This window comes from Pinus tabuliformis, chromosome 5_1 (assembly GCF_031772625.1).
Source record: "Pinus tabuliformis cultivar Carrire ecotype Pingquan chromosome 5_1, CPIR1, whole genome shotgun sequence".
NCBI classification, from domain to species: domain Eukaryota; kingdom Viridiplantae; phylum Streptophyta; class Pinopsida; order Pinales; family Pinaceae; genus Pinus; species Pinus tabuliformis.
The window spans coordinates 719,380,414-719,524,592 of NC_142305.1; the positions used below are offsets into that span (position 1 = coordinate 719,380,414).

A 144,179-nucleotide genomic window follows, 5' to 3' on the forward strand; every position below is an offset into this window, starting at 1 on the left:
GAATCTCCAGCTCAACTGGGTAACTCGAATTCTCTACACGAACTAGCTATTTTGGGTTTATTGATCAATTAACTGGATGATCATTGAGTTTGACTGAAGTCCCACTGTAAAACTGACATTCCATTAGTTTCTCCAATAGTTGGAACTAGTTTAATTGAAAACAACTTGAGATAATTGACTTTGATTGCCACAATTTATCAATCAAACATGCTTAACTAAACTCTAACTCCTCCAACTTGAATTTGTTGAGTAAACTAGGTGACACAAGCCATGTCACACAAGTTAATTGCATCCAAGTTCTCTGTTGATGTGGAAATTTGAATTTTCTCAATTTAATCAAGGCAAAATCAAATTGAGAATTTCTTGTTGCATTTTTCAACATAACCATCTTGGTTCTATCAATTGTTAGATCTGTATAGCTAATGCCATAGTATATTGTAGCAGAGTATGGATAGGATGAGAGTGGAAGTGGATTCAGGAGGATATGAGGCTATAGGTTAGCCAGAGACTCTAGATGGAAAGTGGTATCCTTGCTTTATTTACTTAATTTGACTACTATATCTCTCTCCCTTGTTTATTATGTCTTATTTTCATACTACTTTCCGACTGCTTGTATCCTTTTGACTCTAACTTTGGGATGAAGTTTTATGAAGGAGGGGTGTATTTAATTTCGGTGTATTTAATTCCTCACTGGATCTTATTATCTTACATTATTTTATTACCTGTTGAGTGATTGAGTTTTTGTGCTTGAGTATGAGCTATGTGTATGCTAGCTACATCCCCACACCTTGCACGCATATGCTAGTATTCTAAAGCTTAATATGTTAGATGATTAAATCAATAGTTAAGCTTGATTAATGGTCAAGCTTATAGTTAGCCTTAAGCTTAATTAATAGCTAATCTTGATTAGTGTCTAATTAACATTAAATCTTGAATTGTAATTATTAATTTATATTTAAACATGTTTATTAATATTAAATAGACTAGATTATTATGAATTTGTAAGATTTATATGACTTAACATTATTACTTTATTATTTATTACCCCTTAGCATGACAAGTTGTCTCAATTTTTTTCAGAGCTAAATATCGTTATTATATAATTATTTAATATTTTATTTATTATTTCGATTCCCTCAGTCTGATTAATTGAATGCCATTGAAATTATTTTTGAATAAGGCATTTGGGGGGGAGAAGTTATGAGATTGGTGAAAATCGGTGACAATTAAGGGTGGTGGTTGGAATTCAATTCGAGGGGGAAGCATAAGGCGAGAGGAGAAGATGGAGGAGGGGATTCTTCTTGGGTTTTTGATCTTTTGTTATTTTATGAGGGTTTTGGTATTTTATGATTGGAGGAGGAGGGAGAGCACAAACAAGAGAGAACCTAGAGATTAGTTTGTGGTTGGAGGGTGTTGGATCTAAAATGGACACACTATGACTCTTGTTGGACTTAGGCTTAGAGGGCTAGGGAATCTGTGGAGGTTCCCTTTGCTAGGAAGTTAGATAGACATTCCTAGTAGGCAGAGTGACATATTCAGTTGGGTGGTCCCAACAAGAGTGCCACAATCAAGCCACAATACTAGGCATTCCTACTTTTGTGATTTTATTTATATAAATTACTACTAATCAAATTCCTTACATGCTAAATATGTTGTAAATAAAATTTTGTTTTTATGCTATTATCAAATAATTGTTGTATTATAAACATGTTATTTTCCAAACTATGAAATTAGGTGATAAATTAGTTTTGGTTAAAAAGACTAGTTAAGATGAAGACACCCATGAAGTATAAAAACTCAAAGGTCATAAATATGTAATAATACGATAAAAATTATACCATATTAAAAGGGTAAGTAAAAATTGGTGGTTGTGAACTGGATTTTTTAAGTTATAATTTCATTTGAGATAAATGGTATGCAAAATATTTAAAAATTTAAAAATTAAAATATTAATATACAAAGGAGGTTGAAGAAAGATTGTGATGCATAGACAAGTACAAATTAAATTTTGATTAAATTTTGTTGTAATAGTCTTGCCTACTTTATAAATCTCAAAAAAATTAGATAAGAGAAACAAAACATCTTAAAAATTTAAAGATGAATATTCATACACTAAGGATAATAGGTTGAAGAAATATTGAAATAAATGATAAGCCTAAATTATATTTTATTGTAATGGTCGACCTTATTTCATACATCTAAAAAAATTACAAATTTTTTTTGACAATAGATAATTTTTATAAAATTAATTTTATTTCAAGTATTTTAATTTATTTTTTAATAAAATTTTAGATAATATATATTTTTAATAAGATTATATTAATGATTTAAAATATATAAATAATCTAAAAAACAGAAAAACCCATGTGATGTGCTTGGCTTTAGTTAATGCTTACTTGTGGTGTACACTTGCATTGTATCATAATCAGAGTGAGCGGAAACAATGGTATCAGATGTCCAAGTAGGTAACCTCAATAAATTGTTGCACTTGGGTGTTTATCTCGCGTGGTTGGGACGGCCGGCTTATAGCCTCCCCACCCAGGTTCGACCCTCGCTGCATGACGACACTGCTCCACAATGTATTGTAATCAATTTGGCTTCTGTATATATGTAAAAATTGTGATTTCAAGTTAATATAAAACTATATATAGCTTCTACAGAGAGACTCAGCCCCCATTTAGAAAAAAGGTAACCTCAATAAATTCATCAATGATATTGGGGTTTTGTTTGATTTTGGATCTCTGTGATATATAACTATGAGATTCGCCTAACTCAATGGAATATCCTCCTCGCATGGATTCTTCATTTTTTCTCGAACCACAGTTTTTAGGTTCCGAGAACCTGTGTATTTAACGTCAATTAAATACTGCAACTTGCCTTAGTGTTCGATAACGCGAATATAAAATATCATCGTTAATAAAGAAATTTTATGCTATTTTAAAACGAGTATTATATTTAAGGTAATTTTTATTAAATAAGTTTGATTGTAAAAATGTTTAAATAATGTAGGAAAGTATTGTTCTACGTTATTTTAAATAATGTAGGAAAGTATTGTTCTAATTTATTTAAGATTTAATTTAATAAAAAAAATTAAGCACATTTTTTTTTTATTTACCTTTTTAATGTATTTTAAAATCATGAAATTATATGCTGTAGTATAGTTTTTTTAATAACATTGAAAATACAAAATGTAACAAATTTAAATTAAACATTTAAAAATCATGAAATTATATGTTGTAGTATAGTTTTTTAATAGCATTGCAAAATACAAAATTAACAAATTTAACAAAATATAACAAATTTAAATTGAACATTTAAGTTTGAAAAATTTGTAGAAAAATATTTACATCATTAGTCTCATTTTTATTGAAAATTATATATAATAAATTAATTAAAATCACAATTATACTTATTATAAATTAAAATTACAATTATATTTGAAACCATATATTGTTAAAAGTATGAAAGATAAGAGGAAGTTTTTTAAAGAAACTTTATTTTATCAAAGAAAAACATTATTCTATTATAATGTTTTATAAAACATTTACTTTATTATAGCATATGAAGGTCAATAAATTTAGAACTTCAATTGTAATTGATTTCACTAGATCATTTGACCCTAATACGTCGCTTAACTAAAATTTTCCGCCATTTTGGTTTTATCAATGGTTAGATCGGTATAATTAATGCCATAGTAAATTGCAGTAGAGTATGGATAGGGTTGATTAGTTAGAGATTCTAAATGGGAAGTGGCCTCCTTGCTTGATTTACATAATTTGACTACCATATCTCTCTCCCTTTTTGCTACTTATTGTCATACTATATCCTAGCTACTTATATCCTTATGACTCTAACTTCGAGACAATATTTTTTGAAAGAGGGGTGTAAGTAATGCCCTACCTGATCCTATTATCTTACATTAATTTATTAGCTTACCTACTGAGTGATTGAATTTTTGTGCTTGAGTAGGAGTTATGTGTATGCTAGCTACATATCTACGCCTTGTACGAATACACTAGTATTCTGGAGTTCAATATGTTAGATGATTAAATAAATGGTTAAGCTTGATTAACGATTAAACTTATGGTTAGCCTTAAGCTTGATTAATACTTAAACTTGATAAGTCTCTAATTAACCTTAAAATCTTGGCTTATAATTATTAGTTATATTTAAACATGCTTATTAATATTAAATCGATTAGCTTCTTGTGAATCTATAAGATTTATATGACTCAACAATATTATTTTATTATTTATCACCCCTCAGCGTGATAAGTTGTCTCCTCAAATTTATTTCAGGGTTAAATATCATTATTTTATATTTTATCTATTATTTAATTTCCCTCAATCTAACTAATTGTCTCATTGAAATTATTTCTTGATAAGACATTGGGGGATAGGAGGAGGGGAGAGAAGTTATAAGGTTGGTTAAAGTGGGTGACAATGAAGGGTGGCGGTTGGAATTCAATTAGGGGGAGGCATGAGGCGAGAGGAGATGGAGAAGGGGATTATTCTTAGGCTTTTAGTCTTTTGTTATTTTATAAGGATGGTTTTGGTCTTTTATGATTGGAGGAGGAGGGAGAACGCAAACAAGAGAGAACCCAAAGATTAATTTGTGGTTGGAGGGCGTGGGATCTAAAATGGACACACTATGATTGCTATTGGACTTATGACCAACATGTTCTTTATGCATAATGTATGTTTTCTTTCATTTGTGCTAAAATAGTTAAACTATTTCAGTTATTTTGGTACTTATAATATTGATAATGTGTTATAATGGTAATTATCGTTGTCACATTCTCGTGGACTATTCCGCTGGATATTAGACATATCTTTCTTGTTGTAATGGTTGCAATGACCATCACATATTTGTGGGCTATTCCACTTGATGTTGAATGAATTCTTCTTGTTTATGTGTGTCTCTACTAGGGTGGTACTATTACCTCTATCTTAAAGTCTCACTCCTCTTCCCCCTCCATAGTAAAATAACTTTGACACGCATACGAACGAACAGTCACCAGACACACCTGCTGACAGTTAGAGCCAAGGAAAATTTGTAAGAATATATGGCAGTCGAGACGATACCTCGGATGGGGCTCCTATTCCAAATGGTGTGAGGTCTAATTGAGACTTCACATAGGGGAGACCCCCTTGGTTGATGGATTTCTAGCACCATCAACAGTTTGGTGTTGCTATTGAAGTAAGCAGCTTCCAACAAAATGTGTTTGGATAATATGATGATGATCTGAGTAGCATCAGAATGATTGAAGACTGAGAAGTTTTTTGCTAAACATATATGTATATATATATTGAAAGTCTATTATTGATCAGGGTTGTGATTGTGAAAGATCTCTCCATAAGAAGGTTGAACAATTTTTAAGCATGCCTAGATTGGTGCATATATCTGATTTAGTTTATAGGGAGAGATGAGGCTTTTTTGGGCGACAAGACGCTTGGGAGGACATCTAGTAGGGCTTATAATGATGCCTAGATCTTGAAGTAGGGAGGGTGGCATTGGTCTTGGAGCTCCAAACTTGGATACACACCTAGATCCCTGGGTTGATGTTAGAGCTAAACCCTGATGGTACCTAGAGTGGCTAAAGCTTGGATCACACTTTAGTCCCACCCAGTTAGATACCCTAGTGAAATATCTAATTTGTAGCATTGTGTGTGTTGTGACTCTTCATAGATCATATAATTCTGAGATCTTCCATGTACATATGTATATATGTAATTATGAACACCTCCCTAGTTAAGAGGGAGTGTTGAAGAATGAAACTAGTGTCGGTCTTCATAATTGTATTTGAGGTATGATGTAATATGTTTGTCAAAAGGAAGGAAAAATGAATTTTATTGACTTATTAAAGCACGGGTTTCATGCTTGGGTCAATGTTCAACAGGTCAAGACTCCACTGTAGGCTTCTAGGATTTTTGTTGAGTCAAAGTCAAATTATTTATGTAAGAGACCCTTCTTGGGCTACTTAAAGTCAAGAATTTTTTTTTTTTGTGTGTTCTATCTGTCCTCCACCAAGTCAACTTCCTCACTTAACAAGTCAGCGTCAAACACTCTGTCAAGTTGGCCTTATAATGTAGACACAACCATTATATATATAACCATGCTACTCAACCTATTTTGGAAGCATTTGAATTCATGAAGTCAATATGCAATAAAAAGTACGAAGGTGTCCAAGAAAGAAGTCATTTTTCATCACAAAGAAAGTATTATCATAAATAAGAAAGAGATCCTTGGGATACAATATTTTGTCACATGTGGGAATTTTTATAGGGTTGAAGGTACAGACCTTAGAAGTGCAGAACATACCGAAATTCCCAGAGGAACATACTTATGTTGACTTAAAGGAAGAAGCTTATTACATGGAAGTTTACTTGGTGGATGGATGGGATCTATGTTTTGGTCAATGGGGTATTGGTTGTCTCAATATGATTTGAATAGTGGAATAGTTTGACTGGGTTTTCCCCTTCATAGAATTTTCTCCCTGGCTGAGTGCCTACATCTAGTGTCCATTTGTCATTGATGATATTTTTTTTTGGTAGGTGTTTGATGATAAAATAACATACTAATAAACAAGGATAAAAATAAACTAAATTCATGTCACAATCAACTATAAAAGTTAAGAGAAATCAAATTTAATTTTCCCTAACTTAGTTTCCCTAGATTTCTCAACAAAAACATGACAATTACTAATGGGCAATCTTGAAAATATCTTGTACTATATCCCCCAACTCAACCTCTCGATGAAGTTGATTTTCCCACATGGGTAGAATAAGAAGAAGAGGATTCTAACCCTTCATCAACCTATCATGTGTGTACCATAGAAACAACCCCCAATAACAAGAAAGTTGAGGAAGATGACTTAATTGACCGTTTTATGCAAAATCAATATCATGCTACTATGAATATTGATGGACTAAAAGAGGAGTTATCTCTTGGACAATCTAATTGTTCCAAGAACAATCTATACGTAGAATTATTGGTTATTGATTCTAATTAGAATAACACAAAAATGGTGGAAATCAACCCCTCCAAAATGTTAAAAATTAGCTCCTCATTTTCAAGTGATCAAGAGCAATATTAGTTCCTCATTTTAAATTAATCAAGAGGAACAATTGATCATTATCTTCATGCAACACATTAGGGCATTTTCATGGGATTAAAAAGGTATGAAGGGTATAAATCCATTTGTACGCACCCATAACATATACATAAAAGATGATCACAAGCCCATTGGCCAACCTCAAAGGTGAATGAATCCTACTTTAAATGGCATTGTTAAATAAGAACTCATGATGCATGATTCATCTATCTAATTTCAGATAGTGAATAGATATCTCCTTTGGTTATTGTTTTGAAAAAGAATGGAAAATGAAGAATCTATGTCAATTACAGGGAAATTAATAAAGCCACAAGGAAATATCATTTTCCCTTGCCCTTCGTTAACCAAGTCCTTAATGTACTTGTTGGGAAAAGTTATTTTCCTCCTTGGATGGGTTTAGTGAATATAATCATATCCAAATTAGTCCTAAAGATTAAGATAATACGACATTCACTTGTCCATGGGGGACTTTTTCTTATAAGGTCCTCCCATTTGGCTTATGTAATGCCCCTGCCACTTTCCAAAGGGTTGTGCTTAGCATATTTTTTGATCTTGTACATGATTCAATAGAAATTTATATGGATGAATTCACACCCTATGGGAATGAATTTAAAGAAGCTTTCTCCAACCTTAGCAAGGTATTGCAAAGGTGTGGGGAGATGAACCTCTCCTTAAGCCATGAAAAATGTGTGTTCCTAATGAATGAGGGAGTTGTTCTAGGACATTTCCTCTAAATATGGCTCCACGTGGATAAATATGGCTCCACATGATGCAACAAAAGTTTGTTCAAGCATTGTGTGATCTTCCATCTTGTTCACTAGCCAAATATAAAAGGGCAAACATCTCCTTTACTCCAAAAACTATAAACTCAACTAGACCCGAGAAATGTGGAAGTCACTAGGGTCAATAGTGTTCACAATGGCATATTTGTACATATATGCCAATGGGCTCTTGCTAAAAATCTAAGTGTCAAATTGGTAAAATGGATAAAATCCTTCCCCTCTTATATATCCTATTATAAAATAAAAAACATCCATACCGACTTTGAATACCTACCTACCATAATTCTAACAACATACCAATTGTATCGATAAGTCCACGTTTCCCTTGAGGAAGCTAGCCTTATCATAAAACATGAGGTCAATAACCCTCAAAAGTATATGATTTTGAAATGTAATAGGATGAAGAAACATATCCCTTCTCCTTCTATAAGGCCTTCCATGGATGTATGAAGGTATATGGGATAACCTACTACTACTATTGTTATCCTTGATTCACATACAAATCACATTAAGGAAAATTGTTGAGGAGGTAAATCCCCTCTGCGGACAGAGGCGATCCCTACTAGCCCAGACCGGGTCTAGCAACAATCATACAACGCTACAACGCAAGTTCCTAATTGAAAATTAATAGACCAGTGATGAAGGCCTACCTGGATTCCAATGCTAGTGCTTGTAGAAGAGGTGGTGCTCTCGTTCCTTTGCTCCGGTAGATCACAATTCCCACGATCTCCACGAATGGACACCCGCACATACAAGAAACAACACAAACACAAACATAAAATCCAGCATATGCAACTATATATCAGTCAGAAAGGATATAACTCATCATCATCACAAATAACAATAAGAGTGGAACCATAACCAATAATCGTTAATTAAAAATTCATCAAAGAAGAATACAACCAAAGTTCTGACACTAGATTCTCCTTTGGCTGGGTAGTCAGCAGCACATGTCTTGCAAATCTTGTTGAGAATAGGGACAAGCCTCTCTCTGTTTGGTTATTGGACAAGAATCTCCTTGCTTGGATTTGGCCTTGTGGGAATTAAGAAGGCTCTTGCAGCATGAAGCTCTTGGAAACTTGACAATTCTCAATCTCTGGAACTATGGAACTAGCTTTGCCAAGGAAAATGGACAAGCTTTTATAGATGGAGGAAGGGGAGTTGGGATCATCCACAATAATCATGGGATTGGCCATATCATCAAGGAAGCTTCCATGAGAGGTGGAAAACCACTTCCTCTCTATGGAAGTCTGTAGCCAACCCAGCCAACTCAAGATAGATTCAGTCCAGGAATTTGTTAGGATGAAACTTCCGTCGTTTGTTTGTTAAAAAACACCACTGATTATGGTTGGCGCGGGTGCGACTTTGTGACAGAGTGCCAACTGGCGTGCCCTCTTTGGAGGATTTCCCCCATTGGCGCGAGGGCTGCACTATGGAACCGCGCCAATGGAAAAAGGGCTATTTTTAGGGTTTTTTAGCAGGAGATGTCTTCAAGGCAAACAAAGCTCATGTTCAGGGGAATGAAATGAAAGTGTTTGTAGGCCATGTCACTTCTCATAGGTCCCGGAATGAGTCCTCCAAGATGCGGGAGAGGGGTAACAGGGACGGTGACAAATTGTTGTGTAACAGATGCCCCCTAAAGCATGAGGCCCGAGAGAGAGAGAGGGGTGAAATGCTTTACGAGAACATGTCCAACCGAAAACACTGCTGCTGGGAAACCTGTGTGGACAAGTACAACTGATATCTCAAATACATGATATATGTGGTATGGGCGCAGCCATTGATAGTAGAGTACACAATAATCTAGATCCAAGGTATGGGCGCAGCCATCCAGTGAGGATCGATAAATAGACTCATGCATGGTCGCAGCCATCTAGTGAATGAGTCATGTAATATTTCACATTTAGAGAGTCAGAAAAGAGCTGAAATATGACTCCAGAATGACTTTTTTATGTATTTACCGAGTCCGAAAAAGTATAAAATACAACTCGTTTCACCGTCTAAGTCGCATAAAAACCTATCGCTGCACAAAAACAAGTGTAAATCCCATTTTTGTCAAAAATATATTAAAATATTCATAAAAAATGACTTTTAAAACCTATTTTGAGTTGAAAAAGCTATAAGTATGTCAAAATGGTAAAAACAAAATTACTTTTTACTTTTTACCTCATTGAAGAGCAGTAATGGTCCATTTAGTGGTGAACTTCGGGCGACGATTGTGACAGATCTGTGCGACCATTTAGAGCTCCATTAGTTCCAGGTAAGAGGCTCTTCCTCATACTCCATTTTAATCCATTTTTTAATGGTTTTCTTGTCCTCATTCGATCTCTGTGGGAGGACTTTGAAAAATTAGGGCTGCGCCCATTGGCGTGGGTATCGGGCACGGACCCGTGCCAATGGGCCTTTATACTCCAAAGGCCCGCACCAATGGGCGCGACTGTTTTAAAAACAGTCGCGCCAACGGCCGAAGCACATTTTTTCTTTTGAATTTCAAATTTGCAAGTGATTTAAATGCATTTTGAGCCTACCAGAGATCTAATCAAGGTTTGTTTGACCATGTGGATGCAGGCAACCGAACAAAATGGTGGTCCAATGGAAAGAAAGGGAGCATGACAGTGTGGACAAATTGGCCATGGAAGACAAAGCTTGCATGGATGCCCTCAGGAATTGCAAGCTGAAAAAACTCTTCCTAATGCCTTACTTACGAGCTCAACCTGAGCTCTTACAATACTTGATCAATCTTTGGGACGAAAACGAGCAAGTGTTCCGATTACAAGACCAAGTATTGGAATTGGATGTTTCTGACATCTATTTCATCACGGGATTGTCACGCAGAGGGTCAGTGCCCATATTGACAGGGAGCAGACCATCTGGTGAGAAGATGGGCGAGGTGATGCCCAGGGGCGCAATTCGGATCCGAGAGAGCAAAGGTGGATATTTCCACCATTCGGGATCTAACACTTAAGGCGGTGTTATTTACCATCACACGGGCTACGGGGGCACAGGCAGCCCACGAGGCAACAAAAAACCAACTCATATTGGCCACAGAGTGTCTGAATCCGACTATTTTTGATTGGGCCACAACAGTGAGTGCAAACATGAAGAGACAGCTTACAAAATGTAAGCGAGGCAAACTGAAGCAGTTTGGCTATGATTCAATTCTGGTAATGTTCATTCTGGAACGATTACCAATATTTCAGGGCCAGGGGGCCATCATAGCTGATCCGGTGCCACGAGAGCCGAGAATGGCTCATTGGGCAGCGTTGATGCCCAGAGGGGGAGGAGGCCAACAGATGTCTTAGAGGCCAGAGTTCTTCGAGTGGCTCCGTTGCCAGCTAATCATGGTCGAGGATTGGCCGTATGCAGGGACTGACTTCACAGGTGACCCAGATCTCCCACTGCCAGAGGGAGATGAGTGGGATGAGGAGCTGGGTATGATCTCTTTTTGATTTTATGTTTTATGATTTTTTTTGTTAATACATGCTCGTTCTAACAACAGTCATATGTGTATGCAGATGTTGGCCCAGAGAGACCAGCCGGTATTTCTTCCATTTCATGGAGAACTTAGCTTGCAACTGACCTTTAGGCAGAGGGTGCCAAGGGAGGAGAGCTGATCCAGAACCTCGAGGGGATCACCCGGGGGATTCCAGATTATGCCCGGCTGGGAGATGTCCCACTGGCATACCAGAGACATACAGTGGGAGTGCCTAGTCGCCTCCAACATCTTCTGAGACGCCTAGTGCGTGCGGTGACTTGTTATCATGAGCACCATGCAGATTAGACACCTAGGCTTTATTTTCATGCATATTTTTTGAGAGACATGTCGTCTCCAGATGTATTAAGACGAACATGCATTATTTTTTGATCTATGTGATGCACACTGTGCAAACATTTCGACATATATATATATATATATATATATATATATATATATATATATATACATATGCTTATGGTCTATTATTGTGCTTTATATGGTTTCTTGTATAATGTTTTGATTACATGTTACGCAAATTCCTGTCTCATACATGATTAGCCAATGCATCAGTTAACGTGTTCAATCGTCATGGAATATGTTGATATGTAATGAAATCAAAATTCCTCTCTAACAATTTAACACGTAAATACAACCTTAAAATACAATGGTCTCTGATGGAATATTGCCCATTGAGCTGGTGGATGACAAGTTGAGAGTTTAGGTTCACAATCAATGTACGAATACCGAGATTAATCGCCTCGGCGAGTAATTCAATCACAGCACTATATTTAGCAACATTGTTTGTGGTACAACCTAAACACACACCTTAAAGATCTATCAACTCACCGTGAGGAACGTAGATCACCCACGCCATAGAAGACAAGTTGCGGGTGCTGCGGTAGGCACCATCAACGAAACCAACGTAAGGTGCACCAGACATCTGCACAAGAAGTAAAAGACACAATAAGCGGCAATCATGCCTTCACACCAAGCCAAAAACATGAAAACACACACACAACACACCTTCTAAAACACATGTATGTACAAACCGAAGTGCATGGAATTTACGCATAGTACTTTTTCAAGTACAGCGCGTTTCGAGGCTTATCGAGAGGATTCCCTTCATAGTCAATTAGCTCGTAGGCCCCTTTCTGCAAAACTCTCTTTGCAATATAAGGCCCCAGCCACATGGGCTCGATTTTCCCTGCCCCCAGCTTATCATTCGCTTGGTCATATAGCAGGACTAAATCTCCCTCAAAAAAAGAACGAGGATGAACAGTATGATCGAAGTGAGTTTTCACTCTCTTCTTCTGTGCTTCGATAGCTAGAGAGGCTAACCGACGGGTCTCGTCCAACTGTTCTAGGTAAAGAAGGAGTTCTTCTACCGAAGTAGTGTTGGGAAGTAATTCGATGGCCAACTTCAACGAAGGGATCTCGCACTCGATTGGAAGGGTAGCCTCCAGTCTGTAAACTAATTGAAATGGAGTGAAACTGGTGGCATCCTTCACAGAGGTTCGGTAGGCCCACAAGGTGGGGAACAACATCAAGTGCCAGTTAGACTTATGCATGCCAACGGTATGTTGAAGCATCGTAACCAGAACCTTGTTGATGGCTTCAACTTGGCCATTGGCCTGAGGATAGTATGGAGTCGAACTATCATGCCGTAAGCCTAGCTGGGTTGTTAGCTCGGTCATCATGTGATTACGGAAATGCTTCCCGTGATCCGTGAGGATGGCCTGAGGGACATCGAACCATGAAATAACATGGTTGAACAAAAATTGCGCCGCTGTGTGACCGTCTTCAGTTAATGTGGGCATCGCCTCGGCCCATTTGGTGAAGTAAGCGACGACAACGATAATATACCCATGCCCCCCGGCCGAGCGAGGGTTACAGGTCGTATAATCAATGCCCCATTTTGCAAAAGGGCCGACGGTGACAACATGATGCAATGGAGTGGGAGGCGCATGCATCTTCCGCTAGTATATTTGGCACTCGTGACAAGAACGGATGGCAAGAATGCAATCCTTAAAGATGGAGGGCCAGCAATAACCAGCGCGGAGGATTTTTTGAGCAGTAGCATATCCGTACATGTGACCACCACAGGCGCCAGAATGGCAGTCATTCAAAACTCCCTCGGCTTCCTCGAAAGTTAGACATCGGCGGAGGACGGAGTTAGCGCCGAGACGGTACAGGGTGTCCCCAATGATACGATAGGGCTGAGACTGATGACGGATCCATCGCCGAGCATCCTTGGACACAGCAAGACGAAAGGAGGACGTTTGTAGATATATTATGATATCCCCGTACCAGGGATCGAGGGTGCTAATTAGGAACAGAGTTTCGTTCGGGATATGGTCCTCTAACCGAGAGGGCGCGGTAGGAGATGGCAAAGAGGAAAGTAACTCGCAAAGACAAGGGATTTATTAGACTTGGCAGTGGTGAATTCCAAGTCAAACTCTTGGAGGATGATGATCCACTTCGAGTACTTGCCCCCCAGCAACTGACGTGACAAAATGTACGTCATCGGGTTGCAATCAGAAACCACGGTAGTAGTATGCAACAAGATATAATGGCGGAAACGTTGGACGACACAAACGGCGGCCAATTCCAACTTCTCGATGTAAGCATATCGAGTTTCCGTATCTAAAAGATTTCGGCTAAGATAATATATGACATGCTCAGTGTCATCATCGTCTTCTTGAACGAGAACCATGCCGATAGTGGTATCGGCAGCAGCTAAATAAAGAGTATAGTCGCGATGATAATTTGAAGGACGCAACAATGGAGCAGAAACAAGGATACCCTTGAGACGCTCAAAGGACTCTTGAGCGACGACATCCCAATGAAAAGGGGTATCCACTTCAGTAGCCGCGTAAAACCTTTAGCCACTTCGGCATAATTTGGAATGAATCGTCTTAAAAAATTCGCTTTGCCCTGCAAACTCTGCAATTGTTGCAAAGAAGCAGGGGGAGGAAGATTCAGAATAGCCTAGACTTTAAGGGGATCCAAATGGTTGCCCTCTCGGGAGACGATAAACCCGAGCAGTCTGCCGGACTCAACGCAGAAGACACACTTATGAGGATTGAGCCTGATACGATAGTGTCGACAGCGGAGAAAGATTTCGCGAAGATGAGCGGGATGGTCCTGGCGTTTGGCTGAATGGGCTGGTAGATCATCCATGTATGGTTGTACAATGTGACGGATGTCATGGAAAGCATAGGACATTGCACGTTGGAAGGTAGCACCGACGTTCTTCAAACCGAAAGGGAGCCTTTTGTAGGTGAAAGTGCCCCATGGATAGATAAAGGTAGTCCTGTGCTGATCGGCGGGCGCAATATTGATCTGGTTATACCCAGAAAAACCGTCCATGAATGAATACATTTCGCTCCCAGCACACTCATCAATGAGTTGATCAATGAATGGTGTGGGGAAGTTATCTTTGGGACATGCCCGGTTAATGTCACGGTAATCAACACAGACTCGAATGGTACCCTGTTTTTTATTCACAAGGATGATATTGGAGACCCAATCTGTGAGTGGGATGGGGTAAATAAAACCATCCTTAAGAAGCTTTTCAACTTCTGCTTTAATGGTTGTAGCCTTTCGGGGGTGCATGGGGTGTAGACGTTGGCGAATAGGCTTAGCACCCGGATACGTAGGTATCTCATGCACCACTAAGCTAGGATCAATGCCGGGAATTTCTTTGTAGGACCAAGCAAAGACATCACGAAATTCGTGAAAAATATCAGTATAGAGCTAAATTTCCTTCTAAGTGCAAGTGACTCCAATATGAATATGCTCGACAATACCTGGTTTCACAGAGATGTCGATGGGCTGGGTCTGCATGATGTTTCCCATATTTCCTTCAGAGGACACTTGATAAACTTGAATGGGTGTTTGAAGGGGTTGAGATGGGAGACAAGGAGCAAACCGCTCAAGACAGGTAAGAATTTCCCGATGGGCAGGGAGAAACGAGGAACGATGGTGACGATCAGACCAAGGAGGTTCCTCGAGAGACATGGTCTCGATAATGGCTTCATCAGAAGGAAAAGTTTCCTTTAAAGGATCCGAAGAAGCGTCATCTCCAAGCCAAGGGGAATGAGCGTACGAGTCGGGAGCCCTGCTCGAAGGAGCAAGTTCAGAAGGGGGAGCCGATGCAACAACGATTTCGATGTAGTTGAGCTCGGCAGGACTCAACGGCATCTCATCGCCCCATGATTCTACCTGATCAGCGGGGGGAAGAACCCACGGATCAGAGCGAACGGAAATCATATTGATAGGAGCGACGTTAGGAGGTGGGAGTGAAAAAACACCCATCAGGGTAGGATCTTTAAAAAGTCCAGCTCCCACACTCTCATATGGTTTGGAGGTATGCTCCACAAAAGGAACGTTGCCTTCGGAAGAGGAGGCGAAGAAGGAGAGCTGGTCTACGGTGACAATCTTCCCCTGATGAGGGAAACGAATGACACGAAAGAGAGATGAAGCCACAACTTGCATGGCATATGTCTAGCTACGTCCGAGAAGGAGCTTGTAGGTAAGATTAGCATCAACAACTTCAACTTCCACTTCGACCGTCTTCCCTTCCAAAGAAATGGGCAAACATTGGAGTATGCCATAAGAGCGAGACTCTCTCCCATCAAAGGCTTCCAAGGTTGTAGGAGACTGGCTCAGCGTTGGAGAACCAATAGCCTTCCAATAGGAAACAGACATGATGCAAGTTGAAGAGCCTTCATCAATGACTGTACGATGAATTGTTTTAGAATTGATAATGACCTGTATGAGGAAGGCGATTTGGTGAGGCAGTCTCGGTGTATGGCTTTCCAGGTCAAAAGTAATAAAATCCGAGTCGACTGGGTCTATGCCACCGATAGCCGATAGCAAGGACTTCCTCTGAGAGGGGCAACTCTATAGTACTTCTAAGGCGGACATAGCAGACGAAGCCTGAGCTAAATCCTCAATGATGCTATAGTGCTGGGTAGCACGAGCATTAGGGTTGTAAGAAGATTTCCGGAGTACACCTTTCAGAGGGGGTCGGATGAGCGTCTCAGTGCTAGGTCTCTCGATATGGAGCGGACTAGAACTAGACGAAGGAGCGCTAGAGGGGACCTCAGGCTCTTTCCCGACAGGCGATAGATACTCTTTTTCCCGAGTACTGATGTGGACGGGATCGTCCTAGCCATAAATACTTGAGAACCAAAGGAAGAAGAGGGTTGAGATGGATTAGCCACCATTTGCGTTTGTTGTGAGGGAAAAGGCTCTTTGAAGACAGCAGGAGTCCCGGGAGCACCTTTCAACAAACGACTAACTTCAGACCACCTCGGGCAGTCTTTGGTATAGTGATCCTCATCATAGATAAGACAAGGGTACTTGGGCTTGCGTTTGGTGCCTTCCTTGGGTGGAGGTTTAGGGGAATCCTGCTTAGGTTGATCCGCTTTATTCTTTCCTTTTCCCTTCTTCTTTCCTTTCGAGGCTTTGTCCGTCGTGGTGGACTAGATGGCTTTGACCTCAGAAGTATTACCAGAATTAGATACAGCCTGAGAAGTATTTTCATTCGGAGCATTCGACTTTTGCTTCCTAGGGTTCGCGGAAGTTTTATTTGAGGGCGGATTAACGGAACCAATGATACCATCAACAGATGGTGTTGGTGGGGCTTTGGAAGTTCTTGGTCTCGGGGCATCAGGCAAATAATCATATAATGTACTAGACTGGGAGTAAACCAAGTCAAGGTACTGAGCGCGCGCAATAGCTTGCTCTTCAGTTACACATGCCCCCATCGCAATGTCCCATGGTATCGGACTGACAAACGAAGTCGTGAACCAGTCGGTGAGAAGCTGATCGGGAATCCAAAACTTAATCAAACGACGACGCCGTCTCCATTCATGGATATGATCAGAGATATGCGTAGCTGTTGTCTGTTTTAAGGATGTTAGGAGGTGTGTGCCCATTTCATATCGAATCGGAAACTAAAAATGAGTTAAAAATTCCATAGCCAACGAGTTAAAATCCTAAAAAGATCCGTGAGATAACTCAATATACCATTTAGCAGTAGACTGGTGAGAGTCCTTTGAAAAAGGCGAAGCCGAATTGAATCATTAAGCCACAAATTCGATGAACACCATAGATGATAAGTCATGACGTGAGCTTGAGGATCTTCTCCAACTTTACCATCAAATTTGGGACAATCACCGGGAATCTTAGTTGGAACCGGCGGCCAATACGGATTATGAAGAATAGGATCATTGGTCAGTTTGGACACATCCGGTAATTCCAACGTCGCTAAAAAGGGTAACTGAGGGTTAAAGGACATCTGGGGCTGCGGATAGGAAGGAGTACCAGAGTTCCAGCCAGTTGGTGGTTGCCCCCATTGATTTTTTCCAGACGGATTTGGCCCCGAAGGGTTTTGTCCGTAGGGATTTTTCCCATAGGGGTTATAGGATGGCTGACCTTGGATTTGCCCCCCAGAATTCCATTGATTACCAAATTGGCCTGCAGGAGAAATATAAGGTTGTTGGTAATTCTGATAAGGACTCACCTGCAGTTGTTGATAATTTTGATACGAGGCAAATTGAGTTTTCCCTTGGGATTGCTGGAAACCATAAGGCAGCTGGGTTCCAAACTGAGCCTGAGAGGCAAGTTGCGTTTGATAGGCTGGCTGGGATTGAAATCCAACCTGCATTTGAAGACCATATTGGGTCTGGGGCCCAACCTGGGACTGAAAACCGGGTTGAGCTTGAGATTGGCCCATCTGCCCAGAAGGATGAGCTTGCTGGGTGTTGGGTTGTCCTTGTACAACTGAGGGTTGTCCTGACAGACCAGATGGCTGAGTGGACTGGACAGTTGGTTGACCTGATTGGATTTGAGGTCGACCGACCTGCCCAGATGCTTGAACATACTAGACAGTGGGTTGGCCTTGCTGAACGTAAGGTTGACCAGCTTGCCTAGAAGGATAACCTTGCTGGACACCAGGTTGACCTTGTTGCATGTAAGGTTGTCTCGGATTACCAGAAGGTTGAGCAAAATAGGTAAAAGATGGACCACCAGAGGTTAAAGGTTGTCCCTGAAAGGGTTGTCCTTGAGGGCCCCCAGGTTGCCTTGGATAAGACTGCCCATAATACTGCTGCCCTTGAGAGGTTTGCACGTAAGACGGTTGGCCTTGATTAGGTGGTCCTTGAAGATTTGTAGGCGATACTTGGCCACCATGGTAAGTGGTGGTGCCCCAAGCAACTGATAATGGAACCGAGACCTCAATGGTAGGATGAGATGGCAAGGATCCGGTAAGATAAAGGTGATTTCCTATGGGATCGCAGTAATGGAACGAACCTTGTGAGCTCAGATGCTGAACAACTTGTAAATACTGATCGTATGCCCCCCTGCTGGAATGGAACCAAAAGAAGGTGAGGCATTTACCACAAGATTAACAACTCCGGGTACGGATGCTGATGGGCCACTGTAAGCTGACCTTGAGGAAGGCCCAGCAGCAGCGGTCACAACTGAGGATGCAGTAACGACACCGACAACGGGGGTTGAAGAAGCCACACAAACAGTTGGAATAGTCAGGACGGAAGTGACAGACACATTGTGAATTTGAGGAATAAAGGACTCCGAGGTCGGAGTGACGGTGTGTGACCATATAGAACTCGTAGAGGGAGTCCTAGAAGACATAACATCCCTTAACGCCTTATAGTGTAAAGGCAACATAACACCAAGAGGGGTGTTAGGAAAAGGTGTAATTTCCGTTGCGGTGGGAATTTCACCACTCGTCGCAACGGATTCTTCACTTGTGACAGGGGATATGTCCTCCATATCAGAAGAAGACATTGGAACCGAAACACCAGGAGGAGTAGGAGGGATATCTTCTTCAGAAGGCTCCCAAACGAGGTTCCAGTGAATTTCGTAAGCCTCGTCGTCTAGAGCACAAGAGTTAATCGGTTGTATACTCGAAATAACAGGGAGAGTATCACTCACAACCGGTACCTCAGGAGCAACAGAGGAAGGATACCCTTGGTCACTCAGAACGGGAGATAGGATCGGTGATTCCGCCAGGATGACAACTTCAAAAGATCCTAGGCAAACTAACGAGAAAGGACCTTACTCAAGCTAACACAAACAAGATCTAACCGGGTAAATGTGAATCATGGCCGAATAAATTTTAAGACATAGGAACAAAGCTTTACCTTTTCATTTTTAAAGAGTCGAGAAAAGGACAAAAGATGACTCTAGTGGCCTTTGAATATTTAATGAGTCTGAAGTGACAAGTGCTCAGATGGACCTTTTCTTTTAGGGAGTCCGAAAAGGAATGAAAGTGACTACTTTGGAGGACTAGGCAAAAAGGTTTACCAAACAAATCTGTAAAACTGCATATACACCTTGGCAGTCATATGAAAACCAAGGACTTTCCGTATGGTAGTCAATCTTCCCGAATGCTGTGTTCGGTGCGTTACAGCTTGTAAGGCGGCAGACACGGTTTCCTATGGATAAAGGATGATAACCTAGTGGGGTCTCCCCATATACTCGATGGTACGTGGGAGCTAAAATCCGTACTAGACCACTATTGAGTCACAGAAGGAAGAATCACCCAACCTTGAGTGGAAACAAAAGTGACTAGGTTTAACGACGCTGGAGCACGTCTGTAGCCTAGACCTCTAAATGTGTGCGTTATGTTCCAATGCATTGTTAGATTCATTCAGTTCATTTTAAAGTTGATCTTGGATTATGTTTCAGTTTTCAGGCCTTACCGTATGTAATGTCTCAAAATTTCCTAAATGCAAACTATATGCCACAATATATCATTTCATTCGATGAATGCTAACTATGAGAGAGTTGAGAGCTTTCACACAAACAAAATGATCATAGAACAATCAACAATATCTCTAATGCAGCTAATGGAAATTAACAAACTTTTCTTCAAAGTCACTAATCACTAATAACAACGAAAAGCTCTAATTCACATTAACTAATGAAAAGCAAAAGAGATTGTTTTTTTTTTTAAATTGATGGCAAGATGCACTAAACAAACTTTGAGAAACGATAATAAAAGAGTAAAAACACAAATTTCACTCAATGCAAACACAATCAGATCCCTAAATGCCAAAGCAGTCCTTCAAAACCAAGAAAAGTCCCAAAGACACCAATGAGCCGTGTAATCTAGGCCCAAAGCGAGACTAAGCGGAATCCAAGTGAAAAAAGGGGTAAGTCACTCAAATAATGCAATAAAATGCTTAACAACCACTAAACGAGTGCAAGGGAGTAATCAGAAAGTCGACTGTACTGCTAGAAGACCAAAAACTCATAAAGAAGGCTCAACACACAAAGCCACTAGATGCCCTAGGGATAAAACGTGAAATCGATAGAAAATGGCAAACACCCAAAGGGTAAAGGTTAAAACCAGTCAAACAAGACTCCAACACACTCAAGCAGTCGAAAAAATGTATCCAAAAACAAAGACCAAGCTCAGAAGGCTTAAAACAAGCAAACTTTAAAAGTTCCCAGGCCTGGCGCGACTGTCAGGCTGCAAAGAGCACCGTTTAAGGATTGGCGCGAGTTCTATATTAGCAACTTGCGCCAATTGGCGCGACTGTTACGCTAAAAAAGCGCGCCAATCAAGTTTGCTATGCAAAAATAAAAAAGAAGCAATCCAAGACTAGGCCAACGATAACCAGGTAAACCAAGAAGCAAGAAAGAGCAAAAGGACTCAACCAGAAGGCTGAACAAGCAGGTAAAAATCAAGAAACAACCAAAAAAGGCAAGAAAAGCTCCCCAGCGGAGTCGCCAAATTGTTGTGGAGGTAAATCCCCTCTGCGGACAGAGGCGATCCCTACTAGCCCAGACTGGGTCTAGCAACAATCATACAACGCTACAGCACAAGTTCCTAATTGAAAATTAATAGACCAGTGATGAAGGCCTACCTGGATTCCAACGCTAGTGCTTGTAGAATAGGTGGTGCTCCCGTTCCTTTGCTCCGGTAGATCACAATCCCCACGATCTCCGCGAATGGACACCTGCACATACAAGAAACGATGAAAAAACAAACATAAAATCCAACAGATGCAACTATATATCAGTCAGAAAGGATATAACTCATCATCATCACAAATAACAATAAGAGTGGAACCATAACCAATAGTCGTTCATTAACAATTCATCGAAGAAGAATACAACCAAAGTTCTGACGCTAGATTCTCCTTTGGCTGGGTAGTCAGCAACACATGTCTTGTAAAGCTGGTTGGGAATAGGGACAAGCCTCTCTCTCTTCAGTTATTGGACAAGAATCTCCTTGCTTGGATTTGGCCTTGTGGGAATTAAGAAGGCTCTTGCAGCATGAAGCTCTTGGAAACTTGACAATTCTCAATCTCTGGAACTATGGAACTAGCTTTGCCAAGGAAAATGGACAAGCTTTTATAGATGGAGGAAGAGGAGTTTGGATCATCCACAATAATCATGGGATTGGCCATATCATCAAGGAAGCTTCCATGAGAGGTGGAAAACCACTTCCTCTCTATGGAAGTCCGTAGCCAACCCACCCAACTCAAGATAGATTCAGTACAGGAATTTGTTAGGATGAAACTTTTGCCATTTGTTTGTTAAAAAACACCATTGATTATGGTTGGCGCAGGTGCGACTCTGTGACAGAGCGCCAACTGGCGCGCCCTCTTTGGAGGATTTCCCCCATTGGCGCGAGGGCTGCACTATGGAACCGCGCCAATGGAAAAAGGGCTATTTTTAGGGTTTTTTAGCAGGAGATGTCTTCAAGGTGAACAAAACTCATGTTCAGGGGAATGAAATGCAAGTGTTTGTAGGCCATGTCACTTCTCATAGGTCTCGGAATGAGTCCTCCAAGATGCGGGAGAGGGGTAGCAGGGACGGTGACAAATTGCTGTGTAACAAAAATATATCTCTAAGGTAAAATATTAAAAGTCTATACTAAATTACCATTTATAATATTTTATTAAATATTGAACTTAAATTTTTTTGCATAAAAAATGTGTTAAACTAATTAGTGTTCCAACATTTAGTAAATATACCAAACACATTGCATTAAAATTTTACAAGTACACTAACACATTCAATGCTTTATATTTATTCAACTACATCATTCATAGTGCCCTTGCCAAAGTTTTCAACCATTGATAATTTTAAAAATATCATTTTATTTATTTATGTGATTTACCTATTTGTGTGTTGGATTTATTATCATGCATTAAAGTTAGTGCACCAATAGGTATACCCAACACACTTATGATAACTATTTATAACACTACCTCCCACCCCCTTGGATATACTAGGTCAGGTGGAAGGTGTTAACTTTCATTTAACCCAACCTCCATTGTATTATCATGGAAATGGGGTTACAAAATTTCTTCCTTTCCCCAAAATTAGCATAGTTAGCCTTAGGATTCCCTGTCACACTCAGCTTGTCAAGAGCTTTCCTATGATATAAATTTCATTAGAATTTGATAACTAGATCTCAAGCTATGCCCTTTTCAAATTTTGCCAATAGATCCTTTCCATGTAGACAATACCTGCCACGTAACATCCACATGTCATTCATATACCCTAGCCATGTCATATCAATGAAATTCCTTGATGTATGTTTGTTTGATGGTTTGGATTTCATTACTTAAACTCCTAGACCCTTGTATTAGTTCAACCGCTAGCTCACATCCAAGCCCCAAACCAACTCCACACTACCACATACTCCAAACCCTAAACTCCCAAACTCTTAGACTAGTTTGGCCCTTGTCTCACATCTAAGTCTTGAACTAACTCTATGCACTTCCTGCACCGCGAACCTGCGGACTCCTAAAATTCTGAATTGAAATAAATAGTTTAATAAAGTGCAGGTCCCATCCCACTCTATAGTGTTAGAAACATTGGTATAGGCCCCTCTAGTCTAACCCAAGTTCAAGCTTGACCTATCTCGCCATGTTGTAGCACATTGCATAATTATAACGTGTTCTCGCATCCATCCCAAATTTGATTCCAAATCGACTGCATAGTAGCCACTAAATATTACCTACCATAACCATAAAAAGGACTTTTGGTTTTTCTACAATCCTTTTAGGGATTCGACTAGGGTTATCCAAGAGCCTAGTTCCATCCTAACCATGCCTTAATGCAATGATCATTTCCTTGAGTTGTCAAGACACATCTAAGCAATGGATAAACAATGAATGCATAGGTTCATAAGAGCTTAATCATGCCTACTATCCAGGAATTTATGCAACCAGTATCATGGCATTGACACACAGTGGGCTTAGCCACAACAATACAACTATTTTATAATGTAGCTAAATATGAATGACCATTACTATACCATGAGTAAGGGAATTTATAACATGCAAACCCTGCAAGCTTCGTAGCCATATAACATACTTACACATCACTTTAAATGGAAACCTCCTAACATGGAGACTCTTGTCTAAAATATAAAAGATAGACCATGGAATTCCAATTACCACAACAACATTACAACAAATTAACAAGCCATATAAATTTTCCATGAGTATAGCAATCATGTCAAAATCCTAAAGTTTGGATACCATGAGATTAACAAGTACACATTTCATCAAGACATACATGAATACACACATCTCATTAAGAGAACATGCTATATAATAACATTAATCATTCACATATCATCAACATGTAAAAATACATAAGTAAATAAATCATCTTATGAAGAAATCAACTACAATCTGAGAGTAGGACTTCAACTCTCTTCCTAACCATGGGCCAATTGCATTGTTCTTCTTTCTTGTAGTTAACCACCCCCTAGCCAAATTCAAATCCTGTGAAGGGAAGTGCTCAAGGGATATAAACTCTAATCACATGTATGTTTACATGAGAATCTAGAGTCCACAATGCCTCCACCTAGCATCTAGGAGTCCAGAGCATAGAGTGTCTCCACCCAATATGATTAGGTTTGGATATACAGAACATCTAAATCTCCACTTGTTATGTAACCAACTCACAAAATAGAAGAAAATATAAATCAACAACTTAAAAATTATCCTCTTCGAGGGGGAAACCTCCTTTACCTTACATAAATAAACAATTCTTGATGATACAAATGACAATACCTCCTTTATATATATAGGAGTCTAAGGGGTCATAATATAAACAGAGCCTACATAACAATAATAATGTAAGGGCACAACAATAAAAATAGTGGTCTTCTATGGGGTACAACAATAACAATATGGGGGCTACATGGGCACAAAAATAACAATAAAGGGGCTACACTAGTATTATATTGACCTAACATGCCCCTCCCCTTCAAAAAAGTGTTGTACTTAATGCTTGAGTAGTTTTGGATGCTTCTATATAAAATTATCTTCCTCCCATGTGGAATCTTCAGCAAGTAAGTTCTTCCACTTAATGAGATACTCCGAAATTGATGGATTCCATAGCTGTCGGGTTCTTGTTTCTGTGACTACTTCAGTCTCAAATATGATTTTTCCTTCTTCGTCAAGTTTTGGAAACATTGTTTGAACTGGAATCTTGTCATCGATAACCTTCTTTAAGCATTAAACATGGAAAACTAGGTGTACTCGAGAAGATGCATGCAACTCCAATTTGTATGCCATAGTACCAATCTTTTGCAAAACCATGCAAGGACCATACTACTTGAGTAATAATTTATTATCCTTCTTAGATTGCTTGAGAGAAATTTTTTTGTATGCTTGTAGCCGTAAAAATACCCAATCACCTAAATCAAAACATCTTTCACTGCAATGCTGATTTTCCTGTTGTTTCATTCAATTATGCGCTAAAGTGAGGTTATACTTTAAGAGTTGGAGAACTTGTTGTTGATTCTCGATGTGATCTTCCACTGCTTGAGCCTTATAATTTTCTCTTAAAGATGATGATGGATGGTGGATGATATCCATAAAGTGCCATAAAATGGGGTCATTTTTGCTACAACATAGAAGTAAGTGTTATCCACCATTCAGCTAGAGGTAACCACTTGACCAATTGTGTTTGTTTATCAGATACAAAGAACAAAGATATCCTTCCAAACATTTTTTCACTATTTCAGTTTTCCCATTAGATTGAGGATGATAAGATGAGTTATGAGCTAATTGAGTACCAAGATAAGAAAATAATTCCGTCCAAACATTTCCAGTGAAAATGGGATCTATGTTACTTACTATAATCTTTTGGTTTCCATGAAGCTTTTTAATTGTTTCCATAAATGTAGTAGCAACTGTACTGGCTTTAAAAGGACGAGATAATGCACAAAAGTGTGCATACTTTGTAATTCTATCAATTACCACCATGATGACACTCTTTCCTTCATACTTGGGTAAACCTGTAATAAAATCCATTGATACCTCCTCCCAAGGCTGACTTGGAATGACTAAAGGTTGTAACGGATCCAGGGTCTTAATTGTATCAACTTTATTTTGTTGGCAAACCAAACATTCTACCACAAACTTCTGAATATCAGATTTAAGGCCATCCCAAAAAAATTCCTTCTTGACCCTATGGTAAGTTTTTAAAAATTCTAAGTGCCCTCCTAAGGGAGAGGTGTGCAATTCCAAAATAATATTTTGTTTGAGTTGGGAATTCTTACAAAGATATAAGCAATATTTGTACCATAATGAATCATTTTTCCAGCTAAATGTATCAGATGTACTAGGATCTTGTTGCAACTTTTGAATGAGTGTCCACACCTCTTCATCATTCTTCCATTCATCCCTTGCTTCGGTTATCCACTCCGGTTGGATAATAGAAATGGCACAAAGCAATGCTTCCACATCCTCATCCTTTCTTGAGAGTGCATTTGCGACAACATTTTCTTCCCTTTTTTGTAGATGATTTCAAATTCATAACCCAACATCTTTCTCACCCTTTTTTGCTGCTCTTCTGAAGATAATCTGTGTTCCAAAAATTATTTAATACTATCATGATCAATTTTTATCTTTAAGTGTCTTCCCATTAGGTAAGGTCGCCATTGCTTTAGTGCATGTAATATTTCCAAAATTTCCTTCTCCTAAATAGGTTTGTGTAAATACTTTCCTTTGATTGGATGACTTTCAAAAGCAATGGGTCTTCATTCTTGCATTAAAACAACACCGATTCCATTTCCTGAGGCATCACATTCCACAATAAAGGTTTTTATGATGTTTGGCATAGCTAACACCGATGCTTGACACATTGCATATTTCAGATGTTCAAAGGCCTTAGTTGCTTCTAGAGTCCAATAAAATACATCTTTCTTCAGTAATGATGTTAGAGGTTTTGTTATTCTCCCATAATTCTTAGCAAACTTGAGATAATACCCTGTCAACTCGAGAAATCCTCAAATATGCCTTATGGTTTTGGGGATTTTCCATTCCTTAATGGATTTAATTTTGTTAGGATCTACCTTAACACCCTCATGAGATACAATATGACCCAAATATTCCACCTCCTGTACTCCAAAGAAACGTTTGGAGGTTTTTTCATATAATTGTTTCTCCTCCAATAGTTTGAGCACCATGTCAACATGTTGAACATGATCCTTCCAAGACTTGTTGTAGATTAGTATATCATCAAAAATTACTAACACAAATTTTCTAAGGAAGGGTTTGAAAATGGAATTCATCAAACCTTGAAATGTGGAAGGTGCATTAGTAAGGCCAAAATGCATGACCAAAATTCATAATGACTCCCATGAGTTTTGAATGTTTTTTTTTGGAATGTCTTTAGTCTTCATTCTAATTTGATGATATCCTAAAGAAAGATCCATCTTGGTGAAGTAAATTCCTCCATGTAATTCATCCAACCATTCATCAATGAAAAGAATGGGAAATTTATCTTTAATAATGAGCTTGTGGAGTTCCCTATAATCTAGACACACACTCCATGATCAATCGTTCTTGTGCAACAATACTACTGGTGAAGAGAAAGAAATTTGGCTAGGTTGAATTATACCAGCCTCTGGCATTTCTGCAACCATACGTTGAATTTCACTCTTTTGGGAATAAGGATATATGTAAGGCCTGATGTTTGGAGGAACACTTCCTGGAATCAAATGAATAGCATAATCATGATCACGAAGAGGTGGGAGGCCTTTGGGAGTCTCAAACACCTTGAAATGATTGTCCAAGGCTTTTTGGAGATTTGGAGAAATAGATATTTTGATGTTTGAACCTCTAGTGAGCATAATTGTGGAATTATGCCCCGTTGTTATTTCTTCAAAAGATTTGTCATGCCATTAGATCTAATTATATTTCCTGGTTTCCTTGGATACCCCTTAATTCAACTTCCTTTCCTTCCGAAAAAAAATTCAAGAAAAGTTCTTGATAATTGAAATCTATCGTCCCAAAAGGTTGTAACCATTGGACTCCTAATACAACATCAACACCACCCATTGGAATGGAAAGCATTGGAATATTAAATAAATATTCCCCCATGGTTAGCTTGATATTATGTCACTTTCCCGAGAAATTTATAGTTCCTCCATTTGCAACCATCACTTAACACTCTGATGCTGGATATAGGAAGCAATTCAATTCCTTGGCTATCTTACAATGAATAAAATTATGGGTACTAACCGAATAAATATACACTATTACCTTTTTCTTCTTGATATATCCTTCTATATTAAGAGTTTGAGGAGTGGTAATTCCTGCCAATGCATTACAAGATATGGTCGGATTCATTTCTTCTTTCTCTAGGGTTGGTTCCTAGTGTATATCCTCCTCTTTTGATTTTTCTTGTTCCTTTTCTCCCTCCTCTTCATAATCTACGTATAATAATTTATTCTCAGCACACTTATGACCTTTAGTGTATTTTCTATCACAACTGTAACAAAGCCCTTTTTCTCTTTTTTCCTCATTTGTTTTGGTGTCAACATTGTAGGTTGTGGAATGCTAGGAGAAACAACACTTCCATCTTTATAATTGTGAGGGGTAGACTTCCTTGTTTCCATATTTTGCTTTCAACGTTTCTTTCCACCTTGAATGCCTTCTCCAATGAATCAAGTTCCCAAAGGCAAACCTCATGTTGGATGTTATTTTTTAAAGTCCCTATGAAGACATCAATCCTATGCCCTTCTGGAATATCGATTCTCTAATATTCAATTTTTTGAAGTCTTCAATATGCTCCGCCATTGAACCTTTTTGTTTGAGATTTATCAATTGCCTAAAGAAGGCGTTTCTCTTTGTATATTCATAATGTTCTATAATTTTCTCCATAAAAAGTGACTAGGTGACAAGCAGTTTATGAGAACAAAGCCATCTATACCATACAGACTGATTAGGTTCTAAATATAAAGATGTAATACGTACATTTTGTGAGGGTTGCACATCTTGTAGATCAAAATATTGCTCGATCTGTAGTATCTTATTACCGGATCCTTGCCATCAAAATTTATCATATCTATATTTGGAATGTGGTGGTTCATAAGCCCAACATTGGAATCTCTAAAATCATAATTCATATTCCTTTTATCCTCATCATGATTTTCATGGATTACCTTGTCACCACTGGGAATATTTTCCTGCAACAACTTTGTCAAACCTTCCATGTCTGCTTTTAAACCTTCCATATCCCATTTTAAACCATTCATGTCTCCTTTTATTTTTTTTCTTTAAACCATCCATCTTAATAGTTATCACTCCCAATTCATTTTTGGTTTCTCTTGAAATTTGTTGCACTTAGTGCTATAACTTTGATATATCATGTTTCATTTCTTCCTCTTCTTCATGCATCATATTATAGATTTCTGGTTGCTTATTGGGTGTGTCCATTTTTGTTTTTGTTTTGAGGCATATTAGAATGAAATAATGATATTTGTGCTTATCTATGCCCTTTGAATCACTTCAAACTGATTCTTCAAGCAAAAGTTATGCAAATTAAAAAAAACAGACACATATTTTTTCCTTATTTTTTGGAGTGAGATATTGGAACTGCTGTATCTCTATAATTTTGGCTCTTCAAGGTCTAAAATTTAGTCTTGTGGTGGCCTTCTGTGTCTTCTTTCCAATTCCACAAGTCATACCAAATTTAGATTCTTCAAGATAAAGTTATGCCTAATCTACCATAATGACCTAATTATGGAATGGTTCAGTAAAGCAAACTTATATTGAGTGCCACGTGTCACTGTTTTGACCTTCGGTCCTAAAAATTATACACAAAATACTAAATTTTGTGCATGTTTGGTCAATTTTTACAAAATTCAAATTCGATGCTTGAAGATAAATTTATGACAATTTTTCCTTGGTCACTTGTTTGAGAGTGAATTCTGGAGCATGAAAAAACCCTAACTTCTTTGGACCATATCTCAGAAAATATAGATAACCAAGATCTAAAATTCAAGCACGAAGTTCACCAAGATTTTGGCTCTAAGTGGTCAGAATTTTAGCTTCTGAAACTTCGTATAAAAAATGTTATAGCGAAAATTCCACGATGACATGTTTGAAGCAGTAAAACCCTAGAATCCAAAGCTTTGATACAAAATGTTATGCAAACATCTCACAAAATGGAAGAAAAGATAGATCAATGACTTAAAAATTATCCTCTTAGATGGGGAGACATTTTTTACATTACATAAACGAACAATTCTTGGATGATACAAATTAAAAGACCTCCTTTGTATATATAGGATTCTAAGGGGTCACAATATAATCAAAGTCTACATAACAATAATAATGTAAGGGCACAACAATAACAATAGTGGGCTTCTATTGGGCACAACAATAAAAATATGGGGGCTACATGGGCACAATAATAAAAATAAGGGGGCTACAATGAAAATAATAATGAGTGGTCTACAGTAGTATTATAGGGACCTAACACCACCCCACAATTGGTACAGATAATCAAAACCTACTACAGTTCCACTCTACAACCAGGTTCAGGGAATCTAGAGCAATAGTGCTCCACCCATAAAAACAATATAGGACTCTATAGATCTAGACATCTCCACCCACTTTGCACTTTAGGAATACAGAATCATAGTGATTCTATGTATCTCTTACAAGAATCCAAATCACACTATGTATTCCACCTGATAGCCTCCATGGGAATCCAGAGATTTGGGTCTCCACCTACAACTAAAAATCAGTAATACAAAGGGCTAGTCTCCACCCGAACAAAAACATAAGTATCCAAAGCACACCAATCCACCTCATGTTCATATCTCTTTTAATTTTGTTACCTTTCACAATCTACATATCCCTATTTTCCTCCATTCATGCCTCTTCTTCCTTATTCTCCTTTACCTTCCTAGTACATTGGGCCTGTTGACTAAGCTCACGTATCCACGAGGATTGAATCTTGTAGGCTCGTCCTCCCTTTAGGATGCCCATATGTGGCCATTAATTTTTGTTCCTCTACTATGTTGGTCCGAAAGGCTTCTTGCATAGGTTTAAATGGATGTTCAACTATCACTTTTAATTTAAATATGGAGACGGGTGTCTAATTAAGTTTTTTCAACTTCCGTAAGTAATTTTCCCCACATTCCTTTATAGGCTCTTGAATATGTGTCCACATTTAGTCCAGTCATCATTTATTAATTTTATATTAATTTACATCCATTTACATGTAATTGCACATAGAAATATTTACAAGAGGGTAAAAATGTTGTTGTTACAAACCCCACCCCCTTAGAGGAACATCGTCCTCAGTTTTCTACATATGGACACACACACAAAATTTACAACAAGATTTATACATAACAAATTTATTTATAGTTACATTTACACTTGCTTGCTCAAAAAACAAAAATGAGTACGACACCTTCATTTGATCACCCATCTCCCATGTGGCTTCCTCTGGTCCAAAGTACCTCCACTACACCTTGATCTGCTTGATTACTCAATTATCAAGCTCAATATTCCTATGATATAGAATGCACAAGGGTTCCTGATGGAACTCTCCCTCTATTTTTAAATGTATAACAAAACAATAAATCACATGATTAACATCATGTACTTATATTTAAAACAAAGAAACATGGAAAACATTGTGAGCATTCATGGTATGTGGAAAGGACAATCTATATGCCACTGGTCCTATTCTTTTTAGAACTTGAAATGGCCCATAAAATTATGGTGCCAACTTAGCACACGACCCACTTCTCATTGAAATTCTCTTTGTTCTAACACAAATATACACATGATCTCTCACTTTAAACTTTTTATGCACTATGTGATGGTATGCATAGACCTTATACCTATCTTGAGTTTCCTTTAGATTTTTCTTGATGTTTTTTACTTCTTTCTTAATCTCTTTGATCATATTTGGCCCAATACACACCCTATTCACTTGATCACTCCAGCTAATTGGAGTGTTGCATTTCCTACCATAAAAAGTCTCAAACAAAGTCATTTTCAATGATTCTTCATAACCATTATTGTAGGAAAACTCCACCAAAGACAAGATCTCTTCCCATCTATTTAGTTGGTGCATGAAATACATTATAAATGTGTCTTCCAACACTCTATTTATCCTGTTAGTCTACCCATTTGTTTGTGGATGGTAGGTTGTACTAAAATCCAACTATGTCCCCAAACCAGCAAAGAATTCTTTCCAAAATTTAGAAGTAAAATTTGCATCCCGATTTAAAATAATATTCTTAGGAATTCCACGTAACCTCACTATTTCTTTTATGAAAACTTGGGAAACATCACTTGTTTTATGGGTACACTTAACAACCATAAAGTGAATTGTTTTCTCCACTTGTCCACCAGAACCATGATGGCGTCGTGTTACCTAGCTATCTTTGGCAAACTATGATAAAATCCATGGAACTTACCTCCCACTTCCATTCCAGAATGAGGATTGGATGTAGAGACCCCACTAGATGATTGCATTCTACTTTTACCTATTGACATTCTATACATTTGGAGATATATTTAGCCACATCCCTTTTCATACCTAGCAATTAATATGCATTTTCCATGGTTGTTAGCATCTTTTGATAACTAGGGTGGCTAGAGTATGGTCTCTTATGGAATTCATATACAATGAGATTTTTCAAGTTGCTCTCACAAGGTATATACAACCTATTTTAAATCTTATCATCCCTATTAGAAAATTATATATTACAGAGCAATGGAACACATAAAATATTGTAGAAACAAAAACACAGAAAATGCATAAAACAAGAGAGAGACACATATATATGTGGTTCACCCGATTTGGGCTACATCCACGGAGAAAAAACTAGTCCTTCCTTTTATATTATCCATCAAAATGAAGAGATACAACCTATAGTCGATTCGTTGTAATTTTCTCTTAGTTCTCACACAGTCTCCTCTCTCTTTCTCGCTTAGAATACACATATATTCAGCCGCAATATAATTCCCTCATATATAGCGAGGGGTTTCCTTCTAGGGAAATAGACCCTAAATTAAACATAACTTCTACCGTCAGATCACCCGCCTAATGAACGGCCTAGATTGACTACGAAATTACAATATTTTACAAGGCAATTTTACATCTATTTTTAGCTTCGAGGTCGCTGCCCATGAACCCTTGCTGGGGTGGGGGGGCAACGACAAACAAATGGGTGTCGTTATCGCCCCATTACAAAATGGGATCCATTGCGGCAATACCTTTGAATAAAGAAGATAATCAGGCACCATACCCAACAATCCCATCCTTTGAGAGAGAAAAATTATTACTCTTCACTCCCTCTCGCTCTTGTTGCAAAATTTATTTTCATTGTTGGAAATGCTAATCTTGCTACTCTATTTATTTAATATGTTCTTGAAGGTTATTTCCACATGAACTTACAACTACTACATGTGATACTTGCATGCTCTTGTTGAGTGCATCAACTACCTTATTTTCCTTTCCCTTTATGTACTTGATTTCAAAGTCAAACTCATTGATTAAGGCTAACCACATAACCTACTTGAAATTCAACTTGGGTTGATCAAACAATTACTTCAGTCCTCCATGGTTTGTCATAAATGTAAATTTCCTCCCTGGAAGGTAATATTTCCACGTCTTTAGTGTGTGGACTATTGTTGCTAGCTCAACATCATGAGCGACATAGTTATGTTCATGTTCATTCAACTTCTTGGACTCATCGCAAACTATGTGTCCCTCTTACAAGATAACTCCACCCAGCTCTTCTTTGCAATCATCTATGCATACCATGAAGTCCTTATTTAGTTCAAAAATCCTTAACACTGGTGCATGTGTGAGTAAGTGCTTCAACCACTCAAAACTTGTAGCACATTTAGCTATCTATAGGAATTAAACTTCTTTTCTTTGCAATGTTGTGATGGGATATCCAATCTCATATAAATTTCTAATGAATATTTTATAGTATCCCGTAAAACCCATGAATGATCTGAATTTTGATACATTTTTTCAAGTTGGCTATTCCATAATTTCCTTAACTTTTTCTGGGTCAACTGCCACACCCTCCTTTGAGACCATATGACCCAAGTATTGGATCTAGGACTAAAAAGAACTTGCATTTGTTGATTTTTGCATAGAGCTTATGCTCTCTCAACAATATTTTTAGTACTACTGCCAAATGCTCTTCGTGCTCCTCTTTGGTTTTTTAATATATCAATATATCATCAATGAAATCTAATACAAATTTATCCAAATATGGAATGAGAAGAATGTTCATTAAACATATGAAATCAACATGGCATAACAACAAACTCATAGTGCCCATACCTAGTTCTAAATTTAATTTTGTGGATGCCTTCATCTTTGATACATACCTAATGGTACCTAGCTCTCAGATCAATGTTAGAAAAGGTTGTTTCTCCCTTTAGTTGATCAAATAAGTCATCAATCCGTGGCAATGGATATATTTTCTTCGTGGTGGATTTATTGAGTTGTTTATAGTCTACACACAACCTCAATGTGTTGTTTTTATTTCTAATGAATAGAACTAATGCTCCCTAAGGTGACACGCCCAAAATAATGTGACCCTTGTCCAACATTTATTTTAGTTGTAGCTTCAACTTAATCAACTCAGACGTGCTCATTCAATTAGGGGTTTTGGATGTCAGTATTATTCTAGGAATTAATTCAATTGAGAAATCAACTTCCATGTGTGGTGGAAATACTAGGATTTCCTCTAGAAAACATCCTCAAGCCATGTTAAAGTTGAATTCCCTCTCAATCCATATTTACTGCCTTTAGACCTGTTGGTTAGGTGAATGATGAGTAACCTACAACCCTTCTAGCCACAATGATTTAGTTGCAGTGTTGTCACTAATCTAACAAATACTTTTTTGGCCTTTCCCTGCAACGTTCACTTTTCCTCGTTGTCACTGAGGCACTTGATGGACTTGTTGTAGCAATCGACCTTGGTCTTGTGTTGTTCCAACCAGTCCATCCCAATGAGAATGTTGTAGGTACCCAGGGGAAATAAATTTAAATTCACTATAGTGGGCATGTTATTTAGGGAGATTGGGCATGAATGATTTACATACTCTAGTCATTTCTTACTTCTAGTGGCTAACTAGACTAGCTAAAACTCCTTATGAGCCATTTTGGGTAAGGAACACTTTTTGGCCACCTATGGACTTATATAACTAAAGTTTCAACCTAGGCCTATTAAAATAGAGATAGATTGGTCGTTGATCATACCTTCCATTTCAATTATTGAGTCCTGATGATTATCCTGCATATTATCCATGACTGCATATATGTGCGGCATACTCTGAACCATGTCATTTATAGTATCATATTTCTTCATGTTATATGCTCTTGTTCCATCACACTACCACTGAGGTCAATCCCTCTGTTGGTGGTTCTCTCCACACATACAACACTTGATGGGTCCTGCTTTGAACCTCTCGACCTCCACTCCGGTGGGCTCTGTAAATCGAAAACCCTTTTTTGTCGTGATAAGCTTCTACTAGTTCTCTTCTTTAGTATGATTAAGCCACCTATTGTTTCTTCTTGTGGGTTGTGGTCCCTTCAGTTTGGCCTTTTCCTTCGAGTTTGTTCTAAATTCTAACTTATCCTTTAATTTTTCATTAGCGATACTTCATTTTCTTGATGGTATCATCCAATGCCTTTGGCTCACTGAACTCTATTCTATCCTAAATTCTTGAGGTGACCCACTAATATATCTCAAAATATTTTCCTTCTCCTGTTTGACGTGAGGTATGTATCTTAACAACTCCAAGAATTTAACAGTATATTCCACATTTTTTAGTTGTGCGAGTTTGAGCTCATATAACTCTTTGGACTTCTTATCGTAATATTATTCAAATAGATACTTCTCATTGAAATACATGTCAAACTTCTCCCAAGACAACTCCTCTCTGATATCCTTTACATTCCTTAAATATCCCCACCAAATATCTACCTTTCCCTTCATATTGAAGATGGCCACTCTTTCTTTCATGTTTTTAGAGTAATTGTGAACATTGAAGTACTTCTTCATCCCTAGCAACAATTCCTCTGCTTCTCCATTCTTCTTCACCTCTCTATCAAATATATGACGTTTTTCCTTCTTGAACTTGTTTGGCACCAAATCCTTTCGCTTCCTTCTTTGTTGATCATGTCTTTTTGTTTCTGCATTGGATAGTTGCCCATGGATTTCCATCCTCCTTTCCAGAGTACTTAGAGGAGTTTCACCCCTCATTGTATCTTCAATTCCTTATTGGTGTCTCTTTTTGGATCGAATTCCTTGTCCGCCATTAGTCTTCAAATCTTGTCTTTTGAGTCCATATGAATTCTTCTTGAACTTATAACTATATACCAATTCATGTTTCTTTTGCCTCAAACATGACATTATGGAAAAAATGTATGACTATGAAAACTTTAAAAATGAACACCTGAATGAAAGAGTTATTATACCAAGATTACTTTTTTAAAAATGCTAAATGTATAGCGATTTTGAAATCTTAGCCTAAGACAACTTGATACATTGCAAAAAAAATTAAAATTCAACTATCAAATTGACACACAGTGTAGGTGAGCTCAACCAATTGTAATGAAAACTTAAAGACCAACCATGAAATTAACACATTGTGGGGCAAACTTGATTCATTATAACGAAAAATTTAAACTCAACTATCAAATTGCACATAATGGGATCGGGTTGATAGACAAGCATCGACACAGACCCTATATATATATAAGAAAGATACATAAGTAAAAAAAAAATTCAAATATTGAAAAAATAATAAAACTATATATATATATATATAGTAATGACATAAAAAAATATAAAATGTTAAAAAAAAATAAAAAAAAAATCCAACATTAAAAAAAAAAAATTCCTTGGCCACCCCAAGGCTCAACCGGCCAGGGGTGAAAAAAAATAAAAATAAAAATACAACATTTAAAAAAAAAATAAAAATTCCTAGCCACCCCAAGGCTCAACCGGCTAGGGGTGGCAAGGGGACGATTCATGACAAAAAATAAATTAAATTTCATGAAATATGAAAAAAAAAAGAGCATAAAAATGTAAGTAAAAAAAAAAAAAAAAAAAAAAAAAAAAAAAAAAAAAAAAAAAACAGAATTAACTTGTAAAAATGAAAAATGAAAATATAAAAAATATAAAAACAAAAAATTTAAAAAATTATATATATAATTAAAAAAAAAAAAAAAAACAAAACAAAACAAAACAAAACTTTTTAAATTAAAAAATAAAATTAAAAACACGATTTAAAAAAATGTTAAATAATTACCGAAAAAAAAAATCAAAACAATTTAAAAATAAAATTATATATATATATATATATATATATATATATATATATATATATATATATATATATATATATATATATATCTATATATATATTATTTTATTTTATTTTTAATTTATATTATAAAAAATTAAAATTAAAATAAAAAATATTAAAATAAAAAATAAAAATAAAAATAAAACATTAACCCTACCCCACCTCTCCCTCTCCTCCCCTCTCTCCTCCCATCCGAGCCCGCATGCGTGCCTCGCCCCATAACCCGCATTTAAAAATAAATAAATAAATAAAAAATAAAACAATTTAAGAAACAATTTAAAAAAAAAACATTAAATAATTACCAAAAATTAAAATTAAAAGATAAAAAATAAAACAATTAAAAAATAAAAAAAATTATAAAAGATTTAAATAAAAACGAAAAATAAAAATGATTTAAATTAAAAGATAAATAAATAAAACAATTAAAAAAAATAAAATAAAATAAAATATTAACCCTAGCCCGCTCCTCCCTTGCCCCGACCCCGCACCTCCCTCGCCCCATACCCCCGTCTGTCGTCCTTCCTCCACCCTCTCCCTCACCCTTCTCCCCTTCCAACCCAGACCCCCATCGAGTGGCCAAGAGGCTGTAGGCTGGGGGCCCGGGTGGGGAGGGGAGGGGGGTGAGGAAGGGGATGGGGAGGGGATAGGGTGCGGGGTCGTGGGGAGGGGAGGGCTGAAGGTGGGGAGGCGAGGGTGTGGTTGGGGAGAGGGAGAGGGGAGGGCCGAGGGTGGTGAGGGTAAGAGGATGAGGAAGGGAGGGTGGCAAGGGCGCGGTCAAAGAGGTGCTGGGTCGGGGGGAGGAGAGAGCTGAATAGGGTAGGGTTGATGTTTTTTTTTTTTTTTTTTTTTTTTTAATATGCTTTCTATTTTTTATTTTTTTTTACATTTTTATAAAAAAAAATTAATTGTTTTGGATTTTTTTTTAATGTTGTTTGTTTTTGTTTTTCTAATTTTTTATTTCTTTATTTTTATAATTTTAATTAAAAAAATAATTCTTAATTTTTATTTTTTTTAATTTTGTTTATTTAAATTATTTAATTTTTAATTTTAATTATTATTTTTATTTTTTATTTTTTTGGTAATTATTATTAATTTTTTTTTCAACTTAAAAAAAATGTTTTTATATTTTTTTGTGGTTCAATTTTTTTTCTTTAAATTATATTTTCTTGAAAAAAAAAGCATTTGTTTATTTATTTTTTGATATTTATTCATTTATTTTTTTCGTTAATTTTTATTCAATTTTTTTATTTTATTTTTATGAGTTATTTTGGTTTTTTTTTTTTTTTTTTACATTTTTATATGTTTTTTGTGTTTTTGTTTTTATATATTTTTTGTATTTGATTGTTTTTTGTCATGTTTTTTTTTTTTTAATTTTAATTTTTATGTTTTATTACTAACATGTTTTATGTTTTCTTTATCTTTATTTTTTTGTCATGTTTTGTTTTTTGTTTTGTTTTGTTTTTTTTTTGTTTTTGGTTATTTTTTATATATTTTTATGTTTTATTAATAACATGTTTTTATTATTTTTATTTTTGTCATGTTTTATGTTTTTATTTTATAGGGTTTTATTTTTTATTTTTTTATTTTTTGTATTTGATTTTTTTTGTTATGTTTTTTTATTTTTACTTTTATGTTTTATTACTAACATGAACATCCCCAACATTTAAAAAAATTATCCACACTTAATTCATTAGAAAATTTAAAGTGTAAAAACTAAGCCCTTTAAACAAAAAGGGTTGATGCTCATGAGCACTTTTCAAAATCAAGATGAAAATCACTAACAAAAAAAAAATGTTCACACTCTGTAGATAAAAAAAATTAGAAGTGTCAAAAATAAGCCCTCTAAAAAAATGTGTTGATGTTGCATCAACACTTTTCAAAATCAGCATAAAAATCACTAACATTTAAAAAAATTGTTTATACTTGATACATAAAAAAATTTAAAGTGGCAAAAATATGCTTAAAAAAAAGGGTGTATTCTGAATCAACATTTTTCAAAATCGAGTGATTTTTGCTACCTCAAAAAAATGGGTACTAGGTCATTTTCTCGTTTGATCGGTAACTATGTTCTATGGGCTTAGCTACAATGATGCAACTATTTGCAAATGTAGAAAAATACGACTTATCCTTATTATTCCATGAGTAAAAGAATTTCTAGCCTGCGAACCCTATAAGCTTTGTAGTGATATAATGTACTTACACAACACTTTAAATGGTAACTTCCTAACATGGAAACTCTTAACTAAAACATAGAAAATAGACCATGGAATTTCAATCACCATAGCAACATTCCAACAAATTGACAAGCCATAGAAAATTCACCATGAAGATAGCAACCATCCTGATATTCTGATGTCCCAATACCATGAGATTAATGAGCACACATTTCATCAAGACATATAGGAATACACATATATCATCAATAGAACATACTTTATAATAAAATTAATCATTCACATAGCATCAACATGTACAGAGACATAAGTAAACAACTCACCTAATGAAGAAATCTACTGGCAACTGAAAGTGGGACTTCCACTCTCCTCCCACCGTAGGCCAACTATAATGTTGTGTTTTCTTGCAGTTAACCACCCCTAATCCATATTCAAAACCTGTGAAGGGAAGTGATCAAGAGATATAAACTCTAATCATATACACATTTACATGAGATTCAAGAGTCCACAATGCCTCCACCTAGCATCTAGGAGTCCAAAGTGCACATTGTCTCCACTTGATACAATCAAGTCAGGGTATCCAGAACATCTAAAGCTCCACCCCATAACTGGTTTAGAGAATCCGGAACTGTTATAATTCCACTCCAAAACTAGGTTTAGGGAATCCAAAGCGATAGTACTCCACCCAAAACAACACTGTAGGGTTCTAGAGATTCAGAGATCTCCACCCACATTGCACTTCAGGAATCTAGAATCACAATACCTCCAAATGTCTCTTGCAGGAAGCTACATCACATTATGTATTCCACCTGATAGCCTCCATATGAATCTAGAGAGTTAGGTCACCACCCACAATTGAAAATCAGGAATCCAAATAGTTAATCTCCACTTAAACAAGAACACCATGATCCAGAGCACAACACTCCTCTTGATGTTCATATCTCTTTCCCATCTATTACCTTCTGTTGTCTGTGTATCCCTGTTTTCCTCCTTTCATGCCCCTTATGCCTTCCACCCCTCAATCTTCCTCGTACGTCGGGTGTGTTGACTAAGCTCATGTCTCCATGAGGGTTGAGAATTGTAGGCTTGTCCTCCCTTTAGGAGGCCCATACACATCCTTTATTTTTTTCCTTTTGTGTCACCAGTCGACAAAGTTTCTTACATAGGCTTAAATTATTGTTTAACTGTCTCTTTAAATTTTAACATGGAGAAAGGTGGCTAATCAAGGTTTGTCAACTTCCCCAAGCAAGCTTCCTCACACTCCATCACATGCTCATGAATCCATCTCCACTCTCATTCTAGTCATCATTTATAATTTTATATTAATTTACATTCATTTACACATCAATGCACATAGCAATATTTACAAGAGGGTAACAATGAGGTTATTACACCATCCATTAATAACTATGATGCACTAATGAAGGAGAGCACCACCACTCCCTCTTGTTGTTACTAAGGATGTACAATGCACCACATTAATAAGCCATCCCTTCTAATACATCCATAGATTTATTAGTGCACTAGAAAGCACATGACATTCACATACATATTTATAGTTATTTGGTGCCCTTAGGATGCTTTGAAGCATCATACACCAATGCTTATTATATACTAATGTACGATAACGTTAGGGTCCTATAGTCTAGGAATTATAGTGATTTCTTATCATACTATTCCATTTTTGAGGTCTATTTGTAAATTTTAGCCTATGAATAATATGGTGTCATAGTCTAAAGGTTTTTGTATGAAAAGGTTTGTGTGTCTTATAGGTTTTCATCCCCCATTTTAAAGGTTCATGTCATAAAGGGGTCTTTGAAACTAAAGTTGAATTTTGTAAAAGTATAAAGTCTAAAATCCATGAGAGTGTTATAAGGTCATAATTTCAAATGTGTAATCATGAAGGGAAAATGTCATTATTAGAGTGGAAGGGGTCATGTCATGGGTTTGTTAGTGGTTTATATTTCTCATACCTCCATGATTTCAAATTTCATCATCATGACATGAGAGGGATTTGGGCAGCTTAAAAACTCAAAATTGTTTGAAAATTCTCTCATTGTATCTCACCCAAAGTCATATTTGAGCTCTGGAGCAAGTTGAAAGTGAAATACATCATTGAGAAAGCCGAAGGAGAGGTTGCAGGTCGAGTTCAAATAGTCGTTGCAAATTTGGTGCAAAACTCATTGTTTTTGTCATCATTTTCAAAAGTTTATTCCAACCAAATGGAGCTGAATTTTGGAAAACTGAAAGAGGTGTTTTCCAAGAACATGCCAAAGAACGAAAACCTCCTTCAGTTTCTGCATAGGTGTCATATATGGGAAGAGTCAAATGCATCTTTATAGTCTATTTTTTAGGTTTTAGCTTTTCATGTTTTAGTTATGATGTTTGGGTGCAGATTGTGAAGAGATGGAGAAGAATATTTGGAAACTAATAGAGTTTTCTCTCAAAGACGCCCTAATACAAAAAAGCATCTTTCGGTTTTGTAAAATATGTCATGATTCAGGATATATGAGCTAGTCTTTGAACCATATTTTTCCAGAAATTTGGTCCCCTCTGCTGCGCAAGTTTATCAATCATGGTTATTTTCGTAAATTTGTATTTTGGGACCTTATATAAGTGATTTTGCTGGTTGGATAAGTGTGGATAATTTTAATTTAGTTGAGTCTCTAGACATGATGTTTCTAAACTATTTTAAGTTTTAAATCAATGATGTTTCTAAATTGTGATAACTTTGATATAGTAGTTCCTGCTTTTCTGCAGATGCATTGCATCTAGACTATTATAATTTTGTGAAGTGAATTCGACCACATAAAGTGGTAATTTCGAATTCCTTATTGATTTTAATGATGTAAAGACATGCAAAAAAGGAATTCGAGAGTGAAAAGAGAAAATTTTGTAAACAATGGAGAAAGTTTTAAAGCAGTGATTAATACATCAACGCATGGACTGTTTTGTTCCAGGATCCTTGTGTCAGACATATTGGTGACATACCTCTCTTTGTGATTTGTTTTCTCTTCTAGTTTTCACATGTGCCTTTGCTTCTTAATTGTTTGAAATAAAATTATGTTGCAGTTTTACATTGGTAACCTGCTCATGCTTGTCAAATAATTTCAGTGTTTTATTCTAAAGTTAGATACAAGATTCATTTATACATGATTTATACTAATGGATCATTACTCTCATTTCATCTCAGCCATACTACAACAAATTTTGTAGATCCAGAAGTCTGCCTACCTCGACCTAGTTCAAACTGCTCTGTTGATTGTGATTGGTTATTGAAATATTATTTTGACTCCATGCCCAATGGAATCTCTCTTTCACCTTGTAGCCACAATTTTAAAAACTTTTTTCACTTTGATTAACATAACCAGTGTAAAATCCAAATCCCATAAGTCATTCAATTGCTTGCTAGAAGAACATAGCAAGAGAGCCCTCTCCAAGGCTAGGGGCTAGACCTTAGCCTAAAAGTGGTTTGTGGTTACCTCTGGGGTTTCTCTCCTAAGCCTGAAGAAATTTACGGAGTTCTAGGAGACGAGATGGTGCATTTATTTATCTACATGTGGACTAACGAACATCACTTAAGGGAGTTACCAAACATTGATGACACACTCAATCTTACATGGAGCACAACTACCAGTGCATCCATATATTTATTAGTGTACTATAAAATGTGCAATATTTCTATGAATTAAACATAAATCTTCAATGCTTTTAAAATGTTGTGGTCCATTATTTACAATATCATTTAACTTTGGTGCAGATTGAATGCCAAGGCTACATCGATGGAAAAATTTCCCAAAAAAACTTATAAACTATTAAGTAAAGCCTAATTCTAAATTTTAAACCATATAAAATGAAAATTAAAGAATATGAATCAATTTACTTGGGATTTCTTTCCCAAGAAGGAATACTTGCCACATTGAGTAAGAATGAAAATTTATTACCCTTTTGTAAAATGCCAAAATGAACACAAATCATGATGGCAATGATGCAATTGAGAAATATGGCAACAGTAAGATGGGTAGGGACACTAAGCATCATTGATGGTACAAGTTGAATAACTATTGAAATGAAGATTACGGTTTGGTATTTTTTGTTTTACTCTACCATGGTGTTCCTAGCATAGGGATGTGTTGGTACATTTATATGTTGAGACACATTGTCTATCTTTTAACTATTTCTTTAACTTACCAATACATGTGGTGGTGTTAGTTACATATAGTGGGCACAGTGAAATTTTATTAGAAAAAATGCCAATATTTATGCCTTAAGGCATTTCTCTTTGAAAACAACTCCCCCAACTTTGAAAACAACTCCCAACTGCGGTCATGTCAATTAGTAGACCACCAATTTTATATGTTAGATGATTAGAAAATTTTCGACCTTTAGAAGATGTTGGGTGGAAGTTATTATCTGATAACTAATATCCAAAGTTGAAAGGGTTCATATGTTTGACATGCCATCATAGGAACTCTGCAAATTTACTCCTTCCATCGTTTTTCCTCTTCGCACAAAGGCACCTAAATCTGGAGGGCAAACCCAAACATGCCTGTCAGAGAAAAGGCCAGGGTAATGCGCATTGGTAATGTTTTTACATTTCTACCATTTCGTTTTCTTTGAACTTATAATTTGTATTCTTTATTGATGATTTTGAATGGTGACAGGGGCAGTTGAGCCTCTCAGAAAATTGCAAGGAGATGGATTGTGGATCTTCTATGCAAACACCCTGGATTATCACAACATTACTGGTGTGCTCAAGGATTGTTTTGGTATGTTCTATACTTTTGGATAACCTCAGAGTGCTGTAGGATATGATGTAATCTAGTGAACCTTTGGGTTGAAGTGTTGCTTATACTTCAAGTTCTAGTTTTGCATTAGTTCACAGGTAGTTGTTTCTAAAATCATTCATTTTTTCTCTTTTCTAGACTTAACAATGAAGCTTTGAGATTCTTGAATTATGTGAGGAGGTGGTTTACAGTGGCCCGGACAAGGAATTTTTGGTTCTTGCTTTCAATTTTCCCTGATTTGTCCGCCATAGCGACGATTTGCAGGGTCACCCACCCTGGTTTATAAGAGCTAGGGTTTCGTTAGGATATTATGAGTATGGACATGTTTGTTTTTTTTTTTTGGCTTTTTTCTTGTTGTTTTTGGTCTTGTTTTGAGGCATGCAAAGTACTATACTTTACCAAAGAGAGTCACGAAGCAAGTTACAAATAAGGAAGGTTCTCGAATGGCACGCAGCAACTTCGAGCATCTCGAAGTGGATCTCCCTTAGAATTACCATCTTGACATGGACACGAGATTGATTACGGCTTGGAGGTATATTCTCCTTCAACGAAGAGCGAACATATGTGAAAACTGTTTGTGGATGTGATTTAGTATTCTTGAAAATTCCAAAGGATTGTTTTTTATCTCCGATATTCTAGAAAACTCAGGTTTCAAATTTATTTATCCAGCCTTGTAGATATGAAGCTCAAAACCTTTTAAACAAAATGATCTTGGAAATTAATTTTACGCATCTTCTTTTCTTTTAATTTTTCATTAATAACCATTGATTGAAATTTGAAATCATATTGTTACATGATGATTTTGATGCACAGGTCTGCATATGATCAATTGAGATTTTGTGAGACATTTCACTTGGAAGAAGATGGTTGGAAGGATTGAAACAAGCTGTTGATGCAGCCACAAGTGGCTAGAATAACCTTTTTTTTTTTCTAAAGGAAATATGTCATTAATTTACAAAATAGATAAAGAATTGGTGTCCCACCATTGGCTATGGCCAATGATAGTTTGGATCTACAGAGACCTTCATAAGGCAAGGACATATTGTCCCCAAACTCTAACTCAACTCCCCTGTAATATATACAACCTTGGACATTGTCTAATTCAACTCCCCTGTCATATATACAACCTTGGACATAATTACTCACGACTATTCATCTCGAATAGGAAATATTGATTCTCTTATTCAAGTGTGGCAAGTCCCTAATTGAATTTGAACAATGATGTCGTAAGTTTTCAAAATCATCTTGTTCTAGTAAAGATAGAGATTAAAGGGAAACAATGAAATGCGGAAATATGTTCTTTAAAAATTGTTTGAAAAAAAAAATGTATTGATGCTCTTATTTAGCATTGTTGATATGTTGTATATACAATATTGTAAGATGGAATTGAGTATTTTTACTTCAACCAAAAGCAAAGACAAGTCCAAGAAGTTTCCCATTTCCTTTTTATATTTATCTTGTTTATAAAAAATGCAAAAGAGAAAATGCATTCACATCAATATTCAATTATCTTCAGTATGCCTGCTTGCATTCCACTGGTAGAATCTTGCATGTTCTAGTGCATCAATTGGGCTAACTTTTCAATATTATTATGAATGGAGTCTAGAATGTAGTGTTATAGTGATGCTGATAGGTTTCTCATCACATCAGAATTTGCAGGTTGATCAATTAAGTAACAAAAATAATGAATAAATTGAATCTGAATTTCTACATTTCCACCGTCAATTAGGCCAAAGGGATTTTTCCTCCACACTTTTAAAGAATCTTTTTGTGTGAACAAATATTAAACTGTGGAAATTGGTTCCATGGCCAATCTGATCCAATCAAAAGGCAAGCAAAGTCTATAGTGCAAACCCATATCTCTGTGTCATGTTTGAAAGTTATCTATTCCATGTTCCATGTTCTACACCAATAAGACTAATATCAGATACTCTCAAAAAAAAGTTTTCATTGTTTAACATGTGTCTACTGAACTTTTGTTTTTTTCTTGGGTAAGAATTTCCTCCTCCACCAAACGTTGGATCTCTTTCAAATTGTTAGTAAACTTTTCGACAATGTTTTTTGTGATCCTCTTTTGAGATGTGGTGCTCTTAATCCCTGCAATTCCCACAAATACTCTGACATTACATGCTTTTGATGCAGAGACTAGATTCTCAAGTTCTCTCCTTACCTGGAGCTATACACATTCAAAAAATGATTCACATTTCCTTGCAAACTAAAGATGCTATGCAAATTTCTAAAATTAAAAAAAAATAAAAATGAAACAACAAATCCACTCTTTATTCAAAATATCCATGTACAATAAATTGTAATGGGTATAATCAAAGAGATGAGGAAGCACCTAAAAATGGTCTCCAAAAGGCACATCATGAAGGATAAGAACTTCGTTAACAATTAAACCATTTCCATTATCAAGCTTTAATTTTGGTGGATACTTGTGATCTCAACACCAAACCTAGAAACACTTTAATTTAACTTCTACCAATTTTGTCTCTGGTATACTTTTTGTTTGTAAATTTTCCATGTCATGGTTCCATAGTTTAGACAACCTGATGTCTCCATTATCTATGTCTAAGTGACCCCCATCATATAACCCCACGAGTGACTACTTATTATTAAGAATTGCAAAAGTAATTTTAGTAGGGATGCCTTTCTCAGCAAAAAGTAATGACTAAATTAGTAAGAGCCACATCCCAAAGGATGTTGAGTTAAATTGTTTATTATATTACTTCTGTAACATGCTCTTACCAAAAAATCATCGACCCCACAGTTTATAAAAAACAACGTAAGGATCAGAACAATAACTTGGCATGAATGAAAATAGGGAAATACCTTAGAATTGAGATACTTACACTGAAAGGTAATCTTTGTGGATGGACCTTGGTCACGCTGGCTTCTTGAATCCTTGAAAACTAAAAAGTATCAAAAATCATTGTTTTGAAGATCCCTTGAATCTATTGGTTTTCATCCTCTACTATTTGCATCTTTTATCCAAGACTAAGTGCCCTATTCCTCCATAGTGCCATGGTTGTCGTGTTTGACATATAAATCATAGTTTCTCATGAATGGGCAAGAAACTAGTTTCAATTTAACCTCAATCAAAAAAATATCTGGACAGTTCTATGCACAAAAGAAAAACTTTATATATCTAAACTATAGCAAGAGCATCCAAATATGAAATACATATGATTTAAAAGAAAAAATATGCATTCCCATATGTAACATAAAATGTCACAGGTGCAGAGACATTCCATAATGCATTGAAAAACCTCAACCCTACATCTTGGGGAGATGTGTTACTTGTGGTCTTCTAAACACATACTCTGCCTCTTTAGCTAGTGGATATGACAAAACAAAACATAGTGATATGAATCACTTTCCATACAAGAATATGATGTAAACCATTTTTCAAGAGCCCACAGGCCGACAACGATGTCGATGTCAGACAATTGGAAGATGTTGACTTAGACTTCCCCACCCCTAAGCCGACCTAAATGCCTTCGACATAATTTCCCTCTCGTCGGGGTTCAATCAAGCAGGAGGATTCGAGGTTCACTTCGACTTAGCTGGCATTAAGCATAATGTCGAAGCTAGAGGAGATTGCAATTCTTTCCCGATTTAGTTTCAAGAAAACTAAGGACTGTAAGGTGAAGTTGCACAGGTCAGAGCATAGGCAGAAGGGGCATTTGTCTATTGGTGCTGAGATTTTTGAAGTCACGCCCTAGCTCTTTGTGGTGGAGCTTCGGAAGACCGAAGGGTATTCATTGGAATACAGTAAGTTCTACATTCATGATCTAAAGCTTGGTCTCAAAGACATCGTTTGGACATGGGATGGAAATAGATAATAAATATATATATTCACTGTGTATACTGCATAATGATTGTTCACTTTAAAGTGTTTTTGACTTAAATGATTGGTTGAATCCGCAACCTTCTCTATGATGACTATAAATCTATTCCTGGCAGAATTGATAGGATTGAGATGGAGTTGCTTCTGTCCTTTAGTTGTCAATATATTTGTGGCAGGATTAGTAGGATTTAGACAGTGGTTGATCTGGTAATCTTCTTCAAATATCCTAAGAAGAAAGATCTCAAGTCCAACTATAAATACAATTCTTATATTAGCCTGGCCACTTAATTGCAGTCAAACTCCATCCCCTTTTAGAATTGCCATAATGTGTTTGGAAGCCTCATTTTCCATATGATTCATCTAATTGTTCCAAGCTCTTAAGATATGATAGAATTCTAAACTCTCAAAGTAAATGGTTCTAACAAATTTTCCATCCACTAGAGATGAGAACCTTAAAACCTTCTCATATGCTTTACCTCAGCAACCTTTATAATTTTCAACAGCAGGCCTGCTACAACAACTGCATCTCAGGTTGTGCATTCACAATTCGCATATAGATGGACTGTAATGGTTGCTCTTAAGCCTCATCAAATATTGTGGACAAACCTTTCCATGCCCTTCTAGCAGAGGATGATTTGAGAGAAGATTGTATACATTATTGTGTTTCTATCTATTGTTTTCTACATGATTTCCATCACCATTATCTCTGCACTTACAACCCTTGACAATCTAAGAAAACTTCTGCCTTTTCTGAAATCAGTTTTGGATAAAAAAGCACTTAAAAGCATCCTTAAAGCTTACTTGCCTCACCGTGCTATGTTTTTCTTTTTGAGTTGCTTGCCTCAGCTTGCTCTGCTTTTCTTTCTGAGTTGCTTGCCTCAGCTTGCTCTACTTTTCTTTCTGAGTTGCTTTCCTCAACTTGCTCTTCTTTTCTTTCTGGCTTTCTTGCCCACAATTCTCATAATTCTCTCCAAGGCTGAAGGGATTCCTTCAGAAAGCCATGCAGTGAGAGCTTCCTCTCGAAAGTATTTTTACTATAGTGTTCAACATTTTCCTAGGAGTTACATTAGCTGGTACCTTGTCTGAGTCCCTCAAGGCGATTGAAAAGCAACCTAACTCAATCATTATGCTACTTGAAAATTCTCTTCCTCCCAATGATACTTTCTTCCTTAGTTTTGTTGCACTCAAGTAAGTTGCGTTTCCCTTCCCTTCCAATTTAATGACACTATTTTCTAGTTTTTAGTCTTTAAAAGAATTCATTGTTGGTTTGCTATGGATGAGATGGGTTTTGTTCTTCAGGTCTTTATGTCTAATTTCCTTCATATGTTAATTGTCCTTTTAAACAAGTTTTTTGTAGGATATGGGCTTGACCTTTCTCGTTTGGTGCCGTTAGTGATATATCATATCAAGAGGAAATTTATTTGTAAGGCTGAAGTAGAGGTGGAAGAGGCTTATGCTCCTGGTGGTTTTGTATTGGTGTTTTTGGTTCTTACAAATCAAGATTTAGAAGTGGTTTCCCAAATTTGGGCATAACAATTTGTACGGATTCCCTTGAAATATTTTATATCTATTTCACTTTTATTATGGTGGAATAATGAGGATTTAGAAGGTAGATTGTTTCTTAATTTTAGACATGAAAATTGAATGTTGTTGTTTTGAGTTGTAAGGAAAAGATGATTTGTGTTGGATATTTGATTTTTATTTTGTTGGAATATCTGAGAGTTGTATTCAATATAATATAATATAATAAATATGTGGAGCTGCATACAAATTAGAAGAAGTCTCGGGTGTATCCATAATACACACACTATAATAGAGACCAATTTCTAAAGATATTATGCATTAAATATCACATTATCATGTCTTTAGGGGTAAAGGCTTAAGCAATGGTGCAGTGTGATTGCGATATGTGGGACTCCTCCCGCAGATGCAATAAATGACTAGGGTAGGGTCTATAAAGACTTCATGTTTGGACTGTTGGTCCGCGCCAAGGAAAAATCATAGAGCGGGGTAAAATAGAGCTGAAAGGCTGATATGCGGGATTTGCGATAATAAAGAAAAAGGCCCCAGATGTGATATTTCATAAGCCACATTCCATAAAGTTTTCACATCTAGGAGATTGGCTAATGCGGTGTAAGAGGCAATCAGAGGCAATTCAAGTTATAAAGGGAAAATCCCCCCCGCATGATTGTTTGAAGCCTTGGCGCTCAAAGACTAAACTCATGGTCTCAGCCCCGGTCATATTGAATAATGTCACACATGGGTTGTGATAAGGGGGCAAAGGGGGGAAATAAAAAATGTTGCATGTTTCGCCTGTTTGAAATGATTAAAAGACCTGCAGCCGTGGTGTGTTAAGGGCATCATTACAAAGATTTTAAATGGGCAGATGGGTCGGCAGCTGCGATAGTTAATGAAGCATGGCGTAGTTGCAGAGCAGTACGGGGGGAACTCAGGAAGACTTAATGGCATGACATGTTGCCCCATCCCTCTACACAGAGAAGGGCCACCTGGGCACACGCCTTTCCCACTCTGCTCCCTACTCCATCGAACATGTCACTCAGGCAGTTAAGACAGAAGAGACAGAAGCAGACCGAGCAGCATGGGAAGCACATTGTGATAGAGACAAGACCAGTTTTGGAGCTCTCATAGAGATAACAAAGGACCCCTCCTCCATTCTTCCTCCTATTCCTCCTTGACTTTATGTATTTTCTGTTTCCAAAAAAGGGATTCGATCCCCATTATAATCTATAGGTAGAAGAGCCTTACAAGGCAGACAACTAGTCTAGTATGGCCGCTGGAGCCCTAACCCTTATATATTTTTATAATTCTAGCTCCCCCTCCTCTAATAAATAGGGGGAAGCAATATTATACAGTGGTTTCGGAGTTTCTCACCCGAGAGGGCTAAACTCTGTGATACCATATTTTGGCTCATAACTCTGTAAGTGAATGGTTGTTATCTTATATTGTATTAATTTACACAGGAAAATCTTTAGACTATCACAAAAATGGTGGCGATTCCTCCTTCTTAGCATTACAATATGTTTTTCCTTCTGTTAATTCCATTATGTTCATATTCTTCTCTACATGCGTGCTACAATAGCTGCTAGAAATTATTTCATGCTTCCTCATAGATCCATGTGTATTGATTTATTAATGCATAATGCATGTATGAAGGGCTGAAGTATATCTTTAAACTGCTCTATAAAATAATAACACCCATCTTCTCTCCAGTCCGTAAATTCTGCTTGTAACTCAGACAAGTGTAGAATTTCCCATTGCTTTTAACTCTATGTGTTCAATATAGAATTCTGGATGTTTTGGGCTGTATATGATGAGTTATGCTTTCACCTAATCCAATTTTATTTACTCAACAAAGACTATTAAGTTGTAATACCCTTTGAGGTAATCGGCCTCCGATGTTCTATATGATACTGCAGGGAACTGTGTGTGTGAGGGAGTACCTGAAATCCATAACTCATACCTTTGGAGGAATGAACTAAGCCCCCTCATTATCTTTCATTACGTGACAATTGGAGTGCTGCAAATCCCTCACATATAAACTTACAAGCACTTCTCTATTTAATATGTCCCAGGCACTGGTCTATAATCAACCTAGAGGTTGTCTCTAGGGATCTTTCCTTGCCTCCTACTGCACTTGTGATGCTGGTGCAAGGTTTATCCACAACATTGTTATGGCACCATTGTCAGGGAACAGATTAGAATATTTTTCCCTGTGTACAACAAAGTTTTACATTTCCCTTGTTAGGTGAGCTAGGGAAGTGTGGGTTGAAGATCTCTCACCTTGGCGACTCCACTGTCAATTCTATGGTAAACATCCTAATGAATCCACTGTCCATATCTCTATTTTGATCATCCTGGCTTTTAAGCAGCCCCATACTCACTCTGATGCTACAACAGTTGAAAACTCTCCCTACTTTCGAAGCTGAAATCAATCACATAGGGAGGTTTTCAAGATGGCCCTTCCTACATTCCTGGCCAACCAATTTGCCCCACTAGATTTCTCTTCCATTTCTAGTTATCCTAACAATGTTCCTTCATTTCATGAGTGGGATAGCTATTTGCCTAAATTTAGTGGGAACTCAGAGAGAAGACCCGACCAACACCTAAAATAATTTCACGAATGCATGGAGCAACAAGGTATTTTCTTTGACGATGTACAAATGGAGTTGTTCATGTATTCTTTAAAAGAAGGTGCTAAGTCTAGTGAAAAACACTACTTCATGGCCTCATATCTTCCTTGAAATATTTTCATACAACATTCCATCAATATTACAAAAGATTTTACCCCTCGAATGCTTTATTTGAAGATTGTTGCACACCTCTTAATGATGAAGACATTCCCGAGGTTGAAGACCTTGTTGAAGATGTTTGCGGAGCTCCACTCCAAGAAAACATCTACTTGCATCAGGAAGCATCACCCAATGAGCTAGAAAGTGAAGAAGGAGATATCATTAAGCTACCAACAAACCCTCGGGGGTCTGATTAAGCCAAATTGGATGTGTCTCCTTCCTATGATAAATACGACTATGCTGGAGAGTCAAGTGATGCAGAGCCACCATGCTTCTAGTTAGGGGAAGCTGCGCAAGAAGAGGAAGCCCATCAGGAAGTCAACGAAGAGCCTCCAGTTTGAAGAAAAGCATGATTCATATTACACAGAGGAGGAGGAAATGGTCATGGAGGTTCAGAAGGAGCTGTTTGCCAGCAAGTGGAGAAAAATCTCCCAGCAGCAGGCTTTTCTTGAAAAGGCTGAAGTTGAGGAGCTGAATGATGATTGTAGTTGCCCTGGCCAAGAGGATATCAGCCAACAGACTGCTCATGAAAAGGAGGCAGCTGCAAATTTTCCTTGTTCATTCCATGACCCTGTGGCTGAGTACATGAGAAGGTTCTTAAGTCAACAGTAGTGGTTGTGTCCAGAGCATGCTTCAAGCTTTTCATTTGTAGATTTTTCATGTTGCATGCATGTTTTAACCTTTCTTTTTCAGTAGTATGAAGGCATGTGGTCCAGTACTCTTATGCTGGCCTAGCTCTATTGGAGAGTTGAACATACTTAGCTAAATTAAGTACTATGCATAAGTAGGATTGTACATAAATAAGCTCACTAGTTGAGCATTTACTTTTCAGTTGTTAGAATTTTTTATTTTTTCAGTTTAGAGTTAGGAGGAAAATCCCATGGAGATTTTGCAGATTATAGAGATGTATTTATTACTAACTCAATGCCTCAATGGTGAAAGATACTAGTCTGCAGGTTCTCAGCACCTTGCAAGCAAGGCACTGTGCCCAGTAGGAGCCATTGTTGTCACTCACTGCTTCATCAGCCATTAGTTTCTTCCAAAGCCAAATAGAAGTGATGTTTGATGCCAAATTCTGAGACACAGAAGCTATCTGAGCTTGAGGGGACCCACTCCATTGTGTAGTGCTCGGAAAAATATTTTTGATGGTATATGGAAGTCCAAAAATGGACTCCTAGGGCATAAATTAAAGCATGTTGAAGAATCCCCTTGAAAAACTCAGAAAACCCCCAAAAATGGCCAAGTCTGAGGAGACAATCGCAATCAGGACCCAGGCGCAGATCACATCGCATATTGGTAGACCGATGAGTTCTATACTTAACAAACCTTACGGGGGGCCGATCTCGCAGTATAATGTAACATCGTCGGGGAAGAACTGAAAAAGCTAACAAAGGAAAAGGCCTCGGATGCGATATTTCATAAGCCACATTTCATAAAGTTTTTGCATATGGGAGATTGGTCGATGCAGTGTAAGAGGAAATCGGAGGCAATTCAAGTTATAAAGGGAAAATCCCCCCCCGCACGGTTGTTTGAAGCCTTGGTGCTCAAAGACTAAACCCTTGGTCTCAACCTCGATCATATTGAATACCATCACACTAGGGTTGTGATAAGGGCGCTAAGGGGGAAAATTAAAAGTGCCGCCTATTTCACATGTTTTAAATTATTAAAAGACTCGCGGTCGTGGTGTGTCGAGGGCACCATTACAGAGATTTTAAATAGGCAGATGGGCCGACAACTACGATAGTTAATGAAGCATAGCGCAACTGCATAGCAGTATGGGGAGGACTTAGGAAAACTTAATGGCACAACATGGTGCTCCATCCCTCTACACAGAGCAGGACCGCTTGGGCACATGCCTTTCCTACCCGCTCCCTATTCCACCGAACAAGTCACTCAGGCAGTTAAGGCAGAAGAGACAGAAGCAAGCTTAGCAGCATGGGAAGCAAACTGCGATAGAGACATGGTCTGTTCTGGAGCTCTCACAAAGATTGCAAAGGACCCCTCCTCCATTCTTCCTCCGATTCCTCCTTGACTTTCTGTATTTTTATTTTCCAAGAAAGGGATTCGATCCCTGTTGTAATTTGTAGGTAGCAGAGTCTTACAAGGCAGACAACTAGTATAGTATAGCGGCTGGAGCATTGATTCTTAGATATTTTTGTAATTCCAGCTCCCCCTCCTCCGATAAATAGGGAGAAGCAATATTATATTGTGGTTCTGAAGTTTCTCACTCGAGAGGGCTGAACTCTGTAATACCATATTTTGGCTCGTAACTCTGTAAGTGAATGACTGTTATCTTAGATTGTATTACTTTACACAGGAAGATCTTCATACTATCACAGAAATGGTGGTGATTCCTCCTTCTTAGCATTACAATATGTTTTTCCTTCTATTAATTCCATTATGTTCATATTCTTCTCTGCATGTATGCTACAATAGCTGCTAGAAATTATTTCATGCTTCCTTACAGATCCATGTGTATTGATTTATTAATGCATAATGCCTATATGAAGGGCTGAAGTATATCTTTAAACTGCTCTATAAGAATCATAGCACCCATCTTCTCTCTAGTCCATTAATTCCTCTTGTAACTCAAACAAGTGTAGAATTTCCCATTGCTTGCAACTCTATGTGTTTAATATAGAATTTCAGATGTTTTGGGCTCTATATGATGAGTTATGCTTTCTCCTAATCCTCTTTCATTTACTCAACAAAGCCTATTAAGTTGTAATCCCATTTGAAGTAACCGGCCTCCGTTGTTCTATGTGATAATGCTGGGAACTATGTGTGTGAGGGAGTACCTGAATTCCATAACTCATACCTTTGGAGAAATGAACGAAGCCCCCTCATTATCTTTCATTACGTGACAATTGTAATGCTGCAAACCCCTCACATCTAACCTTACAAGCACTCATCTATTTAAGATGTCTTAGACACTGGTCTACAATCAACCTAGAGGTCGTCTCTAGGGAGCTTTCCTTGTCTCCTGCTGCACTTGTGCTGTAGGTGCAAGATTTAGCCACAACAACATCAAACATAATTAAATATAAATGGTGCATTATCAATAGTTTTTGGGGAAAAAAATAGTTTTATAAAATACTATACTCAATCTCAATGAAAATTATGAATAAGAACTTGGTACATCATTATCATCTAAATACACCAGAAAAAAAAAAAAAAAAAAAAAAAGAAAAAAAAAAAAAAAAAGAAAGAAAGAAAAAAAAGAAAGGAAAACAAGTATCTCCACTCACCTTTAATAAAAATAAAGAAAATAAAAGTGTTTTGATTAAAACATCATGATTTGTTGTTTTCGTTTTAGTAAACATTCCCTAATAAAAAATATCACAAAATGATTTGTACACAATATTTATACAATTTATCTTTAAAAATTATAATTTATATTAATATTTTAATATTTAAAAATAAATAATAAATTTACTAAATAATAATTTTACATAATTTCCATACATATATATATATATATAATCTAAAATAATTAATTCATAAATTTTTACTGTTAAAATTATGATGTAAAGTTTTGTTTCCGCTCACACATCCTTAGACTCTCTAAATTATTTTATGTTTATTTTTTACCAAAGTATCTATGATTCTCTATAATCTTGACCTAGTGGAGAAGGCAACTAAACAGATTAGAGCTTCAACTGAAATAAAGGAAAAGCAGAAAAGTTACAGGCTCTTTTAAAACTTACGAGAAGCATGACTATTGCAGTAAATTGTCACTGAGATTCTCCCATTGAATTTAGAGAAAGGACTTCATTAATCCAAACGGCGAGCAATAAGCACCTAAATTGCAATGCTCTGTACACAGGGTGTAGTCATGGGTACCAAGATGAACCACATATAGATTTCATTTCAGAAATTGTTGTGTGGCCCTTGCACTCTCTCAACCGAACAGTAACCTCTTCTCCTCACAGTCATTAATTTGTTCTTGAGTTTCAAGAGTACCATAATAACCAGGTGAATCAATACTTTCCACACTGACCTGTTGCCACATCTCTAATGTCCCCTGCGATTCAAGGCGAGCTCTGTCACGATCTTTCGGATATGTTCTGTAGAGAAAGGAGTAAATGAGGCAGCACAGAGCCATTGGCATTCTATCTGTCCATCAATCAATGTGCATTAAACTTAGCTAAAATATGGTACATGGTACCTACTTATTGGTGGCAGGTATGTTCCATGATACAGCGAATCCCACAATGAAAAATATTATGCCATGTCCCAACAGAGTAGAAGGATCGTCAGGCAGAACTAGCAGCAGAACTGCACTCAAAGGAATAGCCAGACCTGTACTTATTTGTGAAAGAATAATCCTTCCAGCATTGGGAAGGCGTCTGGCAATAATGTCCCCCGTTCGCCCTCCAAACAATCCACCCATGGAACCCCCCACGATAAACATGCTCATCAGAAACGCAGTGGCTTGATTAGAGAATCCAATGAGCTCCAGCCACATAGGTGCATTTTTTCATTGGACCTGTGGCATGTAAGAGATTGAGTAAAGAGTACAATAAAATTTGTTAAAAACAGCTCCAGCAGCTAAGCTGTCATTTACATAAAGACTGTCTTTGCCTCCTTAAGGTCACTATCTATTTGTTTAGGGTCAATCTCAATAATATGCTATGGGCTGCTATGCCAACTCAATGAAAATTGTGAGTACCTGAACAAAAGTAGTAGAGATCCCAACAAGAAATGTAGCAGCTGCCCAGAGAAAGGCTCCCAGGGCGATTACGTGGGCACGATTGCGATGAATCGCCAGATAAGCTGCCAGTGGATAACAGACTGCCTGAGTGAAAGATCTGAGTAGACTGAGAGACCCCAACTGTGTTGGTGAAATATGTAAGGCCAATCCAACCTCATGGTACACCCCTGGCAACAGCGCTTCATTCGTCATTTCCATGATCCCTGCCAAGTTCACCAATACCAGTGTTCTTGCTGGGTTCTCCACCCATGAATATCCCATCTTTCAAATCACACCAACACACAAAATTGTTGTGCAAACAGGCCTTCTTAAGGATCCCTCTTGAGGAAATTTTCAGCTACTCCTCATGTCAGGATCAGAATGAGCGGAAGCCATGGATTCAGAACCCCAGAAGCCCAGGCAGGTGACCTCAATGCCATTTGATATTTGATTTCGTAGACTCGGGATTTCTGTGATATACGAAAGAGATGCGACCTTCAAATTTAATGGAGTTATTTGTATCTTGTACTCATATCTTGCTTCACTTTTTACTGAGATCACAGATTCACAGGTTCCAATGACGAGTCGATCTAACCTTGTTGAATTGCCCTGAATAAACAACAAACAGGACTCCAAGATATTTTGGGAAGCACCTTAATCTTTGTCATCTCATGTTGCAACACTTTGATATTTCGTTTGAGGTAAATTTTGGAATATCCTGCCCAAATTCTAATGGGCAAGAATATTTAATTATTTTAGTTATTTTTGGAAGAAATAAAACATACATTAGTCACACAATTAGTGATATTAAGTTTGATTATTCATTATATATTTATTAAGTTTGATTATTTACTATATATATTTTAAATTTGATTATTCATTATATATATTTAAACTTTTCAAATAGGAACTAACTTCCCATATAAATCTAGTTTAAAAATTTGATATAGTAACTTAATATAGAAAAATTATTTTTAGTTTCCACCTAATACAAAAATATTGTATTACTCAATCAATTATGTGTAAATTTTATGGAAGTTTGTGTTTATTATAATTAAAGGTAGTTTGAGACTCACCACTAACAAAGACAATACAATCCCTTTTAATGAATCTTGTTTATTCAATGTGTTCAATATATATATACAATCCCTTTTAATCAATCTTGTTTGTTCAATGTGTTCTATATATATATATTTATTTATTGATTCTAATAATAATAATTATTTTTTTGTTTGGTTCATGAAGTGTAAATTAGCTGGTTTGATTGGAGTCTAGTCTCGGTCTGGTCATATGTTTAAATCTCATGGGGAGGGGTTGAGGATGAAAGCATCCAAGCTCATGGGGAGGGGTTGAGGATGAAAGCATCCAAGCTCCACGGAGTTTCACACAATCTTGGTGATAAACATCTCAGTGTGAGTTGAAGTGTTTCTTCCATCCAATATAGGGGTTGACTCCAACTTTAACCTAGTCTTAACAAAATATATATATATATAAAATGGATGTACATTATTTTATAAATCCAATGGGTTTATTATTCCCTGAAACACAAATAGATTGTAATATGTTAAAGTCAAAAAATATTGACTTTGCATGGATGGATTAAATTTTGCAAGGTTTGTAATGTTTAATATTAGAAAGTGAAAAATATAAATGCATAAATATATTAAAAAGTTAAATTAATTATTGAGTTGTTTAATTATGAGATGCTTTCATTTTTTAATGATGTTTGCTAATCAATTTTGTTCAAAATTCACTAGGGGATTTTTGTAATGGTAAATTTAAGTTTTGTAATTTCCATAATTTGAGTGTCCTAAGGATTTTGAGGACATTGAAAACACATTTTAAATATTCAAAATCCACAATCTCACAAAAGTTTTCATCACTGAATTCTTGCCAAAAAGGTAAAAGACTCTTGATGATTACACTGCTCTTTAACTCATATTTAACTCTTTAGCTCATTTTGAAATGTGGAAAGTGTGATATGTGTTTGAGGTGATGTTATTTTTGTAAATTTTAGCAATTTTATTCCCTCAAAAAAACATGAATTTGCATGGCTTTGCATGCAAATCTCCTTGGGGTGCAATTTTCTTTACTACACACCCAAAATCTCAATTCATACTTAGAAAACCCCATATAAACCCCTCTACCCAACCCCAATACCTTAAGAAATCCCTAAAGTAGGGTGCTCACATCAACATAAACTAAAAACACATCAATTATCAACAATGGTAAACCCTGCAAACCCAACTACAAATCCTGCATTCGAGGAATTAACTCTTAAGACATAACCCTCATTTTTCGTTTTTCCCTTTTCGCCTTCAAACATCGATACAAACCGCTAAATTATCAAGCCCAACAATAGCTGGTTTGATGATCTCATTACCGTGAAATACTTCCCTTGCCATGGAATCAACCATGTTTGTCATTTCCTTATCATTTTTAGAAAGATTTGATTCACGGGTTATTTTGTACCCACTTGTTGCCGCCACAATTATGGTTGAAGCTCTTTCTTTCTTCTTCTTCGGACGATTCACCCCTGTTAGGGAAACAGACATAGCCCTTGGAGTCCCAGTGTAAGTTGTGTGGGTTGACTTACCTGAATGTGACTCTGGAAGTTGAGGGATGTCTCTTCCTTGTCCATTTGAATCTTTGGATCCCTTTCTTTCCTTAGGATCCCTCCAACCACGATTGGATTTCTTAGACATCTATGAGGAAGAAGCCCCTTTAAGAAAGGGACATACATTTTGAAGGTGACTCGCCTGTTGGCAATTCCTACGTCGGAAAACTATATTTTCATAACCGAGGGGTTGGGAGTACACACATCCCATCCACTTGAGCTCTATTTTATCTAGCAGACATTTATTGAGATCTACCTCAACACATATGAGTACATGGGTCAAAATACCTTTTGAAATTATTTCCCCATCTACTTTAATGAATCTTATTGACCACTTTTTCTAAGAGGTTTGGATGGGTAAAGTGGATGGGAAAATTGGGCAGTCTTACCCAAACTAGAGTAGTCATTGTTGGCATAGTGAGAGGATTGAATTTGGAAACCACGACTTCGTTGAAAGACCAGCGCATCCCCAAAACCATGGACCTTGGTCAAGGATTTTCTTCTTATCCTCAAGACATTTGAAGACCACAACAAAAAATCCCTTTGAGTAGAATATCAATTCCAGATTATGGGTCCAATTTTGATAGAATCAGTCCCTAAGGGCAGAAGACGAGGGCCAAAATCCGTTGAAATGGCATGTGATTATCTTTCCTAAATACTCTACATCCTTTATATTGGTGCTAGCATATGCCACTTCCAGGACAGGAGTGTCCATATAGTGTTCAACCATAAATCTCAGGCTTGAAACATCCTTAAAATTCGAAGACTTGGGACCAGGCTTGAGGGCTTCCTTGAAAGACAAAATTGGTGGCAAAAGGAGCTCCCTCTCCCCTAGATCCCCCTTTCATCTCTGTAACTAGGGAGATTGAAGCCTCATCTTTGATGCCATAGTCGTTTAGGAGGAGTTCCTCTTTTAGTATCCTGCCTTTTTACAAAAGCCTTGAAAGAGGAGCTGAAATACTTGTACGTTCTCGGAGTTTGGTAGCGAGCATTGCTACCAATTCAATGGTTGACATTGTGATACAAATAGTCCTTTGTGAAATAGGTTTTATAAATATTGTGAAATGGTGTGGGTTTGAAGCTTAAAGATCCTTGCTTTACAAATTCTTTCTATGGGGATTGAGGGACTTCTTGGTGATACATTTTGACAAGCATATCCCGAACATCCACAACACTACCCAACCTATCTCATTCAGGTATTTCTTCAAACACATTGCAAGCAACCAAAAAACCTACATATTTGGAAAACAACTAGGCATATTTCATAGCTACATTGAAGTGGCTCCCATACCTTGAGTGACCATCTCAATCTTGATTTTCCAAGAACATTTTAAAGGGTTCATAATATATCCTAGGAGCTCCATTCACGGTGACTCCCTCAAAAGAGTGGCCATTACCAAATCCTCTTTCTAACAAAACTTCCACTACCCACTAGGGAGCGCCATGCCTAAGTTCTATAATAGAATTTAGTCAGTAAATCAAAGCGCCTGATAGCTCCGACGCCTTGGGACCTAAATGAGACCAATGTGCTTTCAGAAAATCACTTTAAGAACTGTCATTGAAGAGGAATCAGGCCTCAAAAAATTATGGCCACCAATGCCCATCTTCCTCTGCACAATATTGACCAACCTCGATGCCACTACCAACAAATTGACCTGCGATGACGTCTCCAAACCTAGTTATATGAAAATAGGAAAACCCAAAGCTCCTCTGAGCTACCATTTTTTATCGATAACATTTCTCCATTTTTTTTTATAGATCTATTTTACTTTCATATGTTTTTGAGGTGATGTTAGTTTTGTTAGTAATAAGTTAAATTTCTTTTTTATTTTTTATTAGCAATAAGTTAAATTTTATTTTATTATTTTATTTCCACGTGTAATATTATTTTAATCCATTTGTTTAATGTTTTACGTTTGTTTTTCTGGTCTACTTGATGGCGTATTTTGGTCTTGTTACATATTAACTTTTAACCTTTGTGATTGCAACATAGGATTTAATTCCATCATCTACAAATATCTTAGGTCATTCCTTAGCCTTCATTGACCATTTTTGTGATATGATCTATCGACTAAAGAACATACATAATGAAAATTAGTTATATACAACCAAAATTGATAACCAATTTAGGGTAATTCCTTCTTTGGAAGACAAGTACTCCCCCACAAAATTAATGGGTGAATTAATTAAAGTGGGGTTGTGTAATATGCTAATTTAATTATAAATTTGTAATTAAAATTGTTATAAATTATGCATGCATATTTTTATTTTCTATTGATCATCATGAGGTGGATATATCATGATGTTGTAAACATTGTAAATATATTTTCTTTTGCAATTAATAAAATGATGATGACCAAGACCACCAGACATGAGCACCTATAGGGGCCATGATACCACAAGTGGGAAAAGGTAATAGGGTCCAAGGAATTTCTTTATTGTTCCTTCTATCTATCCTACCTTATCATTTTCACCTTATTTAAGCTATGATCCATGGAGAAAACCAATTCCTATAGTTAAGTCATCACTCCTATTCTTGAGCAAGGTGTCTCCCCTACATTCTTGGAATAAGAAAAAGTAGTGGGAGGAACTTCTTGTTGGGGGGCCTCATGGAAGATTCGATGTGGAAGAGAGAGACAGAGGAAAAGAAAAAAAGGAATTTTAGAGACTAGAAGGGTATAAAACAAAGGTCCATGAAGAGATAGATTAGACTAGCCATTAAAATAAGAAAATATACTTATCGAAAGAGCTAGGTAACCAAGAATGTTTGAAATATTTTTTTGTGACATCAAGGGGACCTTTCTATGTCCTCACTAAAAATCATGAGAAGGAAAGACTTTTGAGGGACTAAGAAGTAGAGAAGGAAGTTCCCTTGTGTTGCGAGAGGCAGATTATATGGGTACCTCAAGCTACTTTGTCTTCTACAAAACTTGTTAGTGAGAATTATCCTACTATGAATTTCTTATAGGTTGAGCTTAAAACTCATTTCCTACATCACCCTGATGGTACCATAACATGGCTAGTGGGTGGCGTTCTACAAAAAATTTCCTACGATTGGGTGGAAATTAGTTAGTTTAGATGGTTTACTAGTCATCTTCATTATATTCATATAAGCTTTCTATTTTGTTTGTGTTAATTCTTTATATAAATTTATGTTTTCTCCTTTGTTTCCTTTGTGGAATAGAGGAAATATAATCAATATTTTAATATACCATTATAGGTTTGTTCTCTTTCTAGTATGATATCTCAATTTTGAATCAACATTCTCATTCTTAGTAGCTTTTAACGATTAATGTCTTCCTCCTCTATGATTTGTTCTCTTTCTAGTATGATATCTCAATTTTGAATCAACATTCTCATTCTTAGTAGCTTTTAACGATTAATGTCTTCCTCCTCTATGATTTGAGGATAATGTTCTTTGAAATTTCGCTTGGTCCTCATTTTGTTACAATAGAAATTCCATGCCTATTTGAGAAAAATTGAATGTGTCTTGATTAATGGTGATGATATTTAGGTCCAAAAATGGTGCCAATCCAAACATAACACAAATCACTAATATTACTATTAAATTACTTTGTTGCTCATGAGTATTTGACTTCCTAAGTTTTTTTGATATGGAGTTTTTCCCTAAGAAAATGCAACCAAACTTCACTATAGTGTGAATTTGTGTGTTAGAGAAATAATTTGAAGCCTAAAACTTTATAATTTGGGGTTTGAAGTTTTTTCTGTTGCCCTTGGTCATCTGCGCCAATGGTGTTATGACAATGCTTAGCCAAAAAGGGTCTAAAGAGAAAAACTCAACATTTCACCCCTCTATTAGTTATTGCCATCTTCCCTATTGTTTAATAGAATTTGAATATCTAGAAGATTTAGAATATGGTAAATCACTATTTTTGTTGGTTGAAGAGATTCTTTCTTGTCCTTTGATAAAATCCAAGAACTCTATTAATACGAGAATTAGAAAAATTCTAGATTTAAAAGGTCCAAAATCCAAAACTTATTTAAATTGAATTTTTTGGAAAAACTTGAATCTATATGCTAGTAGGGTAGATTTTGTGCAAAACTTGTGGGGGTAAATGTTAGCAATTCCAACCCCTATAACTGCGAAAATGCTAACATGGTGTGTTGGTGTGGTATGTTTATGTGGCATGATGATGTGGTAGGATGATGTTTCATGCTAATGTGGCAAGGGGGACAAGTGGCATGCTAACATGGCTTGTTGATGTGGAATGCTAATGTGTCATGAAGTTGTAAGAAGCCAACATTGTGGATAGGTGTTAGATTGAACATTATGAGCAATGTGGAGTCTAGGAATCCAGAAATCTAGAAAATTCTAAAAATGGGTGTTTTATGTTTTCCTGAATCTCGATGTTTTGAATATCCAAACTTCTGGTTATTTGGAATAATAACCTGCATTGATGAATATAATATTGCATGGAAGTTTGACAATGTTGAGATGGAGGCTAGGTGGAAATCACAGTGGTGGAGGTGATGTGGAATCCAGAAATCTATAAATATGGAATTTTCATAAAGGAGACTTTTGTAAATATCTAAATCCAAATATACAAAAAGTTGACCCATTAACTAAATGCCTTATGCTAATCCAAATGAATATGAAAAATATAGAAAAGGCCACAAGAAGAAGGACTTGGATCTAGATATAACATGGATATGAGGTGGGTCCTATTACCCACAAAAAATGGGCAACCCATAGGATAAATTTTTTCTCCCTATTGGTTAATTAATCATCCATCAGTCGTATGTTGTCCCACATATAGATTTCTATCATAGCTCTCCACCTATGTTTTAATTAATTCTCTCTCCTATATGGCTTGCTTCTTGAAGGAAAGTGGGTCATCTATTGAAATACAGTAACTATTTTTCAGTAATCATGTGCTTTCATTTAATTTTTTTTGGCATACACATATAGATCACATGCCAAGTTGGATGATTGATTGCTCTTGATTTTACCCTTGTTCCCATGCTTCACCTAGCGGGTTGTCCTTTTCCCCTAGTCTATTGTGACCTTCCTTGAGGTCCTTCCTTTAGGAGGGGCACTAATAGGAGGCATCAATTGAAGTAGCATGCCCAATATAATCCACACTTGACACTTTCCATGTGTACCTTATTAACCACATCCATTGTCTAGGTTGATTGTTATTTTTCATTGGGACTAGCACCTTCTATCCTCATCTCTGAGTCATGACCCAAATTTTTTTCCTAAGAAGTTAATGCAACTGAAGTCCCACTAAATCACTAGAGGGAAATAGAGGGAAATCATTTTCTACATAAATTTTAATTTGCATGCCTATGTAATGAACAATAATCTAGAGATCCATAAATATAAAGAGAAATAAAACCCTAATAGTATAGATTTAAAATTTAAAATTATAGTATTAACATATCTATTGTGATAAACTATCCAATGGAATATCCATGACAGTTTATGAAACATATTGGTATTAGAGTAGGTTTCTTTAGGTATATTGTGGATATTTGTAAAGGATCTAGATCGGCTAAGCCAAAATTCAGAGAACCCTATTCATGGCCGACGAATATGTGAATAAGCATCATGATCCTATAGAGAAGAGGTTTTCTCAACTAGAAGCACAAGTTGTAGATATAATCCGTAATGTGAATCTCCTCATGTTGTCCATGAGTAATAAGCTAGGGATATTCAGAGAAGATGGTGTTTCTAATGTAGAATACATATTGGAGGGGAGATTAAGACATTGGAAAGAAACAAAGAACTAGTTGAAGAAAGGATCATAAAGATATCAACCCAATTTGAGTGTCATGAACCATTCACAATCCTATTTCCAAATGGAAGAAAATGTAGATATCAAGTCGCACCAAGGTGAGATCGATGCGGTGAATCTAAATCATTGGTTGCAACAATTAGAAGTTTATTTTAGTGTTCATAATATCAAGGAAAAACATAATATTTCAATTGTGCAACTAAAATTAGAGGGCTATGTCCTGACCTATTGGGAAAGCCACACAAAGAACTTAAGGTTAGAAGGAGATCCTTCAATGACTGAATGGGAGGAATTTAAAACCCTCATATAGTCACAATTTTAACCTATTGGGTATTTAGAAGACTAGAGGATCTGGTGGAACTAGTGTAGGTAGAAGCAGGGGTAGAGTGTACATGAGTGATGGCCCTCAATATTGCAACAAAAATGCTACAACTCCCAAGGGTATCAACTTTAAGTTTCAACCTAAGGTTTGTAAAAACTTAAGAGGGGTTGGGACTCTGTGTAGTAGGCACTATATTTTTCTATTGTTGATTTATGTAGGTGGGAATACTAAAATGAAAAATAGATGTACAAAGACCAAGTTGACTAATCTAAGCTACAAGAAAATTTCCATTGCGAGAAATAACTTGTTGAAAGGAAAATGACACACAAACCTAGGTCACTTGTAATAAAGGAATACACACTTTCAAACCTCTACAATATCTACAATGAAATGAAAGCACACTTATTCTATCTTGAAAGGAAAGGAAACACAAAGTTGAATGAAAGCTTGTGAACAATAAACCCTATTTTTGTCGAAAAAAAGGCAGTTTCTACACCAAACCAAACAAGAGAATCTACAAGGTCTCTCCACATCCATTATTAGGGTTCCAAAAGTGTTGTAATATATCTAAGAAGACAAATCATGAGTATAGTACAAATTTGGGCGATTTTGGAAGGCAGGTTACAAACTACTACAAGAGTGCCTATTTTGCTACAACAGACAGTCCCATGAGCAAGTGACCATGCTAAATGTGAGTTTGGAGGGAAAGGAAGCTAAGGAGAAGTTGGAAAATGAAAAAATACACATGTCCAAATAATCACAACAACTTTTTATAAGGCTAAACTAGAAAAATGCAAGTTTTTGGGATTTCCTATAGCTACAAAATAGGTTACAATGCTAGAAATACTAAGCAATGAATATTGAATAACAAATGAATAATCAACGAAGGGAATGAATCAAATGCAAAGTGAAAATTCCATTTAAGTAGTATAACTACTACAACTATTATAACCACATGCTAAAATGACTTGTTGTTGGGTTGTGTTATATTCTTTCCACGATTAGCCCACGTAGTTAACGAGGGGGTTAGAGGGGGGGTAGAGCTCCCCTTCGTTGCGCCCCAGAAAATTTTGGTTTTGGAACCTATGTTAGGTTGGGCGGATCCACCTATGGTTTTGTGCATGATTTTCGCACATGTTTTTTGGACGTGATGGTTTTCGGTCCATGGTATTGGACGCGATGGTTTTCGGTCCATGGTATTGGACGCGATGGTTTTCGCTCCATGGTATTGGACGCGATGGTTTTCAGTCCATGGTATTGGATGCTTCGGCATGTATAAATATGTATTGTAACATTGAAAGGAACATAATGAAAAATCATGCTGGTAGTCTCGGTTTTGGGATCCAGGGGAAAATCTCTGTGTATATGTGTTTTATGTGTTATGCTCTCGCATTGTTTATTTTCTGTGTTTTAGAATTCGTATGCAGGTAATTTCTGTATGGGGTTAAAACCTACATTTGGTATCGGAGCTATTTTGGCTTCAAGGGGATGCCTTTGTTGCTGAGGGGTTTCGCTCGGGCCTGTGGTAGACCCTGTTCAGTGGGAGATTGATGAGCCCCAAATTTGGTAACATTTTGGGCTCATTTGGCCTAACTACCTTTGCTCAATCCTTCATTTTTCATAACTTATGCATCATTTTTTAGTATGTTTATGTCATTTGTATGAATAAGGGCAGTCACTATTCCTAGGTGGCTAACACGTGTTCATTTCAGGTTTTTTGACACATGATTGGAACAAAACTGAGCAGATAAGGACAGAAGACAGCCAAGATGGGGTTGAGGATTCGTAGGAGGGTTGTCCACAGCATTAAATGACCTTCCTCGGGATCTTCACCCCCAACTCCGAGCTCCAGCAGCCACCACAACCGGATTTAAAGACAGCCAAATGGATTTTGAGGAAGCAGCAGTTCACTCTTAGTTTGGTCAGCCAAGCCCCATTGATTTAGGAGGCCAGCTTGGGGCCTCGAGATGTATAAATGATAGGGCTTTAGCCTTCGAAAAGGACTTTTGAAACCTTGTTGCACATTCTGGACTACGAGCTGCTAGCTCTGTTTTGCTCTTTTGTAGCCATTATTGGCATGTTATTTGACTTATGATTATTATCTTTTAATGGAAAGCAGGCAGATTTGAGTTCAGTTCTGAGTTCTTAAAGGAGCCATAGCTCTCGGGGTTGGGCCCAACCTAAGAGCCTAAGGCCTCCTTCCTTTGTATTGTTATCTTTCTTTCAACATTATGTTTTTTTTCCTTTACATGCATTCAAACACAGTTTGCTGAGTTAGATTTCTTGGTGTGGTTAAGTAGGACATTGGTAGAAGATAGAGTTGCTTTAGCTGTTTAGAATAAATTGAAGAGATTGGAGTTGATAAAAGTTCCAGAAAAGGGTTGCTTGCACACTCATTTTCACCTCTTTCTAGGGGCTGGAATTGTAGACAGTGCTACCCACCAAAAACATTGGTTTACGAGTACATGAAATCCTTGATGCAATATTTTTGTTTGTAGAAGTGTCCATGCATTCAGACCTCTTGGAATGTTTCTTTGTTTCAGTACCATGCATGCTTCTCCTTAGAAATAATGTTGTTGTTCATTGATTTTATTAAACAGTTAGAATAGGTTAATAATATTTCGGTTATGTGCAGGACGTGGATGATTTGTTTCGTTTACACTGTGCAGCGCTACTCCCTCACTCTCTTGTCCTTCTAAGCCGTGCCCAGGCCAACTACTCATCTCCCAATTAGACCCCTTGTCTCTCAACTATTCTATTACCCTCGTTATTCTACCTTCTTCGGCCTTCCATTCCTTCTGCCCTCTTTAAGACAACCTAGCTTTGCACACCCCCTCTTCATCTCATCTCTCTGTCGCCGAGTCATTACAAACTCCCCTCCTACCTCCCTATCCATCCATGCAGCGTCTTCCACTCACCCATCACCCAAAAATCCGATTGCAGAACATCCTTTAGGAATTGCTGAACTTCCTGTAGAAATTCTGAACATCCTGTAGAACCCCTGCAGACTTCCTGTAGAAGCTCATAAACACAGTTGCTTGGCATCCAAACTTTGTGAAACTCTCTGAAAGGATGTTAGGGACTCCTTAGACCCTCCCTGAGCCTTCCTGACCTCTTCCAAGCATTTCCCCCCTTGATCTACCCCTGCACAGTAAAGATCCAGTTAGAAGCACATGCATAATAAGTCCAACAACTTGAACAAAAATACAAAAATATGTTCTCTTCAGATCAAAGTAGTCTAGACACATGCATCTCACCTTCCTAGAAGTAATGGCATCTCTTTCAGTAGTTTGCATTCCCACCTTTGCATCAGTAGGACTAGCTGGTAGAATTAGGGTTTGCTAGGGTTTGTGCTTCTTGTTGGCTTTCAGTTCCTTCCTGCAGTAGGTTAATTTCCTTTGAGTTAGCTTTCGTTCATCGGTTAAAAAGCTTCTTCTAAGAGCTCATAGAAGTTGGCTTGAGCCCTAGCAGACTTGTGCCAGCTGACCAAGTGACAGTTGCGGCAAGAGCTAGTACTTGTGCATACAGCACCATCGCTTCCAAGTTTGTTATGAACTACCGGGTTGATAAAATTAGAGAAGGAAGCTCTAGGAGTTGTAGCATTATTGCTACAATACTAGAGCCCACCATCTTTTTGGTGCCGTTGCCGGGGAAGCGTCAGAGTATTGGTGATTGTTGCTTTTCTTCTACTTTCCTACTCTCGCCTTTTGCTAAGTAGTATTTCATTTCCATTCTGCAATTTCCTTTCTGCAAAAGTAGCATAGACATTTCCTGCTTTCATAGATTAACATTTCAATTCTGCAATTTCATTCCTGCAAGCGTAGATTAGCATTTCAATTCTGCAAAGCATAGCTTAGCATTTCATTCCTGCAATTTCATTTGAGCAAAATAGATTAGTTCTTTCATGCTTTCATTTCAATTCCGCATTTCCATTTCAGCAAGATAGTTAGTTGCAGTTCAATCTGTTTTAGTTTTGCAGGTACCAGAAAAACAAAAGCAATCAGAAGTCTTTTCATTTCATGCCTCGTAGAAACCGAGATAAAACAGGCAAATTCTTACCCAACACCCCCACCACATCACTAAGTCACCCTTCTCTCTTCTTTGGTGACAGTGATCCAGAAGAACCTATAGGTGAACCTCCTGAGATATACGAAGATCCTATAGCAGAAGAAGAGTTAGAGACCACTCCATCTAAAGTTATGGCTAACAATAGGGGAGAGGATGAGAGAATTGAGGGTGCCTTCCCCATCCGAGAGACCAATGGGGACATGAAAATGAAGAACATCAGCCCCTCCGCTTTACCTCACTTCCATGGACTGACTACTGAAGACCCTGATACCTTCCTATTTGAGTTTTCCATCCTGTGCCAAACCTATGACTATACTGAAGATGAGCAAAAACTGAAACTCTTCCCCTCTACCCTTAAGGATGCAGCATTACGCTGGTTCATGGGCTTACCTGGGAATAATATCACCACTTGGGCCCAGATGCAGCAAGCCTTCAATACCAAATACCGGGACTACTGTAGGTCCAAGGAAACCAAGGGAGAAATCTTTCGGATGACCATGGGGAATGATGAGTCCTTAGAGGATTACGAGGAAAGGTTCCAGCTTAGCTATAAACGGGCCAGGTGCACCCTTGACCCTGAATCTCTTAAGTTGGTCCTGCTCCGAGGAGTCCCGGAAGACCTCTTAGATACCCTTCACATGCTCGCTAGAGGAGATATTTACCAACTACCTTATGAGGACATAAAGACTGTGTTTAGAAACCACTCTAGGGCAGCCCGGAAAAGAGGTAGAGGAAACCCCCTCTCAGCTGGTATTCCTTTCTCCAAACATGAGTTTGCAAATCAATTAGAGGATCTCAAGAGTGAGGTGAGACAGAACATCGCCATGCAACTTGATAAATTCCGAATCCAGCAGAAGAAAGAGGAAGCTGAGAGGGCTTTGGCTATCTTCTACCCTAGGTGTACAAGGAAACACCCTAAGAATGAGTGCCCATTACATTCGGTTGAGGTATGTTTTGTCTGTGAGGAGGACCACCCCACAAACCAATGTCCAACTTTACCTGGGCTTAAAGCCATGTATCAGGGGACAGAAGCGCCCACTGAACCTCTCTATTTCCTCAACCAAAGAAGGCCACATGGACCTAGACCTTACCAACAGGGGATGCAAGGGACACCCCAAACCTATTACAGCCCCAACCAATCTGCTCCTATGCCTTCCTAGGGACCCCCTGTTCATCCTTCCTGGTCTACACCTCCTCCATGGTCTTACCCACCTCAGTACCATACTCAGCCCACTACTCATTCGTTTCACTCACATGCCCAGCCACAACCTCAGTGGAATGCACCTCAACCGGGGTGGAGGCCCCAGTACAATACTCCTCCCGCCATTTTGCCTCCACCACTAGCTCAACCACAACCATTACCTCCTGCTCCTCCAAGGCAACCCCAAATGCCTGCTCAACCGAACCCGAACCCCAACAACACACAGGTCCAGCAGGTATATACTTGGGAAACATCATGCCCTACCTATGCTGTGGAGATCCAAGAGATCAATTTGCGATCTGGAAAGACTCTTCCGGATTGCCAACCTCCTCCCCCAGAGGACGAGGAAGATAAACAGGAAAGTGAACCAAAGGCCATTCCACCCTTTCCTGAGAGACTAACGGCCACCACACAACCCAACCCAGAGGAGGATGAGCTTCTGGGGGAACTCAAATAGTTGTGTGTGAGAATACCACTTCTCCAAGCCATCAAAGATGTATCGATATACAACAAACTGGTTAAGGAAAAGTGTTTTAGACACCCAGGCAGGCGAAAAAGAGATGCTTCAACCATCAATGTCATAGGACAACTGTCTGATCTTATGTTGGGACAAGTCATCTGCCCAAAGTATTTGGATCCTGGGAGTCCTGTTGTGGATGTCCACATCAATGGCACCATCATACCTCACACGCTGATTGATCTGGGGGCTGCCATTAATGTGATGACCAGAGATACCATGCTCAAACTCAACCTTCAAGGTTCCTTGAGAAAGACTTCGACAGTCCTACAACTAGCAGATCGCTCCACCGTGACTCCCGAAGGGATTGTAGAGGATGTCTTGGTCTCTGTTGACTCTTGGGACTACCCTGCAGATTTCTTGGTTCTGCAACCAAAGGCAAAGCTTACTGGATACCCTCTTATTTTGGGAAGGCCTTGGTTAGCCACTGCAGATGCTTACATAAGCTGCCGTGCAGGAAACATGACCATCAAAAATGGTCCTATGTCCAAGCAGCTAGTCCTGTACCCTCCTGCCCAACCCTTCATTAGAGCATGACTTACCACTTTGGTTGGAGGAAGGAGAAGAGGATGAGGTGTACTCAGCACCTTTGTGCACCCTAGACACCACTAGGGGAAGCCTCCCAACCGAGGATGATTTGATTGAGACCTTGATCCAGACTCCACCTCCCAGTGCATTTTCCTTAGAAGAATTGGTGGAGGACGCCCAAGCCAGCACCTTAGTGGACCTTTGTGTGACCGACCCTGTCACTCCCAGAGTCAAAAATGTGGAGTTCAGTCCTGAGAGAACATTAAAGATCAGCTCCTCCCTATCTCCTTCCCAGGAAAAGGAGCTGTTGAGTCTTTTGGCCAGTCATCTAGATGCTTTTGCTTGGAACTATAAGGAGATGAAAGGAGTTCATCCTTCGGTCTGTACGCATCACATCTACATCAAAGAAGGCTGTAAACCGGTTAGGCAACCCCAAAGGAGAATGAATCCAGCCCTTAAGGACATTGTCAAGGAGTAATTACAAAAACTGTTGGATGCCGGATTCATTTACCCCATCTCGGATAGCGAATGGGTGTCCCCTTTGGTGTTGGTTCCCAAGAAAAATAGGAAGTGGAGAATCTGTGTGGATTACCGAGAACTGAACAAAGCTACCAAGAAAGACCATTTTCCTCTACCTTTCATAGATCAAGTATTGGATGGACTGGCAGGAAAGAAGTTTTTCTCTTTCCTGGATGGGTTTAGCGGGTATAACCAGATCCAAATCAGCCCGGAAGACCAAGATAAGACCACCTTCACTTGTCCTTGGGGTACCTTTGCTTACCGAGTTCTTCCCTTTGGACTATGCAATGCTCCTGCCACCTTCCAGAGAGCCGTCTTGAGCATCTTTTCTGAGCTGGTCCATGATTCGGTGGAAATCTATATGGATGACTTCACTCCTTATGGGTCCAACTTCCAGGAAGCGTTGTCCAATCTGGGAAAAGTCCTAACCAAGTGCATTGAGATGAACCTGTCCCTTAGTCCTGAAAAGTGTGAATTCCTGATGACTGAAGGGACCGTGCTAGGCCATACCATTTCTTGCCAAGGGTTACAAGTGGATCCTAACAAAATTGCTCTCATCAAAAAGGTTCCACCCCCTCAGAAGGTAAGAGATGTTCGAAGTTTCTTAGGATTAGTAGGGTATTATAGGAGATTCATTAAAGACTTCAGCAAGCTAGCCTCGCCATTGTTTAGCCTCTTGGCAAAGGATGTTGAGTTTAAATGGACTGACGATTGTCAGAAGGCTCTGAATGAATTAAAGGACAAGTTGGTGTCTGCCCCAATCTTGAGAGGTCCAAACTGGGCCCTACCTTTCCACATCCACACTGATGCCTCAAACAAAGCCATGGGGGCAGCCTTAGGACAAGTTGAACAAAAACTTCCATATGCCATCTACTTTGTCAGCAAAAACTTATCCAAGGCAGAACTGAATTACACTGTAACTGATAAAGAATTCTTGGCCGTGGTCCATGCACTGAACAAGTTCCGACATTATATCACTGGCTATCAAACATTTGTACATATTGATCATGCTGCAATTAGATATTTAATGAATAAACCAGATGCGAATGCTCGTATTATTAGATGGTTACTTTTGTTGCAGCAGTTTGATTTGACTATCGTTGACAAACTAGGTAAAGAAAATGTTGTTGCTGACTTTTTGTCTAGATTGGACTTACCTGCAGATGAGGATGGAACAGTGGATGACCAGATGCCCGATGAACATCTGTTTGCTATTTTAGTACTCTCTCCATGGTTTGCTGATATAGCAAACTACCTTGTTTCAGCACAGTTCCCTCCGCACTTATCCTCTAGAGAAAAGAGCAGAATCGTCAGAAAGAGTGCCTCATTCACTTGGATCGGGGGCAATCTGTTCAAGCTTGGCCCTGATCAGATCTTAAGGCGTTGTGTAAGGGAGGAGGAAGTATTTGATATCCTCCTCACCTGTCATGACGGGCCTTGTGGAGGACATTTTGCAGCAAAGAGGACTGCCTTCAAAATCCTGCAGGCAGGCTACTATTGGCCCATGCTTCATCAAGATGTCAGAAGGTATATCAGCCAGTGCGACCGATGCCAAAGGATGGGGAAACTGACTCCAAGGGACGAAATGCCTCTCCAACCTCAAGTGACTCTTGAGCCATTTGAGAAGTGGGGTATGGATTTTGTGGGTCCAATCAATCCTCCTTCGAGGCAGAGGTCTTACATCATTGTGTGTACATACTACCTGACAAAGTGGGCAGAAACCAAGGCAATCAAAGCAGCGACAGAAGAAAAGGTGGCCGAGTTCTTAAGAGAAAACATCTTCTACAAATTTGGCTACCCAAGAGAGCTAGTCACCGATCAAGGAAGCCAGTTCACCTCCAACTTAATTGAAGACCTACTAGCTCATCATAAAATTAAGCATAGGACTTCCACCCCCTATCATCCTCAAGCAAATGGGCAGGTGGAAGTCACCAATAGAGCATTGGAAGGGATCTTGACTAAGGTGGTGAGCAGCAGTAGAAAAGATTGGGCAGATCGCTTGGTTGAGGCCACGTGGGCTTACAACACCACTTGGAAGACCACAACCGGCTTCACACCTTATGAGCTGGTCTATGGGAAGAGAGCTCTGCTATCAATTGAATTCGAGTACAACACTTTGAGGATGGCAACTCAGATGGACCTAGATCTCAGCCATGCCCAACAAGAATGGTTATTGCAGCTGAATGGATTGGACGAGCACCGAATGCAGGCCCTTATTTACTCAGAAGTGGTTCAACTTCAGAGGAAGGTGTGGCATGACCAACACCTCAATGACAAGCAATTTCAGCCGGGAGATTGGGCACTGTTGTATGATTCCAGGCATAAAGATTTCAAGGGGAAGCTGAGAACCAGATGGCTGGGACCATATGCAGTGGAAAAATGTAATGACAATGGATCTATTCTTATTCGGACCATTGATGAGGAGGCCATCCCTATGCTTGTCAATGGGCATCGACTAAAGATCTATAGGAAACCTCTCTCAAGACAAGAATTCATCAAAACTGTGGAAAAATCAGTGCGGGTCATAGATCAGGGTTCTGCCTCTGTTTTGGGCATACCGTGAAGATCTAAAAAAAATAAAAAATAAAGATCCTTGGGTGAAAACCTTTCTGAGGCTCCCAGGGCAGATGGTAGGGGTGAAAACCTCATTGAGGCATCCCTACTATCTTTCTGAAAATGTTTGAAAAAAGACCCTTGAGTGAAAACCTCTTTGAGGCGCTCAAGGCAGATGGTAAGGGTGAAAACCTCATTGAGGCGTCCCTACTATCTTTCTGAAAATGTTTGAAAAAAGACCCTTGAGTGAAAACCTCTTTTAGGCGCTCAAGGCAGATGGTAAGGGTGAAAACCTCATGGAGGCGCCCCTACTGTCTTTCAAAAAAAAAAAAAAAAAACAACAAAAACAGGGACAGCAAGTTCACAATATGGCAATGCATGCAGGTTGCAGGTATTCCATGAAGGAAAAGAGGCCCCTCAACTCAAAGACAAGGGTCCTTACTATGCTACCAGGTGACCTCACCAGCACCCCCTCCGGAAACACCCATCTTCTCCAAGGTCTGGGCACGATTTGATCACAGTTTAGCCTTCTACAGGAAGCCACAGGACTTTCTACAGGAAGTTCTGTATTTCTACAGGAAACTTCCTGTAGAAGTTTTGGACGGCCCAGAACCAATTGTGTGGGGAGATCTAATGCCTGAGGTCCTGTTGTGCCCTACAACAACCCCCCATTTCATATCATGTTTATTTACAAAATTATTATATGAAATGGGTCCCTTTAGAGTTTAATTGGTATCAATATTGTATTGTTCAAAAAGGTTCGAAAACCAAATGAAAACATTATATAAAAACCTTTTGAAAAAACCCATTTGATCAAATAAAATAATCTTTTATCATTGCGATAAAGCGATCGCAAGATCGCATATCGCAATGACATTGCAAGCATAAATAAGTGGCACATTGGTCTCCGCCGATGCGATATCGCTATCGGCTATCGGCAATACTCCATGCACATGTTAAAAGCGCCCCATGCCATTAGCCCCGACGCGATGCGCAATCGGCAATCGGCCATCGACGGTAATCTTACACAGTCTTAAAACACCCCAACTCTTTCACCCCGATGCGATGGAATATCGCAATCGGCAATCGGCTATTGGCAGTATCCCATGCACAATAATAAGGCGCCCAGGTCATACCCCCGATGTGATGCGATATTGCAATCGGCAATCGGCGACAAACTATTTATGCACATTATAATGCCCATTCACCCCGACGCGATGCGATTTCGCTATCGGCGATCGGGATTCCGAAATTGTCAACGGAAGGATTTAAAGTGCTCCCGACGCCCGATTACGATATAGCGCAGATTTCAAAAAAGCCGTTAAATGAAGGGATATTATGATTTGTTCATATTTAAAGCTTGATCTTTTAAGCAATCATCCACCCGCGCCCAACCGCCAAAATGTCCACAACACGCTTAAACGGGCCATTCGGCCGGGTAATGGTATAATGAGCATTTAAAGGGTGGCAGGTCTTAAACGGCCATTTAATGTAATTGTAAGATCCTCCCATGGATTGTGTCTGCGCCCATTTTTAAAAGCTAATCCCTTATTACGCATTTCTCAATATTTCTCATCACTTGCAAGTTTTCATTGCTATTTCTCTGTGTTACGTATATTTGCCCCTCTGTGCAGAATTCATCCAAAGGAGAGAGCTCAAGCAAGATGGGGAAGAAATCCAAGAAGACCACAGGCGCTTCCGCTACACCAGCTGTAGGGCAAGCTGCCGTGGACAAGAAAAAGGGCTTAATATCTGATACTACATGCACGGGTCTCACCAGAGTTACGTGGCAAGGCACTTACAACCTAATTGAAGCCGAAGGACCAGAAAAAACAGTAACAGAAGCTAGTGTGGATTTACTCTGGAAGTCTGAGAGTACTCTCAAGGATTTAGCCGATTCTTTCCTTCACAGAATAGTGGTCAGGGAGCAAATTCTCCCATACACAGACGTAGTGCGGTGGCCGATTCAAGAAATCCCAATCTTGGATAGAACTTTCAGCACTAGAGATGGAAGAATCTTCGGATCGTTCAGGGCGGATGATCTAAGGCAAATGTATCATTTGCCCGAGCCGGAGAAGATATATAATAAAGCGTTCTTGGAGAAGTTTGCAAGCGAAAATGAAGTTGAATCCGAACCCATCCGGGATTGGAGACAAAATCCAGCCAAACACAAACACGAATCTTCCGGTAAGTACTCGGTTGATTCTCTGGCTTCTCCTTATTGCTATGCGGGAATAATGATGTGTAGATTATGGGGATTGCATGACTCTGCTAATTTTACCATAGAAATGGTTCCTCTAATGGAGGCAGCAGTAAACAGTATAATTATGGATTGGGCCACCATCCTTTCTGACAAATTAGCACAAGCTGTGCGTGATTTTAGAAGTCAGACTATCATCTCTGAAAGGAAAATTCCCCCATTCTACTACAGCGCCTATATTCTAGACACCCTTTGTTTTAACTCTGAATTCCCCGTACTCGGCTGGAGGTGGACTACACAAGACCCCTCGCCCATTCATATATATCACCAGAAATTGTGGAAATCTTCTTATAAACAACATTTGTACCAAATCTGCAATGGCTTTATGGTGCCTATTCATTATTCTATTTTTGATAAACCCATTCCCAAGATTTCCTATCAAGCTTCGTTTGATATAACAACGGTAGTGAGTTGGTTTGGAGAAGAGAGATTTACCTACATAATAGTTTTCGGCAGCCAAGCCAACCCACATGTTCTCCCTCTGTATATACCAGATAAACTGCTAGCAAGAGAAATTGCTTATCAGATTACGACTGAGAGTGTTACACAGACTCTCAAGAAAGAAAAGAAGAGGGGCTGGCCCTCTTTTCCCTTGAGGTGTGGTGTCTATACTCTGCATGATCTCAAACATGCAGAAAAGGAAGCCACAAAGATTCAATCCTTAACTCTGGCGACTATCCCAAATAGGCCATATGATCCAAAGAAAGTTGCCTACAATGCACTAGAACAGGCCAAATTGACAAAATTTGAGCACAAAGAAGATATGTTTGACGACCTATTCGTTTCAACCGAAACAATAGGTCAGGCTAAAGAACTCGCTCGAATGAAATATAATGATGAAGGGCTGACTGAGTTTAATAAGCTTAGAGAACAGAGGTTGCAAACTCTGCCTCTAGATTTACTAGCAACAGCCCCAGCGACATCATCAAGCGAGCCTGGTCGGCAACAGTCAAAGGAACCTCCGGTTGTGACAAAGGATCATAAGAAAGAAAAAGAAGAAAGGCAAAAGAGAGCACAGGAGGAGAAACAGAGAAAAGAGCAAGAGGAAAGGCAAAAGAAAGAACAAGAGGAATAGCAGAAGACAGAGCAGGAAAAAGTGCGGAAGGAGTCCCAAGCTGAAAAGGAAAAACAAACCACCAGTGATGCTCATGTTGACCCTATATTAATCCAGGAATGGAAACAGTTTGATTCCATCATTAGTGGGTTGGAATGTTCCAAGGATACAGACACTTCCAAGCCAAGCGACACACAGGACATCACTTCACCTCAGGTTCTAAGTGGAACCAGCGGCCCACCCATTTCTAAGGATGTTGAAGTAATACCAAAAGACCCCTCCGACCAAATCATTCTTCAGGTAGAAGATATTCCTCCCCTGGATGTTTTCTACAGTCCAAGGCATAGAGCAGTGGTTAAACAACAAAGGAAAAGAAGGAGGATTGATCAACCTTCCCTTTTCCCAGAACAAACTGTTACGGGCAGCGTGGTTTGGAAAGAGGAATTCGACCCCTCCGATGACCTGACAAAACTGTCGCAGTATGCAGGAGCCTATTCAGCAGCAACAATAGACAAGGCATCGGAGGTAAGTCTTTTACTGAAGACTAAGGACCAAGAAATTTTCGCATTACAAGCAGAGTTGGCTGAATCAAAGCAGAAGGCAGAGCAGGCGGAGCAGCAATTGTCGACACAGCAACAAGTGAACAGTCAATTAACTCAGCAATTGCAGGCAGAAAAGCAAAGGATCGACCAAAGTGCGATCCAGAAACAGAAGGAATTATCAGAGGCATTGGCACAATTGAGGGCAGCAAATGAGCAAATGATGAAAACAAAAGATGAGCAAATCGCTCAATTGTCATCACAGCTCGAAATAATAAAGGGCACTCCACAAGTGGATGAGTTCAGAGCAGAAGCATTGCAAATAAACACCGCATTAATATCACAAATTAGGCTCCTGTGTCAACAACTCACTGAGGCAGAGCCATTGTGTGAATTAACTACATCCATAAATCAGCAGGTAGAGAAGGCCAGGAATGAATTAGACCAAGCCGAAGAGATCATAACCGCATATCTTGACTGGCAAGATTCTGATCAAGGGAAAGCGGCGAATTTGCCTAGGATCCTAGAAACATATAAGGATATACTCTTCACAGAATGGAAAACTCAGGTGATGAAAGCAGAGAGGGCGGCTTCAAGATGTAAATCAACTTCCAGCAATCTAGTTGATTTGGTTAACAACACTCTCTACTTAGAAAATATGATTTCCCAATGTACACCAGGAAAGATGACAACAACAAACATGTTGGAGCAATCATGTTATCCTGACTTGGAGGAAAAGGGGAGATTAATCGTCGGGATTAACAGTTTAACCTTCGATGCATATTGGCTTTTCCTGATTAAGCCGCACACACAGCGAGCCGCCCTTAAGTGTTTAACAGATGCAATCGGGTGTATAATTCCCGATATTCAGGATGCCACCTATGCCGCCCAGCTCAGTTCGTGCCTCAACAAACCGCCTGAAGTAGAGCCAATGCTTGCGATAAGTCAGCTCAGATTTAAAGGCAAGCAGCCTACTTGATGAGTCATGTCGCCGATTGCCAGATCACTGAGGGAAATAGGATCAAAATTTATTGATACCGATTTAGTTGCATTTCAGTTTAATAGATATTTAGATTAATTTAGTATTTATAGACCCTTTCATTGTTTTGGAAAGGGTCGTAAAGTTTTGTATCAGACTTAATAGACTGAAGTTTGCACTATTGTGCTTCAGTCAATATTCTTTTATGAAACTGGACCAGTTATTCTTAATTCAGCAAGGAGGCTTTTATGCAATTGTGCACTATTGTCGTTGTTGAGAATGTTTCTGTGTTGAACGAAGAATTACAAGTAGCGATTGATATCGGGAGTGTCAAAGTAGCTCATATGGTATTTCTATCTATGTCTGGATTCATTCCTATTATGTGAATTGTTATTTGATTATCCTTGCTATTGTTGATTATATGCATGCGCTGTAACAGCAGATCTGTATTCATTCCACTATTGGATGTTTTATGAAATGCTTTCCTTTTAATCATGTATATGTCAATAATATAAATGATGAGTGTGGAAATATCGCTTTAATCGCTCTGTTTAACTATTTATGCACAGCAATCTTGAATAAGTTAACATCTATGTCTGATAAATGGAGTCATCTATATGCCTGTCTTTAGACATAGACCATCAAACGCTACACTTTAAAGCTCAATAGATTCCCGGGATAGGTTATAGTTCTTTTATTTTTGTCAATAGATTTAGTTATTCACCCATCGCTAGCTTAGTTTTATAAATCATCCATTCATCCCGTTTATCTACTTTTGGGAAACTGGTCCCATTATCCCCAGTCGGAGCCACTATTCCAAACGGAAAAGGAGCTGTACTAAGGTCCGGACCGGGTGGTTATCCCCGATGTTGTTGCAGCGATTTTCGAGGCATCAACATTTTTGGCGCTAGAAGGAGGGCCATCAACTGTGAATGGCACATAAGCCAAAACCTATAAGCCATTCTAAGAGTAATTCTCCCTCCGAATCCCCTCGATCTTCCTATTTGCATACTGGTTCTCCAGTACCCAAACAAAAAGAAGAGGAATCGACTACCACTGCTCAAACCCATAATACTCCAGAACAATTAAGTCTTGAATCACCTGAAGTCCAGTCTCTTATCCACAAACTTCAGAGCTTCTCGATTTCACCACAGAAATCTGAGGTATCACAAAGCAGTGTGACTTCGCAGTTCAATTTACCTCACCCTCTCACCAGACTTCAGAGCGAAAAGCTTGGTATTGAACCCACTGAGTTCCCTTTACCCAAAAGGAAAAGGGCGAAGAAAAATACTGAAGAATCTGACAGTGAAGAGCTTTCATCCATATCCTCCATTGCATCTCCCTCTCTGCAAAGTCAACCATCCAAACCCCCATTACATATTGTTGTTCATCAGGGATTAGAAGCTTCAACATCCCAATCTGCTCTCTCTTCAACATTAATTACTTCCCAGACATCTAGAATTCCAGCGGTAGTATCATCCACTAGTACTATCATAATGGCAGATCCATGGACCAGACCTGGTGCAGTCAATATGCCTGCACCATTGAATCCATTACCAGACTACCCTGAAAAATGGCTACCCAAGTTCAATCCAGATGATGGGACCCAGGCGGAGGAACACATTAATAATTTCATGTTGGCAGTCAACTTGAAAGGAGTAACAGAACAAGACGTTGTTGTTAGACTTTTCCCTTACACCTTGCAAGGATCAGCAGGATCCTGGTATTTCTCTTTACCCTCTGGTTCCATTACCAGTTGGAACACTTGATAAGAGCAGTTTCTTACCAAATATGGAGATGATAGGTCTTTGGCTACTTTAATAAACGATCTCTCCAATCTAAGAATAGAACATAGGGAACCAATTAAGGAATTTAATGCTCGCTTCAATAAACTCCTGAATAAAATCCCCACAGCTTCCAAACCAAGTGAACAAATTCGAAGCTAATGGTATATCACCGCCCTACCTGCCAATATAGCCATCTTTGTAGATAGAGCCGGGAAACCTACCTTAGCCGAAAACATGAAAGAAGTGCTTGCTGTGGAGAAACGCATCAATGCCCTGGAGAAGAAAGCTGCTCTGGAAGACAGAAAAGCCAAAAAAGTCTCTTTCAAAGATGATTCTAAGAAGAAAACCTCAAAAGATCCATACGACATGGAGGGTTTGCAAAAGGTCCTAAAAACTTTGTCTAACGAAATGGTTGAAATAAAGAAATAGGTGGCCGAAACCTCAACCAAAAAACCCTTCAGGACTTATAAGAGAACTGAATCAAAGCCACCAAATGTCATATCCAACGCAGATTCAGAGCAAGAAGAAGAGGAGGAGGAAGCAACCTCACCAACTGATGATGAAGAAGAAGTAGCTGAATGTCATGGAATGTGGGATTTTATACTCCCCAACTCCGATACCGACAACGAAGAAGAAGCATTCCCGGTCACTACTAGAAGCAAAAGTACTCCCGAGCCCGTTCAAGTAACATCCAAGAAAAGGAGTGCTGGTGCCGCTACAACTAAAGAAAAAACGCCTGCTAAGAAATCACCTGCAGCTGTTCCCCAGAACCAGCCTTCAACTTCTAACACTCCTTCAACATCTAAAACATTAGTGGTATCCGATTCAATGGAGTATAATATTGTTGATGACATGAAGAAAACTAAAGCAAACATTACTATGTTTGAACTTAGTAAATTAAAGCATCAGCAGAAATTACTTCTTAAAGAATTGAATGTTGTTCCCTCTACACCTCTTCCCAGTGCGAAAGCTGCTAATGATTCAGGCCAACCTCCTCCAGGCATGGTTGAACCTACCGATTTAGTTCTGATTGGAGATAGATCAAATTCTCATACTCCACCCTTTCTTTTAACCTATGAGATTTACAACAGAAACTTGCACAACTGTTTAATTGACTCAGGGGCATCATCTAACATAATGCCAGCTTCAATTTGTTCTAAACTGAACATAGAACCCCAAAAGTCTGCTATCCATATTGTACAGTTGGACAGGACTAAGGTACAGGTTGTTGGAGAGATTAATTCCGTAACTATCAGGTTGTCTGCTGATCCCAGAGTAGTACAAAGGATTGACATCCTAATAGCCGATATACCTGAATTTTACGGTTTAATTTTGAGTAGGGATTGGTCCGAAAAATTGCATGGGTATATTTCCACTGATTGGTCACATATGTGGCTTCCCTATAAGGGTAGGCCAAATCAAATAAAGATCGATCGAGAGAAACATATGACCCACACAGTTACTGAATTTGAGCAAGAAAACCAACCCGTAGCGTTCAACAACAACATTTTGGGAAATTATTCATCAGAGTCATTCTTCGGCAACTTTGTTGCCCAACCATCCCCTTTCTCAGTCAATCATTTTACATCTCAGATTGAGAATTTTTCACAAACAGATAGGTCAAGATGTTTCAATGATGCTGAGAAAACTGTAAATACATTTGTTAATACTTCTTTATTTTGGTATTTATATTTTGATGGCTCTAAGTCCAACGAGGGCTCGGGAGCAGGTTGCATTTTGGTTAGTCCACAAGGAGAAAAGACAATGTTGTCCTGTAGGCTGGAATTTGAATGCACTAACAATACAACCGAATATGAAGCCTTAGTCCAGGGACTGTATAAAGCGATCGGTCTTAAAGTGCAATATTTGAAAGTATTCGGTGATTCTGAAATTATTGTTAAACAGGTGAGGAATGCAATCCATTGTCTTTCAAATCACCTCAAGCACTATCAATCACTAGTACAAAAACTTACTTCGCACTTTTCGGCATTCAACATTTCCTCCATCCCCAGGTCTCAAAACTCAGCAGCAGATCTCCTAGCCAATGTAGCTTCCAAGCTTCTACCTTCTGAAGACTACAGCCCAGATAGATTTTCCGTAGAATTGCTTTTTAGGCCTTCAGTTCCTGACAATGTCACTAATTGGAGAGTATTCAACCATGATGAGGATATTTTACAATTCTTGACTTCTGAAAAGTCCTATGATAATCAAATCATTGAGGAAGATGAACATGACTCCCAAATGAGAGAAACACCTCAGGAAAACGCAATTCCTAAGCCTGTGGTAAAGCTGGAAGATCTTTATGATATTAAAGACAGGTTTAAACCTGTAACTAATGCAAAGCTCCAAAGCTCTACCCTTAGGTTTGAATTAATAAATCTAGGTACTGAACAAGCTACTCAAAATATTAATTTAGGATTAGGACTTTCTTTTGAAGAGAAAGAGGCATTCATTAGACTGTTAAGGAAAAATAAACAGGTTTTTGCTTGGAAATATGATGATTTGAAGACTTATGATACATCTATTATCCAGCATACAATTCCTATGCTTCCCGTTTAGAAACCGATCCAGCAGAAGTTAAGGAAAATACATCCAAACTTAGAGAGCCAGATAAAATTATGAACAAACTCTTGAAAGCCAAGATTATTTTTCCTGTCCGACACTCAAACTGGGTCTCTAATATGGTGCCAGTCAGAAAGAAAAATGGCGACATTCGAATTTGTATTGATTTCAGAAATTTGAATAAAGCAAGCTTGAAAGACAATTTCCCATTACCTACTATGGAGCAAATACTTCAATCAGTAGCAGGCTCTGAATTGATGTCCTTTCTAGATGGTTTCTCAGGATATAACCAAGTCCTGTTTCACCCTGATGACCAGCTTAAAACTACATTCAGAACAAAATGGGGAACATATGCATATCAGAAAATGCCTTTCGGACTTATAAATGCGGGAGCGACATTCCAAAGAGCTATGGATATAGCTTTTAGAGGGTTAATTAATAGAACAGTAGTCGTCTATTTAGACGATATTACTGTATTCTCTAAGAAGAGGTATAATCATTTGCATGATCTAAATCAAATTTTTCAACGTTGCAAAAGATATGGTATTTCTCTTAACGCTAAAAAGTCTTTCTTTTCTCTTGATCAAGGGAAGCTCTTGGATTTTATTGTGTCCAAAGATGGCATTTATATTGATCCTGAGCGGATCAAAGAAATCTCTGAAATCCCTTTCCCACACAATAAAAAATCGATGCAGTCATTTTTAGGCCAGATCAATTTTGTTAAAAGATTTGTTCCAGATTTTTCTCAAATTATTTTGCCACTTCAAACAATGATTAAGAAGAATTCAGTTTTTAAGTGGGGATCAGCAGAAAAGGAAGCTTTTGATCTAATCAAGCAATCAATAATCAATGCCCCAGCCTTGAATACTCCAAATTTTTCTAATCATTTTACATTGTATACCATCGCATCCAATTTGTCTTATGCTGCAGTACTCACGCAACTAAATGATCACAATTTGGAAGCACCCATATCATTTTTTAGTTCAAATCTTCAGGGTGCTGAATTGAACTACTCCGATGTAGAAAAACAAGCCTTTGCTGTATTTAAAGTAGTCAAACATTATAGACCCTTCCTTTTGAAAACTCACACAAAAGTTATAGTTCCTTTCCCAGCAGTTAGGCAACTATTAATCCAAAAAGAACTGGGTGAAAAAAGGGCAAATTGGGTCACAGCGCTTCAAGAGTATGACTTAGAAATTAGGCCAGCAAAGATTGTTAGGGGTCAAGGTTTTTGCAGGATATTGGCAGGAGCATCCAACATTCCAGAATCAAGCGATACAGAGCAAACTGAAGAAATCAATCAGATAAGTGTTACTGATTCTGAATCTCAATATGCAGATTTAATCTTTTATTTAAAGAATGGTTATGCACCTCCAAACCTATCTTACAAGAACAAAAGGGCCATTAGGTTGAAAGCAAAGAATTTTACAATTATTGATGATGTGCTTTTTAAGCAGAATTATGATTCCATCTTATTGAGATGCCTTGAGAAAACTGAAGCACAAAAGGTTTTGCAGGAGTTACATGACGGACCAGCTGGAGGACATTTTGGAGCTAATACAACAGCTCACAAAATTATTCATGCTGGTTACTATTGGCCTACTCTGTTTAAAGATGCACACGAGTATGTAAGGAAATGCCTCAATTGTCAAACTTCTAGTGGAAGACAACGTAAATCAGCTTTCCCTCTGCAGCCAGTCAACATTGAACAACCATTTGAGCAATGGGGATTGGACATCATTGGGGAGATTACTCCATCATCTTCCAAACAGCATAAGTATATCCTTACCGCTACCGATTATTTTACTAAGTGGGTTGAGGCAATCCCTTTAAAGACAGCAAATGCTGAAGCAATCATTGAATTCATAGATCAATTCATCATTACCAGGTTTGGTGTCCCAAATGCTCTTGTTTTTGATAATGCATCTTACTTTTCAGGCAATGCTATGTTTGATTTCGCTATTAAAAGAGGATTTAAATTAAAATATTCTGCTAATTACTATCCCCAGGGTAATGGTTTAGCAGAGTCTACTAATAAAAATCTGATCAAAATCATTAAGCGAACTATCGAACAGAATCATAAAAACTGGCACAAATCCTTAGTGTTTGCATTATGGGCTGATAGGATAACACAGAAAGCTTCTATAGGATCTTCCCCATTTAATCTTGTGTATGGAAAAGAAGCAGTACTACCCACAAATCTTGTTCTTCCTTCTTTAGCCCTAGTGCAGTTCATTGAGGAAAATCCTTCCTCTTCTATTCAGCTTAGACATGACCAAATTCTAAAATTAGAAGAGGAAAGAGAAAAAGCCAGGGTTATTCATGCCAAACATCAGCAAGTCATCAAGGTAGCTTTTGATTCAGTCTCATCCGGTTCTAAACAATTCCAAGTCGGCGATTTAGTTCTGAAATGGAACAAAGCCCAATGAGGACAAGGGTAAACACACCAAGTTCCAGAAGATGTGGCTTGGACCGTTTCAGATCTGTGAAAAGATAGGCCATTCGAACTTTATATTGCAAGACTTATCAGGGTTGAGAGATTCTCTCCCTGTTAATGGCCTTATCTTGAAGAAATTCTTTAATTGAGGAGGTAACCCCTTCTCCTTCTAGTTTGATAGATTTTTGTAATTTGTAGGATTTGCAGAAAATAAAGTTTTAAGGTAACTTCCATTGACCTTTTGCTGTGTTTGAAAGTTGTCCCATAGAAGTAATATGGATATTTGCTTTTAAATAATAGAACTCTTAACCAAAAGGGATAATTTCTAGGAAATTAGGTATCATTGTATTCTGAAAACATACTTCAAGTTTTGTGAACTCCTCTCAAAGTATAGAAGTATTGTAAATCATTCTTTGTTTTCAAATTGGTCTCAAAAGGTTATTAATATCAAGATAGAAGCTAATCCAATTTCAGCATCTTCAACTCTTACCCTGTCATCCATTTATTCTTAAGGAGAAAATTGTCCATCCCATTCACTAAAGTTTATGATTACTCAGAGTGTAATTCTAAAATATTTGATAGAAAAGATAAGAGGTCTTATTACAAGCCTGCTTACCATGTTCATAGGGAAATAGTTTAACCAACATTACCAATACTGCACACCAAAACAGGGTAATGGCTTGAAATTACAAGACAAGGGGTCTCATCACGAGCCAGCTTGTTCGGTTAGATTACTACCAGTGAATGGCATTGTCAATTGCTGGCCACCAAACCAGGACAATGGCTTTTTATCTTATCAATAACAGAAAAGAAAATGGAATACAAAATATGAAAATATGTTTTGAATTCATTCTGTTAATCACACTCTTAATTGGATGGAACAATGGACAATAACATGGTTAAAAGGTATCCCTGTCGAAACTATAAACGTTTGCTGGCAGCAGAGGCTCTACCTATGACAGATGAGTTTACTATAAAAGCTGATTCGGAAAAGTTTTCTGTTTTATCATTATAAACCAATAAAGGCCTATTTAAAACTTAGAATGTATTTATTTTCTTAAAAAGAAAGGAAGTTAGAAAAAATAGATCCACTTCACTTGGAATGCATATATACCTAGTTATATTAGAATTTTCCCCTTTGATTAGAACTCTATTTTGAAAAAGCTTAAGTATTTCTATGCTTTCCAGAGATAACTGGTTCTTCCAGCGAATCGCCAATTGTTGTGCCCTACAACAACCCCCCATTTCATATCATGTTTATTTACAAAATTATTATATGAAATGGGTCCCTTTAGAGTTTAATTGGTATCAATATTGTATTGTTCAAAAAGGTTCGAAAACCAAATGAAAACATTATATAAAAACCTTTTGAAAAAACCCATTTGATCAAATAAAACAATCTTTTATCATTGCGATAAAGCGATCACAAGATCGCATATCGCAATGACATTGCAAGCATAAATAAGTGGCACATTGGTCTCCGCCGATGCGATATCGCTATCGGCTATCGGCAATACTCCATGCACATGTTAAAAGCGCCCCATGCCATTAGCCCCGACGAGATGCGCAATCGGCAATCGGCCATCGGCGGTAATCTTACATAGTCTTAAAACACCCCAACTCTTTCACCCCGATGCGATGGAATATCGCAATCGACAATCGGCTATCGGCAGTATCCCATGCACAATAATAAGGCGCCCAGGTCATACCCCCGATGCGACGCGATATCGCAATCGGCGACACACTATTTATGCACATTATAATGCCCATTCACCCCGACGCGATGCGATTTCGCTATCGGCGATCGAGATTCCGAAATTGTCAACGGAAGGATTTAAAGTGCTCCCGACGCCCGATTACGATATAGCGCGGATTTCGAAAAAGCCGTTAAATGAAGGGATATTATGATTTGTTCATATTTAAAGCTTGATCTTTTAAGCAATCATCCACCCACGCTCAACCGCCAAAACGTCCACAGCACGCTTAAACGGGCCATTCGGCCGGGTAATGGTATAATGAGCATTTAAAGGGTGGCAGGTCTTAAACAGCCATTTAATGTAATTGTAAGATCCTCCCATGGATTGTGTCTGCGCCCATTTTTAAAAGCTAATCCCTTATTACGCATTTCTCAATATTTCTCATCACTTGCAAGTTTTCATTGCTATTTCTCTGTGTTACGTATATTTGCCCCTCTGTGCAGAATTCATCCAAAGGAGAGAGCTCAAGCAAGATGGGGAAGAAATCCAAGAAGACCACAGGCGCTTCCGCTACACCAGCTGCAGGGCAAGCTGCCGTGGACAAGAAAAAGGGCTTAATATCTGATACTACATGCACGGGTCTCACCAGAGTTACGTGGCAAGGCACTTACAACCTAATTGAAGCCGAAGGACCAGAAAAAACAGTAACAGAAGCTAGTGTGGATTTACTTCGGAAGTCTGAGAGTACTCTCAAGGATTTAGCCGATTCTTTCCTTCACAGAATAGCGGCCAGGGAGAAAATTCTCCCATACACAGACGTAGTGCGGTGGGCGATTCAAGAAATCCCAATCTTGGATAGAACTTTCAGCACTAGAGATGGAAGAATCTTTGGATCGTTCAGGGCGGATGATCTAAGGCAAATGTATCATTTGCCCGAGCCGGAGAAGATATATAATAAAGCGTTCCTGGAGAAGTTTGCAAGCGAAAATGAAGTTGAATCCGAACCCATCCGGGATTGGAGACAAAATCCAGCCAAACACAAACACGAATCTTCCGGTAAGTACTCGGTTGATTCTCTGGCTTCTCCTTATTGCTATGCGGGAATAATGATGTGTAGATTATGGGGATTGCATGACTCTGCTAATTTTACCATAGAAATGGTTCCTCTAATGGAGGTAGCAGTAAACAGTATAATTATGGATTGGGCCACCATCCTTTCTGACAAATTAGCACAAGCTGTGCGTGATTTTAGAAGTCAGACTGTCATCTCTGAAAGGAAAATTCCCCCATTCTACTACAGTGCCTATATTCTAGACACCCTTTGTTTTAACTCTGAATTCCCCGTACTCGGCTGGAGGTGGACTGCACAAGACCCCTCGCCCATTCATATATATCACCAGAAATTGTGGAAATCTTCTTATAAACAACATTTGTACCAAATCTGCAATGGCTTTATGGTGCCTATTCATTATTCTATTTTTGATAAACCCATTCCCAAGATTTCCTATCAAGCTTCGTTTGATATAACAGTGGTAGCGAGTTGGTTTGGAGAAGAGAGATTTACCTACATAAGAGTTTTCGGCAGCCAAGCCAACCCACATGTTCTCCCTCTGTATATACCAGATAAACTGCTAGCAAGAGAAATTGCTTATCAGATTACGGCTGAGAGTGTTACATAGACTCTCAAGAAAGAAAAGAAGAGGGGCTGGCCCTCTTTTCCCTTGAGGTGTGGTGTCTATACTCTGCATGATCTCAAACATGCAGAAAAGGAAGCCACAAAGATTCAATCCTTAACTCTGGCGACTATCCCAAATAGGCCATATGATCCAAAGAAAGTTGCCTACAATGCACTAGAACAGGCCAAATTGACAAAATTTGAGCACAAAGAAGATATGTTTGACGACCTATTCATTTCAACCGAAACAATAGGTCAGGCTAAAGAACTCGCTCGAATAAAATATAATGATGAAGGGCTGACTGAGTTTAATAAGCTTAGAGAACAGAGGTTGCAAACTCTGCCTCTAGATTTACTAGCAACAGCCCCGGCGACATCAACAAGCGAGCCTGGTCGGCAACAGTCAAAGGAACCTCCGGTTGTGACAAAGGATCATAAGAAAGAAAAAGAAGAAAGGTAGAAGAGAGCACAGGAGGAGAAACAGAGAAAAGAGCAAGAGGAAAGGCAAAAGAAAGAACAAGAGGAACAACAGAAGACAGAGCAGGAAAAAGTGCGGAAGGAGTCCCAAGCTGAAAAGGAAAAACAAACCACCAGTGATGCTCATGTTGACCCTATATTAATCCAGGAATGGAAACAGTTTGATTCCATCATTAGTGGGTTGGAATGTTTCAAGGATACAGACACTTCCAAGCCAAGCGACACATAGGACATCACTTCACCTCAGGTTCTAAGTGGAACCAACGGCCCACCCATTTCTAAGGATGTTGAAGTAATACCAAAAGACCCCTCCGACCAAATCATTCTTCAGGTAGAAGATATTCCTCCCCTGGATGTTTTCTACAGTCCAAGGCATAGAGCAGTGGTTAAACGACAAAGGAAAAGAAGGAGGATTGATCAACCTTCCCTTTTCCCAGAACAAACTGTTATGGGCAGTGTGGTTTGGAAAGAGGAATTTGACCCCTCCGATGACCTGACAAAACTTTCGCAGTATGCAGGAGCCTATTCAGCAGCAACAATAGACAAGGCATCGGAGGTAAGTCTTTTACTGAAGACTAAGGACCAAGAAATTTTTGCAGTACAAGCAGAGTTGGCTGAATCAAAGCAGAAGGCAGAGCAGGTGGAGCAGCAATTGTCGACACAGCAACAAGTGAACAGTCAATTAACTCAGCAATTGCAGGCAGAAAAGCAAAGGATCGACCAAAGTGCGATCCAGAAACAGAAGGAATTATCGGAGGCATTGGCACAATTGAGGGCAGCAAATGATGAAAACAAAAGATGATCAAATCACTCAATTGTCATCACAGCTCGAAATAATAAAGGGCACTCCACAAGTGGATGAGTTCAGAGTAGAAGCATTGCAAATAAACACCGCATTAATATCACAAATTAGGCTCCTGTGTCAACAACTCACTGAGGCAGAGCCATTGTGTGAATTAACTACATCCATAAATCAGCAGGTAGAGAAGGCCAGGAATGAATTAGACCAAGCCGAAGAGATCATAACCGCATATCTTGACTGGCAAGATTCTGATCAAGGGAAAGCGACAAATTTGCCCAGGATCCTAGAAACATATAAGGATGTACTCTTCACAGAATGGCAAACTCAGGTGATGAAAGCAGAGAGGGCGGCTTCAAGATGTAATTCAACTTCCAGCAATCTAGTTGATCTGGTTAACAACACTCTCTACTTAGCAAATATGATTTCCCAATGTACACCAGGAAAGATGACAACAACAAACATGTTGGAGCAATCATGTTATCCTGACTTGGAGGAAAAGGGGAGATTAATTGCCAGGATTAACAGTTTAACCTTCGATGCATATTGGCTTTTCCTGATTAAGCCGCACACACAGCGAGCCGCCCTTAAGTGTTTAACAGATGCAATCGGGTGTATAATTCTCGATATTCAGGATGCCACCTATGCCGCCCAGCTCAGTTCGCGCCTCAACAAACCGCCTGAAGTAGAGCCAATGCTTGCGATAAGTCAGCTCAGATTTAAAGGCAAGCAACCTACTTGATGAGTCATGCCGCCGATTGCCAGATCGCTGAGGGAAATAGGATCAAAATTTATTGATACCGATTTAGTTGCATTTCAGTTTAATAGATATTTAGATTAATTTAGTATTTATAGACCCTTTCATTGTTTTGGAAAGGGTCGTAAAGTTTTGTATCAAACTTAATAGACTGAAGTTTGCACTATTGTGCTTCAGTCAATATTCTTTTATGAAACTGGACCAGTTATTCTTAATTCAGCAAGGAGGCTTTTATGCAATTGTGCACTATTGTCGTTGTTGAGAATGTTTCTATGTTGAACGAAGAATTACAAGTAGCGATTGATATCGGGAGTGTCAAAGCAGGTCATATGGTATTTCTATCTATGTCTGAATTCATTCCTATTATGTGAATTGTTATTTGATTATCCTTGCTATTGTTGATTATATGCATGCGCTGTAACAGCAGATCTGTATTCATTCCACTATTGGATGTTTTATGAAATGCTTTCCTTTTAATCATGTATATGTCAATAATATAAATGATGAGTGTGGAAATATCGCTTTAATCGCTCTGTTTAACTATTTATGCACAACAATCTTGAATAAGTTAACATCTATGTCTGATAAATGGAGTCATCTATATGCCTGTCTTTAGACATAGACCATCAAACGCTACACTTTAAAGCTCAATAGATTCCCGGGATAGGTTATAGTTCTTTCATTTTTGTCAATAGATTTAGTTATTCACCCATCGCTAGCTTAGTTTTATAAATCATCCATTCATCCCATTTATCTACTTTTGGGAAACTGGTCCCATTATCCCCAGTCGGAGCCACTATTCCAAACGGAAAAGGAGCTGTACTAAGGTCCGCACTGGGTGGTTATCCCCGATGTTGTTGCAGCGATTTTCAAGGCATCAACAGGTCCAACACGGAGGCATGCAAGTTAATATTTTCTCCATCACGCACTGCTGTCACCTCCTTCTACCACCCTAGTTGCCATGCAATGAAAATACCTGCACAGTCAAAACAGAACATTGAATTATCAGAGGAAGCGCTTCTCAAATGAAAAAAGATGCAGGTACACCATGCACTACTTATCAAAGCCATCCGAGGGCCCTGCGATCATGACCGTGATGCCACCGTCTCCACCGTTCAGCATGCACCCGAGGAGGAAAAACTGCTACAGGACATCCTACAGGAATCCCGTAGCAGTTCAGCCAGCTAGAGTGTACACCATCAAGACGCCTGCAACACATAGAGCGGGCACATGCACCATCCGCAGCCAGGTAATAAGCGTCGTAACCATCAGCAGCCTGCGAAGAGGAACCCCCGTGCCTGTGCATGAAGCAGCAACGAGCAAATCTAATCACCATCGTCCTGAAACCTGAAAATCATGTCGCGGCCACACAGGTAAGTGCCTCACCCTTTTTTTCGTCAAATTACATGAATAATACTCTGAAATGTTTGCAAGTGTGGAAATGAATGGGTTGAGCAGTCGAATGGCCATTCAACTGGCCACGACGACCAGTCAGATGGTCTAGTCGGATTTGGAAAGTGGTGGTCGTGGCAAGCAAAACGGGTAATAGACACGTGAGGAATGTCCAGTCGGGGAGAAGCGGCGATTTAACGGAAATGGCGGCGGCAGAGCTGCAGGGAATGATGCGGCAGTCAGGGAGACTTGCAGTGAAATGAGTAGGTGACGTCGTCCAACGGTCCGGCAGGGACAGCTCACCCCCGCGCCACGAATTCCGCAGGGATTCAAATCCATCGGCTAGATCACCACTCCACTCATTTATCATCAGCCATTTTGAAGTCGAGTGAGTGTCCGAATTTCTCTGAAGCTTGTTACTCCAAGTCTTCGGCTTGTTCGAACGTCTGGTAGCGGCACAGAAGGTGCAGAACCATTGCCGTGCTCTCCAGAACCCGTGCGCTACTTCTACAGGAAAGCTACGCTACAGAAAGCTCACTGCCACGAGGAAAATTGGTTCCTTCACGTCAAAGGTGGCGAATTGGAAAGGGTAAGCATGAACCTGTTTCTCCCATGCAATTGGTTTAAAGGGTGGTGAAGTCGACGTCTTCAAAAATGTAAAACTATAGTCTGAGCATAAAATTGCAAGCGTCGTCTTCCTTTTGCATGAATTGTCGTCGAAGTATATGTGGGGTTTTCTACAGGATGTGATTTATAGTTGATCCCCTGTCAAGGCTCATATGTAGTTAATTTCTTCACGAATTGTGTGCGTGACAGAGGCGTAATTCTATGCTCTGTCCCAAAGAAATCTGAAAGGCCATCTTTTGATACGCACTCGCCACCTCCGGTTAACATAGCAAGCTTTCACCATGCCGGGTGGATTCATCAGAAAGGAACCGACGGACTCCAAGAAACCAAGGGAGAACCCGGAGGTGGTAGAATTGTTCACTCGGGCACGATGGATGTCGTTCTGCGACAAACTTCAAGGCTATGATGGTGAGGTGGCAGAGGAGTTCCTGCGCGCGTTGAAACCAAAATCAAAAACGCTGTCCATTGTTAATTTCAGGGGTTTGAATCTTAGACTCACCCCACAGTTCATCAGCAGAGTCACTGACCTCCAAATGGGGGTACCATGGGACAAGGAGGAGAGGAAATTAGGCCAGAAGGCTAAAAAGGAGTTCTTCCCTTCGGAGGAGAAATTCTCAGAGGATAAGAACGGGGTTCGCAGAGCTAGCTTACATCCACTTTGGAGCGAGGTCAGCCTCCAAATTATGAAATACATCACATGCGAAGGACGGTTCAGCATTGTATATGGGTACCATTTCCGGCTACTCACAGAATTAAGGCATCAGATGGACCTACCTGCAGAAAGCAAACTAAGTATTCCCTACTTCCTCCTGCAGTCTATGACTGAATGTGCCACCAAATTACGAGAGGGCACGCCAGACCAGGTAGCTCATCATGGGCTCATTAAGCTCCTCGTGGAGGATGCACTCCACACATACAAAGTCCCTCTCTCGTGGGAAGCCTTCCGAAATCTGACTAAGGATGGCGATATCAAAATGTTGACCGAGGAGCTCACCTCCTCCAGCAGCGAGGAAAAGGAGTTAGTATGCACAGAGAAGAAAGGGAAAGGCCAAGAACCCACTGCCAAAGCACCGAAGAAAGAGCAAAAAGGGAAACAAGAGAAAAAGGTTGCCAAAGAGAAGGATGACAAATCCACATTGACACCCTGGGAGAAAAGGTTACAAAGTAGGGTGGACAGGACTGAGCAAGTCCACGTCAGTAAAGGCACCTCGACAGCAGCCTCAACCAAGTCAAAAAGCAAAGCACCAGCAGTCAAACAAGCTAAAACGATGCCACCTGTTTCTACAGGAAAACCAAAAACGGCTTCTACAAGAAGCCAGAAATCAGCTGATACAGGGCCTTCTATAGGAAGCCCTGAGAAAGGAAAACCAAAAGAGAAGACAGCGGAAATTCTTGCAAGGGAGGCAGCAGCCGTGCTGGCCACCCTCAGTACACCTCCTAAGCCAAAGGAAAAGAGAAAGAGGGAGGCCCCTCTATATTTCAAAGCTAGGAGAAGTGTGAGAATCAAAACGGGCAAGCCCCAACCTCCATCCAGCAGCCCAATTACTATAGAAGATACTCCTACCTCGCCAAGGGAGAGGTCCCCCTCAAAGATATCAGTCACTTATGAGAGGGGGAGCCTGAAGACGACTACTTGGAAGGAGAGGATGGACCAGTTGGCGTCAAAAGCTCGGCTACAGGATGCTGAGGCCGCTCTACAGGAAACCTTAGCCCGGCTTAAGGAGACAGAGAGAATGGAGGGAGAGGCACCCTCATCACCACCTAGGGAAGACGAAGTAGAGCCACCAAGAGAAGAAGAGAAAGAGCATATTCCGGAGCCTAGTCCCCAGCCAAGTTTGAGCTCATATTATAACTTCTTAGAAGCTGGAAAAATTATACCACAGAAATTCACTGTGCCACTTTTCTTCGCGTTGGAGGAAGAAAGAGTGAGAACTCACACGTGGATGAAAATAGCTAAATCAAAAGGAGTGGCTGATATAGGCCCCTTGGAGGAACAACTCAAGGAGGCACGAAAAGAATTAGCTATGGCCAAACACGTGGCAAACTGCCAGCGGGTGTTCCTACAGGAAGAGAACGAGAAACTTAGACTGCAGCTACAGGAGCTGAAGAAGGAAAAGGGCACATCCTCAGGGGACACTACAACAGAACATCAAGGCAGAGAAGGACTGCAAGATGGTCTTGGGGAGCCAACCTCGCATCTACAGGAAGGGGAACTGCAAGCGCAAATCGAGATACAAGCTCTCAAACAACAGTTGCAGCAAAAAGAGGCGCAACTGGCTTGCATGTCCAGTTGGGCCATGGATTCTCTCCAATGCAGACAGCCGGCCAAATCCTATGGCCTGTACCTACGAGACCAGTGGCTGCAATTTCAGATAAATGCATTGGCACAGAGGGGTATCTCCCAACTCCAAGACCCCCAGCAGTTCACAGCGTTATGTAATAGTAGCTCATCAGAGGATAAGGCCAAACTCTCGGAGTTCTATCTCCATAATTTGGCCCTTCCTAACGTGACTACATGGGATCTCAACACAGTTGTAGGGGATATGCAATTGATGGCATTTTCTTCATGGTTGAACCATGAAGAAAAGAGGGCAGCAGAAGTCAAGGAGGTCATGGACCGAGAATTACATGAGCCACTGCTGATCAGAGAAGAGCCAAGGGATCCCACTGCGTTGATATCGACCCACCAACACTTAGCCACCAACCCTCAAACTTTATTGAAATACATGGATCAGCAGGCACAGGCCATAGCACATTTCGAGGATATGGAGTGACTATTAGGGGACAACTGTGTTCATGCTTGCACCCGCCGATGGAACTCATTGTCCCACAGCCTTAAAATCAGAGAATACCATACTCCAACTCGAATGAAGGAAGCTCTAGCACGGGTGCCCCTCTACAAAAAGTCCATACAGAACCTTCAAGCCAGCTGGATTGGCCTCAAGCTAAGCCCACCTCTGCTGTTAGGATTGATGGAAGGCAACACAGAAAAAGAAGAGAAAAAGCAGTGGGAAGAGGTGGAAAGGAAGGCTGGGTTCCATGACAGTGAGGAAGAAACCACTTCAGAAGCCTGGGATGTGAGGGTGGCAGTGAAAGCAATGATGGACGAGGAGCTGGATTAGTTGCTCAAGGATGAGCAATCATTTTAGCTGGGGGGTGATGATGAGCCCCAAATTTGGTAACATTTTGGGCTCATTTGGCCTAACTACCTTTCTCAATCCTTCATTTTTCATAACTTATGCATCATTTTTTAGTATGTTTATGTCATTTGTACGAATAAGGGCAGTCACTATTCCTAGGTGGCTAACACGTGTTCATTTTAGGTTTTTTGACACATGATTGGAACAAAATTGAGCAGATAAGGACAGAAGACAGCCAAGATGGGGTTGAGGATTCGTAGGAGGGTTGTCCACAGCATTAAATGACCTTCCTTGGGATCTTCACCCCCAACTCCGAGCTCCAGCAGCCACCACAACCGGATTTAAAGACAGCCAAACGGATTTTGAGGAAGCAGCAGTTCACTCTTAGTTTGGTCAGCCAAGCCCCACTGATTTAGGAGGCCAGCTTGGGGCCTCGAGATGTATAAATGATAGGGCTTTAGCCTTCGAAAGGGACTTTTGAAACCTTGTTGCACATTCTGGACTACGAGCTGCTAGCTCTGTTTTGCTCTTTTGTAGCCATTATTGGCATGTTATTTGACTTATGATTATTATCTTTTAATGGAAAGCAGGCAGATTTGAGTTCAGTTCTGAGTTCTTAAAGGAGCCATAGCTCTCAGGGTTGGGCCCAACCTGAGAGCCTAAGGCCTCCTTCCTTTGTATTGTTATCTTTCTTTCAGCATTATGTTTTTTTTCCTTTACATGCATTCAAACACAGTTTGCTGAGTTAGATTTCTTGGTGTGGTTAAGTAGGACATTGGTAGAAGATAGAGTTGCTTTAGCTGTTTAGAATAAATTGAAGAGATTGGAGTTGATAAAAGTTCAAGAAAAGGGTTGCTTGCACACTCATTTTCACCTCTTTCTAGGGGTTGGAATTGTAGACAGTGCTACCCACCAAAAACGTTGGTTTACGAGTACATGCAATCCTTGATGCAATATTTTTGTTTGTAGAAGTGTCCATGCGTTCAGACCTCTTGGAATGTTTCTTTGTTTCAGTACCATGCATGCTTCTCCTTAGAAATAATGTTGTTGTTCATTGATTTTATTAAACAGTTAGAATAGGTTAATAATATTTCAGTTATGTGTAGGACATGGATGATTTGTTTCGTTTACACTGTGCAGCGCTACTCCCTCACTCTCTTGTCCTTCTAAGCCATGCCCAGGCCAACTACTCATCTCCCAATTAGACCCCTTGTCTCTCAACTATTCTATTACCCTCGTTATTCTACCTTCTTCGGCCTTCCATTCCCTCTGCCCTCTTTAAGACAACCTAGCTTTGCACACCCCCTCTTCATCTCATCTCTCTGTCGCTGAGTCATTACAAACTCCCCTCCTACCTCCCTATCCATCCATGCAGCCTCTTCCACTCACCCATCACCCAAAAATCCAATTGCAGAACATCCTGTAGGAATCGCTGAACTTCCTGTAGAAATTCTGAACATCCTGTAGAACCCCTGCAGACTTCCTGTAGAAGCTCATAAACATGGTTGCTTGGCATCCAAACTTTGTGAAACTCTCTGAAAGGATGTTAGGGACTCCTTAGACCCTCTCTGAGCCTTCCTGACCTCTTCCAAGCATTTCCCCCCTTGATCTACCCCTGCACAGTAAAGATCTAGTTAGAAGCACATGCATAATAATTCCAACAACTTGAACAAAAATACAAAAATATGTTCTCTTCAGATCAAAGTAGTCTAGACACATGCATCTCACCTTCCTAGAAGTAATGGCATCTCTTTCAGTAGTTTGCATTCCCACCTTTGCATCAATAGGACTAGCTGGTAGAATTAGAGTTTGCTAGGGTTTGTGTTTCTTGTTGGCTTTCAATTCCTTCCTGCAGTAGGTTAATTTCCTTTGAGTTAGCTTTCGTTCATCGGTTAAAAAGCTTCTTCTAAGAGCTCATAGAAGTTGGCTTAAGCCCTAGCGGATTTGTGCCAGCTAACCAAGTGACAGCTGCAGCAAGAGCTAGTACTTGTGCATACAGCACCGTCGCTTCCAAGTTTGTTACGAACTACCGGGTTGATAAAATTAGAGAAGGAAGCTCCAGGAGTTGTAGCATTATTGCTACAATACTGGAGCCCACCAGAGACCTACGAGATCGATTCTGGTGGTGAAAGAAGATGACGAGTAGTGGAAATATAGAGATCAAAAAATATAATGGTCAGAGTTTTGAGTTGTGGAAACTAAAGATGGAGGATCTATTGGTGGATAAAGATCAGTGGATCGCAGTAGATCTGGGTACTAAACAGATGAGAGTGTTTGATGAAGAATGGAAGAAGTTGGATCGGAAGGCAAAGAGCACAATACAATTGTGTGTCTCAGATTCAGTATTGTTGAATGTATTAGGAGAAACTATAGTGAAGGCTTTGTGGGACAAGTTAGGGACTTTGTACCAATCTAAGTCTCTGGTGAATAAATTGTTCCTATGGAAAAAGCTGTATAACCTGAGGATGAAAGATGGAGACTCGGTGATAGAGCATATGAATGCATTTAATACTGTGGTAAGTCAGTTAGCATCTGTTGATATTAAAATTTCAGATGAAGATAAGTGCATCAGTTTGTTGTGTTCTCTACCAGATCCGTGGGATTGTCTGGTTATTGCAATAGGTAGCAATGCAACTGCCTTGCATTTTGATGAAATAGTCTCATCCTTGCTGACGGAGGAGATGAGATGGAAAAATATGGAGAGCCAGAATGGTGATGCCTTGTCTGTACGAGGATGGTCCCAAAATAGAAACAAAAATAAGTCATCGAGTGGGAGATCTAAATCTAGAGGGAGATATAAATCTCCAAGAAAACCTGTAAAGGTGGTGTGCTGGAAATGCAGAAAGGAAGGGCACTACAAAAGGGACTGTAAATCTAAAGCTCCTGATAAAGGAAAGGGATCTGATGATGCTCCTTCTGCAAAGGTGAAAACCACCTCAGATGAAGGTGGGGATGTGTACTTGGCTTCTTCAAGTACACATGTAGATCATGAGGCATGGTTGATTGACTCAGGTGCATCCTTTCACTTCACTCCCCATAGAGAGTGGTTCTGTGAGTATGAGAAATACGATGGTGGTGATGTCTTCTTAGGGGATGATAGGAAGGATATAATCATTAGTCGCGGAAAAGTAAAAATGAAGTTGCAAGGTGGAAGGGTTAGAAAACTTTTGGGTGTTCTGCATATTCCTGCATTGGCTAGAAATCTGACTTCTGTAAGCAAGCTGGATGATGTAGGTGTAAAAATAGTATTCAAGAAGGATACATGCAAAATGGTTCGGGGAGCACTGGTATTGATGCAGGGAGTTCGAATTGGAACTATGTACAAGCTAAAAGGTAGCACTGTTATTGATGGATGCAACAGTTCTATGGTTCCTGAAAGTGGAGTAGAAAATCTAGTGGTCTCTGGAGAGAAGACCATGTTGTGGCATCAAAGGCTTGGACATATTGGAGAGAAGGGCCTTCGAATACTTCATGCTAAAGGTATGGTAGAAGGTATGAGTAATAGCTCTCTGGATTTTGATTTCTATGAAAATTGTGTATATGGGAAGCAGAATCGGGTGAGTTTCCCCTCTAGTAGTAAGAGGGCGAAACATATATTAGAGCTTGTGCACAGTGATGTGTTTGGACCTGTGAAGGTTCCATCACTGGGTAAGTCTATGTACTATGTATCATTTATAGATGACTTCTCAAGGAATACATGGATATATTTCCTTAAGGAGAAATTGGAAGCCTTTGACAGGTTTAAAGAATTTAAGGCTTTTGTGGGAAATCAGACAGAGAAGAAGATAAAGGTGCTAAGGACAGATAATGGTGGAGAGTTTTGCAGCAAGGAATTTGAAGAATTCTGTAAGAAGTATGGTATAGCATGACAGAAGACTACTCCATATACACCTCAGCAAAATGGAGTTGCAGAAAGAATGAAAAAGACATTGATGGAAAGGGAAAGAAGCATGCTCAGTGCTGTCGGGTTAGGACAAGAATTTTGGGCAGAGGCGGTGGATACTGCATGTTACTTGATCAATAGGTCACCTTCATCAACATTGGAGGATAAGACTCCACAAGAAGTATGGACTGGTAAGAAACACTCTGTTTCACATCTGAGAGTATTTGGATGTGATGCATATGTACATGTTCCAAAGGAAAAACGAACCAAGTTGGATAGTAAATCTGAAAAGTGCATCTTTATTCGGTATAAGGATGGTTTAAAGGGTTATAAGCTTTGGAACCCAGTAACAAGGAAGGTTGCGTACAGCCGAGATGTGGTGTTCAGAGAGGTGAAAGATGTTATTAAACATGAAGTCCAACCAAAGGAACCTGAGAAGATAGAGTTTGAGCTAAAGGAGGAAGAATCAGACTCTACAGCAGAGGTGCAATCAGAAGATGAAGAGCCACAAACTCCAACTATGAGAAGTTCAGTTCAAGAAAGAAGGCAGCCAGAAAGGTATAGTCCATCTGCTTTCTATTTAAATTTTGCTTTATCTATTATGGAAGATGATCCCAGAACTGTGAAGGAAGCAGTAGATTCAGAGGATGGAAAACTCTTGAAAGAGGCCATGGCTGATGAAATGGCATCTTTGCACAATAATGAGGCATGGGATCTGGTGGAATTGTCAGCTGGAAGGAAACCCATTGGCAACAAAGGGGTGTTCAAGAAGAAGACAAATGAAGAAGGAAAAGTGGAGAAATACAAAGCTCGGTTGGTAGCAAAAGGTTATTCCCAGGTGCCAGGAATTGATTTTGGTGATGTTTTTTTCCTGTTGCCAAGGTAATTTCTCTTAGATTACTTTTATCTAATGTTGCTGCTTTTGATTTTGAGGTAGAACAGATGGATGTGAAGATAGCATTTCTTCACGGGGATTTGGAAGAGGAGATCTACATGAAGCAACCTGAAGGATTTGCGATGAAGGCTAAGAAAGAACTAGTATGCAAGTTAAAGAAGTCTTTGTATGGGTTAAAACAATCACCAAGGATATGGTATTAGAAATTTGATACATTTATACGGGAACTTGGCTTCACCAGAAGCACATCAGATCACTGTGTGTATTTTAAGTTAATTGGTGACCGTGTTATTTATCTGGTCTTGTATGTGGATGATATGTTGCTGGTTGGAAATGACAAAGAAATTATCCAGGATTTGAAGACCCAATTGTCCTCCAAATTCGACATGAAAGATCTTGGTGTTGCAAACTATATTTTGGGCATGGAAATTAAAAGAGATTGGGCAAAGAGGAAGCTCTAGTTAAACCAGAGGAAGTATGTTGAGACAATACTGCAGAGGTTTAATATGCAGGATAGTAAACCAGTGAAGGTTCCTATTCATGTAGGTGTGAGGTTATCTGTTGAACAGTGTCCTAAGACACAAGAAGAGGAAGAGGACATGACCTGTGTTCCATATGCAAGTGCAGTCAGTAGCCTGATGTATGCAATGGTCTATACTAGACCAGCCATTGCACAAGTAGTGGGAGTATTGAGCAGGTTTATGTCAAAACCAGGGAAGGAGCATTGGACAACACTGAAGCAAGTATTCAGGTATTTGCGTGGAACTAGTGATTATGGTTTGTGCTACCAAGGAAGGCCAGGATTGGATAGAATGTTGGATATCCGTGGCTTTGTTGATGTAGACTAGGCTGGAGATCTGGATCAGAGAAGATCTACAAGTGGGTATGTGTTTAACCTATTTGGAGGTCCAGTTAGTTGGATAAGTAAGAAACAATCTGTAATGGAACTATCAACTATAGAGGTAGAATACATGGCAACCACTCATGCAAGCAAGGAAGCAATTTGGTTGCAGAGATTGTGTTCAAGTATGGGGTTAGTACAGGGAGCTATAAGGATAGACTGTGACAGCCAAAGTGCAATTTTCTTGGCAAAGAACACCGCATATCATTCAAAGACAAAGCACATTGATGTTTAGTATCACTTTGTGAGGGATATGATAAAAGACAAAAAGGTGTTGTTGGTAAAGGTGGACACTTTGAAGAATACTGTAGATGAATTGACAAAATCTATGAGCTCTGAGAAGTTCTCTTGGCATAGAGAGACAATGGGCATTTCAGGGCTTGAAAAATGACTAAGCTCTCTTGTGGACCCCTGTGGAAAGAAAACAACAAGTGGGAGAATGTTGGGTTGTGTTATATTCTTTCCACAACTAGCCCACGTAGTTAATGAGGGGGTTAGAGGGGGGGCGGAGCCCCCCTTCGTTGCACTGATTGTGTAGCGGGGGGGGGGGAGGGTCACAGGGGGTTTGAGGTGTACTTGTAACCACACTTTATGGGGTCTGGGCACCGCCCCGGAAAATTTTGGTTTTGGAACCTATGTTAGGTTGGGCGGATCCACCTATGGTTTTGTGCATGATTTTCGCACATGTTTTTTGGACTCGATGGTTTTCAGTCCATGGTATTGGATGCTTCGGCATGTATAAATATGTATTGTAACATTGAAAGGAACATAATGAAAAATCAAGCTGGTAGTCCAGGTTTTGGGATCTAGGGGAAATCTCTGTGTATATGTGTTTTATGTGTTATGCTCTTGCATTGTTTATTTTCTATGTTTTAGAATTCGTATGCAAGTAATTTCTGTATGGGGTTAAAATCTACACTTGTAAGAAAAGTTTGTTCATAAAACGATCTAACTAAACATGAATGAATGTTATAAACAAAAGTAACTTTTAGAAATAATTTGCAGAAATTAACAAATGCATGAACGAAAATAATACAAGAGGGGTCTGTAGCACCTAGGGTGGGCCCTAAGCTAAGGAAGCTAATAAACCTTAGCAGAAATATAAAATAGAAGCTGAAATCAAATATCACTTCCATTAACTGAAAAGTTGCTTGTACATGACAAAGTTACAAAACTTTCTTGAAAAGACTAATCTAGACTTTTTTTTCCTATTCTTCATATGCTTCTCTATGCTCCTACCAGGCTACTCGAGCCTCAAACTTATACAAATGTGTTAGGTCCCTATAATACTAGTGTATTCTCTTATTATTATTGTCATTGTAGCCCCTTATTGTTATTGTTGTGCCCATGTTGTACCCATATTGTTATTATTGTGCCCCATAGAACCCACTATTGTTATTGTTTTTTCCTTACGTTATTATTGTTATGTTGGCTCTGATTATATTGTGACCCCTTAGACTCCTATATATAGAAAGGAGGTTTTATCATTTGAATCAACAAAGAATTGTTAATTTGTGTAATGTAAAGGAGGTTCCCCCCTCGAAGAGGCTGATTTTGAAGTCATTGACTATCTTTTCTTCTATTTTGTGAGTTGGTTGCATAACATTTGGTATTAGAGCTTTGGATTCTAGGGTTTCGCTACTTCAAATAGGTCATCGTGGGATTTTCGCTATAACATTTTTTCTACGAAGTTTCAAAATCTAAAATTAAAACTGATTTAAGTTAAAATCTTGATGAACCTCGGGTCTGAATTTCAGATCTTGTCTCGTTGTATTTTCAGAGATATGATCCCAGGAAGTTAGGGTTTTTGCAGGCTCCCAAATTACATCTCGAACAAGTGGCCTTGGGAAAATAATCATAACTTTCTCTCTGAGCATCGGATTGAAATTTCGTAACCAGTTACAGAAAAAGGACAAACTTTATTTTTTTTTGTATTGTTTTCAGGTCCGAAGGTCGAAAAAGTGACACATGGAACTTTGTACAAGTTCGCTCTACTAAATTACTCTATAATCAAGTCATCGTGGGATATTTGGCATAACGCTTTCTTGGAGAATCAAATATTGATCAGATTTGTGGGGTTGGAAAGAGGACTCAGGGGGATAACATACGATGAAATTTCAGACCCTGAAGATTTGAAATTACAAAGATAAAACAGATTCAATATCGAATTCCTACAAAGCGTAAAAAGGTGTGTAGTCTTTTTAAAAATTTGCATAAGTTTGGTTTGAAAATTTTGTTTGAAGTGATTCAAAGGGCATAGTGAAGAATAATTATCAGTAATTGATGAATGAAGAAAGAAAATGGAAACACCTAGTAAGAAACCTGAAATCTTTATCATGACTCATGAAGAAGAGGAAGAAATGCAACATGATATATCAAAATTATGAGACCAAGTGCAACAAATTTCACTCTCACAAAAAGTAACAGAAGCTAAAGTGGATGGTTTAAAGAAAGACGTGGAAGCTAATATGGATGGTGTAGAAGCTAAGATGGATAGTTTAGAAGCAAAACGGAAAGAAAACATTGAAGATTTGAAGAAATACATGGAAGGTTTGAAAGGAGGTTTGGAAAGTTGCTACAAGAAAGGATTCCTAATGGCGAAAAGGTAGTAGAGGAAACTCATGATGAGAACAAAAGAAATCTTAATCATGATTTCATAGAATCTAACGTTGGATTAAATACCCACCATGTTCCAAAGCTCGATATGAGGAAGTTTGATGGCAAGTATCCCATAACATGGATACTACAGATGGAGCTATTTCGATCTCCATAATGTGCAAAACACACAAAAGGTACACATTGCAACTTTATATTTGGAACCCAATCAATTTGTATGGTATCAATGGCTTTTCTCTTGTAATTTTTTTTTCACTTGGTCAATTTTTATGGAGGAAATGATAGCACATTATGAGGATACAAAAAGCAACACCTTTTTTAGCCAATTGATAAATCTCAAACAAAAGGGTTCAATGGTGGAGCACATTGAGGACTTCCAAAAATTGCATATAAGGGTAAAAGATATTCCAGAGGAGCATAGGATTGATGTGTTCATAGGGACTTTAAAGGATAACATCCAACATGAGGTTCGCCTTTTGGACCTGATTCATTGGAGAAGGCATTCAGGTTGGCAAGAAAAATTGAAATCAAAATTATGGAAAAAAGGAAACCTACCGCTCACAACTATAAAGATGGAAGTGTTCTTGCCCCTAGCCTTCCACAACCTACAAGGTTGAAACCACAACAATTGGAAGAAAAACTAGCAAAACGACTTTGTTACAATTGTGATAGAAAATACACTGAAGGTCATAAGTGTGTTGAGAAGAAATTATTTTACGTAGATTGTGAAAAGAAGGAAGAAAAGGAACAATAAATGTAAAAAAAGAGGATATACACTAGGAACGAACCCTAGAGAAAGAAGAAATGAATCCAACCATATCTTGTAATGTTTTGGTAGTAATTGCCACTCCTCAAACTCTTAAGATAGAAGGACATATCAAGAAGAAAAATTTAGTAGTGTTGATTGATTTAGGTAGTACCCATAATTTTATTCATTGTAAGATAGATAAGGAATTAAATTGCTTCTTATATCCAACACCAGAGTGTCAAGTGATGGTTGCAAATGGAGGAACCATAAATTTCTCTAGAAAGTGCCATAATATCAAGCTATCCATGGGAGAATATGTATTGAATAGTTCAATGCTTTCCATTCCAATGGGTTGTGCTGATGTTGTACTAGGAGTCCAATGGCTACAATCTTTGGGTACAATAGCTTTTAATTTTCAAGAACTTTTCTTGATTTTGTTTTGGGAAGGAAAGGAAGTTGAATTAAGGGGTATCACAGGGAAACCGAGAAAGCTAATAAGCTCTAACAACATGAAAATCATTCTAAAGAAAGAACAACAGGGCCTAATTGCATAATTATGTTCACTATTCCCACATCAAAATAATTTATTTCTCCATATCTCCAAAAAGTTTTGGACAATCATTCCAAGGTATTTGAGACTCCCAAAGGCCTCCCACCTATTTGTGATCATGATCATGCTATTCATATGATTCCAGGAAGTGTTCCTCCAACATTGGGCCCTACAGATATCCATATGCCAAAAAGAGTGAAATTGAACGTATGGTTGCAAAAATGCTAGAGGCTGGTATAATTCAACCTAGTCAAAGTTCTTTCTTTGCACTAGTAGTATTGGCACACAAGAAGGATGGATCATGGCACATGTGTCCGGATTATAGGGAGCTTAACAAGTTCACTATTAAAAGTAAATTTCCCATTCATGTCATTGATGAATCATTGGATGAATTACATGGAGTAATTTACTTCACCAAGTTGGATCTTCATTCAGGATATCATCAAATTAGAATGAAGACTGAAGACATTCCAAAAACAACATTTAGAACTCATGAGGGTCATTATGAATTTTTGGGCATGCCTTTTGGCCTTACCAATGCACCTTCTACATTCCAAGGTTTGATGAATTCCATTTTCAAACCCTTCCTTAGAAAATTTGTGTTAGTATTTTTTGATGATATACTAATCTACAACAAGTCTTGGAAGGATCATGTTCAACATGTTGAGAGGGTGCTCAAACTATTGGAGGAGAAAGAATTATATGCAAAAACCTCCAAATGTTTCTTTGGAGTATAAGAGGTGGAATATCGGGGTCATATTGTATCTCATGAAGGTGTTAAGGTAGACCCTAGAAAAATTAAAGTCATTAAGGAATGGAAAATCCCCACATTCATAAAACATATGCGATGATTTCTTGTCTTCTCTTAATGACAAGAATTTATTCCTATCACTAGTCATATGCATGGAGAATCCACTATCTACATAAAAATGGATTCCTTGGTTTTGGGAATATAATGCCACACTCTTTTTTCTTTTATTTCTTTTTCTTATTCCATGTCTTGGGTTCTTCTTGAGTTTGATTGATCTAAATAGATTATTTGATTTTTCTGGTTCCATGCTTAGCTTCCTTATGTCCATAGTTATGATAGTTATAACATTCAAAGTAATTGAGCAAAGGAGCAAAGGAATTATTGATTCTATGGCTATTCCCATGGGGATTTTCAAATCTATTGTCCTTAATTCTCGAGGATTGATAATACTCATTTTTAACATGATTAACTCTTAGATATGATTTACAATAGGCAACTTTATGACCAAAATTTGCAATGAATAACAATTACCATTGAAAATATTCTGGTACCTAGGGACAATTTACCTTTGTTGATATGATATGTTGATTCTTTAATAGTTTTCTCTTTGAGGGAGATGTGATTTTTGCTGATTTATTGCTTGACCTTCTTGGTTGTACTAATTGTTATATATTTCCCTCTTTCGATGTTGTTGATTTACATTAGTATCTCTTGTTATATTGTTGTTATGTTCTTTTCTTTATTGTTCTTGAGTCTTTTCATTTCCTTTGGTTTCAATGTTGTTTGATTCTTTGACTGCTTCAACAAAACTGATTGGTTCTTTGTATTCAACTTTCTTGGTGCTTGATTCTCCTTCATAGCCCATACCAGTTTTGATGAGAGGAGATCTCTAAATACTTAGAATTTCATCTAACTTGTTAGAACATTTAATAAACTTGAAGTTTTGGATGATATGAGCCTTTATTTTCTCTAATTTATTCCTATTATAGACTATTTCTTCTTCTAGCTTTTCACACTCATTTCCCTTCTCTTTCAGCTATTGTAACAAAGTGTCTTCAATTTTTTTTGCTTCTTCCAACTTAACTTTTAGAGGCAGAATGAAGAATCTTCAAATTTATCCTTTTCTTTTTCAATTTTACCAGTGCCTATTTCTTCCTTTTATTCATTTTTTGAGCCTTTGAATTTATTCGAAGGCATTGATTAATTCACCTTCCATATCTACTTCAACCTCTTCTTCATCAAACTCAACTTGTCCTTCATCTAGATTTTATAATGAGCATGAAGCCCTTCATTGTTCCTTTCATTCTTTCTTCATTAGAGCATTGTTCTTCTTCATATTCCGAGGAATCTTTGTTTTCTTAAGTATAGAACTTTTCTCCTTGAACCCTTTTTCCTTCATTGTTTTCCTATATTTATTTTTCTCTTTATGATCATGTTCATTCTTTCTTCCTCATGTGGACATCTAGATGCACAATGACCTACTTTTCCATAATTAAAGCATTTGAAGGGTAAATTACCTTTGTACTTTCTAGATCCTCTCTTTAATCCTCTGACAAAATTTTCCTCTTCTTCATTAGATCCATAGCTCAATTCTTCTTAATCTTCTCCGCTCTTCTTATCATCTTTGAAGGTTGCATCCTTTGATGTATATATGCCTTTTGAGGTTCTTATTTCATAGGCTGGTAGTGTTCCATTCGATTGATCCAATGTTAATGTCTTAAGATCTTTCATCTCCTTAATCGCTGATACTTTGGAATTGAATATGGCAGGAAGAGATATCAACACTTTTTGAACTACAAAGGAATCACCCATTGATTAATCAATTCATCTTGTAATGTTTACTATTTCATCTACACAAAGGAAAAATTTGGAAATATCCTCGTCCTCATTCATATTTAATGATTCAAATTTCATTATGTACACTTGGAGTTTGGCTTTCTTTACCTTATTATCATCATCATAACAACTCCTCAACTTATCCCATATTTCTTTAGATATTGTGCAATGCATGAATTTAACTAACTCAGATTCAGGTAGACCACCTAGGATTTTATTCATTACTTTAGCATTGTAAGTGAACTCAATCTTATCATCTTTGTCAATCAATAGGTATGGCTTTTTATAGCCATTCTTCATTATATCCCAGACATGTACACCAAGATACATTACGTAAGTTTTCATTTGCACCTTCCAAAATGCATAGTTCCTTTCTGTGAACATTATTAGGAGCCTTGTTGGTGAAATTTCCATCCTGGTTAACCATTGTCTCATATCTACCTTCTGGTTGTTAGACTGCTATAGAAGGAACTTTATCTGATACCAATTGTTGGAAACTAGGAAGTTACCAGGGGGTGAATTAGTATCTTCTAATATTTAACAATAATTTACTCAATCAATCACATGCAACAATATATCAAAGCACCAATCACATAAAGTTTGGACACAAGAAGCTTACGTGGAAACCCATATGGGAGAAAACCATGAAGTATTTATTTTAATGATGTAAATAAAATAACCAACTTTTATTACTTAAAATTATGTAGGCACCAACCTACAAAAGCCTTCAACACCCTTCTATTTGCAAGCACAAACCAGTTGAAAACACCGACTCCTACTATTTGTAGGCACCAACCTGCTAGACGCACCAACTCCCTGATCTTTATAGGCACCAAATTGAAGGAGACTCCAGTCCCCCTAATCTGCAAGCACCTACTTTCTCAACCTTTCAATTCCCTCTTTCATCAATTTTCATACTCGGATATTGGGCCTTTTAATTAAAAATATTACTAAATCAATTTTCTTAATTCTCATATCTGCTGCCCCATGCTCTACAACAACCAATATTACTTTGATTCTTTAAACTAATTGAGATTCCAAATTGTATGTGCTTCTCTCTCTCATATATTCTCTCTTCTTCTATTATGTTTCTTCTCTGACCCACAACTTATAAAACTTCATATCTACATATTGTTAAAACTCATAGCCACTTTTATTCTCAACTAATCTTCATATTTAGACTTTAACCATCACTTATACTTTAAATCTATATCTAATTTACTCATGTTCATATTTATTCTCAAATACTTCTTATCTGTGTATTATCTTTCGCTTCTATCAGTCAATGGAAATAACAATTCATCGATATGCATGGGAACATCACCAAACATGTTGATTATTTTTATTTTATTAAACAGTTCCAAAAAAAAAACTCATTCATCATACCCTTCTAAATTAATTGGTGTGCAACAAGGATTTAATATTCTTCCAAATGTTTGGCATCTTCACACCAAATTTCCACCTGTCTAAATTTCATAGCCCCTGATTATCAGCTCCCTTTCACAGGAGACTGCAGTCCATAACCACAGGCTTAAATTCGAAGGTGTTTAGAACCATGGATCATTGCAGGCCACCCATTTTTTAAATACCCTAAACCTTCATGATCATTGTCACCCAACCTCAGTCAGTCAATCATGATTCAACCTAAAATTTATCACAGGGACCTCTTGTATTTTTGAGGTTTAATAAAGGGGGATGGGTGCAATTTTTCATATATGGATGTTAAACCACCTCCAACTCTAAATCACATGCCTTTTGATCCTTTTACTCCATTTCAATCTAACGGCTCAAGATTCACTATGCCCCCCCCCTTATTTTTAAGCTTTAATGAGACAATGCGGGTGGAGGGTGAGATTAGTTACTTGATGAATGGAAAGCTCCTCATCTTCCTCTGGACTCCAAAACCACATCAAACTAGCCAAATAGATAAATATTAAAGAGCCTCACAAAATCACTCCCTGACACAAACCTTGAGGCTCTTCCACTTCACCTACCAAGTCACTGCCACGTCATGTGCCACATAAGCTTTCTACTATGTGTCCTACCATGTCATCACCACATGTCACTTGGTAAAGGGCCACTTGGCCACCCAAAAAGTCCAAATTTTCCTGTCACATGTCATGTCCACAGAGGCCACGTGTAATCCTTCTACCACATGTCATGTTTGATGTGTTCTACCATGTCGTGTCAGTTTGTCAACCTAACTCCCATCAGCCGTGTTCATTGTTTGCATCAACACTCCTATTTCAGTGGTCTGACAAGAACTCGGGGGATTAGGCTAAGCATCCTATGACGAGGGGATATAACTGGGAGCCTTGTTGGCCACTGCTCGTTGCTTGCTACCCAAATATTCACGATCGGAGATCAGCAGGCGAAAGCCTCTTATATCGACGTGAACCCTCGGTTCGATGCGATATTTCTGATCGCTATCGGTGATTCGTAATGGGTGCTTAAAATTTAATCAACTCCACTCCCGATATGTCGATGCGATATATGTCCCAGACTCGATAGGATTCCAAAACTCTCGAACATAATATTTCAAGTCTGTTTCTTGAATCTGCTAAGTGTTTTAGTGCGATTCTCTTTGTAAATGGCTTTCGGCGATGCGACAGGGAAAATGCATTGGGCGATGTGATTTGGGGTTCTATGGACCCAATGGGCATTCAAAACCTCCATCTAAAGGATTTGAAGTCTGGATTCTCTGTTTAAACGTATTCTGAGCTTGATACTTAGTGTATTTGGGTTTTTCTGCCTACGAAACCAGAACGATGGAATGCGCTCACCAATTGATCCTTTAACACCAAGTCTCTATTAAAACATACGAAAAAAACACAGGCCAACATCAATATTATCTGAATTCAGAGAAAAACCAAGCATTTGAGGCCTTCACGGGCTGGTTAAGAAATGATGCACATAATACTATTTTATTCACAATAACAATACAGAGTCTCGGCCTTAGGCTAGATTACACAGGGAAAAGACCTTTGTCTCCACAAAATGCATTCCAAAACACTCGCTCTATGCTCTCGCTCCACTCTCCCTCTCACTCATTACATTTTCCTTCCTTTTATCAATCGGTAGACACTCTAACCATATCTGACAACAAATCTCTATTTTTAATAGATCTAATAGCAATCTTCTAATTACTAGCTTTTCTTCACACCTATGCTAATAACTCTATCTCTGAATCTAAAATAAGATAGTCTCTAACTTATTACAATAAAGAATTATAACTAATTTCTTAAGAGATTCAACCCTCTCAGTAAAACTTCTTTTTACTAATTAGGTTAATGAATTTCAACCTCTTTTAGCCACAACATGTGAACAAGTTTTCAAATTGCTGACTAAGTCCAGATGCTCCTGCATCAGACTCTCGGGGAAGAAAAGAATTGTCCTTCAAACTTTTAGGACTTACTCCATACTTCTACAATTTTGTTGTAGTCAACCAATTGGAATCTTCCACTGGCCATCCTTTCCACTTGACTAGAGATTGGAAATAAGTCTACCCTCTGGTTTTCTTGGATACTCTTTGATCCAAAATAGCTTCAACTTCTTTCTTTACTACTTTTGGTACCTGTTCCTCCCAGTTCATGGTTTGTACTTCATCTCCTATAACTTCCTCCTACAATTCTGTTTCTGCCTCCTTGAATGGATATAAATATGCAACATTAAAAATGGGGGATATTCCAATCCCTTCTGGCAACTCAATCTCATATGCATTGGCTAAAAATTTCCTTATAATTTTACAAGGTCCTATCTTTTTCATTTTTAGTTTGTCGTAAGTTTTAGTAGGAAATCTCTCTTTCCTCAAATACACCATCACTAAGTCTCCCACTTGGAAATCTTTCTCTCTTATTTTCAAATATGCCCTCTACTTGTATTTGTTGTTTCTTTCTTGCAATTTCCTCTTGACTTCTTCCTGTAATCTCTGCATCTACTTTGCAAATTCTTCTATGCTTGCACTCCTGGCTTCCTATTTTCCCAAATCCCTAAGTTCATACACTCCTCTTGGATGCATTCCAAAGACAATCTGAAATGGACTCATTCCAGTGCTTCGGTTTGGTGTATCATTGTAAACAAACTCAACTTGAGCTAATGCCAAATCCAACTGTTTGGGATTCTGATATACTAAACTCCTTAATATATTTCCCAAGCTCCTGTTCACTACTTCGGTTTGTTCATCTGTCTGAGGATGGTAAGCTGAACTAAAACTGAGGTTAGTTCCCAGTTTCTTCCAAAGTGTCCTCCAGAAATGCCCTACAAACTTGGTATCTTGATCTGATACAATACTTATAGGTAAACCATGCAATCTTACAATCTCTAAAAAGAATAAATTAGCTATGTGTGTTGCATCACTAGTTTTCTTACAAGCAATAAAATGTGCCATTTTAGAAAATCTATCTACTACAACATAAATTGAATCATTTCCTCTCTAAGTTTTTGGTAAACCAGAACAAAGTCCATGCTAACTGCATCCCATGGTTGGTCTGATATGGGAAATGGCTGATACAGTCCTGTATTATGACTCCTTCCTTTGGCATGCTAACATATCCTGCATTTCTCAACAAACTTCTTAACATCAATTTTCATTTTGGGCTAATAATAAAAAGCATTCACCTGAGCCAAGGTTTTATCTTGTCCAAAATGACGAGATAACCCTCCACTATGTTTCTCCTTGATTATGTTCTCCCTCATGGAACATTTGGGAATACATAATTTGTTACTTTTAAATAATAGGCCTCCTTGAATGAGGTAGTCCATCCACTGACTTCTGTTATGGCTCATTGGATTCTGAACTGTTGTGTAGATATCTCTAAAATCTTCATCATCCTTGTACATTTCTATCATTTCCTCAAATCCTACAACACCCACTTTGAACTCTTGCATAATAAAACTTACCCTGCTCAATGCATCTGCTACTTTATTAGACTTACCACTCTTATGCTTTATTACAAAAGTAAAACTTTGCAGAAATTCTACCCACTTGGCATGCTTTTGATTTAGCTTCAGCTGGTTATTGATAAACTGTAAAGCATGATTGTCTGAATATAAAATTAATTCTTTTGGCAGCAGGTAATGTCTCCACTTTTTCAAAGCCCACACAATAACATAAAACTCCTTATCATAAGAAGAATATTTCTTCTTTGCATCATTCATTTTCTCACTAAAATATGCTATTGGCTTTTTCTCCTGACTCAGAACTGTGCCAACTACTACCCCACTTGCATCTGTTTCTACTTGAAAGACTTTCTCAAAATTAGGCAATGCTAAAATTGGCTCTTTCGTGATCTTCTTCTTCAGCAAATTAAAGTTTATGTCTGTTGCTTCTGTCCATTGAAATGGCTGATTGATCTCCTTGATTGTCTCAAGGATTGGTGCACAAACTTGACTAAAACCTCTTATAAACTTTCTGTAAAAACTTGCAAGTCCATGGAAGATTCTTACCTTAAATACGCTTCTGGGAGTAGGCCAGTTCCAAATTGCATGGACCTTTTCTAGATCCATCTTCAAGCCCTTTTTGGAAACTAAAAATCCCAAGCACACCAGCTCCTCCTTCATGAAACTACACTTCTTCAAATTGATTAGTAGTTTCTCCTTCTGTAGAGTTATCAGGACCAACTTCAGATGTTCTAAATGCTCCTCTTTACTTTTGCTAAAAACTAGAATATCATCAAGGTAAACAATGAAAAATTTTCCTGCATACTCCTTTAAGACTTCGTTCATTAGTCTCATGAACGTGCTGGGTGCATTAGTGAGCCCAGAAGGCATCACTAACCACTCATACAGTCCACTATTTGTTTTGAAGGTAGTTTTCCATTCATCGCCTTCCCGAATCCTTATTTGATGATATCCGCTTTTCAAGTCTATTTTAGTAAATTATTTTGATCCACTTAGACAGTCCATTAAATCATCCATTCGTGGCAAAGGAAATATGTACCTTATTGTGATCTTGTTAGTAGCTCTAGAATCTATGCACATTCACCATTCTCCTCCTTTCTTCGAACTGAGTACTGTTGGTACAACACATGGACTGAGACTTTCTCTGATCAGCCCCTTATCCATCAATTCTTGTACTTGCCTTCCAACTTCTGCATTTTCTTGAGGAGTTAGTCTATACGCAGCTTTATTTGGCAAGTTTGCTCCTAGTATTAAGTTAATGTGATGACTAATACTTCTAATCGGTGGTAAGGCATTCGGTAATTCATCCATAATGATATCAGCAAATTCATCTAACAAAAATTTAACTTCTTCAGGAAGATCATCTAAATTTGTGGAGGTTAAGATTACCTTTGGCCTTCCTATGATAGAAAAATGAAACTCCTCGCTTTTCACTACCTCCTGTAGCAATTCTTTCCCACTTATCAACATAATACTATTTCCAGGTGTTCCTTTATCAGCATCATTCTTCAATGGAAACAACGTGTGCTTAGTTCCATCCTTCTCTATGGTATAGGTGTTTCTCCTCCCATCATGAACCGCTTTCTGATCAAACTGCCACGGTCTCCCCAATAATATATGACATACATCCATGGGCATTACATCGCATAAAATCACATCTTTATACGTACCAATTTGTATCTCAACATTGCATTGTTCTGTCACAATGACTTGATGCCCCTTCTGTAACCAAGACACTCTGTAGGGTGCAGGATGTACTGTCTTTGCTAACCCAAGCTTATCCACCATCTCTGTGGACACAAGATTGTCAGTGCTTCCACTGTCTATTATTACCTTACAGCACTTACCTTTTGATTTACAGGTGGTTCTGAACAAGTTCTTCCTCTGCACAGGCTCTCTAGTCTCCTTCTCTTCTCTCAGCAAAGTTCTTCTCAATAACAGTGATTCACCTTCTTCAGGGGGTTCTTCCTTTTCCACAAGCCGAGGTGGTTCTGGCTTTGCCTCAGCCACATTCACACTCCTCTCACTTGCTGATTTGTTATGAGGACAGTCCCATGACATATGTTCCCATTCTCCAAATGTATAACATTGTACATCTCTTCCTCGCCCTCTTCCTCTGGGCACGAATATTCCTCTGTTAGCTTCACCCCTCTGTGGTGGTCTACTACTTGAGCTTCCTGCTTCATGCTGATGCTGTTGTCCTCTTGATCTGGTAGCTCCTCTACCTCTTGCTGAGCTTTTTCCTCTATTCCTTTGACTCTGTTTCCTCAAGATCTTCTCTTCTACCTTCAAACTTGCTTGATAGGCATCCTCAATAGTTTTCAGACTTAACAAGCTAATCTCATCTTGTATATCATACCTTAACCCATTGATATATCTAGCTATCTTTTCCACATCATCCTCTACATGCCCTGCTCTAATACTCAATCTATAGAATTCTTCTATATACTCCTTAACAGACATTCCTTTTTGCTTTAAATTTTGCAATTGCTTAAAAAGATTCAAATGATAGTCTTTAGGAAAAAACTTGGCTTTCATTTTACTTACCATTTTTTCCCACTACTTGATCTTGGATTTCCCTTTCCTCGTTCTTGATGTCTGTACCTCGTCCCACCAGATGGCTGCATGACCCTTCAATCTGGTGATTGCAAACTTCACCATCTTCTTCTCCTTAACCTCTTCATATTCAAAGTACTGGCCTATGGATGTGATCCAATCCATAAGCTCCTTTGTGTTCAGACTCCCTTCATACATAGGGATCTCCACCTTGGGTTTTCCTCCTACTTTTTCCAACATCTTGATGACCTTAGTAGTCTCATTGTCTTCCTCTGCTTCCTCCACTTTAGCAGCAGATTCTTCTGAAGAGCTCTCAACTCCTTCATCAGGCGCTCTTCTCCTAGAAGTCTCAATTGTCTTCATTTGTGCACGCAGACTCCTTACCTCTTTCAATAGAATTGCATTTGGATCTGGTCTTCCTCGACCAATTCCTCTCCTTGGTGGCATCTTCGCTACAAACAACTCTTTCTTCTGCTCTGATACCAAAAATGGTGCAGCAGAAACAATGGTTTAATAAAAACCCACAATGGATCTTTAAAACCCAACAATCACCCCTTTTCCACAAAATATAGGCTCCCTTTTCTATCAGAACCCAAAAACTTTGAAAACAATGGTTTCCTCTTTCGGGACCCAAAAGACCCTTCAAAATGTTAAAACTGCACTTTTTTCCTTTCGGGACCGAAAACCTTTGGAAAAGGCTTAAACAACGCTTTTCCGCTTTTAAAACAAATATATGAACTTTTACCACAGATCTAGATCTGGCTGATCCAATGGCTCAGAATGAATCACAGTATCGGTGATCAGCAGGCGCAAGCCTCTTATATCGACGCGAACCCTCGGTCTGATGCGATATCGCTGATCGCTATCGGCAATTCATAATGGGTGCTTAACACTTAATCAACTCTGCTCCCGATATGCTGATGCGATATATGTCCCGGACCCGATAGGATTCCAAAACTCCCGAACATAATATTTCAAGTCCATTTCTTGAATCTACTAAGTGTTTTAGCGCGATTCTCTTTGTAAATGGCTTTCAACGATGCGATGGGGAAAATGCACAAGGTGATGTGATTTGGGGTTCTATAGACCCGATGGGCATTCAAAACCTCCATCTAAAGGATTTGAAGTCTGGATTCTCTGTTTAAACGTGTTTTGAGCCTGATACTTAGTGTATTTGGGTTTTTCTGCCTGCAAAACCAGAATGATGGAATGCACTCACCAATTGATCCTTTAACACCAAGTCTCTATTAAAACATATGAAAAAAATACAGGCTAACATCAATATTATCTAAATTTAGAGAAAAACCAAGCATTCGAGGCCTCCACGGGCCGGCTAAGAAATGATGCACACAATACTGTTTTATTCACAATAACAATACAGAGTCTTGGCCTTAGGCCATATTACATAGGGAAAAGACCTCTGTCTCCACAAAATGCATTCCAAAACACTCGCTCTATGCTCTCACTCCACTCTCCCTCTCGCTCATTACATTTTCCTTCCTTTTATCAATCGGTAGACACTCTAACCATATCTAACAACAAATCTCTATTTTTAATAGATCTAACAGCAATCTTCTAATTACTAGCTCTTCTTCACACCTATGCTAACAACTCTATCTCTGAATCTAAAATAAGATAGTCTCTAACTTATTACAATAATGAATTATAACTAATTTCTTGAGAGATCCAACCCTCTTAATAAAACTGCTTTTTACTAATCGGGTCAATGAATTTAAACCTCTTTTAGCCACAACATGTGAACAAGTTTTCACATTACTTACTAAGTCCGGATGCTCTTGCATCAGTTAATACCTTGTCTCTCAATTTCTCAGCGACCTATTCCTCCTAAGCTTTGCTGCCTTCTGAAGTGGATTCAATGATTCAATAAGGTGGGTCCCTTTCGGAACCATGAACCTTTGGAACCATGCTAACTTTCAACGCTTCAAACTTAGATTTTTCCATATCCCTGGGGAGTTAGGCTAAGTGCCATATACTATTGGAAAGGTCTTCGAGAGGAACACCTAACCAAGTACTTTTCATGTGCTTTTGAATCTCACCCTAAACTTGACATCAATGACTGGATTTGACATCATTGACAACAACTACTAACTTGCTCAACATTTATTCCCATACATGTGGGAGATTTTAATGCATTTATTATGTTTTAAAGCTATCTTAAGGTTGACTTGTGACCTTTAGGCCTAGTTGAATATTATAAGAATTTTTTAAAGAATTTTTGTTGTAATATTATGAAAATTGGCTTGCTTTCCCTCATATAAATTAAGGGAATTCACTTTCATTATTCATCACATTTTTACTCACTTCTTTCTCTCTTAAGAAGTGCACGCTAGCTCTCTTGCACTTTTCTCTTGGACACAATAGATATCTAATGGAGTAAATTGTCTTGGGAGGGAGATTTTTGCATGGAGATACTTGTTTGGGATTGATTAAGTGATTCTTATGGGAATTGTGCAATTTCATTACTATTATATTTCATTTTGCATGTTATATTTCTTAAAATAGGGTTTGTATGTGTGCATATTAAAAGGTGCAATATCTTTCTTGAAATGTCGATTCTTTATGGTATGTGAAGTTTGTGTTGTATAATCCATCAGGGAACTTGGTTTATGCATCCTTTGACCTTAAATCCCCCATGTAGTGAAGTTTCTAGGGTTTATAAGGGAAGAAATTTAATTTTCCACCCTCTTCATTCAAGGCCCTCTATCACAGACCTTGCCCTAATTGGCTTCATTACCCAATTGAAAGAAGGAACTAGCCTAATTGTAGTGATCATCTTAATTTTCTAATTATTTTCGTAATTTCTTGGTAGCTAGGGTTAAGGTTTAGTTTTAATTTGCATGTTATGGTAATTTGCATCCATATGTGATTATTCTATTGATAAAATTTACATTTAATAAATTGAAAAGGAAAAATATAGCATTAATTTCATTTTTGTCCCCAAATTAGGGTTGACGTCTAGGCTACTATTGCTATTTTATCATTTATACATATTAAACCATTAAAATTTTTAAAAGTTTCCTTTTTCTTAGGTTACTCCTTGATATCCTTTGATACTTTATTGAATCTATCTTATAGAGGCTATTTCTTAGATGTTATATGTTTCGCATGTTGTAAACTTTCAAATCATAAAAACCCTAGTTTATAGCGGCCTTCTTCTAGTTCACTGGGGTTGGTGGAAAGTATACTTGAATGTTTCTATCTCTTATCACAACCATCAAGACCTTACCACTACATTCCTCCATAACAATTAGACATTATAACACCCTTGAGCCCTTGTGTGTTGAAGATCTTGTTGGGTGATTTCTTTAGGGAAGCCTCCCTTGTGGCGATAATATCCACCACTACATAGTAGGAGAGAGGCCACCGAGGTAAGAGTGCTAATCTCTTTGTTGCCATGAGTCCTATGTTGCCTCATGTGGCTTTGCGAGTTGGGCCTCCTATATTTGGCAGTAATATGTTTGACTTGCAGGCATGGCACTATGTAGTGGCGACACATGGACATGACCACCATTTGCCTACCACATTTAAATGCTACAATATGTTGATGTGGCTTAGGCTTACTGAAATATTCTAAGGGCCATAAAGTTTGTGTCAAGAACTTAGAATTTGATGAAATTTACATCATTGTAAATATCTTGATGAGCAGAAGATTATTATGGCCTTAGAAATGAGGTTTGATATTCTTGAAAGAAGAGGAATTTCATATTCTAAGATAACCTAAAGGTTTGCTACTGGAATAGAAAAATGAGTCTTCAATAATCTAGTCTTGTTTATTGTCTTCCATTATCTAAATTTTCATTTGGATATAGACTTTTTAAATTTTAATAACTGGAATGTATTAGGTAATGTTTGGAGGGAAATTGTGAAGGGAATAATTAGAAGTGTTCATTACAACAAAGTAATGGATCAATACCTTGTATTGAAGGCATTCAAAGCTGGCAATTCAATCATGAAAAATGCCATACCTTAATATAAGACAATAAAGATTATAGAAACAACCTCGTATCCATTTTCTCTATAAAAATGCAAAATGCGGAAGGAATCATATAACACTTAAGGTGTTAGGATGAGGAATTAGAAGTGGCACCCATTATAAAATTAATCTAGCTATGGTCAAATTAACTTCAACATAGCTCACATGTGACCCCATAAACCCCACTTATGATCCAACAAATTTTGCAGCAATCCAATCTTGCTTACCTTCACCATTTTCTTCTCTATAATCTAGCACCAATTCCACATACCAATGCCATCCCCCCACCCCTCTTTTCCAATAAAAACATGATAATGTTGGTGGGTTTGCAATTGCAATGGACACAAGCCCACCCATATCAAATCACCCCTAAAGTGGCAACAATTGTTGCACTATCCATGATTTTAGAATAGAATTAGTTCCATATTTTCACTGGCCACGTGATACTAATTTTGTCTACTTCTTTCCTTTGCATTTAAAGATCAATGACACAAATTTTAACCACTCCGTTGAATTGAATAAAAAATTTGTTATTATTCTAATAATCTCAATAATTACATTGAAGTAAATACAATGAATTAAGTTGAATAAAACAATTTATCTTAGCTTGAACAAAACCCTCTTTTAATGATAGTTTTCCTCACAATATTATCTTTATTGAATAGATCATCTTGTTAGGATAGGGATGCTTATATTCATGGAAGTTTGTCACCTTGTAGTACAAGAAAACCCCACGTACCATGTGGTTATGGGATAGATTAAATAAATAAACAAAATTGGGAGTCAAACCAAAGACTAAGCAAATGGAAAGAACAAATAGCCATCACCTACACATTTCCTTTCTACTTGCCTATTTCCATACTAGAGAAAAGAGAGCAAATCAACCTCTCCTTTTAGTTAGGTTTTCTCCCAGCAAAACACTAATAAAGAATCTCAAATCTTAAAGGAATTAACATTAAATATTTCAATATTTTATTAGATTTGTTGTGACAAAATATTCCATTAGAATATCCACTATAGTTCATATAATAAGATTGTGATGACAATCCCACATACCACTACTCTAAGCACCTCCATGTCATGAAAGGCATACAAGCATGAAAAGATATACGTATGATAAGAACAAGTTGTAGAAAGCCACTCCAAAATATAATGGCCTAACCTTCCACTAGTATACATAGAACAAAGACTAACCAATCTACTTTGCAAGTGAATATGTTCTATTTTATTTTGTACTTCGAAAATACAAAATCTATACCCATATACATATAACCTTAATTTAAACATTTTAACTTTGAGCTTTTTTTTTGGGTATATTTATTCATTACTTGTATAAAAATTTAATCAAAAGTGGTTAAAATTATAGATTTAAATTATTGAATACATTAAATTTTAGTGCTCTTAATTTTTTTTTTCATAATGCTAAATTTATTTATACATTTAAATTTTTTACAATTTAAATAATAAAAAACCAACCGTAGTATATATAACCAAATTTTAATAATAAAAAAATAAAAAAAGGGTCAAAATTGACTCTATTTATACATATATCAATTTTATTGTAACGTTCACAATGTACCTTAGAGACCTAGGGGAAAAAAAAATATTTTCAAGTAGAATATTCCAGGTAATGGTTTCATTTTATACCAGATATCCTTGACCATCTCTAATTATAAGGGGAACACATCTATTATATTCCATCTGCATTATTTCAACTAAATTCAAGTGAAATTAGAAATTTCTCTTCAAAAATGGATTCGAGATTCTCATATAAAGTATTCACAAAACACCTAATTAACTCAAATTTAAACCACAGATCACAGATAGATCGTCAGATTTCATTTGACAAATTATCGTCTGTCTCCCTTGTACTCTCTTTACCGATCAGTGCCCTCTTCTCCTCACCGTCATCAACTCGTTCTTGAATTTCAACAATACCAGGGGAATCAACACCACCCCGACTGACCTGCTGCCACATCTCCAATTTCCCCTGCGAATCAAGGCGAGCTCTGTCGCGATCTTTCGGATATGCTCGGTAGAGAAAGGAGTAAATGAGGCAGCACAGAGCCGTCGGCAAAGCGATTGCTGTGAAGAGTGCCTCGGCCAATGCAGCAGCATTTACCCTATCTGTTTCTATTTCAGTGGCTTTGCTTGAGCCTTCAGGAATAGGTTTATAGCCATACACATGTTGGGCCAGAATGCCAACCACTGCCGGAGCAAAGGATGTGAGGACTGATTCAAATGATCGGTCCAAGGCATAGATACTCGTTCTTTCCTTCTCAGGTACAATTTCTGCAAATATTGGGCTGCAGATTAAAAACAACGGTTTAAATTTTGGATTAAAATACAATCTGCCCATGAATCAATGTTCTTTAAACTTCGCTAAAATGTGAAACATACTACTTACTTGTTAGTGGCAGGTGCGTTCCATGATATGCCGAATCCCATGATGAAAAACATTAGGGCATGTGCCAACCCAGTAGAAGGATCGTCAGGCAGAACTAGCAGCAGAACTGCACTCAAAGGAATAGCCAGAGCTGAACATATTTGTGAAAGAATAATCCTTCCAGCATTTGGAAGGCGTCTGGCCATAACGTCCCCCATTCGCCCTCCAAACAATCCACCCAATGAACCCCCCACGATATACAGACTCATCAGAAATGCAGTCGCTCGATGCGAGAAGCCAATGAGCTCCAGCCACATGGGTACAAACGATAGACCCGACCATGGAAATGAACCCACGATCCCTTGAGCTACAATTATCTGAAAACTCCTAATTCGCATCACTTTCTTCGCTTCTACGCCCATTGCCTTCAGATCCGACCATATTGGTAACGCCCCTTTCGTTCCACTTTCTCTAAAAAGATTCACAGATGCTAAATCACTTCTACTGTTTAAACTGAACCACAAGAAGTCCGGTGAAATCCACTTTTTGAACAAAATTTATGTGCATTTGTAGATCAAAACGAAGTGACAGATATACTCACGAAGTTCTGGGCATCGAACCGTTTGAAAACCTCGGGTCTGTTGCAAAAGCACGGACCAAAACCCCAACCACAATGCTCACTGCTGCAATTATATGAAAAGAAATTCTCCAGCCAGAAATCCCCATGACTGTTGTGGAAGCTAACAAAACAGAAAACGTAGTACCCAATATAGCTCCAAAGTTGCCTGTAAACTGTAGCCACCCGAATGCCCATCCACGGTTTCTTTCATCTGTTGAATCTGCTACGAGCGACTGAATGGCAGGTACTACTATGGCTAATCCTATCCCATTCAATGCTCTTGATACTGCTACCTATAAATCCATAAAGATCTTATACATTATAGCTTAGATTAATCTTAAGCTTAGATTTATCTTAAATTTAGATTGATCCAGCATCTAAGGAAGTTAATTTCCTTTCTTTCCAAATTTGTATACATACATTACTTGGTTTTCAGCGACCTTGCTACACACTACGATCATTTAGTGGAATTGCTCCAGACGCTAAGACACCCCAGAGTGTGTTGAACAATATGCTTAAGGGATATGTATTAGCTTTTACTGACAATATGCTTAAGGGATATGTATTAGCTTTTACTGAAGTGATATATTTTAGTTTTTTTTTCTTTTTGTTTGAGAGTGCGAAAACTTATCATAATTTGGTTATCAAATCATAATTGAGAACAATATTTCTGGCTGCTATCAGAGTAAGCTGACTCATAACTTTTATTTAAAGAAAATTACATCACGTGGAATAATTTGTTGGTGGTCCATAAGGGGGCAGGCTTTAGCTCCTACTAGATGTCTCTGGGTCTTGGGCAGTTAATTTGTTTCTTTATGTCCAAAGAAGACTAGCTCCTAGCCAAGCAAAAACAGTTTTAGAGCATACTCCAAGCCTAACTTTAGCTTTTACTTATTCTAAAAACTTTAATCTTTACAATTCACTTAAAGTTTTTTAACCAAATAAAAATAAAAATAGTTTTAAATAATTTTCCTGCCAAAATTTAGTAGTTTAAAATAATTTTCCTGCCAAAATTTAGCGATACAATTTCAAATAAGATTATGATTTTTTAGTGTTTAAAATATAACTCTAAAACACTCAAATTTCGTAGATTAAATGACATAAACTCAAGATTTTGAAAATCCCAACGAAATTTTTAATTAAAATTAATTAAAAAAACGAACAAGTACCTACGTTAACATCAGGCTCGCTTAATTTTCATTTTTTGTGAAACTTGACTTAAAAGTACAACAAAAATTTGTAAATAGATAAACTAAGCTAAGCTGTCATTTACCTAAAGACTGTCTGTGCCTCCTTAATGTCACTACCTGTTTGTTTAAGGTGAAACTCAATAATATGCAATGGCCTGCTATGCAAATAAATGATAATTGTCAGTACCTGAGCAAAAGTTGTAGAGATCCCAACAAGAAATGTAGCAGCTGCCCAGAGAAAGGCTCCGAGAGCGATCACATGAGCACGATTACGATTAATAGCCAGATAAGCTGCCAGTGGATAAAAGGCTGACTGAATAATAGATCTGAGCAGAGTGAGAGACCCCAACTGTGTTGGGGAAATATGTAACTCCAATCCAACCTCCTGGTACACCCCAGGCAACAGGGCTTCATCTGCTTTTTCCATAATCGCTGCCAAGTTTACCAAGACCAGTGTTCTTGTTGGGTTCTCCACCCATGATTTACATGAATATCCCATCTTTCAAAATCAAATCAAAATTGTTGTGCAAACAGGCCTTCTTAAGAATCTGCCCTCTTCAAGAAATTTTCAGCTACTCCTCGTGTCAGGATCAGAATGAATGGAAGCCATGGATTCAGAAGCCCAACCAGGTAAAGTCAATGCCATTTGATATTTGATTTCATTAGACTTGGATTTATATGATATACGGAAGAGATGCGACCTCCAAATTCAATGGAGTTATTCGTACCTTGTGTTCATATCTCGCTTGACTTTTTCTCAGATCACAGATTTACAGGTGACAAAAACTCGTCACCTAACCTTGTTCCAATAACTCGTGGATCTAACCCTGTTGAGCTGCCCCAAACGAACAACAAACAGGACTCCAAATAAATAAATTTGGGAAGCACCTTAATCTTTGTCATCTCATGTTGCAACTTGGGTTGGCCTGGGGAACTCCATCCCAACTTTGACTACAATAAACTTGCGCTCGCGCAGGAAATAGTATTATAAAGCCCACTTGGTGCTTCCCTGAAAAAAAAGGCCCACTTGGTGCATTTCTTGAAATTTTCTATCAAAAAGCGTGTTACATCTTTGTCTTTGTCCCCGGAGGCTATGTCATAAGGTTTCTGGTTAAGGTTCATTTAATTTTAATCTTAAGGTTTGAATTTTGGTGAAATTTCAAAAAAAAAATTGAGGTTTTGGAAACTTATAGTTATTATCAAATTTATATATCAAAACTCATAATTTCATTTTATAATTCAATTTTATAATTTATTTTTACAATTTTTATATTAATAATAACATTTTTAATTTTTTACTATTTAATTTTATAATTTATTTTATATATATAAAAATTTAATAAGTAACCTCATCTAAATCTTATTAAAAAATTTGAAATCCTACAACCTATAGCGCTGGTGGATCACATAAAATAACCCCCAGGAAAACTTGTCCTTAATTTCTCTTTTCACGCCATGTTGAAAACTTTTTCTTTCTCTTCCTTCTTCCTTTCCGAAGTAGCCGGAGGCGACAACTTTTCATCAGGGCATTTAACTAGCAATTGTCCCAAAAGTTGGGACAAAGAGAGGCCGATAGGATTATTAAATCGGAATTGTTGAATTTTTCTAGAAAAATTAAGGTGATTAATAACAAATAAAATAATCTTATTAATTTTTCTAGAAGAGTTAAAGTGATTAGTAACAAATAAAATAACTTTACTAATCACCAAACTAATCTAACTTCATTCCTATGCGTCCATCTCATTCCCAAATATTCCAAAACATTTCTAAAAATGAAAATTCGAATTAAATTCAATTGGAATGATTATTTCTTTACATTTAAATACACTGCTCCCGAATTCATAAATATGGCATGTCAGAAGGAGATAAAACTAATATTATATAAACATGTACATGGACTCAATTTTTTTAATATAATAAAAATTAAAAAATTAAAATATAACTAAAATCAATCATGTTATAATTTCATTTTAAATTAAAAATTATATAAATTTTAATCTAAATTGATGATACCCTAATTTTAACGCTAATTATGATTTATCAGCAAAGAGGGTTATAGGTTTTGTACTTACCTGGAAAAATTCGATGAATGCCTCTGACAACTGCACATACAAGTAAACACGTACGAATAAGACATCTCGGAATACTTATTGCCTATTCAATGCTCTCTCCGCTGTAAAAATAAAACACTAATTGCATGTCACAATCGCTTTTATTATGATTTTCATAGGAGCGTTCAATAGACAACCCCGAAAACTGTCGGGAAATGAGAATGTGAAGTGAATTTTCCTGAGAAAAGTAATTGAAGCATAAACAGGAGAATCAATCATAAAAAGCTTCCATTATTATCGTGGAAATTCTCAGCGAGAATTGGAGCATGAGCGGGAGCCACCAAATACTTAAAGAGGTTTTCTCAGCTACCTCTACTCTGCATTACAAATCAATCACGAAAACCTTCAATATTACTCTGGAAAATTCTGATTACATGTTAAAAATTTTAACAGATCAAACCAGAATGAAAAGTATCCAGCCAAAAAGGACAGATCTGATGCTGCTTGAAAAACGGCCATTGATTTGAGGTTCAAAGGCGAGACAAAGTGTAAAGCCCGCGTGTTGAACACTTTCCACGATAATGAGCTCTATTGCTGTTTATCTGAGTCATCTCACAGAATATGCAGTGAGCAGAGTGGGACTACTCCACTTCAAACCCTTTGGTTCGGTTCTGGGAATGGTTTGTTGGTCACCTGCCAGGCCACTCTAAACCTATCAAGATAGTGGTCACGAGAAACGAGAATCTCACAAAAATGAATAAGAAGAAGATTAGGAATACGTGAGAATGACGATAAGAATGGGATTGATTGATATCGATCAATCCACTTGGAAATTCAAGCAGATTTGATTAAAAAACAAAAATGCTAGAGACCAAAAAGGCGTAAAAATGAAGATCCCAGAGACCAAGACCAGGGAAAATGATATGCAATCCATGTTAATGAGAAAGGGCATGTCAATGCGCCCTGTAATGCTTGGAGGTGGAGTAAACACTGCTCATAACCCAGGATTCGAGGTTAACCGTAAACGTCGAGGATCCTAGATCTGATGACCTCAAGCTTTCTAATAATGGTTGCCAGCTTGACTTCAAGATTCTCAATTTTGGTTCCGAGCTTCCAAAATGCTTCAAGAAGAAGCCTGAATTGAAGGAAATTGATGAAGATGCTATTCTTCATGACGACGAGGCTAAAAATGCCTCAGTACAAGTGCACAAACCTGCAACAACCTTTTCATTTCTATTATGGAAGCAATTTCATTCCTATTAGGGAAAGCAAGACAGTTAAGCAATATGGCTAATAGAAAATAAAAAAATGTTAAACAGCCGGCCTAATTAACGATAAGCTAGTGCTTGCCAAAAGCCAGCGAAGATAGAAAAAACAGTGAAAATATCTTGCCATGTCAAGAAGGCAATTTAACTGATATTTGGAAAAAGCAGTAAAAATATCTTGCCATGTCAAGAAGGCAACTCAACTGATATTTGGAAAAAGCAGTCACACTTCAAATCAATGGTTGAAAGTGTCTCACTTGATCCAACGGAGGAGGATGAAAGTGTTGACAATTGTTGATGCATAGGAAAGGCCTATCGGCCTAAAAATCAATGGTTGAAAGTGTCTCACTTGATCCAACGGAGGAGGATGAAAGTATTTACAATTGTTGGCCTATCAATCAATGGTTGAAAGTGTCTCACTTGATCCAACGGAGGAGGATGAAAGTATTTACAATTGTTGGCCTATCGGCCTAATTAGTAGGCCGATGCGACAACTTTTAATCAGGGTATTTAATTAGGAGCAGTGTGCTCGTGGTGTCTTTTTTTAAGACACCAGTACTTTAATTTTTTATTATTTAAATTGGTAATAAATTTGTTTTAAGTAGAAAATAAAAAAATAGGAGTCATTTAACGAGGCGGAGGAATTGCTTGGATGGTTAAAAGTGGCTGGAATCCGGGTAAAAAAAATTCAAAAAATCTTGTAGATGTAGTGTTTGAATCGTGTTTTTGATGGTGGAAATGGATTCAGCATCATCAAAAACATCTAAGACACCTAAACTTTTGAAGTTTAACAACTATAACTTGGATTTACAAAATTTGTTGCCGGATTTTCTCTAAATATGACCGAAATATCCATAACTTTCCGACAACTCCTCCACCTCATTAGACTAAGGGAAAAAATATAATATACATTTTTATTTATTTAAAACTTAACTATATTTATTTAACTAAACTTTGTATTTTTTATAAACCATTTAAATAAACTTAAAAAAATACCATTTAAATAAACTTAAAAAATGGTTTTTCTGGTCTCCACGCATTAAACTTTGTATTTTTTATAAACCATTTAAATAAACTTAAAAAAATACCATTTAAATAAACTTAAAAAATGGTTTTTCTGGTCTCCACGCATTACGCTTTATTCTCATCCAAATTTGATGGTGTATGCTGTAACACAAAAAACATTGAATTTTATTTGATGTTGATTTCTATTTGAGGTGACTTATTTAGAATTGTAAATTTCAATATTTATTGAAAATTTTTTAATATATTATATTTTTTTAGGTAATAAAGAAAATTGGAAATTTTATTTTATATATATATATATATATATATTTAAAGTTAATTAAATTAATCGCTGGATTTACTTTAATTTTCCGAAATATATATATAATTATAAAAAATTATTAAATTATTTTTATTTCTAATTTCTAATTAATAAGAAATGATCCAAACATGCTATATATATGTTTTATTATTTTTTAAGGATGGTAAATTAATTCTTTAGGGGTGAATATTGGTGGTACTAAAGGGACAGAGAGGGCTCCACTACCTTCCTCCACTTGACAAGGGGATTAATGATGTGTGTTGAAGGCACGTTTTGTTGTAAGCATGTAGAGATTCTTCTACGGGGATGCACATGGTCTCTAGGGCAACACTGGCTAAGTTTGGGTATGAAAGCTAAGGTGGTGGGAGAAGTTGGAAGTTTGGTCGTGTAGGGTGACATTATGTCTATGCTAATCCCTCCTCCACAAGTTGCAGAGGATTGGAAAGGAATCAAGTTGGTTCCTATGGCGATGTCAAATTCAAATTTGGGACCTGGGCAAAAGGTGCTTATCCCAATCTATCTTCTATGCGGTCATGGTTTTTCTGGTGTGGCTCATTTGCATTCAATCGCCTAGTAAAGTTATTGAGCTTAGTAGAATGGTTGGTTTATGTTTTCCTTAACTATTGGTTAGCTCTTAATTTAGTTGATATTGTAGGTATGTCCTTGGGAATTATAGTTGATTTTGGTGGTAGAATATGGAGTGTCATGGCAGCTAGGGGAAAGAAAACACTTTGCTTACTAGTGTTTTGGGCTTTGGAGAAGGGGACATGGCCAGAAGGTGGGCCTCTTGGGCTTGTTTCTAATTTAGCATCTTGCTTCTTTTTTTCTACGGGTAATTTTAGGGAGTCAGAGGCCTTAGTAGAGTTTTGGCTTTCTCTTTCTATTTTCTGGAGATTTCACACATCTAATCAAGGGATTATATTTTTCCTTACCCCTATTTAAGTTTTGGAAGACTTTGGGGAGAAGGCGGTGGCTGGAAAGACTCGTTCCTTCAACAAGCCACTTCAACTATTATACCTTGGCTTCTGGAGGAAGCAAATTCAATTGCGGTGGGAGGCCCAAGAGGTGGAAAAAATTCGAGTTGGTGCATTCAGAGGACACCTGTGAATAGGCCGGGGGAGGTGGGGTTGTTGCATGCAATGCCCAAGTTGATTTATTATATATTTTAGAAAATATACCTTAATATATACTATTGATTTATTATATATTTTGGAAAATATTTCCTATTATCATATTTATTTAATTCCAAGTATATTTATGTATTTAATTTCGAAAAAACACTTAAAACAATAATTAAATAACTTTCCCCCGGATGCGGGTGTCTAATCCGAACAGCCGGAGGGTACAGCTAGCACGAGGAGGCCACATGGCCATCGCTAGCTGCCACGAGTCAACCGAACGCGGGAGGAGGTCTGGCAGGTTGGCGAGTTTAATACTGAAGCCTTCACGTCGGAGTTCATTCGCATTAATGCGAGTAGGCAGTGACTGTAAGGAGCATTCATGGCGCTCGGGGTTCAAGAGCAAGCCATGGAACTTAAGGAGGCGGACTGGTATGGGGAGCGACATTCGCAGCAAGCGAAGTGTAGGAACACTCTCTGGCCTCTGGCGATTTTGGAGTTTAGGAATTGGCTTGGGGCTGCGGAAACTCTGGTTTTCTACATCCTCATGGCCAGAACCAGAGAGAGGCAACCATGCCGAAGAGGAAGGGGTCGTGGAGCACCAGGTCGCCCTCCTGCAGCTGCAGAAGCGCATCACCATTGTTGTTGTCAATACTGTTTCCGCAGAGCCGGAATTCCCCATCTGCAGGCATTTTCGTTCCTGGACTCTGATGCCCCGCCTGAGCAATTGCCAAGGCCGCTGGTGCTTCCGGCTTATGGCTCAGCCATCTTCAGGCTGGGCAATCTCAATGTCCACATTTCAATTCTCTTTATTAGCAGAGCAGAAGAGGAACACGATGACAACAGAGTTCCTACTTCTGCAAATATGGAGAATTTGGCAGGGGAACAACCGGGGGAAGCAAAGGGAATGGAGCCAATTCAAGCAAAAGCACAGGATGCGTCGACGTCTAAAGCTGGAGAGGACTCGGAAGAGGAGCTGGTGGGCTGGGGATACCCGATTGTGGAGATGGAGCCGGAAGAAACGGAACCAGCAGACTAATTTCTCCAGTCATTCACATGCCAGGTTCATTTTGATGATTTTGGGTCTCGGTCATATGGTCATGTCCTATAATTCTCTGTCTGGTTCGAGTCTTGAGCGTGGGTCTAGTAATCTTTATACAGGACATGCTCTGTTTGTCACTAAGTTTTTCAGTTGTGTCTGGGAGTTCGCCAATTCTCAATGTCACCCCTGCGTGGGCACTGTCAAAGTTAAACTCTGTTTTTGAGGTAGTTTTGGGGCAGCAAATGCTCAGAGCATGAATTTCTCAGCTGCTTACCACAGAGCCATAGTTGGCCATGGAAAACTTGTTTCTCTGCTTGTAATTTATTCATGTATATAATATAATACCCTAGAGTAGTTTTATGGAGAAAAAAAAAATAATTAAATAACTTTCAACAATCATCTTACTCTACAACAATAGATTTATTGAATATTCATAATAATAATTCATATTAATTATTCATTTTAAAAAATGAAAAAGATAAGGGAAATATTAAAATAGTTGTATAATAATTTGGTATAAGTTTTTGTTTTCTCGGAAGAAAAAACTAGTATAAATTTATGTTAGGAGTATTTTAAAGTTTTTAAATTATGAAAGTTGGATAGGTTTTTCATAAATAAAATAATGATGGAGTCTATTGTTGAAATTATTGTGTGGAGAGATGCTTTAAAATTTAATATGGGGAATATGTTGTATGTTACATTTAGAAATAATAAAATAATATTTATATTAACAAATTAAAAGATGGTAATAACAAAAGGAAATTTTTAAAATCCAGTATAAATAAAATACTTTAATTTCCATCTTAATTTTACATTTGTTTTATATAATTTCATCTATAATTACTTTTTACTTTTTAGTATGGAAGAGGTGTAATTCTGTCATTACTTATATCTAATTAACACATGCCATCTAAAAATAATATTGATATTTTAATTGTGTAATTAATTATGTTTATAGACGTCATGTCATCTTATTGGAATTGGGGAGATTAATCTTTTTCCCAATTACAAATTTATACCCTAAAGTTGAGAATGAAAGATATTGACATATTCTCATCGTCTCTTCTCAATCAACAAATGGAGTTCTTAGTAATCAATTCCTTACTTATCTAAATCAAGTGTTTAAACCCTATTTAAAATATTTTTTTACCAAATTATGATTAAAGATTCATTATCAATATTTTTATCACCACTTATAAGAATTAAAGAAAAATAAAATTACACATGAATATTAGAGAAAAATAAAATTAAAAATGAAAAGATACATTGAAAAGTGGTTGTTTGTTAACGTATGCGTGTTATATTATGAAACATGTGCTTTACCATTCAAATTGTGCAGTTACAGTTGGACGTTTGCACATCCCAAATCACTTTGCGGTCATCGTTGTAATTCCTTCCTTGTTGCCCCATGGTTGCCCTAAATAATATTAGGTTTTACATTAAGTTTTAGGTTTTGTGAAATATATGAAATGTGGTTTGAATTAATAAAAAACTGAATTTATGTGTGTATTGGATTATATAAACCTCCATGCAACACGTTTATAGTCTTCCCTTCACATTCCTTCGTGCTTAAAGAAGTGTATTGGCACATGGATTAAGAACTTCGTTTACTGGTGTTACGCAGGTAACTACTCACTGTATGATGGTCATCGTCTTGATAATAATATTTACCTACTCACCGTGTGATGACCTTCGTCTTGATAATAATATTTACCTACTCATGGTGTGATGGTTGTTGTTAGGTTTTACGGCAGTGGTCTTTAAGTTTAGTTTGACACCAAGTCTTATAATAATTTTAATGTTTATAATAGCTCATTATATGAGGATTGCGGTTAAGTTTTAGGCAGTAAGTTTTAGGTTTTAGTAGGACAATATTATGATAGTTTTAATGTTTATATTAAAATAATACTGACTTGTGTTGGCACGCTAAAGAAATAGTTGTCGAAAGCGTGCCCCCGTGCTCTGCATGTGAATAAATTACTTATTATTAATATTATCTCATAGTAATAATATTTTAATATTAAATATTCATTATATATATATATATATATATATATATATATATATATATATATTTTGTAAGTTAAGGAGGGACCATTCTTTTTTCATTAATTCAAATTGAAACCAGTACATTTTCATGGTGGCCTCAACCTGCCCCCGAAGGGAAACCCGGTCTGTTGACCACCTTAAGTTTTTGACAGCCATCCAAAAACAAAAAATACTAATTCTTCTTGTCCAGGCTAAGTAAACTAAACATTCAAAAAGATTACTACTGCTTCTTATTTGCATTATAAACTGAAACTGGAACCAAAACCTATCCACCAGCATTCAAAAACAACGGAAAGCATATACATATCTTCAGATATTAACCAGCCATGGCTTCCTGCTGATCATCTTCTTTCTTTATACCCGGGTTGATCTTCTTTATCTGCTACTGTATCTCTTCTAGTTTTTTGTCCTGCATTATCAGGGTGACCTGAATGTTCTGCATTTCTTTCTTCAAATTAGGAATTCCCTGGGACAGTTCAGCCATTTCCATGGCTACCTGCTCCATAGCCTTAGCCAATAGCCTTTTCATAACCCAGTATACATGCAGGGCTTGTTTATACAGTGTCATACATCCTCTAGTATTCCCTGGATCCGGTAGTAGGTATTCCCAATCTTCCATTTCTGATCCTGATTGGCCCTGGGTCGCTTCTTCCTCCAATTGTTGTATTATTCTTCTGATATCTTCATTAGTGTTTTCACAGTAGGCTTGCTCTGCGAACTGTATCTTCTTCTTCAATGTATTTCTATATTTTCTTGCTGGTAATGGTTCGTACTCCTCCCGTTTCTCTTCCGACCATCCTCTTCCTCTACTGCGTCGGCCTCGTCCCCGTCCTGCTCTTCCTCTATTCCTATAATTTCCCCTGCCTCCCAGACCTTTCATACCCGAAGTGCTCCCGAAGTCGCCTCCCTCCTCTCGCCCTTTGCTTCTCCTATCTCCATACTTCCTTTCTTCCTGTGGTTTGTCCTTTGATAGCCTCTCGTCCTTCCATACCCTCTTTCTTGGTTGCTCAGATCTGTCGTGGTCGGAATCAAACATTTCCACTTCATCCTCGGTATCGTCCTGAACTGTCTGATACTGCTCCGTATTTTCTCCAGCCTCGATTCCTTTCCCTTTCTTCTCCGGGCTTTTCCGACCTCTGTTCTCCTCATCTGCTTCATTTCTCATTCTCCTCCTTGTTGCCATTTGATTCCTCCTTCCGCGTTGCCTGGTTGTTCTCTCTGCCTCCTCTGCCTTTCTATGAACCTAACTAAAGTTTTCACCACCCTGTCTCTTTGCGAATTCTCTGTGGTTTCATTTAACGACCTCCTTCCTTTGTCTCGCCTTCCTCCTTTATGATTTCTCCTCCGCCATTTCTCCTCATTTCTCTTCTCCCGATTCTTCTGCCACCTGCCGTTTTCATGACCGCCCACCTCCCTTCGTCCTTCTTCTGTGCCATCGTACCCACGTCCAATCTCTGCAGCATTACCTCCACCAACTTCGTCTTTCATTACTTCATCGCCGCTCCTCCTCGGAATGATATCCTTTCTGCTGATCTTTCTGTCCGCCTTCATCATTACCCCTATTCCTTTTGCCTCGTCATCATCCCTTACCTGATTTGTATTAATTGCCCTGATCGCCGCCATTATCACCCCGATCGGGGGTCTCTGGGGGTCTTTTTTATTGTGTTGTGGTTCCATTATGGTCCTGAGTGATTATTGTAGTGAGTTCATCCCATCCCGGTTTATTCCTTATTGTTGGCCAGCTACTGTCGATCCTTTCCCCCTGTTCTTTACATCCCCAGTTTGCAAGGTAGTCAGCAGCCTTGTTTCCTTTTCTCCTAACGTGGTTAATGATTTTGTATTCTATTCTCTTTAAAATTTCAGCCAAGTCTTGAACGATCCCGGCCGTGCTCCAACTTCTTGCTACTTGCTCCCAATCTTTCCCATTGTTGAGCTTTCGTAGCATTTCCACTACTATTTGTGAGTCGCCTTCTATTTCCAAATTTGTGTAGCCATTCCTTACTGCTATCCTTAGACCTTGATAAACAGCCCACATTTCTGCTTCATTATTGGTCATTACACCTCCCCATTCCGCATACACCCATCTTGTGTGTCTCTCACTGTCTCTAAAGATGCCCCCAAAGTCTGCCATGCCTGGGTTCCCTTTGGAAGCCCCATCAAAATTCAATTTAATGAAATTTCGCTCAGGGTACCTGAACTGTTCTAGACTCTGAGTCTGAGTTCGTTGTTGTATTTCTTTTCTAGGATACACCATGACGAATTCCATATTTAGTTTTGCTAAGATTCTTCCTTCTTCAGGGTTCGCTTTCCAATCTTCCTCCTCCCAGGTCTCTGCCAGAACGGTCTCTCTAATTGAGTTTTGAATTCCTTTCCAAATCTTTTCTGGAGTATTGGTCTTGTCTAGGAAAATCCTTTGATTTCTTTCCTTCCAGAGAAGCCATATCATAAATCCTATGGCTAGATTCCAATTTCTCCTTACAACCTTACATGAGAATTGTCCCTTACCCCATTGAAAGATAGTCTTTTTGATGTCACCGGGGTCTCTATTTGATTTTCTGAAGAGACTTCTGATCTCTTCCTATTGATGCTGAGCGAATGGACAGGAGTTCAAAATGTGTTCCTGGGTTTTGATCTCCATTTTGCAAAGGCTGCATCTCGGGGGTCCCAAGAAACCTCTTTGCTGAATCTTATCCCACGTCAGGATCCTTTCCCTTCCAACTAGCCAAGTGAATATAGCTATCTTTGGCCACCACTTACTATTCCAAATTATTTCCCATTCTAAGCCTTCTTCCTCCCTCTCCTGGTGGGTTGTTAAATAGTAAGCTTCCTTGACTGTGAAGGCCCCTCTTGTAGATTTTCCCCATCTGAGAATATCCGGTCCTAATCTGGTTTTGATTTTCCTTGACTCCAATTCTTTTATATATATTCCTTGCTACTCTTGATTGATATTTTCATCCCATTCTTCTGGTTTTCTCCAAATTCTCCATATCCCATTTGACTCCCCTTCTTTCCAGTAATCTCTTACGTGTTCTCGCCCCTCCCTTATTGCCTTTTGATGTATACTTTGTAGGGCTTGTATATTGACCATTTTGTTTCTTTGTTGCCACTCCTCCTCCCAAAATCTAGCAGTACCTCCTCCTCTTATTTCCCAAAAAGCATAATTGTTTATGATGTTTCTGCTCTGACTTGCCAATTCCCATATTGTAGATCCTTTTGGGGTTTCTTCTACTCTGAGGATGCCTGCCATTGTTGCGGGCATATTATATTTCTGTGTCCATATTCTCTTCCATAAGTCATTTCCTCCCCTCATCCACCTCCACCACAACTTCGCTCCTAGCACTTTGTTCAGGATGTCAGGGTCTCTAAGTCCTAATCCCCCTTCTTCTTTTCTTTTTGTCAAGCTTTTCCATGAAACTAGTGCCCATTTCCTCTGCTGCTTTGGCCCTCCCCATATGAATTTGCCAAATATTTCCTTCATTTTAGTGCAAACCCCTTTGGGGACAGCCATGATTGATAGAGGGTAAATTGGTATAGCTTGAAGGACTGATTTCAGTAATACCAATCTGCCTGCTATGTTCAGCGATCTAAAAGACCAACTTGCAAGTCTATTCTTGAGCTTTTCTATGATTTGCTGCCAGTTTGCCAATCTTGTAGGGTTTGTATCTAGTTGATTCCCCAGGTACTTTGTTGGTAGTTCACCATGTCTGAATCCTAGCGTTCTGGTTAGATGAGCCTTGATCGTGTCTGGAGTGTTGAAGATGAAGGTGCATGATTTCTCTTTGTTTATTTCCATACCTGATGCCTCCATAAACAAATCCAAGATCCTTTTAACACCCCTTACCTCCTTTATTGAAACTTCACAGAAGAGCATGATGTCGTCCACAAACTGCTGGTGGGTGATGGGTAGATTGTTTCCCCATAGCCTTAATCCTTTAATTTTCCTTTCCCTCAGTTCTTTTTTGAAATACCTTCCCAGACCCTTCGCAGCCAGTATAAATAAGAAAGGGGATATAGGATCCCCCTGTCTTATTCCTCTAGTGGCATTGAAGGTTGACGATGGCACCCCATTTAACATGATAGAGAAAATAGGAGTTGATATCATATTATAAACCCAGTCTATCCATCTACTGCTGAATCCGAAGGCCGCAAGAATTGCCTTGAGGTATTTCCAGTTTAAGCGATCGTAAGCTTTTGATAAATCTAACTTTATCATCATCCCTCTCTGTTTTTTCTGTTTTAGAGAATGGATCGCTTCCTGGGTGACTACTGATCCATAAAGAATTTTCCTTCCCTCCACAAAGCCAGTTTGCTCCGATGAGATTATGCTAGGGAGGATGGGTTTTAATCTTTTAGCCATCAGGGTGACAATTATTTTGTATATTACATTGCAAAGGGCAATTGGTTGAAAACCCTGGGCAGTTTTCAAATTGGCATTGTTAGGAATCAAAGTAAGGAAAGTAGAATTGAGACCCGGCCATACCTTTTGTTTTATGCGAGATTCCTTTACTACCTCCAGAATCTTTTTTCCAAGAAAATGTCATCCTGCTTGATAAAACTCCGCTGTATATCCATCAGGTCCTGGGGCTTTGTTTTTCTTCATACCCTTCACAATTTCCTCTACTTCCTCTAGAGTGGCTGCCCTCATCAATGCCATATTTTGTTCTTCTGTTATTATTCTAGGGATCTCTTTACAGATAAGGTCTGTAGCCACTTCTCTGTCTACTTGTGGTTCTGTTAATATGTCTTTATGGTATCCTACCAATACTTGCTCAATTCCTTCATGTTCTATTATCCTTTCTCCTTCTTCATTTTTGATGGAAAAGATCCTGTTCCTTTGCCTATGCTGAATCATAGCTTGGTGGAAAAACTTAGTGTTTCTTTCTCCTTCGCGTAACCAGTTTATCCTGGATTTTTGTTTCCATAGGATCTCTTCCTGTTTCCTCCGCTCTTCAAGTTGGCTCATTATAATTCCTTCTTCTTTACTTCTTTCCTCATTTTTGTTTTCTGTAATAATTTTTTGTTGTATCTCTTCCATTTCTTTTTCTAGCTTATGTTTTCCCACCATTATATTCCCAAACTCCTCCTCATTCCATTTTCTGATTTTCTCTTTGAGTTCTTTGAGTTTTAACTGAAAAGTATGCATCTTACCTTTTCATTTTTGTGTACTTTGAGTCCACCATTCCTCTACCTTAGATAAGAACTGAGGATTCCTGAGCCAAAAGGCCTCAAACCTGAAGGGTCTTTTGAGGGGGTTTTTCTTAATATTTATTTCCAACCTGATCGGCCAATGATCTGAACCCATCGCCGGCATGATTGTGGCTTCAAAAAATACATCCCTGTTCATTATTTGTTATGATATAAGAAATCGATCTAATCTGGAAGCTATTTGGTTTCTTCCTCCTCTTCGGTTATTCCATGTGTGGATGCCGTTAATTGTTGGGATATCTACTAGTCTTTGTTCTGTAATCATCTCATTGAACTCCTCCATGTTTTGATCCGGTCTACTTATGCCGCCTCTCTTTTCTTCTATTGTTCTGATCATATTAAAGTCGCCCCCTACTATCCATGGTATTCCATGAAAGATCCTTCTTGTGGATTGCAGATCCTTAAGGAAATTTTTCCGCTCCCTTGGTATGTGCGGCCCATAGACTCCTGAGATGAGAATCCATTCCGCTGATCCTGTCATTCTGAATAAGCCTGTAAGGATTCTGGGAAAGCTTATCCAGTTTTCAAAAAATACCTCCTCAGGGTTCCAGAAGATTGCAAGACCCCCCGCTGTGCCACTCGCATCCTGACCCATCACCTTGTATTGTATTTTTTGTTTTTTATTATACCTTTTAATTGTTGGGAGCTAATTTTCATCTCTTGGATTATCATTACACTAGGTTTATATTTCTTTATCCTTTCCTTTAGATACCTCTGCTTCCCTTTGCTGTTGAGTCCCCTAATGTTCCAACTTGTGACTATCATTTTATAACTTTTTGGATGGTTGTTGAAATACCTCTGAAAGAGGTATAACCCTGCCTGAGTTGACCAATATTTCTCCAATCGCTTGTATGGCTTCATTCAATGTCCGTCTACCTCGTTTCCAGCCTCCTTTGCCAGTATTGTCCATTCCTAGACTTTGGGTTCCTTGCATTCCTGTTTGATCTATCTGATTTTCTAAAGTATTTCCTTTCTTTTCCTTGTATTTCTGGAATGTCTCTTTATACACTTGCTTTTGGGCTTCCGGGATAAACCTTTCATCAAGATTTTTGTAGTCCTGTAACAATATTTTCATGATTCTTTCCTCCTCGTTCGTGCTGTCCTTCTGTGTATCTGTCCCCATCTAGGTTTGTTCTGTTGTCATCTCCATACTCTCCTCCATTCCTCCTTCTGCCTTACTATTCTGGTTTAGGTCTGGTTCCTTTGTATCTTTTATAATTTCCATGGGCTCCTCCGCGTTTTCTTCTTTTTCGGACTCCTCTTCTTCCTCCTATAAAGATTGAAATTTCTTTTGGCATTCTACTGTTACTGGTTTTGCAGGTTGTTGCATCATTTTTATTTCCTTTCCTGGCTTTTTTTTCCTATGGATTTCCTGGAAACTCGTTTCCCCTTCATCTGTCTCTTCTGTCCTCCTTTGGTCTTCTTCCTGTTTCCTTGGTGTTTCCTCTTCTTTATTCAGTGGGCATTGTTTGAAGAGATGTTAGTATTCATGGCACCTTCTACATCTGAAGGGTATATGCTCGTAGTCCATTGGTTTCTGCTATATTTTGTCATGGTACTCTAGCTCTATGTACTCTGGCAATGGTTCTGCTATATTCATATAGACGCATATCCTTGCATAGGATGTATATTTCCCTCTTTTTGTTGACTCTGCTACTTTGACAAAAGTACCGATTGTATTGCCTATTCCTTCCAGGATATCAGGATCCTAGAACTCCATTGGTAAACCAAATAGTCTTACCCACATGGGTGCTGCTAGCATCTTTTCGTGGTCTGGATTATATCTGTCCTCCCAATCCCTCATAAATAAACCAGCATTATTCATAAAATATGGTCCTCCTTCAAAGGTTCTTTCCTTATCCTCTAGATTTGCAAATATCACTGTAAAGAAACCCTTTGCCCCTAACTTTAGATCTATATGCCCTTTTGGCTTCCATCTTTGTTGTATCCACTTAGCTAGGTCCCTTTTCGACGACCAAAAAACCTACAAATTTGCATATCAAAGCATGGTCTCTCATATAACATCTGTAGTCTTCAAGTTTGTTGTTGGGTATTACATACTTTGGTTTTTTCTGAGCTCTGGGAAGACATCTGCCCCCAAGCTTTGTTTGCCACCGATTCCCCAGTACTGGCGCATCTTTGCTATTCTCCTTTGGGTTTCTCTGCATCCCGCACCCACTTGATTCTCCCGCCGCCATATTTTTGTAGGAGGGGATCTCTCCCCTCCCCAACTCCCCTTCCATGGTGTCTTTCAGTCCTTTCTTGATTTATTAACCCTCCTCTTCTTATTATGTCTTCGCAGGTCCGTTTGCATGCAGAAGATTTGCCCTTCTGCCCTTGTCGCCGTCGCTGTTCCTCTTCCAGCCCTGTCTCTGTTAACCCTAGGTTTTCAAAACCCTTGCTCGACCATCATCGCTCCCTACTCTTCACTCACATTCATCTATGGAAATTTCAACACCTTTTCATTATATTAGATATATTTAATATAATGATAAATTTTATAATAATATTATATTTTATTCATAAATTTATTTTATTGTAAATAAATTTTATTATAACTTTAATATGTATGATAAAATATTGATTAATAATGTTATTATATTTTTTGTATTAGTTTCTGTGATCCATAATGAATTAAACAAAGATTTTCGGTAGAAATTACATGAGAGAATTTTTTGGTCGACGTGTTTCGAACCAACAAGTGTGGTTCATCATCAAGACCAGATGAAGAGGCGGACCATAATGATGAACCAAACTTGTTGGTTCGAAATGCGTTGGCCAAAAAAATTCTCTGATATAATTTCTAACGAAAAAAATTGTTTAATGTTATTATATATTACTAATAAATTATTAATATTAATATTAGCAATATTAATATCATGATATTAGTAATAATATTAATCATTATTTTAACATAAATATCAATTTTTTTATAAAATTTAATCATAATAGAAAAATATTGTTAATAAATTTTATAATAATTTTAATGTTTGTATTAAAATAATAATCAATAATGTTATTATATATTATTAATAATATTTAATTATTAAATATTTACTAATATTACTTATATAATAACCCTATGTAACCCCAAAAAAATGAATTATTCAATATTAATTATTACTAATATCATTATTAATAATATAAATTATATTGAAAAAAAATATTATTATTAATGTACGTAATATTGATATTAATATGTTTATATTATTATTGTTATTAATATTAATATTACTAGTAATGTTACTAACATTTATGTAAGTAATATTAAAAATATAATATTTATATTATTAATTTATAGAAAAATATTTCTTTATGGCTATTTGATTATAAGAAACTATATTTTGGTTATTGAATTGAGGCTTCTGTGATCCATATCAAGTTTATGAGAAAGATTTTTTGGGCCTAAATCACATGATAATATATTTGTCGACGCGTTTCGAACCAACTTGTTTTTTAATTCCTATTTTCCCGATAGTGAAGCTTCTATCTAACTTGTTTTCTTTATCCATTCTTATTTGAATTCTCTTTACCTTTTATTTACGAGATAGTCCTTTTCATGACTATCTGAATGGGTTAAAATTATCTAGTATATGATAATTATTTAAATTGAAGTAATAAGTTTATGCTCACATTAGATAACTTTACTAATAAATTTATATTAATTAGTCACCCAAACCATTAGTAATAAGAATAATAATGTTATAATAATAATAATATTATTATTATTATTATTATTATTATTTTAGTTAATATTAAATCCATACAATTACTAATGGTTATAATCCCTAGATCTATTAATATTTGTTAACATTTTACTCATTATAATTCTTTATATCCCTGGATTTATTTTTAACTCAAATTTAATTAAAATATTACTTAAAATAACACACAATTCCAACAAGAAAATATTAAAATAATATTCGTTTGTAGCATTCTAAACTTGATTAAAATCTAGAACATTATAAAATATAATGGTATCCACCCTAAGATAACTATTTATCTAATTATATTATTATTATTATTATTATTAAATAATTTAACTAGTCAAAACTAGCCATTTTCTGGGTCCATTATAACCATTTGTCCAGTCTAGTCTAATAGAGTTGTTTTCCAGTCAAACCTAGCCATTGGAAGAATTGTTATCCCTATTTAACATGTAGCCATGATCTGATTCTTCAACTTGTCCTAACGATGAACCACACTCGTTAGTTTGAAACGCGTCGACAAATATATTATTGTGATTTACGTCGAAAAATTCTTTCTCATAAACTATATTTTGGTTATTAGAACTTCAATTTACATGTAACTTTAGTAATAACATTTATGTAAGTATTATTAAAATTATAATATTTTTACTATTAATTTATAGAAAAATATTTCCTTATGGTTATTTGACTATAAGAAACCATATTTTGGTCATTAGAACTTGAATTTACATGTAACTTTGATTTTATCTCCTGAATAGCAAGTTCATAATAACACGGTTTTTTTTTTTTTAATTTTTTTTTTATAGTATTAATAATATTAAAAACTTAATAATTTTACTATTAAATAATAATAATAATAATAATAATAATAATAATAATAATAATAACAACAATCTATGAATGAAATGTTAATATGTTTATATCATGGTTGATCATGGTAGATCATGTTCAACCTTTCTAACCATGGAGATCTTGATTGGACACTATAGTTAAGCATGGTTGATCATGGTTGACTATGGTATGTGACATAGAAATGATACAGAATTCTAACCAATGTCACAATGTGACAATTATTGTCCCAATATTACATTACATTGCAATTCATCTAATGTCATAATGTGACATTACAAAATTACTCAACCACATTTAATAATATGGTTGACTATGATTGACTATGTTTCACTATGTTTGACTGTCAACACTCTTCAAGTTCGGTCAAACATAATTGTCTATTAATATTATTGACTAATATAAATAATCAAACATGTCATGACATCAGAATGATGCAAAAATATATCAACATCACAAAGTGACAAACATGTCGCCATGTGACAAACATTTTTGCAATGCTACATTACATTACAATTTATCCAACGTCCCAATGTAACATTACAAAAATAGTCAACCACATTTACTAACATTGTTGACTATGTTTGACAATCAACACTCTTCAATTTCAGTCAA

General features: G+C 38.0%; 2 protein-coding genes and 1 pseudogene across 2 annotated transcripts; 1 reads left to right on the forward strand and 2 right to left on the reverse strand.

The window, feature by feature from the left end:
- The first annotated feature begins 11,237 nt into the window (after nt 1-11,237).
- LOC149166933 (CSC1-like protein ERD4) lies at nt 11,238-49,388 on the forward strand (annotated as a pseudogene).
- Nucleotides 49,389-56,066: 6,678 nt separating this feature from the next.
- Nucleotides 56,067-56,633, reverse strand: LOC149166934 (uncharacterized). The gene is made up of 2 exons (XM_089430301.1): nt 56,338-56,633; nt 56,067-56,232 (listed from the first exon to the last, which is right to left on the reverse strand). The coding sequence occupies exons 1-2, from the start codon at nt 56,631-56,633 to the stop codon at nt 56,067-56,069; spliced, it is 462 nt and encodes a 153-aa protein (XP_089286427.1).
- Nucleotides 56,634-122,479: 65,846 nt separating this feature from the next.
- On the reverse strand, nt 122,480-125,884 carry LOC149166935 (uncharacterized). The gene is made up of 4 exons (XM_089431438.1): nt 125,136-125,884; nt 123,741-124,051; nt 123,161-123,610; nt 122,480-123,059 (listed from the first exon to the last, which is right to left on the reverse strand). Exons 1-4 carry the CDS (start codon nt 125,445-125,447, stop codon nt 122,585-122,587), a joined length of 1,548 nt encoding a protein of 515 aa, XP_089287564.1. The 5' UTR covers nt 125,448-125,884; the 3' UTR covers nt 122,480-122,584.
- Nucleotides 125,885-144,179: the final 18,295 nt, after the last annotated feature.

Excerpts from the sequence above, each read along its gene's own strand:
- LOC149166934 (XM_089430301.1), bottom strand. The coding sequence starts at position 56,633 with ATGTGGCTGGAGCTCATTGGATTCTCTAATCAAGCCACTGCGTTTCTG. Across the intron at positions 56,233-56,337 it reads AACATACCTGCCACCAATAA|AACATATCCGAAAGATCGTG; the intron begins GTAGGTACCATG and ends CTTTCTCTACAG.
- LOC149166935 (XM_089431438.1), bottom strand. The coding sequence starts at position 125,447 with ATGGGATATTCATGTAAATCATGGGTGGAGAACCCAACAAGAACACTG. Across the intron at positions 124,052-125,135 it reads TCTCTACAACTTTTGCTCAG|GTAGCAGTATCAAGAGCATT; the intron begins GTACTGACAATT and ends ATGGATTTATAG. Across the intron at positions 123,611-123,740 it reads GGTTCGATGCCCAGAACTTC|AGAAAGTGGAACGAAAGGGG; the intron begins GTGAGTATATCT and ends GAATCTTTTTAG.